At 43.6% G+C, this 130,144-nt stretch overlaps 2 protein-coding genes across 2 annotated transcripts; both read left to right on the forward strand.

The window, feature by feature from the left end:
- Positions 1-1,656: 1,656 nt before the first annotated feature.
- Positions 1,657-76,799, forward strand: Cab39 (calcium binding protein 39). The gene is made up of 9 exons (XM_027397438.2): positions 1,657-1,791; positions 34,350-34,506; positions 53,435-53,599; positions 55,448-55,566; positions 61,351-61,519; positions 67,961-68,020; positions 70,421-70,486; positions 73,587-73,730; positions 74,283-76,799. Exons 2-9 carry the CDS (start codon positions 34,393-34,395, stop codon positions 74,469-74,471), a joined length of 1,026 nt encoding a protein of 341 aa, XP_027253239.1. The 5' UTR covers positions 1,657-1,791; positions 34,350-34,392; the 3' UTR covers positions 74,472-76,799.
- A 29,731-nt stretch (positions 76,800-106,530) lies between these two features.
- Positions 106,531-119,652, forward strand: Itm2c (integral membrane protein 2C). Its single transcript, XM_027397439.2, has 6 exons — positions 106,531-106,656; positions 115,318-115,458; positions 116,155-116,343; positions 117,343-117,453; positions 117,910-118,060; positions 118,492-119,652. The coding sequence occupies exons 1-6, from the start codon at positions 106,531-106,533 to the stop codon at positions 118,581-118,583; spliced, it is 810 nt and encodes a 269-aa protein (XP_027253240.1). The 3' UTR covers positions 118,584-119,652.
- Positions 119,653-130,144: the final 10,492 nt, after the last annotated feature.

Genomic DNA, 130,144 nt, shown 5'->3' on the forward strand with positions numbered 1-130,144 from the left:
GGGATTATAGTAAAACAGGTCCTGTTTACAACTGACACCACGATGGAAGTGCTATTCGGGTCTTAAACCCAGGACATAGGCAGCAACATCAGCCAAAATGAGAACAAAGACCTAATCCATCAAAGTCTATCTATAGTTCTGGGAAAGTCCTTGCTTTTTGGCTTCTGTAGTTCTGCTTCTGGCTAACTGTTCTTGTTAACTGAGGTGTGTAACCCAGGATATTATTTTTGTGCTTAAAAGCCCATCCTGAGAAAGGCTTGGGACTGCACTTTGGTCCTGAATACCCAGTGTAGTCACCGGCTCCTAATAAAGATTTTTCTACTGGCTTGAACCCATGACTGAGTGGTATTCTCTGGTGCATGCGACACAATAGGCGTGTGTCACCCTCGTGGTCTCCCTCCTCTTGGTCTGGTCTCTCTTAGAACCTACCACATTCTAGACAAGATCAGTACTCGACCCCTCCAACCCTACTAGAGGGCTTCAACAGCCTCTAACTACTGTGCTTGTGGAATTCCTCAGGCCCGTTTAGTCACATCTTCATACCTCAGTCACAGTGATCAAAAAACCCTTCAAAATGTCAAAACCTGCCCCTTTCCAGCTCCAAATCCTACGAATAGCTTCCCTTTCTCAGGTAGAGACGTCATCACAGGAGGCTATTATCACCTTCCTTTCTTTTTGGGGGGTGGGTGGGGAGTGGGGGTTTTGGGACAGGGTTTCTCTGTGGCTTTGGAGACTGTCCTGGAACTAGCTCTTGTAGACCAGGCTGGTCTCGAACTCACAGAGATCCACCTGCCTCTGCCAACCCAGTGCTGGGATCGAAGGCGATTTATTTATTTATTTATTTATTTATTTATTTATTTATTTATTTGAGACAGGGTTTCACACAGCCCAGGTTGGCCCGGACCTTCATAGCATAGGCTGACCTTGAACTCCTAATCCTGAGTTCACTTGGATTAGCCCTGGAATTACCAGCATGTACTGCTACACTCTCTCTGGAAGTAGGATTTGTACCTTGGTTGAATCCTATTTCTTGGGAACATCACTTTTTTGTTTGTTTCTGTCAGGAGATGTTAAAATGAAGTTGCAGACATGAAAGAATCCTTTTGAACATTTTCGAGCCCTCCACAGAAATGAAGTTTTAAGACTTGAGGAAGCGAGCGTGTGTTCCTCCAGGAAAAGGGCTCAGACGTCCAGGAGGGTGCTGAGTACCAACCAGCAAGAGGGTGGGGGGGAGGGGGGAGCACATTGGCTTCTGAAGCTTTTTTCTGTGACCCCAGCTCTTCTCTCGCCTGCGTTTCAGGCGTCCTGAGTCCTCCCGGGCGCCCGGGGGCGCCCGAGGCTGCAGAGGGCGCTGCAGCGCCGCCCGACGTCGCACCTTCGGCGGCTGCGCAGTGCGCACGTCAAAGCCGGGCTCGAGCAGGAGCTGGGCGCGGGGCGCCAGGAGCCGCGCGGCCTGAGAGAGTCCGGGGCTTCAGGAGCCGCGCGAAGGCGGAGGAGACCTCAGAGGCGAAGGCGGTGCCGGGCCTCAGAGCCACAGCCGCATCCACACCGAGCGCAACAGCGCGGCGGCCACCGCGGGAACCGCCTGGGCCACCGTCCGCCCGCGCAGCCGCCGCCGCCGCCGCCCGCCGCGGGAGCCCGTCGCCGGGAGCAGCTGCGGGCGGAGGACAACGGAGGGCCGGAGCGCCCGAGCCGCGCCGCGGGGACCGAGCGAGCAGCCCGAGGCGGCGGCGGCCGAGGACGGGGACGGCGACGACAAGGAGAGGGAGCTCCCTGGCCCGGCCCAGCCCCGTGAGTCCCGGCCCGGCCCTGCTCGCGACGCGGACGCCCGCCGCTTCCGCCCGCGCCCGCCTCCATTTTCCCGGGTGGCGGCGGCAGCGGCGCGGCGGGGAGCGGCCCGGGTCAGCCGGAGCTCCGGGCACCGCCCCTGTCTTCGCCGGTACTAGGCTCCCGGGCCCTGCCGGCCGGGGCTGCGGCTGACCTGAGGAGAGCTGGTCCGGCCAGCTGTCACTCCCGCCGCGCCGGGGACTTGGAGCACCTAGTCCCCGAGCTCCGCGCAGCCTCTCTGTTAGCGGGACGCGGGCACTGTCTTTACAGGGAACCATTCAGGAAAATGCCTAACTGATTTCTGGCTAGGAATTGTGCGTTCGGCGCGTTCCCGGGTTCGGTTGGAGCAATCCAAAGCGCCGACTGCGTGCCGGTGCCGTAGCGACTCCGAGGTGAACCGGGCCGGGAGGTGGCCTCCCTTGGGGAGCTTTAACGTCGTGATGTGAGAGATAAGACGAGTACACAAATAGCCACGATACCAGGCAGGAGGGGGACAGATAAGTCCTGTTGAGGAACTACCAATTGCTGGAAAGGTGTTCGGGGAAGACCAGACCTGTCGATCGTTTGTTTCCGCCTTCCCACGAATCTGGGAGGTTTCCTGGGCGAGGCGGTGCTAAACCGGGTCTGGAAGGCTCGATTGGATTTGGGAGAAGGAGGTTGCAGAGAAGGGCGTGGAGGGGCAACCAAGCTGTAGAGGACAAAGGTACAAAGAGCATGGGAATGTTGCTAATTCCATCGTCGAGTGCCGCGATCGGCGGGGTAGTCTAGAGAGGCAGTTGGGGGTCAGATCTTTGAATGGTGTAGAGGAGCTGTTTGAGCGACCTTCCACGGAAAACTTAGAACTCATTTTTCAGTGACTCATGAAGCCGGAAATGTATGCTAGGGCACATTAAAGGCGCTCTCGTGAAAGACAGAGCAGAGAAGGCCACAGTCAGGAGTTGACATTGTTCCTTAAGTATAATGCCGTTTGAGATCGATTTTTGACAGCTTCCTGGATATTTAAGTAAATCTATGGCCAAGCCAAGGAAAATACCTTTTGTCAGAAGTTATGGGAAGAGGTGCCTAAACTAACCACCTCTGCACACACAAGGTGTTCCGTGTTAGCGAGTTCTTTAAAATTGCATCAGAACTTCTGGACCTGTGTGTGGGAATTGAAATTTAAACTGCCAATTTATAAAAATTTTTAAAAATTGTTAGCAATAGCTTAAACAGACAGACAGTTGAACATACACCCTTTGTTAAAAGGGTTAAATTTTTGTTTTTAGTTATGAAAATATTGGAGAGCCCGAAGTGAAAGTTTTTAAGCTCTATTTCATAAATTAAAAAAACCCCCACAAACTAGCAAGTAATTAGTAACTGCTGGAAGCGTACAGTATATAGCTTGTGGAATTGACTTAGAAGTTATTATTGGCTTAGTAAACTCTTGTATGAGCAAGGAAATACTTGCTTTTTTCACTTTTACATTTTCCTTTATCAAAGTAAGTCATGATATAGTTGATGGTAGTGGTGTACATTTTAGTTCAGGGCTTGGGAGGCAGAGGCTGGGCGATCTCTGAGCATGAGGCCAACCTAGTCTTCATAAGGAACTCCAGGCCAGACAGATAGATACACAGTGAGACCCTCTCTCTCTATCTCTCTCTGTCTCTCTGTCTCTCTCTCTCCTTTTTAAAGACATGCTCTTTGAAATGTGGAAGTAGGAGCCCATCTCTCCTTTCTCTACTTCCCTATCTCCCCACCCCACACCCATCTTTAGAAACAGGGTCTTACTGTGTAGCTCAGGTCCTTCGCAACTTGCCATCCTCCTATTTTGGACTTCCAGGTGCTAGAATTATAAAAACCACTGGGCTGTTGTTGTTGTTGTTGTTGTCTTAATCCTACCACTTAGATTTTGTTGCTATCAGCAATTTTGCATATTTCCTTTTTTGGTCTTTTAATATGTATATTTTCTTTACATAAAGAAACATACTGTGCATTTATTTGTTTGTTTATTTATTGGTATTTTGAGACACCATCTTACTCTGGCCCAGGCTGTCCTGGAACTTGATGTGGAGGCCACGCTAGCTTCAAAACTCCAGATAGTTCTACCAGTTCAGCTTCCTAAATGCTGGGATTGCAGGCATGAATCTGGAAGCTTTCCCAAGTGCCTTTTACCTGACAAGGTTGCATTTTTACTTACAGTTTCTTGTTTGAAGTGTATTTATTAGCTTCTCTTCAAAGTTTGGACCTCATTGCTACTTATTTAATATATTTTTATTTGGCAACATATAGAAGAGCACATAGCAGACGTACTTTTAGAAGGGCACCAAGGGCAGGGAGAGATGGCTCAGTGGTTAAGAGTGTGCACTGCTCTTGCAGAGGACCTCAGTTCTGTCTCTGTTGTGTTTCTAGAATCCAGTTCAGTTCACAACTGCCTGTGTAGCTCCAGCAGCTCCACCCCACTCTTGTCTTCCACTGACACCAGAGCTTGTGTTCACATTCCCACATATGTACACAGTTTTTAACGTTTTCCTTAGAAGAAGGGTGTGTGAAAAGATTACATCCATGGCTAACACACTGTCTCCCATACACTGTAATGCTGTGGCCCTTCCTATCCTCTACCTACTATTAAAGATACCTCTGTGCTAGGGCTGACCACAGAGGTAACTGCTTTTTTATTATGACATTAGGAAGATTCAGGCTGAATATGTTTCCTATTGTCATAAGAAATTTCTCAGTGAAATGATAGGTTGACATGGGGGGGCTTTTTTAATTTTAAGGTAGCTTAGTTTAGTTTTATTGGCATTTTAGACTGTAGGTCCCTTATTAAATCAGCTATTTACATTCTAAAATCAGTTTTCCATTCTAAAATGTATTTTTACAGTCCCTGTTTCTTTTTCTAAATAACATAGAAAATGAGATAATAAAGTAGTTTTTTTTTTTTTTTTTTTTTTCCCCTCAGAGACAGGGTTCAGAGACAGGCTGACCTTGAACTCCGCTACCAGCCTCTGCCTCCCGAGTGCTGGAATTAAAAGCATGTACCACCACCACCCATCTTTGTTCCTGTCTTGTTTGTTTGTTTTTGTTTTTTGAGACAGGGTTTCTCTGTGGCTTTGGAGGCTGTCCTGGAGCTTATAGACCAGAGATCTGCCTGCCCCTGACTCCCGAGTGCTGGGATTAAAGGCATGCACCACCAAAGTCCGGCCTGTTCCTGTTTTTTTGAGACAGGGTCTCATTCAGAACCTCAGACTGGCCTGAATTTAACTTTGTTGCCTAGGCTGGCCTAGAATTTGTGGTAATCTTTCTGCTTTAGTCAGATACTGGGGTTACAGATGTGTGCCACCATACCCTGCAGACTTTGGTTTTCATATGATTAATGTGAAATAGTTTGAAAAGTCCAGTTACTAAATGGGTTTGGTTTTATTATTTGTCTTATGTGAATGTATATACTATATAACATCTTTGTTATTTTGTAATACTCAAAGCTTTTCTTTTGGTCAATTTGTGTCAAGTATAGATTTTTGTAGCAATTACTTTTTCTGAGAAGTTGATCACTGACTGTTGATACTTCTTGCAGGCTGTATAAATATTTAAGTATAGATGCAGACACACAAAATCACACTCCCCTCCCAACAAGCAAAAGATACAAGATAAAACCCAGTAGCAGGCCAAAATTTCAGGTACTGTCTATTGTTGATGTTGTAAATCTTAACCTCTTTTAAACAATCCATTTGCCTCTTTTGAGACAGTGTTTCTCTGTGGCTTGGAGGCTGTTTTGGAACTAGCTCCGCTCATGTTTTAATAAGGTGTTTGCTTTTATGGGCACTCCTGTGTATTATATAAATAGGAATGTCATAGATAATATGGATAGTAGCAAAATTTGTAGATAAAATTACATCATAATGATAAAGCTTGGGAAAATGGAATCTTCATGGATCCCTGGACTAGGTTACTTCTGACTTTGGATGTTTCATTCCAGAGGTGTGAAGAAACTGTATTTGTGTGTGTGCAGGGCAGACCAGGTAGTTGAATTTTCGTGAGAGCATATAGTCATTCTCTTGGCTTTTGTCATAGAAGACTGATATCTGAACCTTTAGTGAAAGAACGTGTGAGCCAGGCAGTGGTGGCACACACCTATCATCCCAGCACTGGGGAGACAGACGGATCTCTGAGACTAGGCCAGCCTGGTCTACAGAGTGAGTTCCAGGACCACCAGAGCTGTTTCGCAGAGAAACCCTGTGATTAAACTTTGTGTGGTTTTATTTTTGTGCTTTTTGTTTTATCTGGGGTCCTGGTATGTAGCCCACACCAATCTCAATGGCCCTTGTGCTTCCTCCTCCTTTGAGTGAGTGCTTGGGGTAACAGACATGTGGTGGTGTGGCATCGTTCCTGAATAGAGTAGTCTTGACTATGGAACTGGTTCTTGGGTTTTTTGTTTTGTTTTTGTCTTCTTTTTGGTTTTTGAGGATGGGTTTCTGTCTTCGAAGTCTAGACCAGACTGGCCTCAAATTCAACAGAGATCCACCAGCTTCTGCCCTCTAGTGCTGAGATTAAAGTTAGTGCTGCGATTAAAGGCAGGGGCCACCACAAACTGGTTTAATCACTTGTGTCAATCAGTGTACATGGTGGAGGGAACAAATGGAGGCAGCATTTTTACTACCTTTACTTGTAGACTAGTCTGAGGTAAGACGGTAAATGTTTTGCTTCTGCTTCTCAGACTATCCAAGGATGAGAAGAGTTATTGAGGTTCCTGGTAACAGAGCTTCGATTAAAGGTGCTCATTGCAATCAGCATCCTGTATGCATAGGCATGTGTGTTGGTGTGTATAGTTCTCTACCTTTTTTTTTTTTTTTTTGCCATTTTTATCTTACAGAACTTATGCTGTCATTTAACTTTCCCCAGGAAGGAAGGGGCGGAGGAAGATAGACTTGTGATCTATAACAGCAGTGAGTTTAAACTAGCAGAGGAAGGGGGAATGGCATGCAGAGAATTGCAAGAGGTCAGTCAGGTGTGAAGAAGTCCCAAAGGAGAGTGGTACAGCCTGCCCAGGCCATTTATGTTGACTGTGTCCATCACATACCAATTCCTTCATTGTTTCTTCTAAGTTGAGACGTTGTTACTCTTGATACTCAGATTCAGTGGATTGTTGTAAGCTGTAGAATTATGTGTGCTTGTTTATATGTGCATGTTCTGCAGGGAATGGGCACAGGGCCTCATTGTGGCCTAGGTTGGCCTCCAGTTCACTGTTGCAGACCAGTCTAGCTTCCAGTGCATGGTCTTCCTCCCTCAGTTTCCAAGTGCTGGCTTACAGGCATGTACCACCACACTCAATTCTGTGTGTGTATGAGCGTGCTATTACAAAGAAAGGAAACCTAGTTAACCAATGTTTAGTGGCAGCCTGGTTTTACTGAGTAGTTATTCTTTGGTGCATGGGTATATTGTTGACTAAGGAAGTACAGTAATGTTAAAACATGACAACTCATTGATTAGTTTTAATAAAATGTTTGCCTGAAAAACAAAACATAGTTTTTGTGGCTTGGTGTTTAGTCGCTACTTTATAGCCTTGTTTAATGATCAATAGCTTGCCCTCTAACAGAGTGCTGTTAATTTTGTTGGTCATAGTTCTTCCTCCACAGATTACAAAATCCTGCTGTATTAAGCACAGGGGAAAACAGCCTGAACAGATTGAGGTTTACAAGTCTGTTTGGCCCACTCTTGGGTTCATGGGATTTGGAGGGCAGGGCAAATCTCTGGGTTAAAAGCACTGTGCTTAGATTGGGATCCTTACCTCTCCTTCAGTGGGTTATAACCCAGGCAAGTTCCTGAACTCCCTTTTATCTTAGATTCCTTGGGTGAGAGGGTTTTGGGCCTGGCCCATACTAACTGTCCAGACATCATAAGTTCTGTGATGCTAATAATAGACTGTTCTGGGTGGAAGATACTTTAGAACTTCAGAAACAATGTAGTCAGAATGGTTCTTTCTGCGGATGGAAACACTGAAGCTCACTGCACCTGGAAGCAGTGTTTGGTTAACTTTGCAGGTAGGGTTTTCTGCCAAGTGCAGCCACTTGCCCAGGACTGTACACCTTATGAGCTGTGGAACTGCAGCTGGAGCTGGGTCCCTTTGTTCTTCATGTGGATTGCTTGAGTGGAATTTTTGTGCTTTATGTCTTTTTTTTTTAATCTATTTTTTAAAACAATGACAGAAATTGTATTCCGTATATGTTAAATAGTCTTTAGCACATAGTATGCATTTTTTTTGTTTTAGTATACAAGGGTTCATAATTATGTTTGGGGTGGCGGTATGCAGTTTAAAGGCGAAATGAGACTCACGGGATATGAACAAAAATTACTAGATTAATTTCCCATGGCTACTGTTACCTGTTGACATGTTGGACACACCTAAGGTGAGTAGTAGTGTCTCATTATTACAGATGGGAAACTAAAGTGAACGACTTCTCTAAGGGCAGTTGAGCTGGGATTGGAAACCAGGTCCACCCCACTTCAGAATAGGAACTCTCTGGGCTGAGCATTACTTCATCATCTGAAACTGTTTTTCTCAGTAAGGGTTTGGTTTCTTGTTCAGCTCTTTTGAGTTAGTGTATTAAAATGAAGGTTTATAAATAAAGGCAGTTGAGGATTTTTAATAGATTTCTAAACAATAACCACATGTTATAATTTCAAAAAAGATGGTTTGTTTAAACTGCTTTAGTTGTATAATCATAATTGCTTAGTAGTTTATAGTTTAGTCAGGCTGATGGGTAGCATTTATTTTTTTACATCACTCCTGTGAGAACGAGAGAGGCATGTGGGCAGTAGACAGGGCTGGGTTCTGGCAGGATGACTAATAGTGTTGTCACTCTGGGCTTCAGTCATCCTGGATTCTACCAAGAGGCCTAGGTTGGAAGCTCCTCAGGTCTCTAGTCCTCTTACTTTCTGTGGTCCTGTTGTTGGGCTGTGATGTTGGAAGCTCCTTAGGTCTCTAGTCCTCTTACTTTCTGTGGTCCTGTTGTTGGGCTGTAATGTTGGAAGCGCCTCAGGTCTCTAGTCCTCTTACTTTCTATGATCCTGTTGTTGGGTGTGACTTACCTTTTTCCCTCTGGGGTTTGTGGTCTCGAAGGCTGTTTCTTGTGAGAACTTGTGGGCATGTGACTCGCTCACTTGCACATTTGTCTCCCCGATGTTCAGGTGCCTGGAATTATTTCACACTATTTAAGTGCTCTGCATAGGGCAAAGGTGAACAACAAAAAGTCCGTTTTCTAATTCTTTACCTTTGTAGTTACAAAATGTTGAGAACTGATGTTAGGTGGTAGTAAAGTACAACTTAATTAAGTCAGATAATGATTAACAAGTTCTCAAAGCCTCCCATGAGTTGCATTGTCACAATTGTGAAGTCTTGTGAGCTGTTTGGGGGGGGGGGGACCTGAACCAAAGGTTCAGTGAGTGGAAGGACCAGACCTGGAGAGTCAGGGTGGAGACAGCAGTTCCTGGCAGGTGTTTGATGCTCTGCTTGCATAAAGCTTCTGCATTGACTGAGCAACTCCTCTTGGCCTATCTGGGATTATAACATGGCCCAAGACAAGGTGACACATGTGAGTAACAACTCCTCAGGTGACTTGCTTGATTCACATGCTACAAACATACTGCTAATTAGCCTGGCTTCAGGAAATTGTTGGTCTGTCTATCTAAATCACTTTTTTTTTTTTTTTTTTTTTTTTTTTTTTGGTTTTTCGAGACAGGGTTTCTCTGTGGTTTTGGAGGCTGTCCTAGAACTAGCTTTTGTAGACCAGGCTGGCCTCGAACTCACAGAGATCTGCCCGCCTCTGCCTCTCCAGTGCTGGGATTAAAGGCATGCACCACCACCACCACCACCTGGCTCTAAATAACTCTTTTCTGCTTATTGGCAAACTATCAGCCTGTTTATCTTCTAGATACTCCTGGCAGGCAGGCAGGCAGGCAGGAACTTGGCTTACCTGTATAATCTATGCAGATCTTCTGGTTTTCACTCCTTTACAGGAGGACTTTTTATTCTTTGTCCAGTCTTTACCAGTTGTGTTAGGCTTAGAGGTTGTGAGTTGTTTGGAATTGAAAGTTCTGGTAGTGGTTCTCACTTTTGAAAAACTTTTTTTGTTGTTGTTTTGTTTTTTTGACACAGGTTTCTCTGTATAACACCCCTAATTGCCCTGGAACTCACTAGGTAGACAGACCATGCCAACCTCAAACACAGATCATCCTGCCTCTACTTTCCAAATGCTGGGACTAAAGGTGTGCACCATCACACCCGGCTTGAAAAGCTTTAAGGTTTTATTTCTTATGTATACAACATTCTGCTTCCATGTATATCTGCACACCAGAAAAGGGCACCAGATCTCATAACAGATGGTTGTGAGCCACCATGTGGTTGCTGGGAATTGAACTCAGGACCTCTGGAAGAGCAGTCAGTGCTCTTAACCTCTGAGCCATCTCTCCAGCCCTTGAAAAGCTTTTTAAGGGCTCTTGCTTCACTTTGTATTTTTAGGGAATAAAATATTCTGTAAATAACAGTTGATCCAGGCATATGATAATGTGATAAGATTTGTAGTTGGCTGAGATGGACTGCTTAACTGAAGTACATTTTCCTGTTCACTTAGCACTGCTGTGTTTGCACTTGAAAGTGATTTACATAATAAAAAAGATTGTAGTATAAAGTTGAAGGATCCCCCTTTCCTGGTAAGTTTTATCAAGTGTGTTTTGTGGAGGATGATTAGTCTTTTGATAGATCAGTAGCTCTGTTATTGTGGGTCTTTTGTGGGGGAAGGGTCTCATGTCCAGGCAGGCCTTGAATTTTCTGTGTAACTGAGGATGACCTTACATTCCTGATTTTTTCTGCTGCTGCTTCCTGGGTGTTTGTTACAGGCATAGAGCACAGCTGCTTATTTGGGTTGTTTTGTTTAAATGGTTGATCCCAGAGCTCTGCCACCAGGCTTTATCCTTAACCCCCATTTTCTTTTGATCTCATACTTTTTTATGTAATTTATTTTATGTGCATTGGTGTGAAGGTGTCAGATCCCCTGTAACTGGAGTCACAGACAGTTGTGAGCTGCCATGTAGGTGCTGGGATTTGAACTTGGGTCCTCTGGAAGAGCAGCCAGTGCTCCCAACCTCTGAACCATCTCTCCACCCCATTTTTATTTTTAAAGGTGATTGTTTTTTTTTTTTTTTTTCTGTAGAGCTTGTCATCGAAAAATAGTATGCATTATGATCCTTTCCAAAGGCACCATAATCTTCCCAACTTGCTGAAGTTATTTGGTCATAATGTTCCTTTCCCTGGGAAGACACATAAACACCTTAGAAGAGGTTCCATTGGAATAGTTTGAAAAATGTTCTCTTTGCATACTTACTGGTATGATTTTCATAGCACTATTTTCTGATAAAGATGTTAACTTTTTTTTTTTTTTTTTTTTATAGCAGTCTTGCTTTGTAGCTCTGGCTGGCCTGGAGCTTTCGAGGTAGACTAGGCTAGCTTAGAACTTTTGGCAGTTTTTGTTTCTTGCTTTCTGAGTGATGGGTTTACAGGTGTGTGTGCTACTATGCCCAGCTAGGAGATAGTAACTTTTTACCAGAATTAAAATTTTTGTTTTTGAAATGAGGTGTTTTGGTTCTTTTTTTCTTTCTTTCTTTCTCTTTCTTTCTTTCTTTCTTTCTTTCTTTCTTTCTTTCTTTCTTCCTTCCTTCCTTTCTTTCTTTCTTTCTTTCTTTCTTTTTTTGCCTACATGTATGTGTATTTACCATGCACATAGTAGGTGTCAGATCCCCTAGAACCAAAGATACAGATGGTTGTGAGCCACCATGTGGGTGCTAGAAATCAAAAGTCTGGTCCTCTGGACAACACTGTGCCACTTCTGCAGCCCATGAAGCAGTTTTTAAACCTTATTGTATATGAGGCTTTCCTATATTCTAGATTTGTTAATGCTTGTTGTGAGCTATTATATCACGGGTTCAGAGAGGAGACTTACAGCAGGTAGATTGGGGGTTGCTAAAAAAGTATCATCTGAGGGCCAAAAGGAAATAAACTGGCTCATGCACGCATTCCTCTTTTTGTTCTTCAAGAAATGTTCTTTCCAAAAGTTCTCTCTCAAAAGGCAAAAGGCCTCTTTAAGATTTCTCCTTAGCTGGGCGTTGGTGGCGCCCGCCTTTTAATCCCAGCACTCGGGAGGCAGAGGCAGGCAGATCTCTGTGAGTTCGAGGCCAACCTGGTCTCCAGAGCGAGTGCCAGGATAGGCTCCAAAACTACACAGAAAAACCCTGTCTTGAAAAACCAAAAAAAAAAAAAAAAAAAAAAAAAAAAAAAGAAAATTCTTCTTAAAAGTTCTGTCCTCAAAAGTTCTTTCTCTAAAAGCTCTCTTAAAGTTCTCTTAAGATCTAAAAGTTCCTTCTAAAAATTCTCTAAAAAAATTCTTCTAAAAGGTCTCCAAAAGTTCCTCTTCATCCCACATGGCTTCTAGTTTTTATATCCACAGGTACATTTGACAACACTGGCAATAGGGCATGCATATCTCTCAGAGCCAGGAAGGTGAAGGTGGATAGGGTCTTGAGAAAGGCAGATGCCTCATTCGTTTGTGTGTGTGTGTGTGTGTGTGTGTGTGTGTGTGTGTGTGTGTGTGACTGTCTGTCTGTCTGTCTGTCTGTCTGTCTGTCTGTCTCGGGCATGACTTGCATAATGTCCTGGCAAACTTAAGTCTCAGGGGGGATGTGACTTGCTGTTAAATCATTAAAGGGGACTTCTCAGCGCTATATCAAAAGGAAAAGCTAAGGGTATGTAGTGTGAGATCTGGTGACTGCCACTCTTACTGCTGACACTCCGGTGAGAAGGAACTCCTTTCTCTGGTGCCTATTTGAGAATACAAAATACCCAGTATATATTCTATATACAGCTAAATTCATAGTAACAAATATTCTGAAGTTGATGCCTAGAATATTAATTGCTACTTCTGTAATAAATGATAAAGGCCTCCAACATCTCACCCTTTTTCAGTTTTTTTTTTTTTTTAAAGGTGTATAAATCTCTCTCCTTGGTTAGTGTAAACTGTTGATAAATAAAAGTCTGAAGATGACTTAAAGTAGAATGACTAGTACACTGCTGGGGTTATTTGGGATGAATCCCACTATGGAAAAGGGGAGTGCTATGACTTTGCAAGGGTTCTACAGAGATATCAGTGACTATTCAAAAGGCAGGTATCCCCAGGGCTTTGCAAGTGGGGTTTCCTCCAACGGAATGCATGATGATCTGGCTGGGTCAGCCTTGTGATTTTGTCAACTGAGATCTCATTGTACGATGCTTGTGGCCTGTAACACTATTAGATACATTTTTAGGTTACATGGATTATAAAAAGCAGGGGATATGAGTGCGGCTGTACTATAGAGACAGTTCTGTGGTGAAACAGCTCAAAAGCTCAGTGTTTAAAGGCCATAAAAAAGGGCTTAAATCCCAGTTCTATGCTGCTAGGGAGCATTTTGTAGGCCCGTTCTTCCCTACTTTCCTACTGCTGTCTGTCTACAAAGAAGCTGTGAAGGTTCGATAAGAAAATGTTGTGCACAGTATCTGTGTTCCAAGTTCCTAGTACATGGTAGCTGTTAATGTAACTGAGGCTCTCGGAGCCCTTCTTCTTTGCCATATATACTTTCAGAAATATTTTATGACTCTGGAAATTCTTTAAGTAGCCTACAGTGAACCTGGACTGGACTCTTTGATCTGTAGTTGAATATGTCATTCGCTGTGATGTCAGCAGAAAGGACACTCTTAAAAGTTTTGCCTTCCTAGTTATGAGCTTTAAGGTACAGTGTTACACAATTTAAAAGTTTCTTTTACACAATTCCTTAAGTAAGCATGTAATTAAATACAAACATATTCATACTAGCCCAGCATCATGGTGCATACTTATAATCCTAGCTCCCAGAATGTTGAGGCAGGAGGCAGGATCACACATTTGATTTTACCGTGGGCTACATTAGTGACCCTATCTAAACAGTGTGCATACTTGCAACAATGATTAATTTCTTGTAATTGTTTTTTTAATGATTATTTTTATTTTATGTGCATTTGTGTTTTGCCTGCGTGTATGTATGTGTGAGGGTGTTTGGCCATCTCTCTCTCTAACTTAATTGACAGGATTTTATGGAGGTTCCAGACATGTGGCAGGTAGTAGTTGAATAGTGTTTATATGTGTACATGTGTCTGCAGGTGCTGAAGAGGCCAGAAGAGGGTGTCAGATTCCCTGAAGCTGGGACCCCCTGGAACTGGAGCTATAGACAGTTGTGAGCTACCATGTTGGTGTTGGGAATTGAACCCTGGCCCTCTGGAAGAAGAGTTAGTACTCTTAACCATCGAGCTATCCCCAACCCTGTTTCTTGTAGTTCTTATTCACTAAAACAAAATTAATACAGGTTACTTTAGTACTCCTGTTAACATTTCTACTGTCACTGGGGCCTTAACCAAGAAAAGAGGTCAGTAATGGTAGAGACCAAATCGTCTATTGTCTTAAACATAACTGGCTACTTCATGTATTTTTGTGACCCACAACAACACATTTGAGTGTTCTAGCCCCAGAGTAAATTTCTTCTTGCTTGACTTTTTTTTTTTAAGACTTTAAAAAAATTATATTTCATAACCCCCTGCTCCTCCCCCTCAAAATAGGTCAGGGGTGGTGGCATATGTCTTTCATCCTGGCACTTAAGAGTCAGGCTTTGAGTTTGGGACCAGCCTGGTCTACATAGAGTACCAGGACAGCCAGAGCTGCATAGTAAGACCCTTATCTCAGGAAAAAGAAAAAATCATGTTTCAACTGTAGTGTATTTGAATGTGTGAGTGTGTATGTACCATAAATTCAGGTACCTCCAGGGGACAGAGGTGAAGAAACGCATCTAACATGGTGCTGGGAACTGAATTCAGGTCCTCTTCAGGAGCGGCAGGTACTCTTAACTGCTAAGCCGTCTCTCCAGACCTCTGATGAACACTTTTTATGGGAGTTTCTCAGGATGTACCTGAAGACGGCTTTTGTGTTGTGTACAGTGTGTAGTCAATGGAGTCACTAGTCTGGAATATGACAGAGGTACTAAAATAAGCTGTAGCCAGCATCCTCTACACGTCAGTTCATATGAAAATAGCACATGAATCCTGTGCTGGTGTAAGCAGGTAGAACAAGATGAAAAATAAGTAACTGGCAACCTATACATGTATACAGTTGCTAGTACATTGTCAAGACATAAATAAGTATTCAGCCCATATGTAAGAACCTAGTGTTTTCATGTGTTTAATAATTGAAACAGTCTCAGTTATAAATCTAGAAAGGTTCCTTCATTCAGAACTCTGGTGCAGAGCTCAACCTTGTACATGGCGTAGTTTTTTGTCTTGACAAGACTGGATTGTAGACCCATCCTGGAACATAGCCAGGCCAAGCCTTCTACTCAGGCTATGTTACTGAGTTTACCAACAGTGATGATTAAGGAGCTGAGAAGAAATGGAGACTAGAGAGTTATCTGGGAAGAAGAAATCTCAACTGAGAAAAATACCCTCATAAATCAGATTGGCCTTGAGTCAAATCTGAGGCATTTTCTTGATCTCAGCACTTGGGAAACTGAGGCAGGAGGCTCACAAGATTGAGGCCGACTTGTGTTACAGTGAGATTTTATCTTTAAAAGGAAAATCCTCCAATATTGCTATTTCTCCCTTTACTTAGCATGTTCTTATTCTGTCCAGGACAGCAGGACAGCAGGACAGCAGCAGGCACCATCCATGTACTTTGTCTCCTCACTTTGTTTTCTAAGAGTTTGTGCTCAGGAGGAATGGTCTGTAGAGTTAGCACTCTCTTGGAGAATGCTAGACCGAGAAAGCCTGAGGTTAAATATCCACCAGTGCCAGACCCAGGCTCTGTGGCTTACATCCCAAACCTCCTCTTCTGAATTTCTCTGTTTGTGACTGGAATAATAATCTTCTGGACTTGTTGTGTGATAGTACAGGTGAAGTGAATAGAACAGAACCAATAAATACCAGTTGTTACTCTCTATAACAATTCTCTGTTTAACTAAACTTGCTGATATTTTATAGTTTCTGGAACCATTTTGGAAAGTGCTGGGATTATCAATGTCTCACTATACCCAGCTAGTTATAATGTTAAACTTAGTAAAATGAATACACTCAGTTAAAGAGCTAAAGAATTCAGCCCAGGAGCCATATTTTACATAGAGATACTTGATTTCTTGCTAGCGGTGTTATAAATGTCAGGACAGAAATACTCTGGCTATGAAAAATGAAATGTCTAAATATGAAATATTTGGGATCACTAAAAAAAACAAAACTAAACTTTTAAGAAACCATACAGTCTTAAGAAAAAGTGGGAAGACTAAGCAAGAAAAAAAATCTCATTGGTATATTAATTTGTATTTATTTAGTGTACACACACTCACATTATGTATGTAAGCGCTTGGACACACACATGCCATGGTGTGCCTGTGGAGATCAGAGGACAGCTTGGAGGAGTTGGTTGTCTTCTTCCACTGTGTGGGTCCTGGGGAATCACACTTGACAGCAATGCCTCTCCATGCTGAGCCATCTCAGTAAAACCCACTCACAGACCTCACTATATTTAGGAACCTATTTAATGAGTGCAGTTAATCACACATTTGGAGGGAAGCAGGGAAACAGGGTCTTTATGTGTAGCCCTGGCTGTACCGAAGAAACTCACTCTGTAGACCAGGCTGGCCTCCAACTCAGAGATCCACCTGCCTCTGCCTCCCAAATGCTGGGATTAAAGGCGTGCGCCACCAACGCCCAGCTAGCTTTATGTTCTTGAATGAGCAAACTGAGCAGGAAATTAATCAGACAGTGCTGTTAAATACATTTCAGATAGGTTATGTTCTAAAACACTAGGGAAATGATAGTATCTAAATAAATAAATGCAGGTAGACAAGGTGGGAGGCATTAAGTTGAGATTTTGAGAAGTGGTAATGTTCCAGTCTAGTTGGCTTGAAAACACAAGATAGTCAGGCTGGAGATACGGCTCAGTGGATAGAGCACTGGTTGTTCTTCCAAAGGACCCAGGTTCAATTCCAGGCACTCACATGGCAGCTCACAACTGTTTATAACTCCAAGATCTGACACTCTCACACAGATATACATGCAAGAAAAATGCCAATGTACATAAAGCAAAATAAATAAATTTAAAAAAAAAGAAAGCACAAGATAGTACATACAGTTGTAAGTATATATGCAGCCTAGTATATAAACAGGTTGTAAAGATGTTCATTTCATGTAAACCAGTTAAAAATTTTTTGTTTCTCATAGTTACTATGAATGATTGCCAACTGGTTGTGGAGTTGTAGTTTAACTCTGAATATGCTGAAAATTACTGAATTGTATGCTTTAAATGAGTAAGTTGTAAATTATATCTCAGTAAAACTATTATTTCAAAATACATAGTTATTTTAGCTGCTAAGTGGAAGAAGATGGTTTGACTCTTTAAATCTTTCCAGTGTAAAAGATATTTGAAAAAAAAGTTTTCCAACTTTGTTTTTTGGTGTCACCCTTGTTTTGTTGGTGTTTGGTGCAATGTCATAAATGTGTAAGGTGAAATTTGTGTTACTACCTTAGTGATAAAAGAGAGAGCTGATTAAGCAGCCGAATGAAGTCATTTCTTGAATAACTTGGTATCATCAGATGTTATACACACAAACACCATGTATCTCATTGTTGGCTTTCATGTAATCTTCATGTTGTGAATGAAAAGCACATGGGTTGGCCTTTGCCAAAGGACATGTATTTTTTTTTTTCCAAGCACACAGAGGTTCATAAGCCAAAGTAAAATAGCTCAGTTTGTAGCTGAAACGAGAGCATGTAAAGACACTAGGCTTTGAGGAAAATGTAGTCAAGTCAGTGTAGATCTGAGGGTTCACAAGAAGAGTGCTTGCTTAGCATGCATGAGACCCTGAATTCACTTGCCAGCACCATCAAAAAAGAGTGCAAGTAGCATGGGGGAAATGAGAATGATGGTGTATGCCTGAGGGGAAAATGGCATCCCTCCCCCATCTGGAATGGATGGCTGCTGATGGGAGACTGAAGCATAGGGACACGTTCCTCAAGAGGAACATGGCATCCAGTCTACCATCAGAGTAAAGAGTTGGGACACGGGCATATTCTCCTGGAAATGTAAGGAATTGTCAATATTTGCCAAGAGACACTTGTTTTCATCACTAAGAAATATTTAAGCACTGCTGACCCTGTGGAGGGCTCTTTGTTCTTGCTAGATCAGAATGTGAACACGAACAAAATGGAGAAGTTGGCTAGATCAAGATAGTTAAATGGAAAAACAAATGCCCTGATTTCTTAAGGAAAGTATGCCTTTGTGTTTGTCCTCACACAGTTGCTCAGTTAATCTCCCTTGGTTTGCCAGATTGCCCTGGTGTAGAAGACGGTATCGTTCTACCATTAAATGACAGAGTACTGCTGTCTCCACCTAGTTTGACTTAGGACATTAATTAATTTTGGAGTCAGTGTACTCACAGGTCATTTGAAACCAAAGCAGTTTTAAGAGATTCACTTCTCAGAATGATAGCTGTCATGTTACAATATGTCTAACTATAAAATGTTCTGCCTAGCCCTTTCAGTCTTGAAAGGAGAAATTCTAAGCAAACTGCCTGTATTCTCTCTTCCTTTGATACTACATCCTTCTCAGGAATTGTTACAAAGAGAATTTGGGGCTGTGAACACCAGTTCTCATGTTTCTACTTTACTGAAAGCCATCTCCCCGGTTTATGGTTTGTTTTATTTTAGCCTTGTTGTGTTTAGATTTTAGAGACAGAATTTTCCTATGGAGCCTGAATTAGTCTTGAACTCATGATAACTTCTTCCTCAGCTTCCCAAGTGACAACTGTAGTGCCAGTTTTCAAATAGTTGATATTGTTACTTTGTAACTCTTGCAAATAATCACTGTGCCTTTATTCACTTATCTACATATTTATATAATTTTTAGTTGATTAGTCTATATCTTGTCTGAATCTGCAAACAAATACATTCAAGGGGTATATATTTACAAGATCATTTTAAGAATTAAGTTTAGGATGATCATAGGAGGAAAAAATGCTTTTCCTTCTATAATCTTGAACAGTATACTTTTATTTTGTGAAAATAAGCAGACAATAGTGTTTTTGTTTGTTTGTTTTTATTGGTTCAGCACTGGAGCTTGAACCCAGGACTTTGAACATGCCAGACATACACTACCACTGAGTTCCAAGCCCAGCCTTTTTTCGTTTTTTTAGTCCTTTAATGACACATCTTTACCTCAAAAGTGGGTGTCCAGATTACATGGGAGCACCAGATGATGCCACTGTGAGGTTTGGAGGAGAAATGCCCTTCTCAGGAAAGATGTGCATAGCAGTGTGTCATGCCCCACCCATAAATTGGAACCTTCTTGTGTCTTACAGCAAAGCAGAGATTTTAGTAAGATTTTATCTTGGGAAATAACTCAAATACTTAGGACATGGGAAAAAGACAGTTGTACCTGGGTCTCACAAACAGCTGGAACCAGGTCATAAACATTAAGGTAGTCTGTTTTTACCGCATGTCTCTACTTATTCCATCTTGTACAGAGTTCTCACCTGGCCATCTGCATTTAATAAATGGTTTCTGGGTGGGGACTGGTCTTCCTGGGTTAAACATTCAGTTTGCCTCTTTCAGTTACCATGCAGGTCAGCAGGGGCTTGATTCATGTAAACTATCACACATACTGTGTGGATGGTACATGACAGGGCAGGGGTTGGTAGAAGACATAAGTAGGCAGTGAAGAGCCAGGGATAGTGGTGCATACACAGCTTTAATCTCAGCACCCAGGAGGCAAAGGTAGCTGGATCTCTGAGTTCGTGGCTAGCCTGGTCTATAGAATGAGTTCCAGAACAGGCCAGTTCTCTACATAGAAAAACCCTGTCTTGAAAAAACAAAACAAACAATAATGGCAGTGGCCTGTGACCTTAATAGCAGAGGACTGCTGGTGTTTTAATCTGGCTTGTTTAGAGGTCTAGGATACCAGTGTAATAGATTCCTTGGTTATTTATCTGCCCCAGACTATTTATTTGTTCCTATTTGCTTCTTGCCCTTTTTCTTAGATTTTAGTCTTAAAAGCAGGCTTTGTTTTGTAAGAACCTGTATCTTCAAGATACCCGGGGAGTATGCAAAGAATAAACCATATATAATCATAGGCATTCAGTCCCGTCTCTACAAAGCCACAGTACTTACATTTTTCTTTAGCCTTCCTGGTAGTGTAGAAGGAAAGACTGGAAGATGAACTGTTTGTCTTTGGTCGAAGCCAATATTTGTTGATTGGGCAGCATTTTTGTTTACCTCGTCATTTGTATATTGTTACCCATTTTCATTGTGTTCTTTGCCTATTGCTTGCCACCCCCATCTTCACTTATATTCTTGGTACTTCCTTAATGTCCTCGATGAGATGGGAATAGACTATGAAAATAGTATGCAAGTATAGCTTAGCTGTTAATTTATGAATGGAAAATTTTATACTGCTTAGAAGGATATATTTTGTATGCCTGGTAAAAATAATTTTCTATGAAAGTAGACATTTAAAGCTCTGTTTCTGAAGTGCCTTCCATGTAACAGCAGCTTGAACAGTATGTTGCATAAGCTTGGAAATACTTGTGTTTTTTCTTAAACCAGGAAGGAGATTGATGGGAACTAAATAGACATTACACAAATGAGTAGACAGCGTACACAGTGGAAGAGCCGGGGCTGCCCTTTCATACTACTGAGGAGGCTAGACCACTGTCAGAGCTAAAATTTGACTCTTAAAACGAAGTCCCTTATTTTGATTTTACTGTAAACCATATATATTGATTGCTTTAATGTCCTTTCTCTCTTTTGGCATAGGCTCTTCTTAGCATTGTTTCCTAATTTCACCTCAAGGAGATAACTAATATACTGGATTGGGCACTGTTAAAACAAATTTGTAATGATGCTAAGATTAAAAGCTTATGTTGACACCCATATGCTAAACTTTAAGTGTCCCTTTTTAAGTGTCCCTCACAGCTATGCTATGGGTTGGATTTGGTTTAGTCCTCAGGTGTCCACATGTTGAAGACTTGAGCCTCAATGGATAATAGTCAGGCCACTAAGAAGTGGGCTAGTGCTCCTAGGTCACTGGGACTGAAGTTCTTGTAGAGGGCCATACCCTTTTCTTTTTTGCTTGCTGTTTGAAATGTCACCATTGTTAGCTAGTACAGTGAGGGGCTGGAGAGGTGACTCAGCAGTTGAGGACACTGACTGCCCTTTCAGAGGACTGGGGTTCAAATCCCAGTAGGCATATGCAACTCAACACTCCCAAGATCTGACACTCTCACACAGACATACCTGCAAAACACCAATGCATATAAATAAATAAGGGGGGGGGGACTTAAAGAAAGAAAGAAAAGGTCCTCGTTAGAATTGCACTGATGCAGGGTACTATGCCCTTGATTGGACCTTTGAAACTATGAGCTAAATAAGCATATTTCTTACATTAACCAGACTCTGGCATTTTGTTTCAGTGATGAAAAGCTGACCAGATACCTACTGTCATTTTAGGAAAATGGAAAAATAAGGAGTATTTTTCCTTCTCTCTCTTTACTGACTACTATCCATAGAAAACAAGATAAGGAATGTAGAAAACAGGACAAATTGACTATTGGATCAAGGTTAATACACAAGTAAACCCGTTTTGTGTACTATTAGGAGGAATCCCACATTTGGCTTTGAGTTGGGTAGCTAGAATAAGGAGTCAGTTCCGAGCGAGACTGTATGTTAAGACACACAACAAACTGATGACTTCAGAGAAAGAAGCATGGCTTTTCCAGGATTTAAGGATGTCAGTATAGTATCTACAAATGAACCTCTCAGGCTTAAGTGTAAAAATTTTTGGTTTTAAACCTAAAAGATAATGTTGGCCCTGAGTACAGTATTACTACATCAGTGTTTCTCTGCCTGACCAAGCCCACATGTGATTCTTCCCCCTCAGCCTCTGGCGTTCTGGGGTTATAGGCTTCTACCACTACACCATGTTAAAGTCATGGGTTTATGATGCTCTGGAACTGTCATTATTAACGTCTCATTAAAGTTGGGTACCAGAAAGGTTTGAGGTTATAATCTCAGATAACTGCACTAGCTTTAACAATTAGCTAGTCCTAATAGACAGTACTTGTAGCTGCCTCTGAAAAGTAAAAAGCTTACTCGGGGCTTGATTTCAAATTAGGTGCCTGCATTGACTTGGAGGGCCAGGTCCTGACATATGCCTATAATCCCAGTACTTGGGAGGCAGAGGTAAGAGGATAATGAGTTTGAGGTTAGATACATAAGACTTTGGTTTAAAAACAGATTATGTTCTATTCACAACATACAAGTCCATTATATAAACCGATAGGAATGAAGTGTTTAGGCTAGAATAGATTGACCTCTTCCAGAACTCAGGTAGCCCAGGTTTGAAAGCTGCCATCAGCACCATAGCTAATGCCATTCATTTCAGTCTTAAGACATTTCTGAGCTCATACCATTCATCTTCCATTATTTTGAAATAAGTTCACCCTACTTGCTTCATGACTAGAATACCTGTGGAAATCCAGTTTTCATCAGTGTAACTTCCTGTTCGGACCACTATGGTTCTGCCACTTTAGTTAACAATAATCTTACTATTTGGAAGAGTTAAAAAAAAAAAAATCAGTCAAGATGCTGGGCATCATGGCAGTTCTTTTTATCACAGCATTTAGTTAGGATGCAGAGGCAAGCAGATCTCTGAGTTCCAGGGCTAAATTCTGAGACTCCCTCTCTCAAAAAGCAAAAACAAAAACAAAACCTAAAAAAATAAATTAAATTTAAAAAACCAAGATGAGAGATGTGGGGTATCTGAGTATGAGAATGATAATCTGTGTTAGAATTGTTCCTTTGTGTGCAACAGCACTCAGATATTTAGTCATTGTATATTCTTGGGTTAGTAGCATTCCACTTTTGAAATAGTGAAGGAAAAATAAAATTCTGTGTTGAAAATTTATAGAGGGAAGAACATTTTCAATGTAAAAAGCTCCTGGTTGGAGTGTCTCTCATTGACATCTATTCTCCCTTGGCTGTAAGAAGCTATTGTTCATTGCATTTGAGATAGAGATTTCAAATGAAAAGGCAGATTTTCCAGTTTGACTGTATTGTGCTGTCAACACATCAGGAGTGGAATGTTCTTTGTGCAATAAAAGAAGGCATGTGGCCATTCTGTAAACAACACTGGGCTTTTCAACTTTTGCCTCCACTCCAAGCTTTAATACCTACAGAGCTTGACAAAATTACAAAATAATTTTGTTTCCATATCAGACTTCAGACTGTGGCATATAGCTCTCTAGCTGACTTTTGGCTTTCATCCAAAAGTATCAGTGTCTAAAAGCCAGTTTGGGAGCATCTTCACCTTGATGCCTGCCTTTAGCATGCAGCGTGCCTTCCCTGCCCTCTGATCTTGGTACTGGTAAGGGTTTTCATTTAGGGTATAGTAATGGGATGTTCGTTAATGTTCTATAGATTTGAAGTCTTCTCTGTGTTGTACCTCTCTTCTTCTTATACTTCATACCATGACCTCATCTTCCTAGATCCATGAGCTGAGTTGTTGGTATGTGGTAGAAAATTTTATTTCCTCCAAAAGCACAAGCAACTGCCAGCTTTTGTATGATCCTGTCAGCTAGTGATGGCTGGAGAGGTCTGGTTGCTTCTGATGTTAAGCACTGTTTAGCCTCATTGTTTCATTGAGAACTCTTCTCTCAACCAAGGATCAAGCCTTCATATCTATGCCAATTAATATGTCGACATGGAGGGCAGAAAGGATGTGGTGTCTGGGCAGGAGAAAGGTTGTCTTAGGTAGTAGTATATTCTACTACAGTGGTTCTCAATCTGTGGGTTGAGACCCCCTTTGGGGTCACATACCAGATATTTGCATTATGATTCATAACATAAAGTTGCAGTTATAAGGTGGCAATGAAAATAATGTTATGGTTGAGGCCACCACAACGTGAAGAACTATATTAAAGGGTCACAGCATTAGGAAGGTTAAGAACCACTGCTCTCTATGATCTTAAGGTCTAAAGTACCATGTAGTTGTGCATTCTTTGTCCAAATATTTTTGCTGAAAAAGGTTTATTTACACTAAATACCACTATTTGACAGCTTTCAGGTAGTTAAAAAGAAAACAAATCTATAAATCTCCAGCTATGGTCGTGCAGCTTGGGCGTGTGCAACATGTTTGTGCTTTTGTGGGCATTTGGCCAGAATAACAATAGTAATGCCAGACCTTTAAGGAGAATGATTTCCTAGGTTTATTACTGATTCTGTAGACATTTAAAGCTGTGAGTTTAAGGGTTTTTTCAAAATCCAGTTTTTCATCAAAATGACTAAAGGCAAATTTAGAAATTACCTTTGCAAGTATGACTTTTTAAAGTCACACATTTCTAATACACTATTAATTCTTGAACCTAAAAATATCTTCCAGAAGGTAGTTTTGTCTGAACATACTTGAAATTTGTTTCAGGTTTTTCTCATCTGTTTACAGTTCAAGTTTGAATGTTGCATCCTTCTTCAGGAATTCACTTTCTAAAGGGCAGGGTTGGCTATTTGCTTTTCTTATTTACAAAAATGTGGGCAAGACCATGATGTTTGCCCATGATTATATGGACTGTGTTTGCACAGCCTTGTGACAGAGCAAGTAAGAAGTTTACCCGGAAGAAAAAAATAGATTGCAGTTCCTTTCTTGAAGATTTATTGATACTTTCTCATTCTTTTGTTTTGTTTTTTAAGACAGGGTTTCTCTGTGTAGCTTTGGACCCTGTTCTGGAACTCGCTCTGTAGACCAGGCTGGCCTCACATAGATCAGCCTGTCTCTGCCTCACACGTGCTGTGATTAAAGGCGTGCACCACTACCGCCCACCTGGCTACTTTCTTGGTCTTTAGGGGGAAAAAAAAAGAAAACTTCACTAGTTTATTGTATGTGTGTACATCTCCCTGCATGCGCAGAGGCCAGAGGACGGTTTGCAGGAGTGAGTTCTTTCCTTCTACCATGTAGGCGCCATGGATTAAACTCAGGGCTTGTCAGCGTTGGTGACAGATTCATGATTCAAGGGAAAAAATTATTTTTACTTTGTGTCAGGGTGTTCTCTGTGTGCCAGTGTCTGTGTGTCTACATGTATGGAGGACAGAGGGCAGCTTTGAAAGTCAATTCTGTCTTTCCACCAACTCAGTTTGTCACATCTGGCAGCAGATGCCTTGACCTGCTGAGCCATCTTATTGCTCCCCTCCAATCTGCCCCCAATTTAAAACGTATTGTATATTGGATCTAAATCAGAAGAAATTTAGTAGAAATAGATGTTCATTCCCACAGGCTTATTCCAAAATGCAATAGTAAACAAGGGAAGGTGTAATGTGCTGTAAGAATACACATGAAAGATTGCAGCTGATGAAATCACTCAAAGTTTGTCAGCTGTATCCTTTGACTGTTCAAACTGTCATTTTGGGGGAGGGGGTGGCTCAAGACTAAATGTAAGAATTATGTTGATGTAGTCTTGGCTGGGCAGATCTCATGTAGAGTTGAGGACCTGTAGTACCTGGAGAATAATCAAAGAAATTCCCTGATTGCGCCAGCAGCTGCTCAAACTGGTGTATTTTGACAACTTGTAGGATTTACTTCTTGTCTAGACGAGAATGAAATATAGAAATGAGAGGGTTGTTTGTTGGTTTAATCATTAGTTATTTTAATCATTTACAAAAGGTGTGTGTGTGTGTGTGTTTTCAAAATTTTAAATAGCCTCAAATCAGAGGCTTCTAATTGTGAAAAATGCTTCAAATATAAATAATTTTGCTTAACATCATACTTAATATATATTTAAATATAGTTAGTGCATGTGGAAATATATACTATACAGCCTCCTGAAAGAACTTAATTAGATGGCTAGCTGAATAAAACCCTAGAATTCATGTGACATAGTGTATTCCTTAGTTGATTATTCCCCCTTACAATTAAGCAGTGCTTTAATGAAAGAAATCAAACTAGACAGTAAGTTGATATTTAAATGAGAATCCATTAGAATATCGCATTTGTTTAGAAGATACCATTAATTACAAATGTTTTATATCTGTAGACATAAAAAAATCTTTCATATTCTGCATCCAAACTTGTTTGTTTTTAAAGATTTATAGGTAAGGCTATACACAATGAAAACTGAATCTGGAGACATGGTTCAGCAGCAGTGCTTGCTGCTTTTGTAGAGAACCTGAATTTGGTTCCCAGTACCAACATTGAGGGACTTTTAATCACCTGTAACTCCATGTCCAGGGATTTGATGGCTCTTCTGGCCTTCCTGGGCACTGCCCAAATGCACCCACATTAATACATTAGGTGACATTAAGTTGATATACAAATGATGGGCAAGGAGAGAATACTTGTAAAATAAAAGGAGGAGTGTACAATGTTTCACAGACCCATAAGAAAGGACAGTGGGTAACGGGTGTACAAAGAAAAGAATAGTAAGAACTGGTTAGAGGGGTGGAAACAAGGGGGAAACAGAGGCTTTTGTTGGCTCTGTTGAGTGAGACAAGGTCTTATGTTGTAGGTCTGGGGCCTGGGAATTTTCTCTGTTGCCCAGACTGGCTTGACCTTGTGATCTCCTGCCTCAACCTACCAAGTGCTGGGATTATAGTCATAATTTTCCTAATTTTTTAAAAGATTTTATTTATTATGTATACAACATTCTGCTTCCATGTATATCTGCACACCAGAAGAGAGCACCAGGTCTCATAAACGGATAGTTGTGAGCCACCATGTGGTTGCTGGGAATTGAACTCAGGACCTCTGGAAGAGCAATCAGTGCTCTTAACCTCTGAGCCATCTCTCCAGCCCCATAATTTTCCTATTATGATAGTGTCAAACTGCTGGATCACACTCTTACTCTCCCATGGCCTCAGTTGGTATACAGAACTTTTCTCGGGTCAAAACAACCGTTTGTTTAGTCATTTCTTATGAACAGATTTCTAGGAGGGCAGGTCAGGAATCATTTCCTCAATTTTTATTAAGGCCAGGAAGCTGACAGCAGCTGGCTGTGAAGAGGACAGGTATCAGATTCTTGTCTCTACTCACTCAGGGAGACTATACTGTACCTAAGAAGACAGTACAGTTGGCAGGGTCTTAATGTTGTTAGATCCATTGTGTTGATGTAACCCATCAAAGATTATAGTAGTTTATTAGCTATGAGTTGTCTTTAAAGAACTTTCTTGTCAGCCAGTTATCCTGAAATAATGGGCTGTACAGAATAGATAGAATAGATGTGCTAGGTCTCTCTCTCTCTCTCTCTCTCTCTCTCTCTCTCTCTCTCTCTCTCTCTCTCTCTCTCTCTCTGAGACAGAGTTTTTCTTTATCCCTGGCTGTCCTGCAACTCTCTCAGAGACCCTCCTGCCGCACCCCCCCCCCACTGTATTAAAGGTATGTACCTCCACGGCCTGGCTTGATCACAAAGTTTTTGTTTTTTTGTTTTGTTTTGTTTGTTTTTTGACATATGGTTGCTCTGTGGCTTTGGAGGCTGTCCTGAACTAGCTCTTGTAGATCCACCTGCCTCTGCCTCCCAAGTGCTGGGATCAAAGGTGTACATCACCACTGCCTATCATCACAAAGTTTTTTAGTTCTTAAAAAAAGTTATTGTTTCTCTGTGTGTACAATTTGTATGTGCTCGTGTGTAAGACTCATGGGGGCTTTTCCTGTCTCCAATTCCCACTCCACTCTACTGTTTACAGGACCCAGCTTTTGTATATGCTCCAGGCATCTCATTGCACTTCAGCTACAGGTTCTTCTACTGTTGCAGGCTCTTTTGGAAATAGGAAAGGTGTGTGTGTGTGTGTGTGTGTGTGTGTGTGTGTGTGTGTGTGTGTGTGTGTGTGTGTGCATTCTTGCATTTATTTATTTGTTTGTTTATCATTTTAGCCTTGGGATTTGAACCTAGGGCTTCATACAAACCAAATAAGCACTCTGTCAGTCCCAGCACCATGTTTGTTTTTTGAGACAAGGTCTTGCTCACTAGCTGGCTTCAAACTCATGGTCCTGCTGCCTCTTCCTGACTGTTGGGATTGTATGTGTGTACAGGCATACACCCTGCTCTAGGCCTTTGTCATTGGATGTCATTTGTACAGACATGTGGATAAAAATAAGACAGTAGTGTTTGGGCTAAGCATTTATGTGTAAAATATTGTCTGGGTCCAGTCTAGAAATGTCAAATTAAATATAACTAAAGCCTACAGTAAGGGAGATGAGCCTAGAGAGGAACAGATCACAGGAACCCAGTTTTACTGAATGAAATGCTAAGTTATTGGGTGGAGATTGATGGAGGTTGAACAGAGAAGCAACAACACTTTTTTTTTTTTTAAGATTTTATTTACTTATTATGTATACAGTCTTCTGCCTGCATGCCAGCAGAAGGTACCAAATCTCATTCAAGGTGGTTGTGAGCCACCATGTGGTTGCCGGGAATTGAACTCAGGACCTCTGGAAGAGCAGTCAGTGCTCTTAACTGCTGAGCCATCTCTCCACCACCACCCCCCCCCCAACAATGCTTTTAAACTGTTTGGGAGAGACGCTAGTTACATTGTTTTACATATTCCCGCTACTGTTGCCATTCCTACCACAATCTTATCTAGGTTCTTATCTAGGTTGTAAAATTTCATCATCAGGTGTTTGATTAAGCATCTAGCATCAGCCAGGAAAGAAGCCTGCTTGCCTGTATGCATGTCTGCAAGCTTACATCAAAGTCACTACATCTGCCTCTCAAGTGCTAGGACTAAAGGTGTGGGCTACAACATCTGAACCTGAAAGTCTCTGTTAGTTGCAAAACCCATTCAGTGTCTCCTGAGCTTTGGTTTAGTTTTGGCATAGTTGGTTTAGTGTTATGTTTCTGGTGGCTTTGGTAATTAACCAAGGCTTCAACTGGCTTCTTAAAGGTCATCCTGTTTTAATTTTAATGAAGCTGACTCATCAGATTTTATTTGAGAAGGGCAGTCCTCCCATCCAAAAGCTGAATGGAGTTTTAGTTACAGGCTCCAAAGGGAAGGATATACACTCTCTTTATTATACTAGATAGTATCTACTTATATATAGATAATTAACTATTATATATTTGTTTTTATTCTGAAATTAGTAGTCATGAATCAGCGTTTAGAGGCAAGGGTGAGTAGCTAGCCCCTTCTATTAAAATTTTTCAAGCAACAGGTATTTTATAATGTGATAATACAAATTAAAATTTTTATTTTTTAAATTACATATATGCCTTTGTTGTATGTGTGTTCATGTGCATATGAGTGCACATGCTGACAGAGGCCAAGGGTATCAGATGCCCCTGGAGATAGTTATGGGTGCTTTGTGAGCCACCTGATGGGGTGCTGGGAATTGAACTCCAGTTCTCTGGAGGAGCAGCACATGCTCTTAACCACTGACCCACCTCTCCAGCCCATGATGTGCAATCGGAAATACTTGAGTTTGACGTATTTTTATTTGTACATCACATTAGTAGCTGCTGTTTTTCACATTTCATACATAAGGAAAGGGGCTTAGAAGTCTAAGTCAAGGTCTGGTGAAATCAAGATTTGAATCTAGTCTCAGACTGTCTTTAAAATCCTTATAATTAATCACTATGCCTTCAATAATTACTCTGTACTATTAAATAGCTTAGTACTTAGAAACAATATCGACTTATTTGGTAATTGTAAGGATTAAGTAACATTAACCATGGTAGTATAGCATTGGGTCATAGAGTTTGTATGATTGCATTCACACTTTTCCATGACTGCATATTTAATCAGGGACCCTAATGGCTCTTGGATGCAATAACCTTACAGTGTGTGGGCTTTTTGTTCATTTTTACTGTTTGCATTTGACTGCCTAATTGACGAGTCAGATCTAACACATATGTTAATACAGAGCTTTATGAAGTCAGCTGTCTAGGAATGTGTTGTCATTCAGCAGTTTGTATTATTGTCTCTAAACACACACCCACATTTTGTCTGGAAAGCAAGAACTAAATGCCTTAAGTTTGTAGCATATGTTATTGAATGAATGACGGTGTCCTGATACTGACTTACAGGGCATTTGATTTTTGTCAGTATTTGATAGCATGTGAGTAAATAGTGAGGCACATAAGCCAGAGCAATCCAGTTGCCAAAGTGGTAGTACCTAACAGTCCTAACTTTAATGGTGTGGATATTTTGCTGGTAAAACTTTAAACAAGTGGCCGTTTCTAGCATCCATTTTGGGAAAGAGAGTGGATACCAGTGAAAACAAGTACAAATATTAAAAACAAGAACTTAAAAGATTATATTGACCCACTAATAGCTTCTCCACTATTCCTTAATGTTTGGATTTCTCGGAATGAACAGTAGAACCTTTTCTTTAAAAGCTAGGTGTTTATTTCTCAGTGATGGATTTAGATACAGGAACAGATGGAAAATATTCATTATTTAGACTTATACCCCACCTAAGAAAATGGAAATCCACAGTATTAGGCTTAACTGAACACCAACTGAAAAGCAGTACTCCCTTTTCAATGATGGTGGTGCTCTTTACTCACTCATTGTGACAACCAACACTCTTTCATCATCCTTGTCTTACTCTGTTGTTACTGCTATGACAAAATACATAGCACTAGGTAACAGTTCCGAAGGCTAAATCCGTAATGGGTTCTGGGTTAAACAAGTGGTGAGGTCTATATCCTCACATGGCAAAAGGTGTTATAAGAAAAGCTCTTATAAGAAAGGCAGCATTAATCAATCCATGAGGCTCCATCCTCATGACATGAAAACCTCCCATTTAAGTCTCAGCCTCTCAATGTGTGCATTGAGAATTAGCAGCATATGAATTCTCATATCATGCACTACAGATACTGTGGATTCCATTACAACCACTGGCCTATATGGAGAATGTGAAAGGGCCCTAAAAAATAAAGATTTACAAAATAGAATTGACTCAAAATTGTGACGCCATTGTATGGGAGAGTTAAGCAAATGTCATCTGCTATCATGGCCAAGTGTTGGTGATAGAATGGGGTGGGGGTGGGGAACAAGGAACAGGAAGCAGGACTTGGATGAGATTTGAGTGCTGGGATGGCGTGTAGATACCAGTTGCTGAAATTATAGATGACACTGCCAGAGCAAATAGAGGGCAAGGGAGACAACCAGAACCTGGAAGGACATTAATATCAGAGCAAAGATAGAGTCATTGTATTAGTTTCAGAAAACTAATGAATGTAGAGGAAGGCAACTGGTGGGGAACACAAGGCAAAGCAAGAAGTAGTGGACACAGTCACAAGTTGAGCTTGCAGTGCTCTGAGTGTTTGTTGTAGCATGACGTGATGTGTTAGATTATACTGCCCTTTTCAAATTACCCTTGGCCTCCAGATCCCTAGGATTCAAGCACATCTTACTGATTATGACCATAAATAGACACCTATACTTTTACTGTAGCCTTTAGTTTGAAAAACTTAATCATAATATATAAAGGAAAGGTTTTTGTCCATCATGAATATGTTTCCTGATGTAATTGGATCCTTTGTGGAACTGTTGCCCTGAGTACATGTCATTGCCTGCTTTCTTGGAGTACATTGAATTTGTTTTTATGTTCCTGTTGGGTGGATCAATTAAGAAGGGTAATTATTTCATAACCTTTCCTGAACAGAAGAATCTTATATACATGGTCTCCCTGACAGCTATGTTTTGTGTTGTGACAACACCATAGGACCTTTTAAACCTCCTTTAACCTGGTCACCTCTTCCATGGTTTAGCCAGAGCTGAAAACATCTACATAGCTCCATAGCACTTCCTGCAGAATACCAGATACAGAATACAGGTACAAAAAGATACCCTTCAGAGACAGTTTTGTGTAGCTCACTGTGTATGCAGAGGTAGCCTGTCTGCTCCTACCCCCACCGAGGGTTTAAGGGAATGGTAATAAAGAAAATGATTCAGATTTACATGTCAGTGAGAAGATAGACAGTCTAGCACTCATCCAAACTTTTTTAAAAAGGGGCTTAGAAGTGGATTTGAGTTTCGAGAACCCATAGTGAAGGGCATGTGTTAAACTATTTCTTTGATTGATGAAGTTGTCATTTAATCTGATTTGGGTTGTTTTGGGTTTGGTTTGGGTATTGGGTTTTTGTTTTGGTTTGGTTTGGTTTGGTTTGGTTTTGGTTTTTCAAGACAGGGTTTCTCTGTATTGTTTTGGAGCCTGGCCTGGAACTCGCTCGGTAAACCAGGCTGGCCTGGAACTCATAGAGATGAGCCTGCCTCTGCCTCTGCCTCCTGAGTGCTGGGATTACATGTGTATTCCCCCACTGCCTGGCTCAGAATAGATTTGTAAGATGACAGAAACTGAGATAGGGACTATATTGGCCAGAAGAGACTACATCAAAACCTGTTGAGAAATGTTGTATTTATAATTTAATTGTAGATTTAGCATTAGCATTAAATTTACATGTTCTTTCCCATTTGTTCTTTGTAAACAGACATGCATTTCTCTGTATCATATTAGGGGGGGAAATTCAAAATTTCAAATGAATTATCAACGGTCAAAGGAAGTGTTAAGTTGCTGTGCAGTGGAGGTATTGATGTATCATGCATGTTTGTAGACAGGTTTCTGCCCCGTTCAGTCCCAAATAAACATACAGAGGCTTATATTAATTAAAAACTGTTTGGCCGAGTGCTCAGGCTTCTTAATTGGCTAGCTCTCTCTTAGTTATTAACCCATATCTATTAATCTATGCATGGTCTTGGCTTACTGGAGATTGCCCAGGAAACCTATCTTCCCAGTAGCTATATGACATCTCTCTGATGACTTACTCTTTGCATTCCTTTTCCCAGAATTCTCTTTCTTCATCAACCAATAAGAGAAGCATATTCGTAGCATACAGAAGGACCTCTCCTCCCCCCCCCCCCCCGTCACATGTTTACAAAGGAAAACACAAAACTAGGCTGCAGTATTCCACACCGCCCTCTTGCTGAGTTGGTACAGGGGTGGGAGGTAAGAAGGTACCTGGTGCAGCTAAAAATATGAAATTGAAATTCAATTTGAAAGCCACTAAGAGATATAAGATTTTTCTGAAAAGTATTATCTTAGGTTATTTAATGTCCATTAATACCTTTGGTTCAGCTTTGAAATTTTTAATTTTTCCCATTGCTGGGAATCCAACCCAGGGTTGTGCAAATATTAGGCCCATTCTCTTATCACTGAGCTATACCCACTCCCAGCTCTTCATTTTAGTCCTTTTAATGAAAAAACAAAAAGACAAAAAAGCAAAAACTTGTGACTTGTAACATGTTACTGTGTCAGTCACTCTGGTTGTGCTGTTAGGATTGTTTGTGACAACAGCTCACTCTGTAGCCCTGGCTGCCTGGAGCTTGTATGCCCATCAGGCTTGCTTCTGCCCGCCTCCCAGGTGCTGAAATTATGAGCAGGCCTGGCTGTCCTCCTGAGTTTGTTTAGGATAGCTTTTTACATAGCTGTAGCCCTTCTTCAAATAAAGTAACACTGTGATTTGTGTAGTTGAAATGTTGGTTTCCACTACCACAAAAAGTTAAGAGCATTGTTCGGTGTTTGCTTAGGGATGGTCACATCTGCACTAGAAAAGTACAAAGTCCATGATGTAAAAACCTTGAGGATCTGTTGGGAGATTGATCCAAAGTGTTACCAAGGTCCTTTCAGCGCTGAAGTACTCAAATTTGTCAAGGAAGTACAGGCATGTAAGGCAAGTCTACTGGGGTATTGTGGGGAGCAGCATAACATCTGGGATAGGAGCATGCTGCTGCTGCCTGCTGCTGCTATTTAGTTGAGCTCCATTGGGCTTTTTGCCTCACTTTCCTCAGCTCTATCGTAGACTGTCAATTGGAGGCATAGTGTTGAAACTAAGGACAAAGTCAGTAGGAACTGGAGCTTGTTTTACCGTGAGCCAGATTGTTAGCCTTACTGACCTCATCTGTAAGGAAACAATAGCGACAGCCAGGGTTGTTTAATGAGTAAAGTACTTAGCATTGGGTCTGGTGGTAGTAGTTGCCCTGTGCGATGTACATGCTGCTGCTGTGTATGTCAGAAGCACCCACAGGCACCGGTTTGGTGGATAGTTAGAGGAACAGAAGATGGGGGGGGTGCTTAAAAAAACATAGTGTTTGAAAAGGCCTCTCTTTGTAGCATTATTTTTACACATCTTAATGAGCTTACAGGTTACCAAAACTTAGAACATCGTGTAAAATGGTTTTAAAAACATTTAGTTTATGTGTAAGGGGTTTTGCTTGCTTGTATGTCTACACACCATGTGTTTGAGGAGGCTAGAACAGGGCATCAAATAGTTTTGAGTGCTGGGAACCAAAGCCCAGTCCTCTTAAGTGCTGAGCTGCCTCTGCCCCCAAGATGGTGTTCTTCATAGATTGGAATATAAAAGTGTATCTTTGGTTGACCCTACTTTTCTCACACGATCCTTGTGCTGTGTTGCAGGTCTACCAGGCAGAGTGCAGTGGAATCCTCTGGTGCTGCCGTCATGCCGTTCCCGTTTGGCAAGTCTCACAAATCTCCAGCAGATATTGTGAAGAACTTGAAAGAGAGCATGGCTGTTTTGGAAAAGCAGGACATTTCTGACAAAAAAGCAGAAAAGGTATGCATCTGACTTTATTAAGGACCAAATACAAAATAGACTTGTGGTAACTAAAAAAAGAAAACAATAAATTTCCATTTGGATGTAATTGGGTTATTTTTTAAATAGGGTTTCATTCTGTAGCTCATGCTGGTCTGGAATGTGGTGTCTTCTGGGTGCTGGGATGTGATTGCTGGTGTGAGCCACAGCACCCAGTGTTCATTTGCTCCACTCTGATTCTTGAGAGCAGTGTTTCCACTAACCTGGGATTGGGCATTAAACTCACAGCTACGCATGTGTGCTGGGCAAGTGGTCGACCACCAAGTGACATTTTCTGCTCCTGGTTTTCCATGTTTTTTTTTGTTTTGTTTTGTTTTTGTTGTTTTTCTCTCAATCCATAACATCTCCATCTACTTAATCACTACAGTCAAAAGCCTGGTTTTAATCCCAGTCAGGCCTTGCCCACTCTTCTCAGAAGAATCCTGTGTGTTCTGCTCCCTGAAGAGCTTGGAATAGAGCCTGTGATTTCCACTTTTTCTTGAAGACAATCCTTGTAATCTTTCTCATGAACCTTAGCAGTTATTCCAGGCTCCACGAGGTCAGATAATCAAATAGACTAGAATGTCTTTGTCTTGTTTTTCCCTCATTCACCCATTTCCACCAAAGCCCCGTTCATCTTTCAGAACCCTCACATGTATTTCCTTTTCTTAGTATAGAGTCTCAGAATCTTCCTTCTTCATCCTACTCCTGCCCAACAAAACAAATCTCCTCCATTTGGGCACTTGTCTTGAAATGTCAGAACTGCCACCATCTTCAACTTGTTAACTTGTGTTTTGTCCCCCTTGCTAGTCTGAGAGCTCCGAGCACTGTCTTAATGTTCCTTTGTGCCGTATAGGGTGCCTTAGAGTAAATACCCATTATTTGTGAAGGAGTGGTAGGATGAAATCTCCTACCTTATCTTTATTTAAGAGATTTTTTTTTTCCTGTCTAGGGATGAAAACTAGGTTTCTTAGCCACGACCTTTTTGTTGTTGTTGTTTTTAGATAGAATGATGTAAACATGGTTTGATTTGAGGTCCTTACTGTTTTTAAGTGAATCTGTAGAACATGTGACTGATAACTTCCTATTCTGAATGGTCCCAGAGAGGCTGAGATGTCTCAGTGTTTAAGAGAGCTTGCTACATCTGAATCTGACCACCCACAATTGCTTGTAATTCCATTTCCAGGGTTGTGGATGCTTGGAGTTCCTCCTCTGTACTCTGTGGGCACCTACACTCAAAACATGTACATACCTGCACACATAAACACAGAAGTAAAAATAACATAAATCTTAAATAGCCCCAGAGTCTTTGGCTGTGAACTGTTGTTTTTTGCTGTTCCTTGTGGCTTTACCAGTGTCTTTTGATGTATGGCTGACTGACCTTAGCGATATCCCATCTCCTTTTGTTTTCTTGTCCTGTTTAATATCTCCAGTGCTCTTTGGACCAGGAAAGCAGACTGATTTGAAGTTGGGGGGGGGTGAGAGAGAGAGAGAGAGAGAGAGAGAGAGAGAGAGAGAGAGAGAGAGAGAGAGAGAGAGAGAGAGAGACTGTCTGTGTCTATCTGCCTGACTGTCTAAAAGAACTGCTGATAAAAGGCCAGTGCTAGCATGAACACAGAATGCAGAACTGTCCCATCTTACTAAAATGGTTTAAGATGTAAAAATAGAAGAAGCCTAGTTCCAGACAATGGAAACAGGTATCCTCAGAAAATTAGAGGGCTGTTAGCAGTACCACAGCAACACTAGCAACTCAGAGGACAAGAGGGTAAGCTTGCATACCCTCTCACTATTGGATACCTACACTTGTATAAAACAGCCAGCAGCCCTAGTAGTCCACAGGGTCTAACTTGAAGTAGAAGTAGCTACAGCTAACAAGAAGCAGGGCTGAAGCCAATGAACTGACCAGCTTGTCTTAGACAGCAATGTGAAGGAGAATAGACCCCATAGGAGAGTGAGTCATGCCTGCAGGATTGCCTTGGGCTGTTCCTTCATTCTTAAATTGTTGATCATTGAAAGTATGTGTGTATTCCATGATTCTTCTTTTGCTGTGCCTAAAGATACAGTCCACTCCTTAAATTCATTCTGTTTATCAAATAAGTAAGAGTGTGTGTGTGAGAGAGTATGAGATTCTGAGGATTAAGTCACAGCTTTGCAAATGCTGGGCAAGTAACTCTGCCACTGAGCTACACCACGGCCTCTCATCGACCTTACTCCATTTTCGAAACTAGGAATATCATATGTACAAGATGGACAAGGTCTTTGCTTTTGAGAGCCTCCTTTCTAGTTGAGAAGGATGGATGATGGACACACTGAAACCAGAATTTCAGGTAGTAGTAAGATGTATATCTCACAAAAGCAATAAAGTAGATTTATAGAGCATAGTGAGTGCTTAAGCTTTTTTGTTCTCAAGACATCTTTATACTCTCCAATTATTAAGACCTTAAAAAAAAAAAAAACACAATGTAAGTGGAATTACATTGGTATTACCCCATTAAAAATTAAAGTCAAGAAAGGTTTGTTTGTTTTCTTGGTTTTGTGTTTGTTTTGAGACAAGGTTTCTCTGTGTAGCCTGGGCTGTCCTAGAACTCACACCGTAGACTAGGCTGGCCTCAAACTCACAGAGATCTGCCTGTTTCTGCCTTCTGAATGCTGGGATTAAAGGTGTGCACCAATACACCAGAAAGTGATAAACACATTTCAGTTTAACAAATAACATTTTTATGGAAAATAACCATATCACCAGAAATGAAAACTTCAGGGAGAAGAGTAGCATTGTTTTGAAGCAGATTTTAAAATCTCTTTTACTCTGCTGATAGAAGACCATTGGATCCTCACATTTGTGCTGGCATCACTCTTACACATTTTGTTGGTTTAAGTATATAAAGAAAATCTAGCCCCTTATAGACTTACATGGATATCAGACCTCTTATGAAAAAGAGACGGATTGGGCTACAGAGATGGCTCAGTGCTTGCTGCTCTTGCAGAGGACCTGGTATCCATTCCCAGCACTCACATGGCTTCTCAGAACCATCAGTAATTCCAGTTCAGGGGACCTTACACCCTCTCTAGATCTCTGTTGTGGGCTCCTGCATACATATGGTGAACTCATCCCATAACACATTTTTAAAGGAAAAATTTAAGAGAGAAAGTTGTTTATTAGAGAAAGCTGTTTAGTAGCACTTCAGATAAATTTGAATGTTTGATACAACATGAGAATTTGATAATTGGAGGTTATACACTTCCTTTTAACACTCAGTCATGTTTATAAGGAACCACAACACATTTCCCATCTTTCATAACAACTTGTGTACTTAAAGGACAAAATTTAATCACATTAATGACTTTCTGCTACTTCTTCATAGGCATTCATCTCTTCTCCCTCCTTGCACCCTCCTCCTCAGCCTATACTTTTCTCAAACTTGTGATCCTCCACCTTCAGACTTCCTTAGTACTGAGATTACAAGTGTGTGTGCCATTGTGCACAGGTCTCATGGGCATTTTGGGGTGAACCAGCAGTCTCTTTTGACTAAATACCTAGTCGTGCAGGTTTAAGAAACTGCTACTGTAGTTTGCTGGTGCTGCCTTGCTGTGTGCTGGAGTATCAGCTCTTTAATGTGAATGGCAGTGCAGTGGGGGCAAGGCAAATGTCTTATTGATGTGAAAACCTCAGACCTTTTGGAATGGTCTCGTGGAGTCCAAGAGTCCATCCTTTTACAATGTACTGTGATAGTTATAGCAGAAAGAAACTGGCTACAGAGGTGAGGGAATAATCCTAATTTAGATGAGGTTTCAGAGGAAAATCTTAACTAAGACAGTGGTTTGATGGAAATGGTAGAAGAAAGTGATGGAATCCACATCCTCTACTTGACTGAATCAATGACTTCTTTGATTCACAGCTATTTTGTTCTCTTAGAGGACAGTTGGAATGCCAGGATCATTTTTGGTAATAGCACTAGGGGAAGGTTGCTACTGGCATTCAGTTAGTAAAGCCGGGGATGCTAAAATTAGAACAGCAACAAAGAATTACCCAGTGAAAATGTCATTAGTGTGGAGTTTGAGAACTCCCACTCTAAGCCAGCATTACACAAGAATAGACCTGCTATGAGTATAAAACAAACATGGGAATTTCTGAAGAGTAACTCCATGTGAATTACTTATTCTGAAACAGATTAAGAATAGAGGAGAAAACACCTGAGATTTCTGACTGATTTGTCAATCTCTAAAGGGAAATGGTGACTAGGGAACATGGTGAAAGATAGAGAACTGAGACATGAAAGTAGAGGAAAGCTGGAGTTTGAATATTAAAACTGAGAGCTACACTGTTAGTACAATGCTGAAGCATTGAACTCAGGAACTGGATGTAACCTGCTAACATTATACTAGAGATTGTAGGCAACACACAGAGAAATGGTGTACAAATTTAAAATATACCTATTATAAAGATGAGGGATTAACAATATTAAGCTATTAATAAATGTTGACAAAATGCAAGAAAAGCTAGGCCAGAAGTGTAGGCATGGTGACAGGTACCTTTAATCCCAGCACTTGGCGGAAGAGCCCTGTGTTTGAAGCCAGCCTGATCTACCTAGTGAGTTCCAGGACTACATAGAGAGACTCTGTCTCAAACAAATAAACAAAATGCAAGAGATGATAGGAAAAGTTAGGAGTGCTAAGTGAGTAGAATATCCAGCCTGCTTTAAATGTCAGCTGTAGAAAAAAGTGTGTCTGTGCCTGTATCAGTGTCATCTGTCTCATTCACTGTAACAGAAAGTACAAACTGTCCAGGAATACTTAATGAGGAATTATGCTAAAGCCTTTTCAGAAGCATAGAGTGCTGGACCCATGTCACAGATAAGGAGGTGAGATGCGCTCCAGATGCCATTTCTTCCCTGTGTCATTTTTAAGTCTAAGACAATTCTACTCAGATCATAACAGAAAGAGTTGGTTTTTTTGTTTGTTGTAATTTTTAGTGATTTGTTGATTTTTATTTTATGTCCATTGGTGATTTGCCTGCATGTCTGTCTGTATGAGGGTGTCATATCCCTCTGCAATTATAGTTACAGACAGGTGAGAGCTGCCATGTGGGTGCTGGGATTTGAACCTGTGTCCTCTGGAAGAGCAGCCAGTGCCCTTCAGCACTGAGTCATCTCTCTGGCCCCAAAGAAAATAATTTTTGAACTCAGAATCTAATCCTCTATCTGGTTTGAGCCATCCTTCACACTGCTTAGGATTTCTGCAATGTTTATAACCATTGTGATATTTTCTTTCTTCCTTCCTTCCTTCCTTCCTTCCTTCCTTCCTTCCTTCCTTCCTTTCTTTCTTTTTTGGTTTGGGTTTTTGTTGTTGTTGTTTTTTGACACAGGGTTTCTCTGTGTAGCTTTGGAGCCTATCCTGGTACTCGCTCTGGAGACCAGGCTGGCCTGGGATTAAAGGCGTGTGCCTCCGACGCCCGGCTTTATTGTGATCTTTTCAAAGAAAGTCAAATAATACTTATTTTAAATTAAGTCCTTACATGGGCCTAAATTACTTTCTGCAGGCAAAACTTGTCTAGGTCTGGTTTTGCAAATCTTTTGAACAAAGGGTACTGTTTACATTTTTAAGGATTGGTATAGTCCCAGCCTGTTTCCCAGCACTCTGGAGGCCAGCAGATCTTTGTGAGTTTGAAGCCAGCCTAGAGTTCTAGGACAGCCAGGATTGTATGATAATCTGTCTCGAATAAACAGACAAAACCAAGTACATGAGATAGAATTTGTATGTGTCCTACAAACCTCAAATATTAAACACCTTCACATTTACAGAAAAGTAATGCTGACCCTGACCTTTTACACTGAGGTCTGAGCTTAGTGCCCCAACACATACACACATTTCCTATTTTCCCTCTTGATCCCCTCACAGTCCTGCCTTAAGCCTTTGCATTGGACTCTTCCCCTCCTTAAGGATCTGTTTTTCAAGTCTTTGCTCACATGCCACCTTTTCACCCAGTATGCCATTTAAAATGAAACCCTGCCCTCTTACCTTACTCTCTTTATCTTGTGTAATGTATGTACTTATATTTCTTCCTCAGTGGAATGTAAACCTTCCAAAGACATACCTCAGCAAATACTTGTGTTTATTGAAGATGAAATAGAAAGTAGAGTTAATGCAAACTGCTGCCACCAGCTCTCTTCTAGCTCTATTTAATGACTGCTGAATGTGATAAAAACATCCACATTTAGTATGTATCTAACAATAAGGAGCTGTGACTGAGTGCCTGCTTGAATCAATTGAAGATGATTCAATTTTCCTTAAAAGAAACATGTTGCCACCTAGAGCTTTGTCCTGTACTAGAATCATTGCTCAGGTATATATCTGTTTTTACTGCCTCCCTGTTGCTGTGGCAAAACACCACAATCAAGTCAACTTACAAAAGAAAGGGTTTAATTGGGCTCATGGTTCTAGAGGGTTCATTTATACTGGTAGAATGATAACATGTGACAGATGGCTGGTACAGCAGCTAAGAGCTCACATCTTGATTCCCAAGCAGAAGCAGAGAGAACACTGGGAATGGTTTGAGTCTTTTGAAGCCTTAAAGCCCACTCCAACAATGGCACACATTCTTATCCTTCCCAAACAGTTCCACTAACTAGAGACCAGGCAGGCAAACGAGTCTATGGGCTGTTCTCATTCAAACCACCACACTGTCCATTTCCCTCCTGTAGTCACTGATGATCAGAAAATACTTTTTATGATAGATGAATAGAATGCCTACTAACACTGAATCAGTTTAATCTCAGGGTTCCTGTGATCTGCTGCAAAATACAGCCCTCAACCCTGACTTTATATTGTGATTGATGTATCTGAGGGGAATCAAAACTGTAATAGTAGTTTGATTGACAAAAAGAATAGAAAACTATGGATGAATGAAATCAGGCACCAAAGAAAAATTAGTTATACCAGAGAGCATATGGGACATAATTACTGTGGCAAATGTTGAATACAGAGCAAATGGAGCTGCTGAAGAATGTAAGTTGGTACAGCCGCTGTAGTAGACAGGCAAGTTCTTAAAGAGCTGAATTTAAACCATGCCACTCCATGCAAAGACTTGTGAATGTTTGTAGAAGTTTTATATGTAATAGCCTAAGTCAGGGAATAACCAGATGCATGAATAAAATAAACCTTTTGTGTCCATCTACCAGTGTGTGTGTGTGTGTGTGTGTGTGTGTGTGTGTGTGTGTGTGTGTGTGTGTGTGTGAGAGAGAGAGAGAGAGGGGGGGAGGGAGGAGGGAGGGGGGGGGAGAAGGCACATGCCATGAAGATGAGAGGACAGTCTCAAAAGCCAGTTCTTGTGCCACATTGTGGGATTCAGGGCTCTAGTTGAGGTTTTCAGACCTGTGCAAAAGCGTCTCTACCTGATGAGCCATCTTGCTATCTTAGTTTACTTTTAAATCCCATCTTACATCTTTGTCTCATCTTCATACCTTTCTATATAAGAACTTTGATTTTTCCCACCCCTCTTTTTTGACAGGGTCTTACTATGTGGGTCTAGCTGTCCTGGAACTTGCTGGGTAGACAAGACTGGTTTCATAGACAAGGGCTGGGACTAAAGGCATTTACCCTCACACCCTACTCCATTTTTTTTTTTTAAGTATTTACTTTGAAATTGCTAATTCATAAAAAACGAGGTGCACCTCTTCCTGCTTTCGTCCAGTGGACAGTGTGGCCCTATTCCGTCTTCTCCTTGGTGCTGGTGTGACACTAGCTCTGAGCACATTGACCTCAGCACATTGACCACATTGACCTGTTGCAGCAGCCCAGAGATGGGTGTTAGGAGGATGTATGTCAGGTTTAAGGTAGAGAGGCTTTCTGGTTTGTGGAGGTCCTGAGATAGCTAGTTGCACCAGAGTTTAGTTTCTTGAGGACTTACTTTACACTTTATCTATCCATAACATTCTCAGGCATCACTTTGTTACCAGGCTGGCCTTTTGCTTTGGCTTCCCAATTTCATTTTAAGCAGAAAGTCTCATAGCTTGGGTGCTACCATCCATGAGAGGTTGTAGTGGACACTACCCTAAGGTTGCAGAACATCATCTGTACCTTCCTACCTGGGTAGGAAGATAGTCTTGTTCTAATATTGTTGCCCATGATACAAGCATTAGGTATGAGTTTGGAGTTACTGGTTCTATTTGTTTATATTGATCCAATAACTTAAATGTTTTAAAAATAATTCCTAGAGCAAAATAAAGTTGTCATTTGGTGTATGTGGATGCTAGGGAACCTTCCTACTTCAGGAGTCACTTGCCCACCTCCTAAGGGACTTAAGTTCTGTTCTTCTACATCAGGGCCTGAATTCTAAGAAACTCCCATGCCCAGACTGTTCAACGTGGGCGCCTCCAGCCCCTGCTGTATGCAACTATTTCATAGGTCATTTTTCAAAAGTCCTAAGGAAACAACTAAGACCTTAAACAAAATTCTTTCCCTCTGACCCCACAGAGTAAGCAGTGAGAGACATGTGACTCCATTTTCCAGTCAAATGAGTAGCTAGTCATAAGGGATATTCTTGACTAAGTATTTATAAATGGTTGGCTACTGTAATAAAGCAGTCTGCCTGTGAAACCTAATATGAGGCTCCCCAGGCATGCAGGAGGCATGCATCTATGCCTCGGAACACCATGTCCGCCTGATGTCCCGACAGCTAACAAAATCAGGAGGTCATTCCATGTGTAAATTGCTGCACTGAAGTGCAGGTAGTTAGGAGTGTGGATGAGCCCTTTCCAAAAGTGTGTTAAGGAAATGAGAGACACATAAGATGGTGCAGCCCTGCAAGACTGGCAACTGAAGGAAGGCACAGCTGCGCCAGATAACAGGGGAGGATGGGGCCCTGGGAGGGAGGGCAGGGTTGGAGCACACCTAGAAAGGAAGGAATGTGAGCATTCAAGCTTTTACCTGGGGAAGAGATGAAGATGTCCAAGGTGAGAATGAAAGTAGATGACAGGGCAAAAGAATTGAAGACCTAGGGGGCTGGAGAGAGAGAACACTGGCTGCTCTTCCAGAGGACCAAGGTTCAGTTCTCAGCACCCACATGGCAGCTCATCCCTGTTTGTAACTCCACTTCCAGGGCTTCTGACACAGATATGTAATGAATATACAATAAATTATATTTTTTAAAAAAAGAATTGAAGATATTTATTGAGATGTGAAGTCGGTTGAGGGATAGATAGCTGACCCTCTAAGACACAAAGGATATCCTTGAGGCCCCTTGTTTAAAAGCTGTTTCTGCAGCCCATGAGATAGAGCCGTAGACTTGGTACTGAAATAAGATGCCCCTATCTGAGAAGAAAAGGCAACTAAGAGGGATAGTAATCCTGTCAGACTTCCCCACTTCCACAGCACCACCACTGTGGGAAGTCAGAAACCCAGAGAGTAACACAATGCAATGCTGTTAATGGGTGTAGTCTTCAAATGGCCTCCTGGACCAGCAGTCCAGTTAGTTCAGGGTAACAGGTTGCATTTAGTTGCATCTCACTAACTGCTTCAGTGTGAACAACTTCTCTCAGTCTTTCTTTAACCTTTGTGACCTAAATATTTGAATGTTCATAGATAATATGGCCCCTGATTTTAGCCTTACTGGTGTTTCTTCATGATCTAGTATAGGTTGGACAGTTTGTCAAGAGCTCCACAGAACTAATGTGCCCTGTAAGGGGCATCCTATCAGGAGATACTCGAGTCAGAATGTGTTATTACTGGTAATGTTCATAACAAGCACTTGGTCAAAGTGGTATTACACTGTAAAACTACTATTTGATTTTTGTAGTTAGTATCTTAGGAGCTGGGGTTATAAGTTCAGGGGTAGAGTACTTAACTAGTATGTTCAAGGCCCTGAGTTCAGTCTCTCATACTAGAGGTGGGGCTTGTATTTTGGGCCAAACATAGTGGTCTATGCCTATAATCTCAGAAGGGTGAGGGAGGAGATTGCTGTCAGTTTTCAGTTAATTCGAACTGTATAGTGAATTCTATCCAGGTCAGCCAGCCTTAGCGTGAGGCCATGTCTCAAAACAAGAAAGAGTATTGAGACAGAGCTTGTATTTCAGGACTGATTAAAAAGAAGTGTGTGTCCGAATGGAACAGAGTTTAGACAGTTTCCACAGGAAGGTCTCATCAGAGAGGGGTAAAGCTAGGTGTGCATGTCCAGAGTAGGATACCAAATAAAACTCTGGAGGAAAATGCAGCCATTTTGAAATGTCTCCTAGGAGTTAACTACTTGGGAATAAGTCTGGCTGACAGGAATGCCTGAGCTGTATTGAAGTCAGAGGAGCAGCACAAATCATTAGTAAACCAAGTATGCCTGGGCTCTGTCACCTTTACAACAACTACAACTCTGGGATGTGGGCTAGAAAAGTTGTGGGTGAATTATCCAGGAGTCTAAAGAATCCAGAGGCATTGATCTCCAGTTGGGAGCAGCACAGAAACACAGCCTTAGCACCCAGGCGGTACAGTCAGTAAGGCATCGGTGGATTTCAGCAGCTTTTTGAAAGGGGGTGTGTTTAGAGATGCTGCAAGTGACTAGCTGCTCAGGAGGTGTATGGACACCAGAAAGATGTAGTAAGAGAAGCAGAGTACACACTGACTAGTGGAAACCCTCCAGAGAAGGGACTTGGGTTTGGCCACAAGAACACTGAAGGAAACAAGTCAGATAGACCCTGACCAACCAGTTCTTTCTGTAAACAACCCCCTACCCCACCTCACCCCACCCCCCACCCCTGGTTTCTCTGTGTAGCCCTGGCTGTCCTGGAACTCAACTCTATAAACCAGGCTGGCCTGCCTCTGCCTCCTGAGTACTGGAATTAAAGGTGTGTGCCACTACTGCCCAGCTTTCTCGTGGCATCTTAAGTCAGTTATTGCCTCCTGAATTACCTAGCCTTGTAAAGTAGGGGGTATCACCTTTCTCACTAGTTTGATGCTTTTTGTTTAATCAGTTGGAAATTATTCAAGTAAGAGGGATCAGAATTAAAACATCCTGGCCTTCACTGCATAAATTAATAATCAAACAGTAGATAAGCAAATGAAATAAACAAGTAATAAATTGGCAGAACATTCAAACAAGTCTGAGAGAGAGAGAGAGAGAGAGAGAGAGAGAGAGAGAGAGAGAGAGAGAGAGTGAGTGAGTGAGTAGAAGAGGCAGAAGGTACTCTCAAATTGGTGTGTGCCCCTTTAGACCACTGGTTCTCAACCTTCCTGATGTTGTGACCCTTTAATACAGTTCCTCATGTTATGGTGACCCCAACCATAAAATTATTTCATGACTGTAATTTTGCTACTGTTATAAATTGTGTCTGATATGCAGGAGATCTGATACTCGACCCTGGTGAAAGGGTTATTCCACCCCAAGGAGTGGCGACCCAAAGGTTAAGAATTATTGTTTTAGACTGTACAATTATAGGAATTAGGTTGTAAATTGAGCAAAAGGCACACTTACCTTTGAACTTACTAATTTCCCATACAGAGTAATACATATGGGTGTATTATTGGGTGGGTGTGCTGTGACTCAAGATTTCCAACTCAGCCGACATGGAAACAAACTGTTCTTTCTTTAGTTAGTTGAGCACCTGATGCAGGAATTGGCTTTCTTTGGGGTTAGCTTGGGGATCTATCCACACTGACTATATGCCCACCAGGATCCAAGTTTAGAGTACTTGGGACCTTTTGTTGTTGTTTTTTTTGTTTTTCGAGCCAGAGTTTCTTTGTGTAGCCTTGGCTGTCCTGGAACTCGCTCTGTAGACCAGGCTGGCCTCAAATTCACAGAGATCCACCTGTCTCTGCCTACTGAGTGCTGGGATTAAAGGCATGCACCAACACCACCACCACCAAGCTGAGTATTTGGTCCTTAATAAAATGGCAGCCTTATTGAATTAATTGGCTGGTCTGTTCTTTGTTCATACTGTAACTTTGTTAGGCAGATACTGCTATAATTAATTTGTTGGTGACGCCCCCCCATCTCAGATGATTTGTTTCTTTGTTCATCATTAAAGTCAAGTCTGTTCTTACCCAGTACCAGACAGCATTTGATTCATAATTCTAGTAGACACCGTCCTTTCTTCCTTAAAGATTAGCTTAGTTGTTACCTTGCTTTGCCTATTTGGTGAAGCAGTAGTGCTGGGGAAGAGAAATGGGGAAGTCTGAATTTAGTGAATTCTTTCTAGAAGTAAACCAGATGAGCTGCTCCTCTCTCCCCCGGCTAAACTTTTACAATCTAGGCTGCTTCTGGACTCTTGGTTTTTCAAGACAGGGTTTCTCTGTATTGTTTTGGAGCCTGTCCTGGCACTCGCTCTGTAGACTAGGCTGGCCTCAAACTCACAGAGATCCTCCTGCCTCTGCCTCCCGAGTGCTGAGATTAAAGGTGTGCGCCACCACCACCCGGTACTTCTAGACTCTTTTTAAGTCCTCTTCCTTCTGCTTTCAGTGTCGTTTTACAGGGTTGCTCTGTCCTTGAGGGCCTGTATCTACTACATTTATGGAGAACCTACAAGCTCTTAATGTAGCAAAAGGTAACTGGGAAATAACAAGGAACAGAAGACTGATGCAGCTGTGAGAAACAATGTGTGGGAAAACTTGGTAGTAGATGAGTATGTGACAGAATTTACCTAGGAAGACTTCTGAGAAAGTGATCCCGTACAGTACTGAGCTAAGCACTGCAGGGAGAAAGGCAGTTGACCTGGAGGTGGGTGCAAAGGACTTGTGAGCATAGGTGAAACCACATATACAAGAACTCTGAGGAAAGACAGGTCCAGAAAGAACATCATAGGTAGATAGTGGGGAGAAATTAGAGCGCAGGTCCAAGTTAGACAGTAGGGCCAGGCTTTGTAGGGGTTATAGGTCATGTTCAAAAAGAGTTTGCACTATTCTAAGAGTAATCATTGGATCATTTTAAACAGACTATCTTTGTCAATTGTGTTAGGGTGTGGAAAAGAATGTAGGAGTCTTAACAGGAAGTCTGCAAGGAAGTCAGTGGGTAGGCTATATAGTAGTTTTGGCAGGAATCACAGAACCATGATTTTGATGATGACAGAGGAGGCAACAGATTGGGCTGATTCAGAAGGAGGGGGAGTTGATGATGACCCCTGAGTGTCTGACATGTGCAAAAGCACCTATATTGCTACCCGATTGAGGGCAAAGAAAGAATACTAGACAGTGGGCAGCAACATGAGTTCTGTTTTAGATACATTGGGTTTAAGGTAGGTACTGTACGTAAGACATCTAAATAGAGACATTTTGTGTAGACAGCTAAATGGCAAACAAAGCCTGGGAGAGCTGGCAAAGATAGGAATCTGTAAGGCATCTGCCTCTAGGAGTTAATTAAAGCAGTGGGTGTGGATGAGATCACTTAGAAACTACAGATGGAAGGAAGGAAGGAAGGAAGGAAGGAAGGAAGGAAGGAAGGAAGGAAGGCAGGGCAGGCAGGCAGGCAGGCAGGCAGGCCTCATACCTGGCCTGGTGGAATGCTTGATATTTAAAAGTTTAGTTAAGGAGGACAAACTGAAAAGGAGACCAAGAAGCAACTAGAGAGGTGGGAAAGGTAAAAATTAGGATAGGGAAGGGTGGCCTGAGCAGCAAGTACAAATGCTGCAGGTGCCCAGGCATCATGAACTGCTTTCAGTGGCATGTAAGTTACTGTTGGTTTAGCCAAAAGCAATAAAGTATTGGGAGTAGGAGCCATTTGGGATTGGGATGAGCAGTGAATAAGGGAAGAGATGTGGATTGTGGCTGGGAAGAGTTTGTGGTATCCAAGAAGAGCCTACTTGGTTCTGTTGGGGGGAGCCCTGGTCATGTGTAAACACTGGGAATTGGCTCTGAGAACAAGAAGAGATAGGACATGGGGCATCTGAACCAGAAGCAAATAAGCATTGATAGGCAGGTGGGTGGGTGTAGGTCCATTGTCATTGGCTCCTCACCACAGTGAGTGCATCTTCTGAAAAGGAAGGGTTTTCGACTCAGCAGCTTTCTGTTTTGTTCCTGCCTCTCTTGTGTAAAGACAGCATTATTGTAATAGAATTTACATACTGTGCAGTTTACTCTTTTAAGGTTAAAATTCCATGTTCTTTTAGTTTAATCATGGATATATATGACCATAACTATAGTTCATTTTAGAGTATTTCATCACCTCAAAATGAAACCCTTGCACTTTAGCTATTACCCCTTTCTTAGACACCTGTTACTTGCAGAAGAAAGAAGGTGATCTGAATTTAAATTTTAAAATCATAATTTCAAAATGGATAAACTAAGAGTTTCTAAGAGTGTTAAAACTTGAGTCTAGCCGGGCGTTGGTGATGCACACCTTTAATCCCAGCACTTGGGAGGCAGAGGCAGGCGGATCTCTGTGAGTTCGAGACCAGCCTGGTCTATAAGAGCTAGTTCCAGGGCAGCCTCCAAAGCCACAGAGAAACCCTGGCTCGAAAAAACAAAACAAAACAAAACAAAAAAATAAAAACACTTGAGTCTAACCAGAACCCAAAGAAGACTGGCCATTTAGGTTCATGGGTATAAAACCACCAGGTGACACACTCAAAAACCCTAGTGTCAGCTTTTTATTCTTGTCAGTGAGAATCACTTGGAATGTTAATGAGATGGGACTGAAAGGTAGTGTATGTAAACAGATTATAATAGAATTAGTCCTGCTGTTAAATGATTTCCCCTTGGTCCAAAAAAATTACATTTGTGGGTTCCTTATTGCATATGAGATGTTGAACTACTCAGAAATCTAAGTACTGTAGATAATAAGGTAGATACTGGACTAGAAAAGGTAAACTGCTTAACATGGATACTTAAGGTTTCATAGTAGGGTTGATGGGAGGGTAATTTGAAGCATTTGGTGGGGGGAAGGCTTAGAAATCAGAATCCGTTTGATTATTAGTTTTTGTTTTTTATTTTTTGGTTTTTCAGACAGGGTTTCTCTGTGTAACTTTTTTTTTTTTTTTTTTTAAGTCAGAGTCACATTATATAACCCTGGCTGGCCTGAAACTCAAAGAGATCTGCCTCCCTCTGCCAACATTAAAGGCATACACCACTGCACCTGGTCAAAATGGTTTAGTGAAAAGATTTTACTAAATTAACTTCATTTTATTTTCTTACAGCAGCCAGAAAATATGAAAGAAATGCCATTTTATCAAGATATTGATAAAAATCTTTACAAATACAATTTGCAAATAGTGCTGAGTAGCTATACCCCCAAATTATTACATCATTACTGAAAAGAGGGGGTGGTTCAAAGATACGATGATAGGCCCAATTGTGGTTCTTTCCTGTTAAAGCATTTTGGTTAGCAATGTAGGCAGGCCACAGGGGTATAACTAGACATATGATTCAACTGTGAGAGTAATATAATAAACAATTTACTGGGTATCCTTCAGAACACAGAGGTGTCTGTGCAGCCGGGTGTTGGGCTGATCCTACAAGTACCTGGTGATGTGGGGAGAGTGAAAGTATCACTACAGTTGGCCTTGATGTGTGCACATGTGGAAGGCAGAGATTCACTCCATGCTAACTTCTTTCTCTCTGCATTTCATGATTGCCCAGATTCTTAAGGGTGCCCTTAAGCTGTGTCAGCATCTGTCAGGAAAGCGGTGCTGTGCCGTGTGCAGGGTCTTCTGTATCATTCCATCTGGGACAGGGCTCTTAGAAGAGTAATGCACAAAGTTGAGAAGAGGTTTTCTGGTAATTTAAAGGAGGAAGGGTGTGCTACCTACAAATAGACCTTTGAATAGAAGAGAAGTTACTGCTTGGGACATCAGACAATATAGTGAGGCCACATTTGTCTGATTTCTCCAGCATTACTGGAGAGAGGGAGGGAGAAGGAGGGAGGGAGGGAGGGAGGGGAGGGAGGAGGGAGGGAGGGAGGGAGGGAGGGAGGGAGGGAGGGAGGGACACTCAGGGTGAAGTTGTGTGACCATTTGGTAAGATGTTTCCATGGTTGGCTGTAAAGAGATTCCTGTGGACTGTATAATTTTTCCTAATACTGTCACAGGCTGGTGTCCTATAAATCTGAGTTAACTCGACATGAGGTTTATTTCATGTTTCTTTTTAGGTAGATTTTTACTGCCTTTTCCTGTTTTACTATTCATTCCATTCAAGGCACCTTTATTGATCTATAGAAAGCCTCCTGTTTTGATGGGTTTGTTGCTAGCTTGCTTGCTTGCTTGCTTTTTTTTTTTTTTAGGAGGCAGCTTCACACCATGTAATACTGTAAGCTGGCCCTGAATTCACTGTGTAGCTCAGACTGGTCTTAAACTCTAAGCCCTCCTGACTTGGATTCCCAAGTCATAGGTAGATCATAAGCATTTGCTACCACCTTGATGTGTGTGTGGTATTTGCTTTAAGGGGTAAGTTAATAACATCTGTAACTTCTTCCGGGCAATAGTGGCACACGTCTTTAATCCCAGCACTTGGGAGGCGGAGGCAGAGGCAGGCGGATCTCTGTGAGTTGGAGACCAACCTGGTCTACAAGAGCTAGTTCCAGGACAGCCTCCAGAGCCACAGAGAAACCCTGTCTCAGAAAACCAAAAAAAAATCTGTAACTTCTAATGCTGTGTCTTTGGGAAACAGGGTATTGCATTGGTTACATCTTACAACACTATTTCCATTACTTCTCGAGTTACTGCTGTCATGCATTTTTTGTTTTACATGCAATAACCTTAGAATACACTAGTTTTGCTAAAACAAAATTTTTTTTAAAGTGATAGTGAAGGAAAGCTTCATATTTACTCACATTTTCTTCTCATTTGTATCTTTTAGCTTCAGTACATCTCAAAAGCTTATTTTCTTTTGTTTTTTGCTGTTTTATTTTGAAACGGGGTCTCTCTAGGTATTTCTAGCTATCCTAGAACTCACTATGTAGAGTTATCTTTATTTTTGAAACATTTTCATTGGATTATAAAATTCTAGGATGATGGGTTAGTTGTATATATTTTTCTCAATAGTTCAAGCAGTTCTCTAGTATCTTTTGACTTACGTAGTTTCTGTCAAGAAGTCTCTGGGTTCATCTCTTCCTTCCTCTCCCTGGAAATCCTGCCTATACCTCCAGCCTCGTTATTGGCCATTCAGTTTTTTATTACACCAGTCACAGCAAATATCCCACAACACATGTGCACTTGTGTACATATGGAGGCCTGAAAAGGATGTTGGAACCCCTCTGAGTTGGAGTTTGAGGCATAACGTGTGTGGTAGGATCTGAACTCCAATCCTCATTATTGTACAACAAATGTTTTTAACCACAGCCATCTCTTTAGCCCTTCATCTACATATAGTCTTATTTCTTTTTAATTTTTCAAATGTGTATGGGTATTTTGCCTAGATTTATGTCTGCATACCACATGCATGCCTGGTGCCCAAGAGGCTGGAAGAGGGCATTATATTCCCTATAACTGGAGTGACCAGACTGTTGTGAGTACATGTGTGAGGCTCAAACCTGGGTCCTCTGAAGAGTAGCCAGTGCTCTTAACTACTGAGCCATCTCTCCAGCCACCTTATCCCTATTTCTTATACTTGGAGATTTATTTGCCTTTTATCAGTATTTATTTTGGCAGTTTTCCCCAAATTTATATTTTTTGTTTGTTTAGGTTTTTTTTTAAGATTTTATTTATTATGTATACAACATTCTGCTTCCGTGTATATCTGCACACCAGATCTCATAACAGATGGTTGTAAGCCACCATGTGGTTGCTGGGAATTGAACTCAGGACCTCTGGAAGAGCCGCCAGTGCTCTTAACCTCTGAGCCATCTCTCTAGCCCTGTTAAGGGTTTTTTTTTTTTTGAGACGGTCCCTCTATATAGTCCTCACTATCTTGGAACTATGTAGAGATGCCTGGTCTCGAACTCACAGACATCTGCCTGGCTCTACCTCCCAAGTGCTAGGATTAAAGGTGTGCACCTGGCAAATTCAGAATAGTGTTCATTCGTCACATTTTCCAATATTTTGTCTGCCCTTTGCCCTGCTTTGGGGACTATAGTTATATATTACTCTAAGTTACCCTGAAGCTCACAGACGTGTTGTCCCCCTCTACTTCACCACCCCCATGGTTTTTGTATAGTTACTGCTGCTCATCTTTGCAGTGTTTTTCTTTGCTGTTCATATCCACTCTAGTTTTAACCTCAAATATTATAGCTTCTGTTTCTAAGTCTTCTATGTCTTGAGTTGCTCTATTTAATTCTTTGATTTTTCTTGAATGTGTGGCATACAGTTAAAGTGGGGTTTTTTTGTGGTTTTTTTTTTTTCATTCTATTATCAGTGTCATTTCTTTTGGTTGCTTGTATTTCCATCCATGCGTCTTTTAAGGGATACTTCAGATCCAAACTGTAATACAATATAGACCCTGTACTTTCCCCTTTTCCTCATCTCTGTCTTGTACTGCTCATGTTTCCTGATACTTGGTGGTTAATCACACACCACACACACACACACACACACACACACACACACACACACACACACACACACACACACACACACACACACACACACACACACACACACACACACACACAACACACACACACACACACACACACACACACACACACACACACACACACACACACACACACACACACACACACACACACACACCACCCCCGCCAGTTCTTATGCCACTTTCATAGTGCTTTTCTGAGCTTGAGGAGGAACCCAGCTTTGTCATTCCTGTTTCTACTGTACTTTAGCTAGGTTTCCATTTTATACTCAGTACAAGTCTCCCTCCCTTGAGTAGTGTATGCTTCTCTTCTTGTGTACACATGTACAGTGTCCAGCTACTGAGGACAGAGATGGAGCTTGCACACATTCTGAGAGTAGATAATACAGAAATGGATTTTAGCTAACACAAATGTGGCATGTATGTGTTGTTAAATGAGTTGTTTTTCTCTTGTACACCTTCTTCCCAAAATCAGGCTACAGAAGAAGTTTCCAAAAATTTGGTTGCCATGAAAGAAATTCTGTACGGCACAAATGAGAAAGAACCTCAGACAGAAGCGGTAGCTCAGCTGGCTCAAGAGCTGTACAATAGTGGACTCCTTAGCACTCTGGTAGCTGATTTACAGCTCATTGACTTTGAGGTAAGAAATGTGTTTCTCAATCTTCAGAAACATTTTTGTGGTCCTCTTTCATACATTCTGTCCTTTGGAACATTTTAAGATCCCAGTTGACCCAGGGACTCCTGACCTTTGTATGCACATTTCACCACAGTGTTTGTGAAGTTTTTAGGGTGTTTGTGATGCTCTTTTGTTTAGGTTGTATTTCATAAACAGCTGTTCTGGGTTAAGGAACAAGCAATTTAAAGAAAGTTGTAGAATGTTAGAAAATCCTAAAAAATGTCCATTAGTGCAATGATCATGTATTTTGTGTCTTGTGCTTGCTCAGCACTGCTTTTAAATTTTTCACTTAATGTAATGTTGAAGTCACAGATTTTATTCACAGTTCTGCATTCTGACTCTTGTAAAATTTGTCTCTGGTAACTGGGTCTGTACTGGTTGACCCCTGTGCTGGAGCAGAACAACCACCACTCTTGGTCTAGCTGCAGGCAGCACAGCTTGCTTTCTCTGGGGACCTGCTTACTCCCATTTTGTTGCCTCAGCTTCTGCAGTTGGATCATGACATGTTAGGTGTATAGTGAGTTCATGATGATAATGGCCCTTGATTCCAGCCCGAAAAGCATAGATACAATGATCTCTACATGGTCACAAGCAGCCACTCTGGCTGTCATGAGTGCTGGATGTCTGTGCAGGTTTGGGTGGGAAGGAGGATGATATAATATAGTTTGACAAAGGGAAGGGTGGTTACTTCAATAGTCCTTAAAATAAAGAAAAATAAACATTTTTGTCCTGCTGTAGAGAAGATAGAACTAAGATATACGTTTGATTTTATGTATTTTTAATGGTTTATCAAATTCTAACCGTTTATTTTCTCTGTTAGCTTGAGGGGTGCATTTGGAATATCTGATCTCCTTTGTCTCTACCCATTTTGTTCCCTAAACTGGACACTGAATTTAATATTTATTTGAGACTTCAGAGGCAACAGGTTTTTTTGTTTGTTTGTTTGGTTGGTTTAGTTTGGTTTTTCTTTCCTTTTTTTTTTTTCTTCTTCTTCTTTTTTTTTTTTAGTGTGTACCATGGGACTGATTTGGAGAAATTACCATTATTGCACCGGAGCCAGCCAACACAGGCCCCAGGATGATCTGTCCATGGGCTTCAGTGCTCTGGCTTCCTCAGCCTCGTGACAGTGGCTGTTCTGAAACATCTGTTGGGGGCCAGTTCTCCTTTATTAATTTCTTTGGCAGCTTTCTGATTGTTAAGGTTCAGTAGATGGTCTGTCTGTTCTGTGCAGTGGTGTTTGTAAAGTTCTCATCTTTGAACTACTGTATCGTGACACTTAGTGCTTTTGTTATTAATATAGTTTAAGTTTTTCCTATGTGACATTGTTGAATAGAATTTATCTGCTTGCTATTAAAGCTCAGCTTTTTACAGAATTCTCTGACATCATTACACTGAGAGTACAGTCTCCCCCCTTTCCATTTCTGTAAAAGAAAGTGTACACGCTGTATTATTCACAACAGAACTATCCACTTGTGTAGGTTCATATCCATATAGGTGGTAAGTGTGCTGTCAGCATCTGCTTCCATACTGAGTGAGTGTGCTTCTGAGCATTAGTGGTAGTTGAAACACTTGTGAATTGTGATGAGATTTCACTTCGTTCATAAACTTGTGTTTAAAAAAAGTGTGCACTATTAAAACCAAAAATTTGGGATTATAACTAGATAAAATAAGAATTTTCATGTCTACAAATGTTGTAAAGTCAGATACTCAGTCATAACTAATACACAATGGCTCTTTGACTTTATATTGAAGGGTGGATGGACATTTTAATATTTAGACAGGTAAATATTTTAATGATTGTATTCCTAATAGGGCAAAAAAGACGTGGCTCAAATTTTCAACAATATTCTCAGAAGACAAATTGGTACAAGAACTCCTACTGTTGAATACATCTGCACCCAACAGAATATTTTGTTCATGTTATTGAAAGGGTATGTACAACGTGATAAAGTTTATATTCTTAGTTGAAAATAAAAAGGAAAAAATTGTTTGGGTGGGGAAAGATAACCAGGCTGGTGAATATGGGAAGATTTTATCTTAGTTTTATCTTAACTTTTCTGTAGCTCTTGAACATATTGCCCTTAAGTTTTGACCTGTAAACTAAACTAACACAAACATGCCCTGTAGATGTATACTTACAATGGGTGAATTCTGAGCCCTTAGGAAAGAAATAAAGCCCTAGTTTTGTCTGTAAGATTGAAACAGTTGACAGTCCATTGAAATCCCAGCCAAGTCATGAGTCCAAGGATACCGCCTCCCTCCTGACCTGCATGCACACCTCACAGCAGTGGGAGCCTCCTAGTGGGGCATGCGTGCTCCTTACCTTCATTCAGCAGAACATGCGCTATGGGGTCAGCACTGTGCATTTTCTGGAGTTACTCCTGGGCTAGCAGGCATTCATGATGTGTGTGGTTGTCCATTTCAGAAACAAAATTTTAAAAACTAAGATCTAAGTTTAACAAAAATGAAGAGGTCTTCTATCCCAGGACTGAGCCTTCCTGGCTAGCAAGGTAGTCAGTCAGTCAGCAGTGCTTGCCAGCTCTTGAGATCCTCCCAGCACTGGCAGTGTTCTGCTAAACTAGTGGGCAAGCATATTACTGGCATGACTGCTGGTGGGAATCAGCTTGCTCCCCTCCCCATAGCTTTACAGCTTACCTCATGTGGATTTGTATCTCTGTGGTTTAATACTTCCCCCAAGTTCAGACTTGCTTAGACAAAGCATGAGTCAGTGACATGTCACATGCCAACATCCTGCTTCCTCCTTTCTGTTCTACCCATCCATGTTGTTTCTTCATGTGTTGCTGTGCAGAACTTTTGTTGTATCAGTCCCATGTCCCTGTGGAAACGTGCTGTGTAAGTACCCTGAAATTTAGGTGGTGTTAGAACTGTGTTATTGAAGCCAGAGGCTTATTAAAATCTATAAATTAGTTAACACTTTCTATTATTTCATGACAGTTTTGATGTAAATATTTTTAGACAGTGTATTAAAAAAACAAAACAACTAGTGTTTCAATATATAACCCTTGCTGTCCTCATAAGATCCACCTACTTCTGCTTTCTGAATGGTAAGATTAAAAGTGTGAGCTGTCACTCTAGGCTAAAATAAGACTTTTGAAGGATAGTTTAATATTTAAAACTCTCATCTGAGCTGGTCAGAGTAGAATTCTCAGCCAGAGGCAAGAAGGAAAAGCCTGAGGCTGGAGCTTGGCTAGGGACCCATCCTCACATCCCTTCCATTACAGTCTATAGGGAGTTGAGCATACAGCCCTAAAGAAAAGACAGCAAAACTTCCCTGCCCAACACCCCTCATCAGAGTCATTAACCTTATGCCATTCCTACTTGCTGTGGTCCTTATTCTTTCTTGCTTACAATTTGACTGCATTGGTCATCCATGTCCATCATGCATATACAGTGTGTGTACCATGCAGGCTATAAAAACCACAATACCTTCTACACACCTGGTACAATCCAGTGTCCAGCCTTTTGTATTTCCTTGATTGTAACAAAATGAGTTTGTTTAAATTGTTTTTTTTTTTTTAACGTCTACAAACTGAGTTTTATGGATAAAACTCTTAGCTTTCTACTAATCTATAATAGTTAATCTCCTCATTTTCTAAAAATGTATGTAATTTGTTAAGCAACTGGGTCATTTGTTCTGTAGAAACTACTTACTTTAGTAGAGTGTGATGACACATGTCTATACCGTCACTTAGGAGACTCCTCCAAGGTCGAAGTCATTTTGTTGTGCTGCATAGAAAGTTTAATAGGCTAGCCTGAGCTCCATAGTGAGACTGGGTGTCTGAAAATTATTGTTTTAGTCATGTATTTTAAATTTTCATTCCTGTGGCTTTATTTAGCATGTTTCACCATCTTTCATCCCTTGGAACAGTGGTTAAGATTTAGATTTGTCTTGAGCAATGCATGAGTTCCTCAGAGTGAGGCCATGTACTGCCTGCCACCTGTTACTGGTACCCATTGTCACACTGAAATGTAATCATGTTCATTTTGAAGTTTGCTATCAAACTTTAATCTAATGATTTTTATATATACCAGGGATATTATCCTAGTTTAAAATTTTACTAGGCCAAGTGTGGTGTCACAGGCTGTTTGTAATCATAACAGTTGGAAGGCAGAGGCAGATAGATCTCCATGAGTTTGATGCCTTTCAGTTCTACATAGCAAGTCCCTGCCTCCAATCAATCAATCAATCAATAAATAAGAGTTCACTGTAGATTTTGGTATTGCTTCTTCCAATTAAATGTTTTTCTTCCATAAAGCAGAACCTCTCCACAGTGATGAACTTTGCTATCTCCAGATAGAATCTGTATGGGGAAAGCCAGTGCCATTATTTCAATTCATTGGTGCTCTAGCCACTAACTTGGATAAGCATTGAATATATTGTTTAAGCATTGTTATTATTAACTCAGATATTGGGTGTTGTATCAGTTACTTTTCCTGTTGCTATAGTAAATACCCTGACAAAAGCAACTTAAGGAAGGAAGGGTTTGACTTTGTAGTCACAGTTGGGTGTAGTGGGAAGCCACAGTGGAAGGAGCTTGAAGCGGCTATCACATTGTACCACAGTCAGGAAGCAGAAAGTGATGAGTGCTGATACACAGCCCACTTTCATCTTTTTATTTGGTTCAAGATTGAAGGCCCAACTCATGGAGTGGCAGTCTTCCCATCTCACATAATCTGGGTACTCCCTCATAAGCATGCCCAGAGGCTAACCTAGTCTAGATTGTTCCTCACAGGTGTGCTGAGAGGCTGGCCTCTTAGCTGATTCTTATCCTTTTGAGTTGACTTTCAGTATATTAACCATCACAGATACGTTTTATTCCATTGTAAACATTACCTTTTTATTTCATTTTTTTAAAACATTTATTTATGTATTTATATATTATGTGTACGGTGTTTTGCCTGCATGTTGACTGCAGGCTAGAGGAGGGCACCAGATCTCATTACAGATGGTTGTGAGCTACCATGTAGTTGCCGGGATTTGAACTCAGGACCTTTGTAAGAACAAGCAGTGCTCTTAACTACTGATCCATCTCTCCAGCCCCACCTTACTTTTTACAATTTAAGTTGTCCCATCTTAGGCCACTGTGTGCTCCTTTGGTTGGTTCCTTTGTTCTTTGGGCAGAGCCCAATTGTCCTGTGATGGCTTCTTTGCTTTCTGCTCCTCACTCATTTTATATGATTCTTGTCTGACCTGTAGCATTCTTTAAGAAGCACCTTTGAAGATAACCTGTCGTTGGCTGGTTGTGCTGATAATTCTAGTGTGCATATGGGAAGTACTATCATTGGCCTGGATTTGGAAACAGTAGAATTTTAATGGCTATTTAAAATCTAATGTGATCTCCATTAACCTAATGTTAGCAGGTTGTACAGCATAACTGTTTGCCTTGTACTCGCTGGCTTATGGTTTAATCATTGAGACAAGCTTGACAAACTCCCATTAAAACCTGCCAAACTTGTACCAGACTGCCTTAACACTTGTCCTGTTAGTCTCCTGTTTATTAGAGATAAGCAAGATTAATAGTGTGATCAGCTATCTTGTAAACAGAAATTTTAATCAAATAAGAGCCAGTCAGCATGCTGAGTGCCATGCCCTCACTGAGGCAGAAGAATGCATGTAGTCCTGCTCTGGTTTTGGATCTGTTGAGCATATGTACAATGAAAGGACAAGGGTAGTGCTGCTAGGCAACAAGTTAAGACTACAGGATTTCAGAGGGTAAGTGGGGTTTGCAAGGGTCGGTAAAAGGAAAGGATCTTACAATAAGAGTTACAGAGAACTGAGAACTTACCTAGACAGAAGAAAGTGTCCTGATGGAATGTCTCTGGTGTGAAGGTCCAGGGCAGGACTGAATACCATGTGATGAACAGCATTTTATGCCAGGCTAGGAGACGGTTTGTCCCAGAGCAGTAGATCTAATGCAAAAAAAACTGGGCATAAGTCTGTTTGTTTGGCTGTGGAAATGCTGCTGGTAAATTTGTTTGTTGGGTAGATGGTTTAAGGCAAAGCTTGAGCAAATATGCTGATATAACACATTTGCAGTTCAGTGAATTAACAGCAGTGGGACTAGATAGGAGAAAGTAAAACCAAGAGACTTGAAAAGAAATATGAAAGTGCCCAGATGAATCCAAACACATGAAGTTGAAGATTTGGAGCTAGGATAAGGGGGGGTGGGGGACTTGAGCTATATTGCCTAATAGTTACTAACCATATGTAGTGACTTAATTTTAAATTATGGTTATTCTATCCTTCATTTTCACCAGCCACATGTCAAATGCTTAGTAGCCAACATAATGGACAGCATGTGTACAAAACATTCCACCATCATGGAAGGTCTGTTAGACTAGATATCAGAGACAAAGTAGTGCTGCTAAAATGTCGACCTGAGCAGGCAGGGGTGTTGGGTCTTGCTTTTGAGTGGTAGGGATGAGATTTCATGTCTGTTTGGCTTATGTAGACCTTTGCTTGAGGCTGTGAGAGACATTGGAAAATATCAACCGCAGTTCAGAGAGTGGATGGAGGAAAAGGAAACTCAGTCTCGGTGGTGGGGGCCATGAAATTGTGGGCTTTCCTTAGCAGGTGAAGACCTCAGCACAAAGAAAGGGGAACCACCGGGGAGATAAAAAGGAGAACTGGGAGGAGTTTTTCTTCCCTATTTTTTAAGAGAAGGATAGTGCTGGGTGGGGTATAGCCGAGTGAATACTTACCCAGTATTTGGGTTTGATCACCAGAACCAAAAAGAGAAAGACAAAAGATAGACGAGCAAAGATCAGCACCATCAGAACATTACACAGATGGATCTTAGTTCTGTTTTAGCCAGGAGAAAGTCTCTGCTGGCCAAAAAATTATTTAACTAGAGTATTGGGAAATGTTGTTTGACTACCAAAAAACAACAACAACAACAAATCCTTAAGAGAGCTTGTCAGTGGGAAAGCAATAGAGCCAATGTGTGTAGTGTGGAAGATGAGAGCAGCCTGTGTGAGCAGGCGTCAGCCTGTGAAAGGCAGTGTGCTTTGTGAAGGAGTGGCCCTAATCACTGTGAGGTTTTCTCTCTGATCACAAGGGAAGAGGTGCTGAGAACAGAGAAAAAGGCTGTGTTTGAAGAGTTGGTGAGAAGGCTCCAGGGTCCTGGGTTCCACTGTGTACTCTTAGGGTCCCCAGGTTCTCTGTGATGGATATGCTCTGTAAAAATCTTAGAATGAGGCTTGCAGTTTGGGATTTGCATGTTTCCAAGAGTCTGGAAGTACTGTTGTAAGTGCTGTTTATTTGATGGAGCTGTGTTTATACTATGTTTAAACTGAATTCCTGAATCTGGAAAGGGAATTCTCTATTACTCTTTTATTCAGTTTTGTGGTTCTTCTGGTTGTTGTGAACATGGTGGGTAAAAAAAAAAGCGCTCATGGATAGCTGACCCTGGCACTTCCTTCTAGATCTTTTCAAACATAGAACTTGTATTCTTGTGGTCCCTGCCATAGCTGGTTTTTCTTAATTGAAGGTAACTGTCCATCTCTGCGCATAGCTGTAGGTTCCACATGAAGAGACTTTGCTGTGTACTCTTTAGAGGAAATACCTTTTGTAACCTGCTGTGGTCACTTAGAAATGTGTGACACTTTGAGAGAGTTTGATGTGCTCATTTTGTTGTTTCAAAAGAGCAATCATATATGGCTTTTATTTGTTTTGTTTTGTTTTGTTTTTACAGGTATGAATCTCCAGAAATAGCTCTTAATTGTGGAATAATGTTAAGAGAGTGCATCAGACATGAACCACTTGCAAAAATCATTTTATGGTCGGAACAGTTTTATGATTTCTTCAGATATGTTGAAATGTCAACATTTGACATAGCTTCAGATGCATTTGCTACGTTCAAGGTAACATTTAAAGACTTGAATTCTAAACACACTTGCAAGTCAGATCAGGTTTGCAGTTTCCCAATCTTTGTCTTCCTCCACTACTCTATACATGACTGCCCTCTAGTGGGAGTAGAAGAGATGCATTTTATATGTGTTGGTATGTTTTAGGTATTTGTAGTAAAACCACAAAAAAAACCAGCCTAAATTAAATTCTCAAATCTTATCAGAAAGGCAAAAGTCCTCTAGGGTCAAAATTGTATGTAGGGGACTGGATACTAACATTTTCTTTCTACAGGACCCCACATGACTATCATCGTCCCATTTCAGCAGGAAGTAACTTGGAAAATGCTACGCCCCCTTTCCCCATTGTTGTCACTTAGGATAGTGTATATACCTTGTTAGGAATAGCTTCCTATTGTTTATGGTTCGGTTTGGAAGGAGGTGTTCAGGCTTGGACACCTCTTTCAGATGACTTTAGGGTTTAGTTAAAATAGATAGTTATCTTCTTATATTTTACCTTTATACTGTTAAGTTTTAATCCTCTTTTAGACTAAAAGGGGAATTGTAGGGGAAGCTGTAGCCACGCCTTCTTAGGGGCTGGCTACAGGAGTACCTGAGGGCTTGTGAGGGCGTGGTCAGAGTGAGTAGGGGGACTGCGTTTCGGTTTCGGTTTCTCTTTGCTTCTGGCTGTACAGACTACCACCGGCTGGCTGGTTCGCTCTGTAAGTAAGGCTTTTCCATATTAAATACCCTTATATTTCTACCTGACTCCGTATTGGTAATTTACTACTATAATTGTACTTTCCTGTTAAATTATCTTTTAAGTATGGCATAGATAACATACACAATACCCAACGGCCAGGCTTTCTCTTGTAATGGGCATTCTGCAGCACTCCTTTGGTTAGCACTAGACACGGTGATGTATATTGGCCTCTGCTCAGAGGCCATGTTTTTGGAATATATGTTATTAAATACAAGAACCATATTTAGTATGGAGAAACTGTTGTTGACATGCCCACCTCCTCACGGCAGAGCATAACTGAGTCACCTCAGAGGAACAGGACCATCCCTCCTGCCTCCCTATCCCATCCCCTCTGCCTCAACTTACCTCCCTGTGGAGTTGCATATACTGAATGTACATGTGACCACCAGTTTCTTTAGTTGCAAGCTTCTGTTTATGAATGAAGCAGCAATCTTGTATTTTCTTTTTTTCCCCAATGAGAATAAATCTTGATGTATTGCATTTCCTTAAATGTCCTTAAAAGTTGTTGAATTAGGGTTTCATATACTTACATGTAGCTCACTCACACACAGAAGCAATGAATACACAGTGAGAAAAAGCTCACTTTCCTTGTAAGAGCTCAGCTTTTTAATAAGGAGCCCCTGAGGTAAGGACTTGGTCTCTGGGTAAAGTACATATGTGAGGGTGCTGAATATATTAGGACAAGATGAAAGCCTGGGGACTGGCCAGTAGGGTTTCACCCTGACTGAGAATAATGTCACAGTTTTAGTGGTGCCAAGGATTTATCTCCTAGAGTCAGTACAACCTCCACAGAAGCTTTAGGTGAAACCTTACATACATATATGTAACTGTCATGTACAAAGCAAAGTGAAATGAATTTGAGATCATAACATAGAGTGATCACTATGATGTCTTACCCCACCACTTCAGTGATACCTAGGACTCATGAGAATGCCTCGATGGAAGGGGGTGCCCCGTTCAGGAACAGCAACCCAGCATGAAGGGAGGTGTAGTAGCACCCAAGTCAAGGAGAGAACCCTGTATGCAGAGAGACAGCCAGGAACCCGAGAGTGGCAGTACTCTGGGCACAGGAGGGTGAGGGGAAAGGATTGAGGAACAGCAGTGGTGTGGGAGCCCCCTGACCACAGGGAGGACATGGATGGCATGCTGCTGGCACAGATGGCCAAACTGGCTCCAGGGTGAGAGATACGTGCTGGCTACATGCCAGAAGTGTGATATCTGATGGTCTTGTGTGGCCTTGCTGGTAATTTCATCTCAGCCAGGGTTGCTTCTCCCCAAGGAGAAGATGGTGGTGATAGAGCCACTGTGGGTAACACAGTCCTGCCAGGTTATGGTAGCAAGAAAGGGGAGGATTTGGCAGAGCTAGGCAGGTGGTCTCTCCTTGAAGAAATGCATTTCAAAAACCACTTGGTATTCAGAGGATGAATTGCTCCAGAAGAAGCTCTGAGCCAGTCTGGCTCTAGATCCCGGTGTTCCTGGAGACACAGAAAGGGAGAGCTCATGAGAGGCTCCTAATAGTGAACAGAGCGTGGACTATACATGTGCAAGGAAGAGAGACTACCATCCGATCTCAGACTAGCCAAGTACCAGACAGATCCAAGCTACTTTATTCCCTGATGGAAATTCTGGTCAGAGCAGGAGGACCACCCTGAGGGACAGTAAAGGTGCCCGTGAGAAGTAAGCAGGGCTCCTCCTTTCCTGTTGGCTGGCATCTCGCTACAGAGGTGGCTTTCTGCATGTTAAGCTTTGAGAAAACATATTCTGCACAGTTTTCAGACACATGCAGTTTGTGGAACAGGTGCTGTGTCTTCACACTAAAACCATCCTTTCTAAAGGTGTCCCGGATCCAGAGCTTGACTGAACACTGAGCTAGCAAACCAGATGGCCAAATACCTGCTAGTGACTGGGGGTTTGTTTTGAGGGATGAAAGAAACAGATATTTATCATTCCAGAATAAAAAAAGAGCGTAGATTCCCCCAGAAAACCCAGCAGAGCTTGGAGCTTGAGATTACACCTGTGACAGGTCTCAAGAGTGTTTCCAGAGAGATGAAATGTAAGCATGCATTGCTAAGAGAGAGTTTGATCTGCTAATCCTGAGAGTGCACAGATCAGGAGTGCTAAGGGTGTGTGTGCTAGTTAAAAGTTAGGTAAGATACGAGTCCAAAAAGTACACATCATTGCCATGGTGTGTATACCAAGCAAGTTGCTGTAAAGTGAAAATTTGAGGGCATGCATGCTGGATAATTACCAGCCCTGCAGGTGTTCTCAAGGAGTCAAGGGAGGTGCGCTCACAACTAATTGAGCAAATATCTACCCACATCATTGATAAACTGAGTGCCACCACTGAGGGTGAGTTCTGTAGCCGATGTCTATGGGTTCTCCCATCCAGCTCAGCCAAACTTTTATTAATGACTAAAAGGTGACTAGATATACTTACTCATCAGGTATGTAGATGCTGGCCAAGAACTGCATCCTAAGATTGCTAAGGGCCTTGAGAGGCCAGTATAGAACAGGATGAAGCTAAATGCAGATAACTTGTAAATACAGGCTGGGGAAGTAAATTGTAATAGTGAATGACTTGGTTGTTCTGCTCCAGCCAAGGGACCAACAAGTACAATCACAGTATTACCAGAGACAACTTTTACACAAGGCAGAGTTTTAGAATTGTGTATAAAAATATACAATTTCAACATTTATATTAAATAAAACATTTAAAAGCAGTACCAAGCAAGCACAAAATACATTCTCTCTCATTCCTTGACCCAGAGAGGTAAAGCATAATAATAACAGTCACTAATCTGTGAAATAATTCCCAAGAATGGGTATTACTAGACTATAATTACCATTATTTGGGAGTATTACCATTTTTGTGAGAAAACTGAACCTGGATATGGTCATAATCAAACATTAAGTGCAGAGGCCAGAATTTGAACCCAGTTGGGTAGACTGCAGAACCCACTTTTAAAAAAAATTCTGAATATGTCCAATAAAGTCTGACAATGTGATAACATCCCCAGAGCTCCATGTGACCACAGGTGAATGACATGAGGAGCAGTCCATTTTCTTTATTTTCAGGTAACAGCATATAAATGTGTTTTTCCACATTATTTCCAGGTGTGCTTAGACAAGTAGGTGACTTTTAGAAAGACTCAGAACCCATTCATTCAAGGAGTGGCTTAAGGAATAGGGACCCACCATGAGACTGCTTGTATTTGAAGTGGGGTCTTCTAGAAAGTGGATTAAACCCAGTCTGTCCATTCCAGCAGTTTCTGAAAGTAACACGGGGACAGGTTTAATTCTAGCTCAGAGAACTTTATGACCCCGTGACTTCCAAGGGATGAGCTGTACAGATAGAATTGAGTTCCATGTTCTTGGACATAGTCAAGCAGTAAGTGTGACTTGGGGCCATCTTACTTGCCAAGGCTCTGTGGAACTAAGCTCCCCGTTCTGGAGATAGCAATATTCTTTCAGGAGCTCCAGGATCATCTTTTACCTGCTGCCTGGAATTAGGGGACACTTTGTAGTTTAGCCCACCTTAAAAGTTGGCTGTTTTCTCTGCTAGACTTCAGACACAATGCAAACAATCCATACAACTTTTCCCCAGTTGTTCTGGGGAATGCTGGAGAATCCTTTTTTTTCTACCTTCTGTCTACCTCAGATTAGACCAAGTTTTCTAAGTCCCTGACCCCACACTGACTACATGTCCTTTACCCCAATTTAAGGTTCCTTCTTGTTCTAGGAGACGGATGTACTGCCAAAGACCCCATTTCTTGCTTTCCCAGTGTACTATTAGCTATCTCTTAGCAAGTAACTCATTTCCAATAAATTTTCTGCCATCCCAGGCCCTGAATGTCTTCACAGATGGCTTTCATGCTGTTATGCATGAGGTCCAACTCTTGCTTTAACTGCCTAGAGTACCCTCTTCAGTCCCATCTACCCTGACACCTTAGAAATTTGTTTCCCAGATTGGCCACAGTCTGAGTTCCCAGATGATAGCATAGGAGTGGAAAGATGTTGGAGGTCTCACTTTCTGCCTTGTGGTCCTTTTGTGGACCTCTTGCTCCTCTTTACACTGTAGACCTTTGCATCTTAGAGCAAATACTTTGTACTGACCTGTTCTGAAACTCGAGACTCAGTTGAGAGTCAGCATCTCTTAGATGTAACCAGAGAACAGTGGGCTTTGGCTATACTCACTCAGATTGCCCACAGTAGTGATTCAGCCACACACAAAAAAGTGTGTGGGTACTGTGTACCCATCCATCCATCCATCCATCTTCTGAGTGTCTGACTTGTATTAGGCATTGTTCTGAGGTCTGGGGATTCAGCTGTGGCTCATACATTTAAGCTCTGTCCTTGTGGTTCCTACCCATGGGGATACCAGCCTTTAACAAAGCATGGTAGCAGGCTAAAGGCTGGGGAATGCTCTTTGACAGGCAGGCTTAGATGCTTTCTCCATTGATTCCTCACTTTGAAGTCATTGTGTTCTTTTCTGCATTGCAACCATTGGTACTTGCTAAGGCAGTGAACAGCTAGCTACCTCTTTCCTTTCTGCCTGTGACAGTAGTGTCTGCCAAGTGGAGGGTCCCCTGTGGAAAATCAGGCTGATCAGCAGATGTGTATTGAAGGTTTTCTGTAAAGTGACTTCTTCATCTCCAAAGATGCTAAAACTTAATTCTGTTTAATTTTACCTGTTTAATTCTCACAGGAGACTTGGGGGAAAGTAGCAAAGTTTCCCAAACATCCCTAAATAAATAAGGGAATTTAGCCCAAACCCTGTCCAGCAGTTTGAGCAGCTGTAAGTCTTTGGGGTGGGTTAGAAACCTTCTTAAAAAGCATACTGTGAGCTGGGCAGTGGTGGCACACACCTATAATCCCAGCACTCAGGAGGCAGAGGCAGGCAGATCTCTGAGTTCGAGGCCAGCATGGTCTACAGAGTAAATTCCAGGACAGCCAGAACTGTTTCACAGAGAAACCCTGTCTTGAAAAAAAAAAGGGGGTGGGGAGTGGGCATTCTGTGAAGAGCATTTAATATCACACTTTCCCAAGCATGTCTTCTGATTTTCCTGGTTCATTCTTTGATTTATTTAATACTAAGCCCTTGCTATAACTGGGTGTGTTTAGGTGCCAGAAACTCAAAGCTTGTAAAAGTCAGTGTGATCCTTGTGTTTATGGAAGTAACAGTCTAATGGGGGGAGAGGGGAGGGGGGAGGCTTTACTGAATAATCCCACAAGCAAATGTAGAATCACACCTGTGACCAGTCAGGAGAGGTTTTCTGAGGAAGTGATGGCAAAGTTCGAGTTTGGGGTCAGAAGCAGATGGCTGGAGACACAGAAAGCCTCTGTGAAGGGAGGTTGTCAGGAGGTGAGGGTGAGTGGCAGATCAGGAGCCCCAGTTATCTCCACAAAGGAACTCAAGCTGCAGTGCTGCCATGTGCAAGACCCAGGCCAGTGCCGCCCTCAAGCCAGCCTTAAAGAACTGTAATGAAATATAAACAGTTCTCACCCAGGGAGACCGAGGTCGTTTCACGGCTAGCTTTATGGTCCTGAGTAAAGTTCATAATAAAATATTAAGTGCTGTCTGCTAACACTTAACAGCAGTTTATCAGGCAGTTTGGCACAGAATATTTTAGAATTCTCTTTCCTAAGAAAACATTAATGGAGAACCACTGTAAAATTACATCTTTTTCTTTTCCTAGGATTTACTCACAAGACATAAATTGCTCAGTGCAGAATTTTTGGAACAGCATTATGATAGAGTAAGTATGTGAAATATTTTAAGGAACATTTGTAACTTTTTTTTAACAGAAATGAAATAATTAAAGAAGGTTTAAGGTATGTTTTTGTATCAGAATATTTGACCCTATGGTATTTGTGAATGGTTCCCTAATTACTTCTTTACTGAAACAACATGGAGTACTCGTCTGAAGCAAATTTTGATCATTGCCTTTTGCCTGTTTTCTTATTTTAGAAGAGGGAAATGGTCGTTTTTGTTCCTGAATGACAATCTAATTAAGATGCAAACTGAATTTAGTCTGACCTTTTTTTTTTTTTTTTTTTTTCCTTTTCCTCCTTTTTCATCAGTTGCTGCATACAAACAGACAGCAGCTGCTGGGATTTGAGCAGCGCTGGCCTAGAGTGGGCCGGACGGCAGCTTTGCTTCTGCCTCACTGCTTACTCCTTGTAGCCATGGCCAAGGCACTTGCTGCTTGGGGGCTTAGAATCCTCCTGATTCATAAGATGAGGACATTGCTTCCAGCTCTGTCAGTGTCAGTCAGACCCAGCCCCGGTGACCTCCAGAGAGCTGTCGGTGATCCCAGGTGCTTGGATGAGTACTGCCCCTCAGCCACATAGCTGCTCCTGGGCTACAGTGTCTGTGTGGACACCGACTCTGCTGCCTTCCTCTGGAAGGGTTCTCACTGTGCCACAGGAGTTGCCTACACACTGTCCAAGACCTGATAGGCACATTTAGAGAATCTAGAATAAGTGTCCACTTAAACTTCCTGTCTACCCCACGAGACTTGCCTTATTTTTTTTAATTCTTCTACTAGTAGTTTAAATCTTTGTCTTAAATATTGTTGATTGTTTATCATTTGCTTTCCTGTTCTGCACTGTAAGGAAGGTTTTAGAGACGGAATCCTGCTTGTCTTCCCCTCTCCCAGCAGCATCATGGCATGTTGCTGAGTAAGCAGCCTCATAAACGGCTTAAACATCGACAGCACTTTATTTCTGCCATGAGTATCTGGGCACGGGTATTTCCTTCTGTATGTGTTTGGTCTGAGGGCCTCACAGGCTTTAACACAGTGGTCTTCAATCTGTAGGTTGCCACATATCCTGCATGTCAGATATTTACATTATGATTCATAACAGTGGGAAAATTACAGTTATGAAGTAGCAACAAAAGAATTGTATGCTTGGAGGTCACCACAGCATGAGGAACTGTATTAAAGGGCTGCAGCATCAGGAAGGCTGAGAACACTGCTGTAACATCAAACTGCCCGAATTTGGTTTCAAGTGCTAATAGACCAAAGGCAACTGCTTTCTTCACTCTTTGTAACTTCTTTAACCTCCAAGTAACACCTGCCTACCAGTAAGAGTGTGTGGCCTTCTGATGCTAAAGCTCACAGAGATAGTGCCAAAGCATAACAAGCAGTTTAGTAACTGTTCCAATATGTTACTATCTTATTTTAAAGCCTCCCACACAGACTACCTTATTTAAAGAAATTTACTATAGGCATAATGTACAAGTAAAATAGTTCCCTACATACTATTTGTGGATGTGATATCACCTAACAAGATTTTAGAAAGATGTGGATGAGGCAACTAACAGAAATGTGTAAAGTATGGTCAGATCTGAGGGAGAGGAACGGGAAGTCCTAACAAAAAAGGACATGATTTTTTTTTTTTTTTAATGACTAAAGCATGGGGAACAATTAATTAAAAGACCAAAAGATGTGTACTAGTTGCTTAGAATTATCTATTGACATTCTTGAAAGGAAGTCAGATTGCCTGGCATGGGTCATCTTCCATGGCTCCTACCCTGGGGACAGTGCTGCCACTTTGAAGACCTGCTGGGCTCTTGGCAACTCTGATTTGCAACTTTGTACGTCCCAAGTTTCTCAAGTGATGACTTCTTGTATTTCTTCAGAAATACCTTTTCCCCTTCCTATTTCTAAGCAATGTTGCTCCCTCCCTTCACATTTGAACCTGGTTCTCACCTTTCAAAACCTCTCTCTACATAGCACACTGCTGAGCTTCTCCTCTCAACTTTCTCTCCTTGCTTGATACCTTGAAAGAGTAGGTTCGTTTTTCTCTTTGTTGTTTAGACAAATTGAATTCCTGTATATAAAATAGTAATTTTCTAGTCTAACACCAAAAAATTAGTGTGGAAACTGTGAGAAGGTGTTAATGCTTTAGACAGATGATTCAGGGTACAAAGTGGGCCTTTAGATCTGACTGGAGACTGGAGGGGACCAGTCCCAGGAGCTTCCTGCATAGAGGTGGCTGGTGACATCACCAGAGGGTCACAGAGGAAGGAAGGTTTGACACCATTGTCAGCAAGAGCACACAGGCCTTTGTTGGTGTTTAGAGTTGGCCCCTGAACTTTATGTTATCCAATTTCCTTTTCCTTAACCCTGATATATGTTTTCTGTTCTCAGTTTTTCAGTGAATATGAGAAGTTACTTCATTCAGAAAATTATGTGACAAAGCGACAGTCACTGAAGGTATGGCAAATTATCTTTTGCGTGCCATTTATTTCTCATTCATACATACATACATACATACATACATACATACATACATATCTTGAATTTCGAGAATCAGGTGGGTATATGCTGATGTTGATTGTAGACCTTTAGGAGAAAATACATTTATGATTTGTGCATAGTCAGGAGTTTTGCAGTTTGGGGTTTATTAGTGGTCTGTATGGGGTAAATTCCCATGTGGAGGGTAGAGACATCAAAAGAGAGAATATAACAGGGGGTGGAAGAATACTTTTCTCCTAACAGTGCAATATTTTAGATTCTGAAATATTTTTATAAGTATTGAAATTTTTATTGGGCTGGCCTGTGGTGGCATGCGCCTTGCACTTCAGAGTCAGAGGCAGGTGGATCTCTCTTGAGTTCAGGACAGCCTAGGCTATACAATGAAACCCTGCCTCGAAAAGCCCCAAAGAAAAGAAATTTTTGTTGGTTTTGCTTTCAGTTTTGGTTTTGAGATAGGGTCCTGTTATCTAACTAAAATAGGCCTTGAATCATCCTGTCTGAACTTCCCAGTGAAATGACAAGCATGAACCATTATGCCTTTCAGAAAGATACTTTTAAATGAATTCATGCCAGCCAGATAAAGCATTGTGGGTGTATACCAAATGTATAGATTGGCAGGTTGGGGGCCAACATGTGAGCAGTGAAACTGAAATGCCATAGCTTTATATCAACACAGGATATGGACAATCCCATTTGAACCTTAAACATGCTAAATGTAAGACTGGAAGTCTTCAACAAATGTTGGCAAACTAAGAAGTTGGAGATGTAGCTCAGTGGGCCTAGTACCCAGCACGCACAGTGAATGCTGGGCAGCTGTGGCAATCAGCCTGTGCTTGGGTGGTGGAGACAGGATCCTAGGGTTAAGCTGGCTTGCTACATTAAACCATCAGACTTTCTGCTTCAATATGGCAAGTGGGAAAGTGGCTAAGGAAGAGACAAGTATTGATCTTCAGCCTAAACAAATTGGTGCATGCGCGCGCGCACACACACACCCCTACCTACCTATCCATCCATGTGCGTATATACACATGAGCATGCATGTAAACCACACACATGCAACTGGCAAACCACAGCCTAGAATCCAAACTCAGCCAAATGATTGGTTTTGTAAATACATTTTTATAGGAATACAAGACATTTATGCATCATGTTTGGCTGTTTGAAACTGTAACAGCAGGTTTGAGTGGTTGTCACAGAGACCATATGGCCTACCAAGTTTAAAATGTGTGTTGTCTGACCTTTTACAGAACAACTGCTGGCCTCTGTATGTTCTTATGGTGATTATTAAATATGTAGCAACACATTCAATTCTGTCAGGGAACTGGAGGTGGAGTTGCAAGGATGTAGAATCTCATTTAAATGTTTTGCTGGATGTATTTTAAATTCCATTTGCTCAGAATTCCTCAAAAGTACCTGATTTTGTATTGATGAAACACTATTATTTCCCTGTTGGCAGCAACTTTATATTCCCAAGTAAAACTTAACTCTCAGTGTCCAAATGATTTTGAGTTCCCAGTCGTCTTCTGCATAGTCATCTTTTGGATAACTCAGCTGAAGCCAGTCTTTCTTCATAATGCTTTTAGTTCTCTAATAGAGATGAGCACAGTGAGAGCTGCACCCATAGCTCCCACTTGTGAGTCTCCCTAGAACACAGGCAGGCCACTTCTTTTCGTGAAAATTAGTAATTATATGTTCAGAGTGGTATGAGGCCTGAAGTTAGTTTTTAAATATGAAAATTATCACATTGCTAGTGCATGCCTTTAATCCCAGAACTCAGGAGGCAAAGGCAAGAAAATCTCCTGAGTTGAGGCCAGCCTGGTCTACAGAGTGAGTTCCAGGACTCACTGGAAACCCTGTCTTGGGGGAAAAGAAAAGAATTATTACATTGCACTTATGTTATGTGGGGAATAGGGCGCATATGGAGGTTAGAGAACAAGTTAGGGGAGTCAGGTCTCTCATTCCACCATGTGAGTCCTGGGGACTGAATTCAGGCTGTCAGATTTGATATGCACCTTTACCCATTGAGCCGTCTTGCTGGCCTGAAACAAAAGTTTTATAAATTCTGCATGAATCCCAGGTAGAATCAATTTGTTTTCCTGAACAACAGATTGGGGGTGGGGATATGAGTGTGGGTGCTGGAGGAGACCAAGAGAGCAGTGAAACCTTCTGGAGCTTCGGTTGCAGTCATGAGCAGCCCACCTGGGTGAGAGGAACCTCTGCAGGAACAGCGAGTATTCTTACTTAACCACTGAGCCGGGTCTGCAGCCCCACAGGGTTTGAGTCTTGGTTTTTGGAGTTTGTTTTTTGTATGATGAGAAGCTGTTTACCTAGAAATGTCAAATACTAGAGCTCAGCTGGGACCCAGCACCTATCAGGCACAGTTCTGTGCTTATATTCCCAGGCGCTCACACTTGAGTTTCTCACTGCATTCTCCAGAGTTCAGTACTATTCGACCTCATTGTGTACATGGTGAAACTAACTCACAAAGAAAGCAAGTAACACTTAGGGTTACATATCTGAACCCAGGCAGGCTGGCACAGGACATGCCCTACTGTCTGCCTTGCTGTTCACAAGGAGGATGTTGATGCCTGCTAACATGTATGTGGTTGACACAGTGGGGCTCAGCTGGAGCTCAGTATGAGAGCAACTTGGAGGAAAACCTGCACATTGTACATTTATATGGTATATCAAGGCAGAAGTGGTTTCAGCTCGATGCTGTGGCTCCTTAACAGTCAGGAATGTGTTGAGGAACCTCCTCTGAACATACTGCTTTGTGAGGCAGGTGTGAGAGTGTGAAAACCTGAGCATGTGTTTAGGAGACAACACGCTTCAACTTGGAAAGCCCTGCTCAATATAATTTAAAACAGGTAGGGGGAAGCTAAGATCAGTGAACAGAAATTCCCAGTACCCTTTCTTCTGGCCACTTTCTTGGGTAGTGGTTATTTATTGTCTTGTTCACTTTCAAACCAGTCTCTCTAGTCTCACAATGACTATAAGATGGGTTGTTGTTTGTTACTGAAGTCTTAATAATAATGCAATGGTCTAAATGTGTCCTCAGCTTCTCGGTGAACTGCTGTTAGATAGACACAACTTCACGATTATGACGAAGTACATCAGTAAACCTGAGAACCTCAAGTTAATGATGAACCTCCTCCGAGACAAGAGCCGAAACATCCAGTTTGAGGCCTTTCACGTGTTCAAGGTGGGCTGCACTGACAAACAGCGCTTTCCTCTAAAACTGTTCATTACAGTTACTAATACTGCCTGGTTTCAGTAACCCACACGGTACTCAGTTTAGTCAGCATGTTTGAACGGAAGCAGGGACCTGGAAATGGGCGGACCATTTGGGCTTGAGAATAAGCAAGCACAGTCGGAGAGGAGCCTCATTATCTTCAGCATGCACCCAAGGTTATTCAGAGACAGCGGTTCCCTTGCTGCCCTCCTCCCCCGCCCATCTAGGCTGGCCTCCCATTCCAAGTCTCTCTGCGGCCGATTGAGTGAGGAAGTGAGGGCCAGGCCCAGGCAGAGTATTTTGTGATGCTTAGTGGAGGGCTATGTGTGTGGTTGGGGTGGGGTGGTATCAGTATTTAGTTCTAACTACTATGTTTCAGAGTTGGCAATCTCTGTGCTAAAGCATGTGATCATTATTATTTCCCCATATCATGTAAAAATAAGCTCTTCTAAAGCAAAAACCAGGAGCTTGTGGGGTGGATGTTGACTGCTTCTCGGACCTACACGGTTTTCTCTTATGCAGGTGTTTGTGGCCAACCCCAACAAGACACAGCCCATCCTAGACATCCTCCTCAAGAACCAGACCAAACTCATTGAGTTCCTCAGCAAGTTTCAGAACGACAGGACGGAGGACGAGCAGTTCAATGATGAGAAGACCTATTTAGTCAAACAGATCAGGGATTTGAAGAGACCAGCTCAGCAAGAAGCCTAATTTCCAATAAACGCCTATGATATCCCTTCCAACTTCAGCACTTGCTGTTAGCTACTCAGCATCAGGCACTCTTATCGATTCATGAGGAACATTACTGCTAATCTGCTGTTAAGTGAACGGTTTTCATTTTACCTTTTTGTTTTTCAGTCCAGGTTGGAGAACGTAGCTGCTGCTTGCACATTAGAGCGCACATGGTCTTTCCCTTGATCTCTGTGTCATTTCAGAACTCACAGACTCCATTTGCTACAGGAGTTCTGAACATGGCTGGGTTCATGAAGGCAAATGCGGGATGAGAGTGGTCTAGGGAAAAGACATTGATGACATCAGCTGATACCTGTACATCGGCACTGCTCTTTGCAGATCTCTGCAGTATGGCATGGCATGGGTACACTTGGCATCCCAGAGCCAGATCATCCACCATCACCGAAGGAACATGGCGTGTACAGGGATTTTTTGGAGATCAAAGGGGAACTGTATCCAGAGTGAGCTTTGGGGAGGATAAAGTTGGCGTGCAAATAAATTGATACTGAAACATAGCAACTTCTCAAGTGTGGCGCTTCGTAAGGTCATAAGGAAAGTGTATATATGCTTTTCACAGCTTTCTAGAACTTTTTGACATTTGATTTTCTTGAGACTTGTGAACCTGGATGTGTTGAAGGGTATTTGTTAATTTTACTTTGGAAGGTATTTTAAAACAGTAGAGCTAGCAAACACCTTACGTTTCATTTCAACACTGCTTACAGGTTTCTTTTGTATATAATTCTTAGAATGCTCATTTCTTTTAAATTGTTTAATTTGTACAGCAGAGGAATGTTATTGTAGTAGTATGTAACTATTACCTGAGTTTTGCAAAAAAAAAAAAAAAAGCTCATATGTAATTGAAATACTTGAGATCACATGAAAATGCTGATTTTAACATTTAAGGATCACAGCACTAAAAGAAAAAGAACCAGTCCCTTGTGTTCAGTTACCCAATGGGGCGCCGTTGGTAGGCGGAACTACAGACCTGGAACTCAGTTCGCCAGATGGACTTGGAGAATATTGGCCTTATTCATTTAAAATGATTCCTAAGATTGCCATATCTATGAATGACACAGATTATGCTAATAATGCTGATTCTTGATTCTTTGTGGGTCGGGGCCTCTGTAGAGCACCTTTCTTTCTTAGAGTAAGTGATCCCCAGTACAGTAGTTGGGAAACTGAGTAATTAAAACTTTGGCTTCTCTTAGGATAAGAAGAGCCCTAGTCCTAGATGTCCTCTGGGGAGATTGTTTTTAATGTCCTTTTCCTTAATGCTGCAAATTATCAGTATTTATAAAGCAACTGATTTTGCACCACTTTTTGTGACTGTGACCACAACAGAACAATATCTCCTAGACTGTATCTACATAAAGTTACTAGAATGGTGTCTGTTCGTCTCAGTGACACACAGATCACAACTAACAACTTAAAAATCAGAGTTTGCCCCATCCAATTCAGCATGGCTGTAGCTGACTAAAAAATTGACATAATTCTTTGCTAGCCTCTCTTACTAACTGAATGATCCATTGGCCAGTAAAAGGAGCCTCCCAGCTGGTGTTTGAGCAGGCTTTAAGGTTTCCTTCAAGAGAAACAAGCTAGAAAAACCACTCCAGAAGATACAGGTGTGTTCTATTTCATTTAAATGGCAGTCTACAGTAAAGAGTTTCCAAGGCCCTTTCCACTGGGGGTTGTTTGAGAGAGGGGGGGGAGGAGAGGGAGAATTTGTGTTCCCTAGAAATAGGGAAAGCATTGAGTCTCCTGGAGGAGGAAATCCTCAGCAGGAGGCAGATTCCAATGCTATGATTTAGTATGCCATCGCTCAGGTGAAAGGGTGTCTCCTTGTTAAGCCAGCTCTTAGAGCCTCAGACAGCAAACAGCTTCCACCTGGTCAGACATGAAGTAGCGCTAGAGTCCGGGGTGGAAAAGGAAGTGGCTGTGTCAGAAAAACGTGTGTCACCAGTGCATCGGGAGCTGGAGGCAGAGAAGACTTCTGGACTGTTTTTAAACAGAACAATGTGAAAACATTCAAAATTGAAAAGTTGCATTTGATGTGTGATCATTTACTAGGTTCCTATTACCAAAACGATTATCCTGGGTGTGGATTCTTTGATGTTATAAAGGTTTAATTTTACTTAAGGCAGTTACTTAATGTGATTTTTTTTAACCCTTAAAAAAAAAAAAGTGGGAGATGTATACAATTGTTAATGACATGGAAGTGTTTCCTTTCTCCTGAGGAAAAGTGAATTTCTTATCAGATATCTGGCTGGCCCTGTAATTTAAATTAAAATAAAATTTTGGAGAAACTGCCTTGTGATGTCCTTTAGACAATCACATTATGTCACTGTGGAGAGTCCCATCAAGAGACACAAGACTGGGCAGGAAATGGTTAAGTCACACTCTTTTTTCCTGCTTCAGAGGTAATGCACCAACCATACAGCTTCCCCTTGTCTTGCCCCTCTGTGCAGTTATCACATCACATCACCCTTCCTGTCTCCACGTTCAGTATCCTACCGTTTTACCGCCCCCTTCCCCCATCCCTAGCATTCGGGGTGTAGATCTGTCTTTGATTTGTCACCAACACTTAGACACAGCACTAGCTACTTGGCAGGAAGATGCACATGCCACTGAGATAGGCCGACCGTGAAGGTGAGACATGTGAAGCCTAGTCCTCTGTGGCACCAAGTCTGTCCCCAGACATGACTCCTCGCCTGTGTACAGTTCTGCCAACACAGCCTTGTCAGTGTCTCTGCGTTCTCTGGCAGCAGAGCAGGGTAACTATATCTGCCAAAGGTTAGCTGCAGCTCAGACTCCCGCTTCCCCATCCCTGTGGTCTCCAGGTCTCCATCAAATCTTCGAAGTCTTCCAGTTTGGGGTTGACCAGGCACCCCATGCTACTTCCATCCTAGCCTGCAAGGACCAGAAGGGCTGCAGTGTTCCATAGTCACCCCAAGTCCTAAGGAATCCCACAGACGCCAGTGAGATCCTACAGAGGAAGAGGGCAGCATGATTCTGCCTTTGCATTGCTCCTGCCTCCCTCTGCAAACCATCTCTCCTAGCTGCTGCCCTTTCCTGAACATTGGGAACAAGGTAAGATTCTCCCATGAGATGTTACTCCCAAAGCCCAGCTGCCTCCCCTAAATTCAACTCCTAGAAAGACCTTGGGAGTGGTCTGAACACCTCCTGCACAGGTTCTGCTCTCTACCATGTGTGCCCATCAATTTTCTCTTGGTAAGATTCTTTTTCTTCCCCACATGCCTCCTTCCACTTATAGGCAGAGACTGTCTTGGAAGCTCCCGTCGTCCTCCATGGGTCTACCTCCCTGCATTCACACTGCCTGGAGGAGCCAGTGATCACACAAAGCTGCAAGTTGTGACTTCAGAAACCTAATCACACACACACACACACACACACACACACACACACACACACACACACACACACCCACTCACCCACCCCTGGGTTCCTAGACAGATTCTATCCTCTGTAGTTAATTTCCTTCAGTGGAAGTAACTTTTTGTCAGTATCTACGGACACCCGTATGTGCTTTTACATTTCCACACACTTTTTGTCAGTATCTACGGGTGTGCTTTTCTATCCTCTGTAGTTAATTTCCTTCAGTGGAAGTAACTTTTTGTCAGTATCAACGGACACCCGTATGTGCTTTTACATTTCCACACACATGGGAGGTTTTGTCATTTGGGGTGATCAAAATGAAAACATAGCAACAATAACTTGTTAGCACCTGCATCTCAGTGGTCCTCGGAACTGGCACATGGAGTAGGATTGGGAATGGATATATTCTGTAGTGGCTTCCTACACCCAGCAGCTGCCCCAGGTGATGATGACAAACTCTGGCTGGTGGAAAAAAGAGCCAGTACTTTTCAACCTCAGAAGTGTTCACCTGCCTATGGAGTCTGAAGCAAGATTTAGCCCCAACATCCACCATGGTAGCCAACTTTGATCCACCCTGACCCAGGCGTTTCCCAGGACCTGGTCCCAAATAGATGATAGTGACAGGCTAGCCAGCTCCCCTCCCTGTAGCAATCTGGCCGCTAGGCTTCTGCAGTGAGCTGCTTTCACACTTTAAGCCCACTGGAGGGCAGTGTAGCTCCTTGGTTTAGTGCAGCAGCTTTATCTGGGCATTGAATATGAAAAGACCCAGCTGCCTGGAGCTTCCTGGTTGAACAACATTTTCAATCAAGAGAGCAGTCAGGGGATTAAAGAAACAGGTGTGGGGTGAAGGAAGCCCTGCATAAATGTGTGTTGTTGATATGGGCTTCACAGTGATGGTTCAGCCGCCTACACCAGGCAGGCAGACTTGGTTCTTTGGTTTTTAGAGTCCAAGAGGCAAGCCCTCCTCATTTTCCAAGCATCGGCATGTTGGGGCAGTTCAGGGGGAACCAAGAGCTAAAGTTCCTGTGGACTACAGAAAATGTGGACATGTTCCTGTAGAGCAAGGTGACAGCATCTGAGACTGGGCATGCTCTCTGAATGTCCCAAGGCACCCACCCACACTGAGAAGTTAGCCGAGGCTGCTACAGTGATTCTGAGATGGGTCCCCATGGACCAGGGCCTACTGGTTTGGAAGGCAGGCTACTCCTGTGCCCTACTCCCTCCCCTAGAAGACAAAGCTGTAGGGACTGAAGAATAGCAGGGAAACATCCCAGGCCTTGATACCCTAGGAGGGTTCTAAATCCACTACAACATGGTTTCTCTTCTGTGCATCTACATAATAGCCCCCAGAGTACCAGGAATCATTGTAGAAGTGGGTTATCTGGGTAGCAGTTTGCTCCTCATGAGCCAATGGATGCAAAAGGGCATGTCTACAGAGGCTCTCCAACTCTCACACACTTCCCCATGGAGGATGTGAAACTGACCCAGACTTGTGGTTGTGAAGAACCAGAGTCCTCTCACTGAGAGGATCTGTCAGTTTAGAGCTGGCTGTGGTTTTGAAAACAGATGAGACAAAATGTCAAATTCACCGGGGAGCAAAAGTGAAGGACCATGGCAGAACAGGGTTCTGCCAAAGAGGAAGAGCCAACTCTTGGGCTTTCTAGAGGGGCTGAGGAGAGTGCCCAGCACACAGTAGGTCATCAGTACATGATGGCTTGGAAAACCCATGTTCCCCAGTGCCCTTCAGGATACTTCCCAACTTGGAATCCTCCTCTGGTTACAGAAATAAAAATAAATCCTGCTGGATCTGGTGACACTGGCCTTTAGTCCCAGCACTCAGGAGGCAGAAGCAGGCAGATCTCTGTGGGTTCAAGACCAGCCTGTTCTACAGAGTCAGTTCCTGGAAAGCCAGATCTATATCATGAGACCCTGTAGCAAACAATAAAACAAAAAAAAAAAAGCCAGTCCCTCTACTGACATTTGTGTTGCTAGCATTGCCCGGGTGCTTTGTTATCATTGTGACATGCACTGTTGACTGAATACTGACACCTGCCACTCTGCATCAGTGCACCAAGGCTGTGTACATTAGCTCATTCCATTTCACCAGGGGCCCAGCAGCCAGATGGGCAGGCAGGTAAATGTGCACAGCACCAAACTGAAATGACTATACCCAAAAAGCTCTGGATTCTGCCTCTTCCAAGCACTGTTCAGAAGATTTAAGGCTCTGGTCTTGAGCTAACGAGAGGAACCCAAGCAACATCCATCTGTTCTCCCACTGAAAGTGGAGGCAAAGAGAGCCAAATGAATTCCCAGGATGGTGGAGGCTTTCACCTGAATGCCTGCCTGATGAGGGACTGCTTTATCTGAGCATAGAGAAATTGGGGGAGACAGAAAATCAGCAGAAAATCAGGGTAGCTTTATATGACAGGTTAGAGCCTGGAAGAGTCCTAACTATAAGAATAGACACTTGGTCCAGAAACAGCTTCCTCCACATTTTGCCAAGAAAGCAGTGATCGGGTGGTAGAAGGAACTGCAGCTCCTGAACATTGCTGGCTGTTTGTTTTGTTTATGTGGGGTCTTGCTATGTCATCCAGGCTGGCCTCAACTCTTCTACTCCTCCAGCCTCCACCTCCCCAATGCTGGAATTACAAGTGAATGCCGCCATGTTTGGTGTAGAATCCAGAACATCCCTGAGTCGAGTAGATGATATATATGGTCCTGCCAGAATCAGATCCAAAGGTGAACCAAGAAGAGGTAAAATAGAAAACGGTCAACTCCAGGTTCAACTATAATACAAGTCTGGGGCTCTACAGAGTGATTATCAGGCACTAGGCAGGTACGGTTACCACCCAGTCAAGATGATCTCACTCTAATCCCCAGGTCAGTTTACAGTCACATATACATAACAACACCCTTATTCAGCACATCCAAGATACCCAATGCACTCCCACATAAGATCAGTGCAGAGGTCCCCAGAGGATGCCAGCAACTGTGACGATGCTAGTGAGACACTGTCTCAAAAAAAAAAAAAAAAAAAAAAGCAACAACAAAAAACTTTGAGAGCAACAATGATACAATTGTTTCTCTATTCTGGGAAGGGCAAGAATGTACCTAGAGTGATAAAGCACAAAACAAAACAAAAAAAAACAATCAACCAAGAATTCTGTACCCAGGAACCAGTGAGATGGCTCAGCCCATAAAGGCACCAGAGTTTGATCCTTGGTACACACAATGTGGAAGGAACAACTAATCACGAGTGTGCACAGGCTAATAAATGCAAGCGAAAATGATTTAAAAGTAATATCTAGCAAAGCTGACCTTCGGAAGTACAGGTGAAATGAGGGCATTTTCAAGTTAAGTAGAAAGACTATTGCTCCCAGACCTGTCTAAGAAGAAATAAATACTAGATAGAAAATTTTAGGCTGAAGAAAGAAGCAGATGCTAATTAAATGTACTGGAAGAAAAGTCCTGTAGGGAGCCGTTCCTGCATTCTCCATTACAATAATGGTGCCTGAAGACACCAAAATGTAAATTACTTCACAGGCGCTGGGTAATCTCCATTCCTTTGATCTCTGCCTATCCCGTGGCTCATTTGGCCTGAGGAGCTGAAGCCATTCATAGGGTAACACGTCCCAGGCGGCTTGCCAGCCTTTATTAAGGAATGGGATTCTTGGTTCAGGGTCTCCGTTCTGGTAAGCTTATGCTCTCCCTTCTCAAGATGCATTAAAGCTTGTCTGCAGAAGGATCCGAGTGTCCTGCGTGTATTTCTTGTATTTCAGCGCGCGGGACATATGGTGCCGAAACCCGAGGAACTTTGTTAACATCTCCGGCACTGCGGAGACCCCTCTAACGGGGCGGATTCAGAACTGCAGGGTGGTAAATTCGGAGAGGTATGTTTTTTCTGGACTTTGGCTTGGGAATGTTGCTATTTTGGGAGGTTAATATAGAGGCTTCTGTGCTTTTACTAGGAGCTATTTTGACCTTTCTCACTGTTGTAGCAATCTTAAAGAAGTCCAGAATTACATATCAGAAACCGAATGTAGTGAGAGATGGGGCGCGCCCAACAATAAAATATAAGGAAAAAGGACCTCCCGGGATGTCTAGTGACAAGGGAGTGAGTAATTTGTTAAGAAAAACAACAAATAAGAAAAAAGGACCTCCTGGGATGTCTAATGACAAGGGAGTAAATAATTTGTTAGATGATTCTGTAAATAAGTTTAAAGCTTTAAATCTTGATAGCTCTGATGACTCTAAAAGCTCAAGAGATAAAGTTTTAGAGAAAACAGCTCAGCCAGGTGAAAAAGAAACAAAAATGGAGGGAGAAAAAATAGGGAATAACCGGTCACACCCCGGTAAATTTAAGAGAAATAAAGACTCAAAACCTAGCCTCTGCCCTACAACGAAACTAGAGGCCTTGGAGCTGAGCAGCTCAGACTCTGAGATTTTAGACTCTAGCAAGGAAGCAGAGCTAGAGGAGGAGGCAGCACGATACCACCCCGATAGATATCGGCTGCCAAAAGTGAAAGCAAATATGAGGCCATCGCCTGTTAATCCAGCGGGTGTACTTCCATCAGCACCCCCATTATTTGGTACCCACTCCTTCTTACCATTAGAGGAGCGGAGAAAATTACAGATGGCTTTCCCAGTCTTTGATAGGGGAAAAGGCCATGCATGCTATTCAACACTTCTTAAAGGCCTGGAATGCCTGGGGCTTTAAAGCCTCATAAACATTAAAGCTCAGGGCCATACTGAGGCCAAGCGCCAAACCTCAAAACCTAAAAGGCCAAAAAAAAATGGTAAAATGGAAAGATATCTTAACTGATCTTTGGAGAGGCCCGGATCCTATTCTCATAAGATCCAGGGGAGCTATTGTGTTTTCCCACAGGATGAAGAAAATCCTCTGTGGATCCCAGAAAGACTCAACCCGAAGAGCCCCTTCGGACCTTCAAAAGTCGAAACTCCACCCTCTCCCCGGGAGTTGAGAGCCACTATTGTTATCCAGATTAACTCCTGTCCTTGACGGAGAGAAAGGGATGGGGGTGGGATTGTTTGATGCAGCCGTTTGCGGATTGGTGTTACTTCTGGCTGGTCTGTAAGCTCTAGGCTCAAAACTAAAGAGAGATCGCCCAAGCGCTCATATTTGGCCAACTATGCTTAAGCAATAGGCCGCCGGCCAGACAGCTCTTGCACACCCGGAGCCTAGGCTCATTGCACAGGGTAGAGTGTCTGGTTTGAGCAGCCCATGAGGGTGCTGAGCAAAGGCATCGCACAGAGTTGCCTAGTATGCAGGCTTCTCTGAGAGGTATGTTGTCCTGCATAAGGGTTGCCTGCCCGAGCCTCCCTTTCCCAGAAAAACGGCAGAGGACAGGTCGAGAGCGCTTCGGGTCAAGCTAACAGCCTGATGGCGACTCTTGTACACAGTCTTAATGTTTGATTTGGGAAGGTACAACCTCTGCCTCTATCCCTCAACATATGGGTGACCTATTTGCTTGTAAAAATGTAAAGCCTTATCATTAATTAATAAAAAAGGGGGATATGTAGGGAGCCGTTCCTGCATTCTCCATTACAATAATGGTGCCTGAAGACACCAAAATGTAAATTACTTCACAGGCGCTGGGTAATCTCCATTCCTTTGATCTCTGCCTATCCCGTGGCTCATTTGGCCTGAGGAGCTGAAGCCATTCATAGGGTAACACGTCCCAGGCGGCTTGCCAGCCTTTATTAAGGAATGGGATTCTTGGTTCAGGGTCTCCGTTCTGGTAAGCTTATGCTCTCCCTTCTCAAGATGCATTAAAGCTTGTCTGCAGAAGGATCCGAGTGTCCTGCGTGTATTTCTTGCCGGCGAGAACATACAGCGCACGGGACAAAGTCCCAGACACAGTGAATATATAAATAATATAGTTTTCTGGGTTTTGTTGGTTTTGTTTTTAGAGACAGGGTTTCTCTGTATAATGGTCCTAGCTGTCCTGGAACTCCCTCTGTAGACCAGACTGGCCTCAAACTCACAGAGATTCACCTGCCTGTACCTCCCAAGTACTGGGATCAAAAGGTGTGTACCACCCTCCCCCCATCAAATATGTAGGTTTTGAAACAGAGAAATGTTTTTCCTCTAACTTCCAAAAGATAAGTGTATATGAAATAAGTACAGTACTGGAGTGTTTTGTTAACATATATGTTTAGTGTCTATGACATCATAGTACACAGGAAAGAGGACCAGAGCTGGCTTATTGTGGAGCAAAGTTTCATATTTTGATCCAATATGGTTTGCATTAAACTTCAAGAAATTGTAATATGTATAGTGATATGTAGAATAATCACTTTAAAAAACTGTTTAAAAATCTACAAGAATTAAAATGATACTGAAAACAGAAGACACTTCTAATGAGAAGGAGGTTGGAGGAAAGACAAGAGCTATACAGTCCCTGAATGGCAAATGTCTGTTATAGAATGTTATTTTAAGGTGTGTTATGTTTGTTTATGCTGTGGAACATTTGTTTAATGAAGCAAAGATGTATTGCATTCTTGTATGTTGCTGTGATTCTTTGTCTAAAACACCTGATTGGTCTAATAAAGAGCTGAATGGCCAATGCAAGGCAGGAGAGGACAGGCAGGGCTGGCAGGCAGAGAGAATAAATGGGAGGAGAAATCTGGAAAGAAAATAATCAAGGAGCAAGAGAAGGAAGAGAAAAGAAGGGGCCAGCCACAAAGCCACACAGCCACACAACCACACAGCCACACAGCCACACAGCCACACAGCCAGACATGGAGTAAGAAGCAAAGAAAAGATATACAGAAATAGAAAAAGGTATAAGCCCAGAGGCAAAAATAGATGGAATAATTTTAGAAAAACTGGCAAGAAACAAGCTGGGAATTTATAAGTAATAACTCTCTGTGTGTGATTTATTTGGGAGCTGAGTGACAGGCCCTCCAAAAAGTAAAGACCAAAGAGTAAAAACAACCAACTACAAATGTCTTAAAAAGTATTAAAGTCTACCCCAGCTGAAAGGCATGACCAGTAAGCCAGATATGGTGATGATATTCTGTTCATAAGAGTCATTCCTCGCCGGGCATTGGTGGCGCACGCCTTTAATCCCAGCACTCGGGAAGCAGAGGCAGGCGAATCTCTGTGAGTTCGAGGCCAGCCTCGTCTCCAGAGAGAGTGCCAGGATAGGCTCCAAAGCTACATAGAGAAACCCTGTCTTGAAAAAACAAAAAACCAAAAAAGAGTCATTCCTCAGATTCAAAGACACAAATGATGGAGTTTAAGGCCAGTCTGGCTGACATAGTTTCAGACCACCTGACTGATATAGAATGAGACCTTATCTCAAAAAGAAAAAAGAAAGAAAGAAAGAAAGAAAGAAAGAAAGAAAGAAAGAAAGAAAGAGAGAGAGAGAGAAAGAGACAAATCAGGTTGAAAACGAAAGGATAGAAGAAGGAAAACATGGAAAGAGTAAAACATGAACCCATCATGGCCTGCAATAGTAACTAATACACCTGGGAAGAGGGCTGGCTCTCTGTTGAGGAACTGTCTCCATCAGATTGGCTTGTGACTCTGTCTGTGGGCCATCGTCTTAATTGGTAGTTGACTAGGGGGGTCAGACTTCAAGAGATCTTCTAAAGGAAATGAAAGCACAGTCCCCAAATGCCATGAACCAATTGTCTGCAGCAACCGTCTTCAGAACCACAGCCTTGAAGCAGTCCAAGTGTCTGACAGCTGATGATCACATGACTAAAGTGTGCCCAGTCCCTACAGGGATGCCTGGTGTCACACGGAGGGACCTGAAAAACATTGCACTAAGGGAGGATCTTGCTGTCAGAGACTGTGTATCTCAGCCACCTATTTGTGTGGCATACCCTGTGTTTGGAGGGACGAACCAGGAATTAACTGCAAATGGTGTGAGAAGATATTTTGGAGCAAGTAAGATGTTCTGACCGTGAATTTTTAAAGTACTTTCTCAATTCTACAAATTCACTAAAAAGCATCAAGTTGAAACTTTTTAAAAGATTTGACAGAATCATTTGCTTTTGTCCATCTGTTTTAGTCTGGTAGCCCTCTGGCATAAGAAGGAAGTTTGTGGGTTTTTTTTTCTATTGACTAAATATAATTCATTGAGAAATTAACAATGATAAAGTATGCCCTTAGCATTGTGCTGGCAAATTATCATTGAGGTGGAAATAAGAATTCTGGGCTCAGATCATCACGCCAGGTGTTGGCGGCACACGCCTTTTAATCCCAGCACTCGGGAGGCAGAGGCAGGTGGGTCTCTGGGAGTTCAAGGCCAGCCTGGTCTCCAGAGCGAGTGCCAGGTTAGGCTCCAAAGCTACACAGAGAAACCCTGTCTGGAAAAAATAATAATAATAATTCTGGGCTCAGAGGGTGGTTCAGTGGGTAAAGGGCTTATCTGGCCACCTCAAGAACCTGAGTTTAATCCCTAGGGTCCACATAATAAAAAGCTGGGCATGGCAGTACACACGTGTGTCCTCGGTGCTAGGGAGGCAGAAACAGGCAGACCCTGGGGCTCAGGACCAGCCTGCCAGCCTTCTAGGTGATTTCAGGGCCAGTGAGACTCTGCTCAAAAAAAAGGTAAAATGGGAGGAGAGCGGCTAGAAAGATGGCTCAGGGGCTGGCGAGATGGCTCAGAGGTTAAGAGCACTGACTGCTCTTCCAGAGGTCCTGGATTCAATTCCCAGCAACCACATGGTGGCTCACAACCATCTGTATGAGATCTGGTGCTCTCTTTTGGCATGCAGGCAGAACACTGTATACATAATAAATACATAAATTAAATAAATAAATAAATAAATAAATAAATAAATAAATAAAATCTTTAAGGAAAGAGAAAGAAAGAAAGAAAGAAAGAAAGAAAGAAAGAAAGAAAGAAAGAAAGAAAGAAAGAAAGAAAGTAAAAGATGGCTCGACAGGCATTGGTGACGCACGCCTTTAATCCCAGCACTCGGGAGGCAGAGACAGGCAGATCTCTATGAGTTCGAGGCCAGCCTGGTCAACAGAGCGAGTGCCAGGATAGGCTCCAAAGCTACACAGAGAAACCCTGTCTCGAAAAACCAAAAAGAAAGAAAGAAAGATGGCTCAGCAGTTACCAGCATTTGCTGTTCTTCCAAAGGACTGGACTCAGTTCCCCACTGCCACAATGTGTGACTCACAACCACCTGTAACTCTAGCTGGAAGGATCCCAACACCCTCTTCAAGCCTCTGCAGGCACCACTCACGCACAGACACAGGCACACACACACACACACACACACAGGAGGCCCACGGTTGTCCTCTACCTCTGCATGCATACACACACAAGTGCACACACCCTTACACAAATGAATACACACCCTCATAAGCATGTACATATCCCCATTAGAGATAATACTTACTCCTAACATACAAGTTTTTTAAATGAAGGCAAAATAAAGACATTTCTGGATAAACTGCAGCTGAGTGAATTGATAGCCTGTAGCTGGCTCACGGAAGTGGCCATGGGAACTCAGGAGCTGGAGAAGATCCAGATGGAAACAGGAGGAACGAAGAGAGCTGAAGGCAACTGGATGGTAAATATCAAAGGCAATTTTATCTTTCCTTAATTCTCTTGAAGGCAACAGGCTGCTCAAAGCAATAATAATAATATATTGTGAGATTCATAACATTGTAGGAAGCAATTTATAATAGATAAGGTCATACCAAGGTAAAATCCTTGTGTTATCAGAAGGTACTTAACTTCATTGATTCCATGAATCAGCCACTCAAAACATCAAAAACAAAACAAAACAAAACAAAACAAAAAAGACCAGAGAAAATACAAAAGCAAAGACCACAGAGGTAAAGATTAATGGTGACATATAAATCAGTCAGCAAGATGATAGCCAAGCACAATACTCCACCACAGCTATGTTTACTCAATAAAAGCAGGTTAAGACTTCCTGTCAGGGGCAGCAAAGCCAGATCCAACTCTCTTCTGTGTACAACGGTTGCCCTTTGAACATAAAGCTACAACAGACAAGGGCAAAGATGGAGATTTAGCAGCTAAGAGCATTTGCTGCTCTTGCAGAGGACTCCGATCCAGTTCCCGGGACCCAAAACAGGCAGCTATAGCTCTAGTTTTGGTACATGTGGTGCACATACATACTACATGCAGGCATTCTCATACCACATAAAAGAAATACATAGATATGTGTATGCTGTTGAAGGGTTTAAATAAAAGCGTACAAACACTAATTACATCTGACATGCGCAGAAGAGCACCAATAAAACTGACTTAGAACAAGAACCGTCACCAGAGTTGAATTAATTCCATTCCTTCCTTGTTCATTATTGGAAGAGAAGACCTAAACGTTCTAACTTCTTCCTTAGTGTTTAATGGGAAATTGGTGATGGAAAACAAAACCCACTATAAGGCCCCCACACAGACCTTCCTTCACCCCCACCCCACACACACACACATTCAGGACTTGCTGCCCCAAGACCAAGGCAGAACTGAGCTTCGGGAGTGCCATGTGATCCATGGTGGGCAAGATGAGGCCTCCGGAGGCTCCTACAAAGGCAGGGAGGGCATAAGCGACACTGTATGTGTCCTTTGTCCCTCCTCCACTGGAGTCAGCCACGGTCACGTCAACTGGTATGGTCCATGTAGAATGTTCTTTGCATCTCAGTCTGTTTTGCTCTGTGGGTCCTGCCAACCTAAGGGACTCCGAAGTAGACACAAGGCCACACAGTTTCTTCAGATGGCCATAACGCTGTGTCAACACTAATCCTAAAGGCATAGCCCCACACTGTGACAGCAGCAATGCAAAGAGACCTTGTGCTGGGCTCTCCTCCTTGGGACCTTTGGGCATGGCGGAGTTGCCGGGGGTCATAGTTTCATTGAGACTACTTTATACAGGTAGAGACTTGATCGACCACTGGACTTTCTGCCTTCCTGGGGAAAAAAAAAAAACACCAAACTTTTGGAAATTTGGTTTTGTGGAAAATGAGTAGCCCTTTCGTCAACACTAATGGGTGGGAGATGTGGCTCAGTGGGTGGAGCACTTGCCTAGCATTTGTGAAAACTAAAAACCAGGTGTGGCAGTACATGCTATAATCCAGTACTTCACATGGAGGAGGCAGGAGTTCAAGGACATCCTCAACTGCATAGTGGTTATTCCACCTGGCTTTTGTTGTGTGACAGATACAACACTGAAAAAACTATTTCAGCTTACAGTCTCTCGTGAATGGAAGCCAGAGCAGGGGCTCACTGCAGAAACTGAACCAGCAGAAACTGAGCCCCTGGAAGAATCCTGTTCACTGGCTTGCTTCCCCTGGCTTGCTCAGCCATGGTTCTTCAACAGCCCAGACCCAAGTGCCCAATGATGTCACTCTTCCATCAATTATCAACTAAGAAGCCCTGCAGACATGCACAAGGCCAGACTGATGGGGGCATGCCTCCTCAACTAAGATGCTCTCTTCCCAGGGTGTTAACTTTTCTATGGCTGTCGTAAAACATCGTGACCAAGGCAACTAACTTCCAGAGACCTAAGAGTCACCATAGCAGCAGGGAAGCATGCAGGCAGCAGATAGGCATGGTAGCTGAACCAGCAAGCTGAGAGCTCACACCTCAAACCGCGAACAGGGGCCAGAGTGAACTGGAAATGGTACATGACTGTGAAACCTCAAAGCCCACTGGCAGCGATGAGTTTCCTCCAACAAGGCTACACTCCTAAATCTACCACCAACTGGGGACCAAGTATTCAAATATCTGAGTCCATGGGTGACATCGTTATTTAAACCACAATGCCAGGTACCTCTCTACATTTGTGTCAAGTTGACAGAAACAAGCAACAACCCTGTCTCACGACATAAACAATAACAAAAACTTTAATGGAAACCAGATTTCAGATTAAATTATTGGAGGACAAGAGACTGCCCTTCCTCCCTCCCCAGATTGAGCTTACAAAAAGCAACCTTTAGGAAATGCATCTGGAAAAGCCTTTGTGATGTACGGGACAGGGAAGAGGACCCTTAGAATTGAGGGTTGGTGTGGAAAGGGTGACCTCCAGGGATGCAACCAAAGCAAGGCAAGAGAGTGTGAGCAGGGATAGAAATCGGAAGGAAACATCAAGGATGCAGGAGGCCCCTGGGGGAGAGGCGAGTGGTTGGGAGGCCTTCCGCACAAGAGACAGTGTAGATGGTAGGAGCTTAGAACCAGCTGTAACTAGCCAGATCAAAAATGGATGCCTCCTGAGAGGCACTTGAAGGAACATGCAAGCCAACAAGATCCTCTAAAACAGTTTAAAAGTCTCCAAACGTACATGAAGTTAGCTGAAATAACCGATCCCTCTTATGTAAAGTCTGTGAGGCAGGCTGTGGTGGGGGTGGGTTCCAGCAGGAACGTCAAGTCCTTTCTGGAAAAAAAAAAAAAAAAAAAAGCAAAAAGCATTGAATGCTCCCCAGATCCCCAGTGGAGACAGAATTTACCCTTTACTGCTGAATGAGACTGGTTCCAAAGCAGATGGTAAGATTAACCATGCTGGACACTAGGAGAACACAAGCCAACATTCTGTCAGGAAAACTCAGATGACGCATGGGCTGTTACCAAAGCACGCCTGCTTCCTGTGAGAGAAGAAAACTCAAGATGATGGACTGAGAACCCTGTGGGCTTCACGAAACCTTGGTCATTTAAGGAAAGTTACACCATAGACTTGATAAATAAAATAATTTAAAACTTAAAGAAGGGCTGGCGTGAGCGCTAAAGATAATTATGTTTTAAGTTTAAATTACTGCACTAAGAGAGCTAGAAAACAAAAATGCCTCTTAACTTGTAAGTCCCACTTGCCCAAGGACAGATAACTTTTAGAATGCTGGGAGCTGTTGTTCATGCAAGATAACAGCCCTGTGTTTTCATTTCTGTAAGCAAGTTTGGTTGCCCCGACTGCACAGGGTGTATGTACTTGGTTACATGTAGGCAGGAGCTACATAGCCAGGATGTATGTCAGGATGTATGCTTGTCCTCGATTGGATGAAGGCAGAAAGTGCACAGTCTTGTGGGGTTTGCCTTTATAAGCACCTGACTAATGTATTTGGCAGCTGTTCTCTGGGAATTCTGGGTACAGACCTGGCAAGTGCCCATTGTCCTGGCCAGTATTTAATAAAGCTTGCTTTGAATTTGGCTCGAAAATTGTGATAGTGGTTGCATTCTCTCCCAGTGGGATCAACACTGTAGACATAGCTCAGTTAGTGAAATGCTGGCTGTGTAAGCATGAAGACATGAATTCAATCCGCAGAACCCTCCTATAAAGCCAAGTGTAGTGGTTTATGTCATGTGACCTCAGTACTAGGGAGGCAGAGACAGGATCCCTGAGCTTGAATGACAGCCCAACCTGATTGAGAAGTCCCAGGCCAAGTGAAAAACTCACAAAACAATACCAAAGGTTGACCTCTGACCTTCACATACACACAGGAAGAAGGGAAGGGAGAGGATGAGAAAAGAAGGAAGAAATTAAGAGTACCAGCATCCCTGATGCTCCAAATAGTCTCTGGGCAGAGGCCAGTTGTGTTGCCAGGTTGAATACGGGTGCCCAGTTTAAAAAGGGCATATTAACCAGGTGGCGGTGGTGCACGCCTTTAATCTCAGCACTTGGGAACAGAAACAGGCAGAGCTCTGTGAAGGCCAGCATGGTCTACAAAGTGAGTTCCAGGGCAGCCAGGACTATTACACAGAGAAACCATGTCTCAAAGAACAAACAAAGCAAACAACAAAAATACATTTGTAGTATAAATTATTTGTTGTAAATCTGAAATTCAAATTTCTCTGTGCGTTGTCTCAGGGAGCGCCTGAGCTCTTGGTGTTATGATAAAGCTCAAAGGGAATCCTTGTGTGTGGGACCTTGGCGGATTCCATGGCAGGCGAGGGTGACGGAGGGCGCAGGGGACGAGGACAGACAAATAGGCCAGGCAGACAGAGCTTAAGTGAGAAGTTTTATTAGAAGGAGAGGGCGGGAGAAGAAAGAGTCCATGATTACATAGTCTGCAATCATGGAACCTTGGGCTGACCAGGATGCTGCCTGAGTGCACTGTGCCAGGTGATGTGCAGGTCAGCACAATGCCCGAGTCCTTACACTTGGATCCTCTGGCCATGTGTGTGAGAGGTTGTCTCACTTACCTTAGCTGATGTGGGAAGTCATCTTAATTGTGGGTAAGGTTCCAGAACCCTGACTAGGGACCACAAAGGAATGAAAAAAGGACACACACACAGAACACACACACACACACACACACACACACACACACACACACACACGGAGTAAGCATTGGTGGGGCTCTTCTAAGGCTCCTTAGGCGAAACACAGGGAGAGGAGTTAGCTGGTCTCTGTAAATAGTCTCATCCCGGAACCGGAAGCCACAGTCACTGGTCTTTTCCCACATTGATGCACAAACACCCATCCTCAGACCCCTGAGGAAAGTGTTGACATTCCTCTTGAGCCTGGCCCATAGGGGTAATGGCTTTGTCAATTTCCCACACTGGACCAATTGGTCTTGGAGTCCTTGACACGTCCTGCCCAGGTCAAAATACTCATTCACCCAGGACTTCCCTCACTCAGGATATCCTCTGCTCCCCACCTACAAGTACCTCCAAATGCTGACCCCTTCCTCTGCTCCCCACTTGCCCGAATCTCGCCAGCAAGGCCTACCCAACCACAGCTGCCTCCATTGCTGTCAGTCTTTTCTGTCCTCTCAGAATTGGTTCTGTGCTTACTCTTATGTCTTTCGATAGAATGTAAATGCAAGGGCGTGATGGTGTCACACCTAGCCCGGTATGCACCACAAGGAAGGAGAAAAAAATGACATTTATGGGTTCCAAAATTTTTATTAATTCACCACATAAGTGGGTCACTGATTGATCAGGGCTGTAGGACAGGGACTTGGGAGTCTTGTTTCTCCTGATAGCCCCCAGCAGGGTCAGAAATGGAGTTTATAAGCATAAAATTCACAAACATTTGTTGCCAAGTTACAGTTAAAATCTTCACCAATCAAGTTAGAGATTAGGGGCTTCCTTGAGTGTTCCATCATTGTCAGTTGATATACAACGCAAACCTTTCAGTCCAACCAATCAGATTCTTTTGTCTTTCTGTGGTTAGGAACAGCCATACTGTTTCTAGAGAACTAAAGATACATAATGACTGTTTCTATGGCTTAGGGAGGAGGTTGATCAGCCATTGGAAAGTTCTCAGCTTCCCTAGGGCTTGGGAACCTGAATTTTATTTCATTCTGTAGATAAAATAGAGTCTGAAGTCAAAATATCAGTTCTCAGGCCAAGCTACTTTTACCTTCTCCCTTCAAGGGAACCCTCATCTGCCACTGTTCACATCTGAATGCCACAGCCCTGTTGGACCAGCTACACCAGGCCTGTGGATGGATGGATGGATGGATGGATGGATGGATGGATGGATGGATGGATTGGATGAAGAAATGCCCACATATTTAAGAGTAGATTTGGCTTCCTCACCCTCCCTGGGGAGCAGAAAGGGTATGTGATAGGTAGGGTTTTAGTTGGGGGGGGTAGGGGAGGACGGGAGGCAGAAGGACCTGGTATTGAAATGTAAAACAATCTTGTTTCTAATTTTAAAAAAAATCTAATTATATATTAATATATACATATCAAAGTGTATATATTGAAATATTTATATTTATTTTTAAAGATAATCTGTAACCAACTTCCATTATTTGGGCATAGAGTGCTTCCCTCAAAACAATGACATTTTCTTTTTTTTTTTTTGACATTTTCATTATCTCATTTTATATGCATGTTCTAAAACCTTAAATGTGTTTTCACTTCTACTTTCCATTTAGCCCTATCTATTAAAATTAGCCTATGCATCCTTGTATTTTTAAATAAATGAGAAAAAACAGAAAAAAAAAGTGTAGATTTGGTCTCAAAGCAGCCCTTTTAACTCCTCTTTCAAGTTGTGTTTACATTTTTCTGAATCCAAAGCCTTGAAAATCATCTGCCTTCCCTTGAAGACGATGACTCAAGCATCTAAGCAAGGAGGAGGGAAACAAAGCAGAATTGAAGCTTAGCAGATGCCAGGCCCCAGAAGTGCCACAAGGAGCTGACACCCAATAATCGCAGGCAAATCTTGTGGGTACCCAAGTGTTGCCCAGAGGCTCCAAGAGGCTGTCAGGTCTCTTGCTGCCTGCCCTGCCTCCAAGTCCCTTGTCAACAAATGTGTCCACACTGCCTACGTGCCCTGACACATTACAAAAGACCATAATAATGATGACATATTGTAATAAATAAAACCACAAAGGTTTACCAAGGGCTATAAAGCTAATTAGGCTGTATTAATTATTTTTGGTTAGTGATCAAAATCCCTGACAGAGATAAAGGAGGACGGGAAGATCCACTTTGACTAATGGCTTCACAGGGTTCAATCCATGGTGGCCCCACATATGTAAGCAAAACATCATGGCAATGAGAGTCCTGACCCAAACTGTCTGCTTGTTGGTGGGAGGAAGCAGAGAGAAGGATACAGGAAGAGTCTAGGGCAGCTATGGCCCTTAAGGACAAGCCCCAATGACCTACGTCCTCTGGGCCCCGCCTTTCACCTCTCATCGCTCCTGATAAAGAAATGACATCTGATTGTGAATCAGCTGATAGATTAAACTGTTGATTAAATGAGAGCCCTTGTGATCTAGTTCTTTGTGGAAATGCCATCACAGACACAGCCAGAGCAGAATTTAATTAATATCCTAGGCACTCCTCAAGGCAAAACTAGTCAGCACAAACGCTCAAATACACACACTCACACTCAAGTTCAGATACATACACATGCTCATCCACACATACATACACACTCATATTTACACAATACATACTCATTCACACATGCGTATACACAGTCATACACTCACACTCACGCTCACATATGTACACTCATGCACATACTCACATGCATATACACACATCCACACAAAGTAGACATGACAGAGACAAACCATATTTCTAGATGGGAAAATTGCGAAATGTCAATTGTCCCCTGAATTAAGCCAAATCTAAAGCCAGCCTGGGGTACATAGTGAGTTCCCTTCCCCTTTCTTTCTTTCTTTCTTTCTTTCTTTCTTTCTTTTCTTTCTTTCTTTGTTTTTTTGAGACAGGGTTTCTCTGTGGCTTTGGAGGCTGTCCTGGAACTAGCTCTTGTAGACCAGGCTGGTCTTGAACTCACAGAGATCCGCCTGCCTCTGCCTCCTGAGTGCTGGGATTAAAGGCATGCACCACCACCAGGTAGTGAAGGGACACCAGCCCACTGGAGCACATGGCTCGGGCAGGCCTTGCCCTCTCTCCCTTTCCCTCTGCCTTGCTAAAACCATTAGATTGCATTCTGAAAGCTAGCCCCCAAGGCCATTTCCTTATTTGGCCACTTCCTCCTCCAAGGCTGACCATCAAGGTCCAGGTACTAAAGTATTGAAGCCTGGCAATCAGAAGCCCCCTTTAGCTAACCTAGTTAACATGCCCAATTAAAATTAAACACCTCAAGGCCAGGCATTGGTGGCGCACGCCTTTAATCCCAGTACTCGGGAGGCAGAGGCAGGTGGATCTCTGTGAGTTCGAGACCAGCCTGGTCTACAGCGTGCGTTCCAGGATAGGCTCCAAAACAATACAGAGAAACCCTGTCTAAAAAAAAAAAAAAAAAAAAAAAAAAAAAAAAAATTAAACATCTCACTCCAACACAGGGTTTCCCCTTTACCTTTATACACCTCCATTTGCCTATGTGCCATGTCTGTCACCTGTCTATCCAGAGACAACCCTTTGCCCTGGAACAAATATCCCTGCTGCTTTTCCCTTGCCCCCTCGCCCTTTTCTCTCATCCCTCTACCACTGCATCCTGCATCCCCCATCCTAGCCTAGCCTAACACAGACCTCCCTTTTCCTCCTCTTAAGAACGACACTGCAAGGTCATTTGCTGCTGTTTTCTTCCTGAGACAGAAAGCAGACACTAACTTTTCTTCCCGTTTGATAAAGGACCCGTCTGTGAAAACAAGTGTTTGTATGTGGTTTGTGCCTAATCCAGGGCCTGGGAGAGAGACCCTGCTGTGAGGGAGTCCCCTTCAGGTGGGCACCTATGTTTGTGCGTGTAAGCAGAGGTCAAAAGACAGCCTTGGCTGCTTGTGTTTGAGGCTGGGTTTCTCATTAGCCTGGACTTTGCCAGCTAGGTTAGACTAGGGGGTCAGTGAACCCCGGGATCTATCTGTTCGTCCCTACCTCCCACCCTGTCATTGTTGGAAGTCACTATGTCCAGCTCTTTATGTGTGTTCTGGGGGATCCAAACTCAGGTGCTCGTGCCAGGACAGTGCTTTTCTGACTGAGCTAATGCCCCACAGCTGAATTACATCTTAAATTGAGCCCCCAGATTCTAGAACAGGCTTTGGATGGTGGGTGTTTTACCTGGGCAGAGATGGTCCAAGAGAGAAGATACAGTAAAACCAAGATGTGAGAAGTGGGCAGCTCTGGATAGATGTAAGAGGCAGAGTCCAGGAAGCAGTGGAGAATGTGAGACAGGAAGCAGCAATGATGTCAAGGTTTGGGTCTCAGCTGCTAGAGCAGCACCAGCTCCCTGCAATAGGGAGGATGGAGACAGGGGCAGGTGTGGAGGGGGAAATACTTTAGTGGAGGCGAGCCTCTGAAGAACATGCCACCAACACCAGTCAGATATTTTGCAAGAAGCGTCCTGTATCGGCATCTCTGGAACATTCGCTGCACTGGCATCTGTTTTCTGTTTAGCCATCATCTTAGATTTTTTCCCATCTCTCTCTCTCTCTCACTCTGAACTCACATGCTCAGCCTCAAGGCCAGCTGGATTTCCAGATACCAGCCCTGGCAGGAAAGGGTTTTCTGTCAGCTTGTTTCAAAACAGCCAGGGGCTCTCCTGGTTTATGTTCTCTCTCCTGGAGCCGGGAAAGTCCATGCTACCTCTCCCATGTACTCTCTGACCTCATTGTGTGTGAACACATTCAGCATCTGGAGGGGCACTGGACACCCCAGGACCTCTATAATAAACCTTCATTTCCATCTTGTGCCACTCCTTATCAGGAAAAGGATGTCTCTCCATCTTGAAGATCCCAGTTTAAAACCAGGCATCTAAGCAGCTGGCCCATGAACAGCAATTCTAAACCTTAGGAAAACAGCAGGCTAGGAAGAAAGGACTACAGCGTGTTTGCAGATATTGCCACAGCTACTCTGCTTGTCAGAGAAAGAATTTGGGAGAACAGAGGCACTCTTCAAGTCAATAAAATACAGCATATCAAAAGACGGAAGTCTGAACGCTCATTAAGATAGGATCCGCGTTGATGACACAGAAAGTGTTCAGAACATTTTGTTACACGACAAGAGCTGATCGAGAAACAGCCAAGCCCTGGATTCCCAGAGCTCAGCAGGCAGTAAGATTGTGGGTTTGAGGTAGCCTGGGTTACATAGCCAGATTCTGTCTCACAAAACAAAACAAACAAACCAAAAACCAGGAAGGAGTGGAAAACGAAGAAATAAGGGAAGGGAGAAAAAAAATGTAATTCTTTTCCCCTACAGTTATTTTAACTTAATGGACATAGGCATGTAAAGAAAACATGGCAGGGCCGGAGAGATGGTTCAGTGGTTAAGAGCACCGACTGCTCTTCCAGAGTTCCTGAGTTCAATTCCCGTCAACCACATGGTGGCTCACAACCATCTACAATTCAATCTGGTGCCCTTTTCTGGCATGCAGGTAGAACAATGTTTATGTAATAAATAAATAAATCTTGAAAGAAAGAAAGAAAGAAAGAAAGAAAGAAAGAAAGAAAGAAAGAAAGAAAGAAAGGAAGAAAGAAAGAAAACATGGCAACTGTGAAGGAAAGGTGCTGACAGAAGCTATCCTTGGGAGTGACGCAATGTGTTCACTGTGTAGTGAACATCCTTCGTTGATGTCCTAATGCCCAGGAATGTCCTAGAAAAGGGTTCTGACAGATGTCTTTATTTAAAATGTGGTCTCAGAGAAAGCCTGAACCCAACCTGAGTTTCTTAAGCAGACAAGAAAGCAGCACAGACACACACGGGAGGATGAAGGAGGCGAGGGGTTTCAACTTCACACCAGCACTAAGGACCCACCCACAGTGTGGCGGCAGCAGCGGAGAGAAAGGCCTGGGAGAGAGACTCCTTCCTTAAGAGGCAAGAGGAGGAACTGCCCTGCTTACACGGCAGATTTGTGGAATTTCCCTTCTCTCAGCCTCTAGCAATTTAAGCTGACTTTCCACACAGTCTAAAAAGTCTGTTCTGTGCACTCGTTTAATTGATCCACAGAAAAAGAAATTATTTCCATTTTAAGTATGATTTTTAATTTAAATTGAGTACAAAAACAAAAACACCACTTGCCTCAAAATGTATTTTAAATTTCCATATCTGTGGGTGATATTTTTGTCTTCTGAGCAATATCTAAAAATTGCAGGCGTTATTTTTTTTTAATTTTTTAAAATTTTTTAAATTGAAAAGAATTCTCAGCACTACGGGAGCAGGGGTGTTTGGCGGGCACAGGAAGGAACTAACGGTGGCTGCAGCGTGGGCAGCGGTGTAAGTGGCTTTGCCCAGGAGTGAAGGTTAATGAGGATGCCCATGGCAACACTGTTTACAATAGTGAAAACTGGAAGCTGCCCACACATCAACAGAGCACGTTATTTGGATTACTAAACCTCCAAGTTCTATGCTGTTTATTTTTTAATGCTCGTTTCCTTCTTTCCCTGTAAAGTATTCTATTAAGTTTGTTTGTTTGTTGTGAGGAGGGCACAGAATGACAACTTGTGGCAGTTCGTTCTCTCCTTCCAGCATTGTGGGTTCTGGGGATTGAACTCGGGTCAGCAGGTTTGGCAGCAGGCACCTTCACCTGCTGATCCACCTCCAAATGGTCTTTATTATTTTGTTCAATGCTAATACTACTACTTCAATGAAATAAGAAATGTTTTCTTCAGGCTGTAAACAGAGACTTAGTGAACATGGTTTTCCTGTATATGTTGTTTTTTTTTAATTCCCCTCCCCCCCCCCAGCAACTTTTTAAGTTAGGAAAAAGAATAGAGCAAAAAAGGAAAAAAAATTAGATTTTTAGAAAGAATTGAAGTAATTGTAGAAAACAACAACAAAAAAAATCAATAAATCCCAAAACTGATTTGCAGTAAGTAAATATATATAATCTGTAAATATCTGGCACTTCAAATATTTTTTTAATTAAAAAAAAAGCAAAGTACAGTCAGGCATGGTGGTACACACTTTTAATCCCAGCACTCAGGAGGCAGAGGCAGGAGGATCTGTGTGAGTTCAAGGCCAGTCTGGTCTACAAAGTAAGTCAGGATAGCCAAGGCTGTTATACAGAGAAACCCTGACTTTAAAAAAAGGTACTATAATATCATGGATAGGGGTGTTTGTTTGTTTGCGACACTGAGGCTCACACCTAAGGCTTGCACATGTTAGGGTCTCACTAAATTGCCAGGCTGGCTTTGGACTCATTCTGTAAGAGAGGCAGGCCTTGCACCTTCCATCCTTCTGCCTCAGTCTCCCAACTATCTAGGATTACAGCAAAGTACGGTTTAACTTGTCAAACTGAAGGGATTGTTTTGACCTGCTCTATTTCTGACCTTTTGCTTTAATCCCCCTTCTTAGGCAATCTGGGGTCCCTGCTCCTAGGAGGCCCCACCACCCCACTACATGGGTGCAGATTTAGAGCTGATTCCTGAGCCCCAGGTCAAATAATCCTCCTACCTCAGTCTCTGGAGTGATGGAACTACAGGTACCTCACCATGCCTACAAGTGCATATTTTAAATTACATCACTCTCAAATGTGGTGATAAGCTAAAACAACAGCACTGAGAAGAAAGATTTCTGAAGGTGAACATGGGGATATTTATTTAAAAGCTGTTATGGCTCCCCAGTTTCCCCGGAGGCAGTGAATGGCCTCTGGCCACACTTGGACAACTTTGTCTCTAACCCCTCGCCTGCTGGATCCATCTTAACATGGCGGCTATGCGGCATGGAGCCAGCCCTCAGGCTTCTCCACTCTGGCTTCTGCCTTGTCCCTCACTTGGCCACAGAAGCTTCTCGCCTTCAGGGGTGTGTGTGGTAAGAGTGAACCCACTGAGCTACAGTAGGTTATTCTCCTCCTGTTAAATTTCAGGAGCAAGTGACATCCACAGTTTTCCACCGTGTTAGGTAACCAGTTCTCAGGCTCCAGAGTGTGCAGCAGGGGAAGAGGTGCCTGCCAAGCAGGAAGGGGGGTGGGGCGGAGACACAGCGGATGCTGAGGAAAGGACCAAGATATTGACCCAGGTGCCTTGGCCTTGGAGCTATTGACATATTAGACTAGATGACACTTTGCTCTGGGGACTGTCCTGAACATTATGGGATGCTCAGCAATGTCCTTGGCCTCTACCCATGAACGGTAAGTAATTTATACTACACCCCTGCTGGAACAACTGAAAATGGCTAAACATTGCACGCACGCATGCAGATAGACCTAATTCTATAAAAACCAAACAGTGTACAAACACATGCTGATGGGGAGAGAGTTAACATTATTGGAGAGCGATGAGGATGTGTCTCAGTTGGTAGAGTCTTTGCCCAGCATGCAGGAGTCCTGAGTTTGATCCCCAGCATGACATGAAACCTGGAGTTGTAGCATATGCCTGACATCCTGACGTTCAAGTGGTACAGAGGCAAGAGGATCAAAAGTGCAGGGTTTGGGCTGAAGAGAACTCAATGGTTAAGAGCACTGGCTCTGTTGATCAGGCTGGCTTCGAACTCAGAGATCCGCCTGCCTCAAAAAAAAAAAAAAAAAAAAAAAAAGGAAGGAAGAGAGGGAGGGAGGGAAGGAGGGAGGGTGGAAGGAAGGAAGGAAGGAAGGAAGGAAAGAAGGAAGGAAGAACACTGGCTGCTCTTCAGAGGTTGAGAGTTCAATTCCCAGCACCCACATAGTGGCTCCCAATGGTCTGTAACTCCAGTTCCAGGGCATACAATGCCCCCTTCTGGCCTCCTCAGGCACTGCATAGACATGATGCACAGACTTAAGCAAAACATGGCATACACATACAATATTTTTAAAAATTTTAAATGTCTTGTGTTCATAGTCATTCTATCCTATATTTAACAAGTTTGAAGACAGCCTGGGCACATGAAACCTGTCTCAAAATATTTTAATTTTAATTGCAAAATAATAAGGTATTTTAAACAGAGCCATTGTGGCTTTTATCATAACACTTCTTCCCACTAGGACTTTCAAACATGAAGCACGTGGCTTTTTTTTTTTTTTTTTGGAGGAGAACTGCTGATGCCCCTCCCTGTTCTGAGGACTGTGTCTCTATTCATAGCTAGGCTGGTATTTTCTTTTGTATTTGTCAGATTCTTGTGTCAGAATGTAATTGACACATCAGTAGAATTTGCTGTTCCTTCCATCTGAGAGAGGTATCCAATAGATGGCTTGCCTGTTCAGAGGCATTTGGAGAGATAATTACCTGAGACCATTTTTCAACAGTTTCCTCTATGATAAGCCATTATGAATTTCTACTTCTTCTCTAGTCTATTTTGGCCATTTATACTTTTCTAAAAAAAATTCACTTTACAATGTTTATGTTTATCAGAGAAGATTGTATGTAAAAGGCCCTTATAACTTGTATCATCACAATACCTATAGTTTAAGATCATTCTCTTTGTATTGACATTTTCTCACATTATTAATTATATTTTCTAGAGATTATCTCTTTTGTTGATTCTTTCAACCCTGCCTCAAGTATACTTACGAGTTCTCCCAGTTTTCCATTGGATTAGTCTGATTATTATTATTATTATTATTATTATTATTATAACAAAGTGCCTCAGGCAGGCTAACAATGATGACAGGAGGTGCACTGAACTCATGGTCTTGTAGGACCAAGGGCATGGTACTGACATTGCTCATGGCGAAGGCTTCCTAGACGCCTAGGCAGCTTGTATACCCAAAGCCAGAGAGACTGAGCAGATCTAGGTTCCGGCTTCCCTGACAGCCTTCTCACAGGAAAGGGTCCCATAAGAAATACCTAAGTTCCTCTAAGAGCAATGACCCCAATTAGGACTGAAATACCTCCACCAGGCCCTACCTCCTAAAAGTCCTGTCCCCCAACTTATCTGCACTGAGGACCAGGCCCCTAGCACATGAGCCTTTAAACTACATCTACCCTGTATTAACCATGTTCCTGCAGAATGCAAGGCTATCATTCATGATATCTTCAGATATGTAAGTATTTCAAGTGTCCATCACGAGATGTGGTAAAATTGGAAAGTCCCCAATGTGTGCTTTATCTTCTTGGCATTTCCTTCTCACACTGTTGCTTTGTTGCGTCAGCATCGCCAGCTACCAATACTTCTGCATTAGTCAGGGCTCTCTAGAGGAACAGAACTGATATGAATGTATATTGTGTACATATACATATGTATACATGCATACATGCAATGCACACGTGTGTGCACGTATAAAAGGGAATGATTAGAATGACTTACAGGCTGTGGTTCAGCTAGTCCAACAATGGCTGTCTACCAGTCTGAGAACCCAGCAGTTGTTCAGTCCATGAGGCTGGCTGTCTCAGCTGGTCTTCAGCATACACCAGAATCCCACAGAAGTAAGCTCTAATGCCAGCAAAGGAATGGATTTTCCAGTGAGAGAGAGGACAAGCCGGCAAAGAGCAAGCTTCCTCCTCCATATCCTTTATATATAGGCTGCCAGCAGACAGTGTGGCCCAGAATAAAGGTAGATTTTCCTGCCTCAAAACATCGGGGTTAAAAGTGGGTCTTCTGTCTTCCAATGATTTACTTAAGAAATGAAATCCCTCACAGGTGTGCCCAGATGCTTGGGTTTTAGTTATTTCAGGTGCGATCAATCTGACAGCCAAGAATAGCCATCCCAATTTCTTTTCTTTTACAGTTGCTGGCAATCATAGTGCATGGCTTTTCAAGACAGAATTTCCTTTCCTGCCTTGTTATCTGTCCCCCCAAATCCTTTAAGGTTTTGATCACATCTGCTTTACTTTGAGAGACAGTCAGCAATTTTATTATCTTCCCTTCCAAGAATGTGGTATCTCTCCACCCACTTGTATCATAAACCCGTGGTGGATTTTTGTGCCTTTTAAAGACTTAGGTTATTCTCTGTAAGTTCAAGGCCAGCCTGGTCTACAGAGAGTTCCAGGACAGCCAGAACTACACAGAGAGACCCTGTCTCAAAAAAAAAAAAAAAAAAAACAAGCCGATGGTGGTGGCACAAGACTTTAATTTCAGCACCTGGGAAGCAGAGGCAGGCAGATGTCTGTGAGTTTGAGGCCAAAGCTACAGAGAAACTCTGTCTTGAAAAAACAAAACAAAAAACAAAAGAAGAAAGAAAAGGAAACAATCACAACAAAAAATCCCAACCAACCTAATAAACAAACAAAAAAGCCCAAAAACCTTTGGGTTATAAAATTTATTACCAGATTGTGGAGATGGCTCAGTGGGTAGAGTGCTTGCTATGCAAACTTGAGGAGCTGAGTTTAAGTCCCCAGAGCACATGGAAAATGCCTGTGTTTGTAAACCCAGTATTTGGGTGGAGGAGGGGACAGAGCCAGGTGACTGCTGGGAACTCACTAGCCAGCTGGTTTCTGGTTCAGTGAGAAACCCCATCTTAAAGGAATAGGAAGAGAAATAGAGGAAGACACCCAAAGCCAACCTTTGGCCTCTGCATACATTCATACTGTATATCCTATATTCATCACACACCAGCACTCGGGTGCACATAGCCCCCCCCACTCACTTATTAATAAAGCAAAATAAAAACAATTCCAAGAAATGTTATATCATAGTCACCACTGTGAAGGGAACTGTTTGTGATCTTTATAGCTCAGGAGCACTGATAGTATGGGCCAGAGCAGCTGGGGTCAGGGTGACTGTCCCCTATCACTGCTGCAGACCAGCCTTCTGGTGAGATTAAGAAACTCCGTGAGGAGGGCCCTGTGTGAGGAAGTGGTGGAGGTAGAGATTTGATCTTCCAGCTCCAGGCAGCCACCATATTGCCTTCTCTACAGCCTTTTCACCAGCTAGTGCAGCGGCACACTAGCTCTGTGTAGCCCTGAAGCCAGCGCGTGGTACAATGGTAGTGGAAAGTGTGAGTGGTCCTCTCTATCACCCAGGCCAAGGCACTTGCCAGGAGCTCAGTCATCTGTCACAAAGTGAGACTCAGTTCCCAGGTAAATGCCCCACAGTGAGTGGACCAAATGTTCATCCATGACGGAGCCAGCTGTGAGAGCTGTCTGTGATAGCGTTTTTTTTTTGTGGAGGCTTCAACCTACATACCACCGAAATAGCCACTAGCTCTGGAATCGAGAAACAAATTGTGGAACACACTAGAATATTACACAATGAGAACCACTTGGCTACTGGTTCCCAGGAAAGACCCCCACAGTCCTAGTGTTCAGGATCCAAACACATGCACAAAAGTCACATACTTTAAAACTCATGTGTATGAAGTTTCTTTCTTTCTTTCTTTCAATAATCAAGGCTCATATTGCAGGGAATGAGCATAGTGGTGGTTCTTGGGTCACACGCTGTGACAGAAAGAAAGATGATGGTCTGTGCATCTGTTAATGTTCTCCTGTCTCTTGGTCAGGTGCTTCATTAAACCAGCCCTAAGCAATTCAGAGAGCCACACATAGCAAAAGGAAGACGTTGGAAAATGCATCATTAGTGAATTTCATTTTGGAGTGGACTCCAGAGGGCGAACTTACTCAAATTACAGTGGTGTCCTGTGACAGAGACCAAGGGAGAAACGAGTGTTGTCTTGTTTACAGACGGTTCTCCATGAAATATAGACACTAGAAGTGGGCAGCTGCATCATTATATTTCAGGACAACCCTGAAAGACACCGGGGAAGGGAAACCTTCACAGTGGGCAGAACTTCAGGCAGTGTATGGTCATACATTTTGTTTGGGAAGAGAAATTGCCAGATGTCTGATTGTTCACTGATTCATAGGCTGTAGCCATATGGCCAGGGACTTGGAAAGAGCATGATTGGAAAATTGGTGAGAAAGACATCTGGGGAAGAAGTATGTGGATAGATCTCTCCAAACTGACAAAGAATGTGAAGATGTTTGTGTCCCATGTAAATGCTCATCAAAAGGTGACTTCAGCTGAGGAGGTGTTCGGTAATCTGGTAGATAGGATGATGCATACTGTGGACAGTCAGCCACTTTCCCCAGCCATCCCTGTCATTGACCAGTAGGCCATGAACAAAGTGGCCATGGTGGCTGAGATGGGGGTTATGCTTGGACTTGACCACAGTGACTTCCTCCCACCAAAGCAACCTGACTGCAGCTGTGGCTGAGTGCCAGATCTGCCAGCAGCAGTGACCAACACTGAGCCCCATTCCTTGGGGTGACCAGCCAGAACCCTGGTGGCAGGTTGATTACATAGGACGACTTCCTTCATGGAAAGGGAAATGTTTAGTCCATACTGGAGTAGATACTTAGTCTGGTTGTGGATTTGCCTTTCCTGCATGGCATGCTCTCTCTCAATGCCTCCAGTGCCAGGAGCCTTAGCATCATTTACATGTTCTACCGCCTTGGGCTGTCTGTCTCCTGGACTGCCCGGTTCATACAAGATCTAAACTAAGATATATTGGTCTAGCACCTGGGCATCAAAGGATTAAGGTAACTGTCCAAGCCCTGACAAGTAGGCGAGGTCAGCGGACCCTACTGGACTGTCCTCAATAATGAGCTAGCAGAATGTCCCGTCTTCCATTATCAGCACCACGGCAGAATGGACACCAAGTACCGCATACTGGGTGCTATCACAGCCTGGAGGAGGAACAGTGAGAAAAGATCCAGGGCTTTGTTGTCAAGAGATGGCCCTGCAACGTAAGCCTTGGCTTCTCCCCAGTACCCATGATACTTTGCAGGAGCAGAGTCGTGAATGGAACCCCAAACCTCTGGTCTAGGCCCTGTAATTCTTCTCATTATCTTCCTGTCACGACTCAGCTCCTGCAAGGTATCACTCACGGGTCTTGTGCACCACAAGTTACCCACCCCCTCCCCCTGAAGGTTTTGCAGGGCGAAGGATAAAGAGGCAGGTTGGAGAATGAAGGGGGAGGGGATAGATACATAATTCAGGGTAGAGGCAAGCAGTTAGGCGCCTGGACTTGAAGCCGCTTTCCAGCCTAACACATGTTGGAGGAGGAAAGCATGGGAGCAGTTGCTCTGTGTGGGGTGTGTGCCAGTATCTCCAAAGAGGAGGCTATGTCGAAGAGCAGGGAGATGCAGTCTGTTAGAAGCATGTTGCCAGGCAACGCCATGTTGAACGACATGTGAGGTCATGGGGCAGGGAGAAGGTAGGGGACCAAGCTCCCGCGCGACGGCTACAAGAGAGATGGAAGGAACCTCAACCTTCTTCAGCTACAGCGCTGAGCAAGCAATGCAGCTCGGCGCAGGCGCCAGGTCCTTCCGTGGAGGGCGGGGCGGGGCGGGGCGGGGCGTGTTCGGGGCGGGGTTAGAGGCTAAGACTCCGGAGCTATCTAAACTTCCGGTGCCTGCCGCGCAGTGAGAGGCAGCGGCACTGATCGAGGTTGCACTGGCCGAGGCTACAGGGAGCAGGCGCGGGTCAGCGCAGCCATGGTGAAGATCAGTTTCCAGCCCGCGGTGGCGGGCATCAAGGCCGATAAGGCCGATAAGGCAGCGGCATCTGGCCCGGCCTCGGCATCTGCCCCGGCCGCGGAGATCCTGCTGACTCCGGCGAGGGTGAGAGGCACGGCGTCTCGGTTGGGGGGGATGGGAGGAGTGTCGCGGGATCTAGGCACTCCCCAGTGGCAGCGAGAAAGTCGGGGAGGGAGGTCTGGAAAGGCTGGTCCATCCCCAGCTAGGAAAGGGTCTTGGGTCCTCCCCCAAAGCGGCATCGAAAGCAAAGCTGTCCTAAAGTGGGGACGCACACAGAGTCTCTTCCAAACGTGGGGACCCCTAGGTGCCCAGTTCCAAAATAAAGGAAGGTGGCAGGCCCATGAAAGTTTGGGGAATGTTGATGAGGGTTTGCGTCTGGTTCTAATCAAGGGGGAGGGGCCGGGAATCCAGTCCCTGGGTGGGGGATGGGAGGAGGGTTTGAACGTAGTTTCCCCATAGTAGGGTGGTGGGGCCTGACTAGTTGGGAATTAGCTGGGGAAACTGCTTAGTAACAAAAGAGGAGGAGACATTGGTTTTGTCCCCAAATGATGGGCTGTGGTGGGTGAAGGATGGTGTTTAACTGGCAGACCTTGAAGTGATGAGCCTCCTTCCATTTCACAACTGCGGGTCCGGCTTCCTTCTCCGGCCTCCAGCTGCACTGTTCCTCTCCGCTGAGTGGGTTCCTCACTGCCCGGTGCCCTCGGCATCCCTAGTCACCCAGCTGGCTTTGTGCGGAGTGTTCTCGGTGTGCCCCGCCTTCCCCTGGCCGAGGGGACCCAAGTCATTTCCGCCATGGAAAACTGCTGTGTGGAGTGTGTGGTGGGGAGGACTCGTGGCAATCACTGATGGGAGAACAGGGAAAGAAAAGCTGACCCAGCCGAGCTTCATTTTGCTTCAATAAGGGTGTTTTCTTGTCCACTGTCACACGCCCCCAAGCGGTTCTGGGGCACACGAGGCAGAACTAAGAAAGCCCTTCCACTTCCGCAAACCAAGTTTGGAAGCTGTAAGTCTTGCCCTAGCAGACCAGTGGAGACTGATCTCGAAGAGACGGTCATGCAGAAGTGGGCCAGTTTGAGCAGACTATGACTGAAGAATACCAGGGACGTGGGCAGTACCCGAGCCCTTGTGTTTTAGTCACTACAGCAGCCAGCAGGTCATACACCAACAAGAATTCCGTGGCCACCCAGGCCGGGGTTGAAAGGTCCCTGGGCACCCGCACATGAGTAGCTTCTTCATCCGAAGACTAAATGGAGTCTTTAGATACTTGAACTAACTGGTTTGCAGGGTAAGAGTTGGCCCCAGGCTCTTGAGCCTCCGTTATTACTTCAGGGAGGGGCCCTCCTTTCCTCCCAGCCTGGGTAAGGGGCCCCAGGAACTGGTAAGTGGCAGATTGTCTGTTCTCAGGTACCCAGTTAAGACCTGGAACTGGAACCTGCCTAAAGCCACAGATCTAAGGAGGAGGGACGACTAAGTTGAACTAGAGTGTCATTATCACCCCTTGAGAAGGAAGTCCCAGCGGATTCTACACAGGGCACAGGCTAGGACAGCCTCCTGATGGCATTAGATAGGATGGCTGAGCCCAGTGTGAGGGAATTACAAGTTTTCTTATTAACCTCGGAAGACTTAGTTATGTAAGTCTGTGTAATAAGATGACAGTATACTGGTTAACACAAAACACACCCTAATAATGGAGAATCCATACAGAAAATATGAGCCCCAAAGGACCAGGTAGTTGATTTTTATGTAGTGTAAAGGATCGGAAGCTAAGCAAGGGGAAGAAAGGTGTCCCAGAAACAAAAGAGGTCTTATCCAAGCAAAACCTCCCTGGCAGCAGCCCTCTAAAGACCACCAATGGTTGTCTCTGTGGGCCAAGTGCCCACTCTTTAATGCCTTCTTCCTATGAAATGATCTTTCCCTCATTGTTGGGGGGGGGCTTGCCTGTATCTCTGAAATAGCTCTTCATATAATTTTTTATGGATTCAAATCTCCTCCGCAAAGACAGCTTTTCCGTACTATTTCACATCTGCAGCCTCTCTCAATAGCCATTTCTGAATAGGCAGCATGTTTGTTTTGTTCTCCAGCACAACCCATGTCCAGCTTCCTGCTTTTATTAGCCTCCCAAAGCTCAGCAGCCCACCCTGCCCCTGCCCAGCGGGAAATGGAAATATCAACCTTGCCCTGCCCTGTGTGCTGTTAGTAATGGCCTAGAGCCTGCCGAACAGCCTCCTCTATCACTATTGGGCTCGTGGGAGCTTAGGAAAGCAGGCTGGGCAGTCAGGAGGCGGGATTAAAATACCTACACTTTCCGACAGAACTGTTTATTGGTTAACTCACACTATGGAGCTTGCCCAAACTCTGAGCTGGTGTGATGGGGCCATTGATGTCGAGTGTTGGCTTTGTCTATCTCAGCTGCAAGCTAGGACCTTGAAAGACAGCTCACGCCTGCAGGCTTCTTGCTCTACAGTGCCAACAGGCATATTTCCCCTTGCCCAGTTACTGACATGGCAGTTAAGAGCAGGCAGGGGCCAATCACACAACTGTAGTTCAAGACAGAGCATGAGCCATTGTCAGGGCCCTGAGATATGAGCCATAAGGCTAGAGAGACGAGTTGGTGGACGCAGAGGCCCAAGAGCTGTTTTAACAAGGAAGGCTTTTGGATTTTGTCCCATACTGATGACGAGACATGAGGCAGCTTAGAAGAAGGACTCTTTTAACTGTTGACGACCCTGGAGTCCCACCTTGAACCTGTGATCCCCAGAAAGACCACTCAAACAGATGAGGGAGCCATGGCCTTCGGGCTGCTTTCCACCTGTGTCCAGGTCTGGGTGTATGTGGAGGGAGGGGGGTGTTGAGGGAAGGCTGCAGCAGGGCAACCTCCCCATAGGGCCTGCCCCTACTTCTGAGCAAATACTGGAGTAAGATTTGTCCCCAGACCTGAGACTAGAAGGAAGTTCCTAGGCTGGCTGGGGAAGGGGTGGAGTTGAGGAGCCAGCTGGGCCTACAGCTACTCAGCATCTCTACAAGCCAGTTAGACTTCAATAATGAGGAACCTGCAGCCATGGCACAAATGTGGGTGGAAGCTAGTCATTGGAGCATGTGTTCGAGACCCCCTGCCCCAACAGCAGCATGCAACCAAGTGGTCAACCTTTCCCTTTGGAGGCCCATTCTCATCCCTCTCCCACCAACTGACTGGGCACACATGTATGCACGTGGATAGGCCCCAGGGCTGGGAGCTGCAAAGCAGAAAACCCATTCAATTCAGCCATTTTCGTAGCTCTGTAATCTTCTCATTGGCATTTGTCTTTGATTAATGGCCCCTTGAGTAACCCCCCCTTCTCAGCCACATACCTGTGGCTCAGATTTCACTCTCTCTCTCTCTCTCTCTCTCTTTCCCTCTCTTTCTCTCTCTCTCTCTCTCTGTGTGTGTGTGTGTGTGTGTGTGTGTGTGTGTGTGTGTGTGTGTTCGCGTGCATGCACGCGCGTCCCTGGGTCCTGTCCTTAGGCTCTTGGCAGGAGGAGGAGTAGGGAGAAGGAGACCTGACCTTCCTGGCTGGGAAAGCTGGGCCATAATGACCTTCAAAGGGGCAGCCCAGCCAGGTGTCCTTCCCCATGTTAGCACAGTGAGAACTTCCAGAAGAGTTGCTCTGCCGGGTTTTTCTGCACCACCCCTCTCCCCCTGCTGGTTCCCTCTCCTTTCTGTTTTCCCCTGGCTCTGCCGTTCAAGGCTGTCAGCAGACTGCTTGTGAGGGGGAGTTTCTGTTCCCGAGGAAAAAAAAATGTTTATGATTAAAAGCTCAGCCACACAGCTGGGCTTTCCCCTCTGTCCCAGGAGTCTGCAGTTCTTTCTTTGTGAGTGAGGGCTCTTCCAGCCTTCAGCCTTTTCTCTGCTTCAAATCCTTTCTGAGCCTTTGTTTTCTGGAGAAGCCTGGGCTGTCCAGATGGAGAAGAAGAGAGAATTCTGGGTCCAGCCAAGCACAGTGATCCTCATAGCTACAACTGCCCCCAGGAGCCTCAGGCTGGAGTGGGTAGGGGTGGGAGGTAACTAATGGGAAACCTCTGAGCCTTGGCTGTGAATGGCAGATGCTCAGGTGATATCTTTGCTTCTTGGCCATGTATGCACTCAGGGACAATAGGCATTTGCCTGTCTCTCCCTGCCCCCATAAGGCCTTAGTCTGTCTGTAGGTCTGTCTCACATATACCCTTTGGCATGCTTGCTTCTGTGAACTGCAGCCTGCAGCCTAGAAAGGAAAAAATGCCAAGGACAGAATTGGGGTGGGGACCACTTCAAAGCCCTCAGACTTTCATCTGTGCTTGCAAAGTCTGTGTCTCTGCCCTTCCCTGCCTCCCACCAAGTAGCCTGCAGTTGTAGCATAGTCCACTTAGATTTTGGCATTGTTACTGAGGGGCAGTAGATAGACAGCTAACATTCTTTGAACTCTATCTCAGCCTAGTTGTGTTTCAGTTGGTGGTTTCCTACCCATTCCGCCCCTCGCCTTGCTAATTATCTCACAAACACTGTTGAGAGGCCCAAGACTGCCTGAAGGCTGAGGCCCAGGCCCCTCTCAGGTCCCCCAATGTCTGGCTCACATCCCTAACATGAGTGTGCAGAGAGACATTTTGCTCAGAGGGCTTGTTGCCTGGAAACAGTATATGCCATCTTCCCGCTTCCTAAAGGGTAGCCCCCCAATACCTGGCTGTTGGTAACTATTCCATGGGGGTGGGGGGAGCAGAGCAAGAGGGGGAAGAGATAGAGTGGAAGTTATCCCCTCAGGAAGGCTGACTGGCCACCCAGTCACCTTCACTGCCACCCCATGGTCCTTAGTTAGACCCCAAAGGTCTCAGCTTGCATGAGATCACAGACTGTAGTGACCTCCTACTAGGGACAGCAAGGCTTCGAGGGTTGAAATTTAAGCCTTGGCTTTGACTGTGTCCAGCAGGCAAAAGCAGTGCTGGGGCTTTTTGTCCTCATTCATGTACATCTTAAATTTCCTTGTCAGCCCTCACTTCCAGCCTTACTTCTCTGTCCTGTACCTCCGAGGGTTTGTCTCAACAGGTCCAAGTGTTGCATGGGCAGCAAGATGATGGAGCCCCCACGCAGCTTTGTGTCAGAAGAGGTGAACAAGAGCCATTGTTAGCATAGGAAAGATTTACGCTTTCCTTTTTCCCCTCTGAAGTGTTTGGTAATTTTAGATCACGAAATGAACTGACAGGAAATGGATTCACAGGAAACACAAACTAAATTTCCTACATGCATCAATACAGGAGCCATATACAAAATCAGAGGCTTAAAGAAAAGACCAAATAGTGGAAGCTTATGTAGCATAATGAGCTACAGGAAGAAACAGAGACTTGAGACAGCTGTGAGGTGGCCATGCAAGTCACGGGGCAAGGTTAGCATCTGCAGAGAATGTTTCCCAGGTAACAGTTACCTGAGGGGAGACCATGCGGGGCAAGCATGTGTGTCTGAGGTCAGTTCCTGCTGCTCTGTTGCCCAAAGATCTACCCTAGACAGGCATGGGGTCTGAGGGACAAGGACCTCTGGGCGCTTCTCTGGTACAGATAGATGGATGACAATTCCTTTCACAAAAAGAACAGCTTTCAGAGCCAGCCCACATCTGCCCAGATCTGCAGAGGGCTGCACTGTTTTTAATAACCAACTGGGAATCCGTCAAAGAAATATCTTTAGAGTGGAATGTTTTGATCTCCCTCATTGTTCTGACTACTAAATGTGTGGCGTTACCACCCCAGCTGGGTAAGGTGAGGGGATCCCCAGTCTTTCCAATCAAGGGTCCTGGTCAGAGAATGACCACTCTTCCTTCACCTGGGGCCATTGTAGCCTCAACTCCTGCCTGCTATATCCTCACTGACCTCTCCCTATCTCCCTTCAAGAAGCCTCTGTGACCATCCCCTCCCCCAGTCCGTGCAGACCCGGGCTAGCAGAAGTTGGCCCCAGGTGCAAGGCTGGACAGCCTCAGCTCATCTGTGATTTTTATGTGCATAGTAGGCTCTCACTTGTAGTTTGTTTGTGCCCCCTCCCCCAATCCTGTTTTATTTCCTCACTATCTTTCCCAAGCTAGCTTTTCTGGTTTCCTAGAAACACAAGAGCAAAAGAATAGCCACTGTGCGGCCTCAACAGCTGGCTGCAGTGTCGTCCCTAAAAGGGAAGGCCTGGCTCTCAGATCTACTATTTTTATCCCATACTTTGTCCTCTACAAAGAGCTTTCAGGTTCATTGTCTCTTTTAATCCCTGGAGGCTGGTCACCTCAGATAACCTCAGGATGGATGTCCTATTAGTGATCCCTGGCCCATCCCTACTCCACACCCTGTGGCTCTACCAACCCTCTACATACAGTGTGGTCTTGGAGTGTATTATACCAAAAGGCAATCCTTCCTCTCTAAGCTAGCCACCATTTTTGTTTGTTTTTCAAGACAGGGTTTCTCTGTGTAACAGCTCTGACTGTCCTGGGGAACAGTGAGATAGAACTCACTTGTAAACCAGGCTGGCCTCAGATCACAGAGATCCGCCTGCCTCAGCCTCCCAAATTCTGGGATGAAAGGTGTGTGCCACCATGCCAGGCCACTAGACAACTTTCTTATGACCACAGGAACAGACTTGTTTATAAGAGCCCTGGGTGGCTTGTTCATGGGAGATGCTGAGGGAGCTTGGATGCTGATGTCACCCCATAGGACCTATTGCAAAGTGCAATTGCAAAGCCACAGCAGCCTCTTGTCCCTCTGGTCAGCAGCTGTCCTAAACCAGTTTTCTTAAGGGTACAGGGTGGCCAAGGTTTGGTCTTGTGGAGGGTCCCACTGTAGATGTGAGAACCCAAGACATTTCTGTCCTTTTCCTAGAGTTTGGATTGGAGAGTGCCAAACAGTGGAGAATCAGACCCTCTGGTGGGCATACCTGCACCATCCCAGAACCCCTTTGCTGTGTTGAGAGAAAGACTTGTCCTAAGTAACTAAACAGAGCCATGTCCTCACCCACCCAACCCCTCTAGAAAAAAAGATAGAGAAATAATACAATCCCACAATGTCTGGAGGGGTCAGTGGAGAAGGGGCCAATCAGTCCTGTTTATTTAAGGTCAGTGGAGAAACTCCATTCCCCAGTCAGCTTCATCTTCCCAAGATTGGGAAGAGAATTCTGTGGATATTGCTCTTTGACCTCTCATGGCATGTCTGAACAATGTTAAAAAAAAAAAAAAAAAAAAAAAAACAGGGTTTGCACTAGAGACAGAAACAAGCCTGTAGCATCACCAAGAACAGATGAGGGCCAGCCTGGGCTACTGTGGTGGGAGGGAGATCATGCAAAGAGATAGTCAGGAGGTGGCCCACAAGTCCAGTTCCAAGCAAAGCAGTCCTGTTGAATTTATACTCACAGACCATCCACCAGCACACACGTGTGGCCTGGAGGTGGGTCTGAGAGCCCCGAAAGCTGAGCTCAAGCCTGGCTCCTGCAGGAGGTTCTTTCATGGGACTTGTGGCCTCCCAGACAGTCGTGTTTCTTTCCTAGTGAGAGCTTCCAGGTGCTTCAGGTTCCATCTTGTTTGTCAGCTCTACTTATGGCAGCCTGCCTGACACAACAGAGGAACAGTTTAGTGCAGGGGATTGCAGGCCCAGGGCTGCTTGGCTAGAGATAAGCACATGTGCCCACATCCTCTGGGCCTTCCTCAGTCAGTGACCATCTTGGGAGATTTCACAAACTTCCACACCCATCTGTGATTGGCTAATTTCACTTGTCATCCTGATTGGATTGCACACACTTAGGGCATTAATAAAGCATACCTTTGCCTGTGTTCTCCCAGAGATGTTTAGTGGAGCGGGGAAGACCCACCCACCCTGAGTGTGGGTAGCATTATTCCATGGGCTGAAGTCTCAGGCTGAATAAAATGGGACAGCGGAGGAAGCTAGCTGAGTGCCAGCATTCATCTGTCTGCCACTTGATTCCCCAGATGCGAGCATGTACTGTGCAAGTCCACACCGTGAACTGAAACAAACCTTCCTCTGGTTGTTTCTTAGCAGGGTTCATAGCAATGAGAAAACTAGCTAATCCATGCTCCCCTCACCCACTGTCCTCATCCCAGTCCATCCCGTGCCTCCAACTTATGGGTCGAGTCTTGTCACTCTCTAGCTCTGCTTTCTTAGCTCCGTGACAGTGGCACCTAGCCTACCAGATGCATTCTCAGTCCCATGAACTTGGTGTAATCCAATCACTCAGGCCATCTGATATGCCTTAGTCTATGTTTGAATGACCAACACAGTGTTTCTCAACCTTCCATTAATGCTGAAACCCTTTAATAACAGTTCCTTGTGTTGGGGTGACACCCCCTCATACACCATAAAACTATTTTTCATTGCTCCATCATAGCTGTAATTGTGCTACTGTTATGAATCATAATGTAAATATTTTTTAGAGAAAGGCTTTCCAGAGGGATCATGACCCACAGGTTAAGTTAGGCCAGTAATAGGATGGAAATTCAGGCAATTCCAAGTGTGTGTGTTTAATCCAGGCTGATTGTTTTAGGCCTTCGAGGCAAGTCTCAATTTCTTTTTTAGCTGGGAGGGGGTCTGGAGACTTTGTCAAGGCTCCTTGCCTTTCAGACAATCTGTGTTGTCCTTCTGCTCCTCACCCTCAACCCCAGGGCTCCTAGCCTAGCTAGAGGGGTGATCTCACTTAGGAGATGAGGAATTTAGAAGAGTGGGGTGCTCTGGGCAGCTCACTGACCTTAGCCCTTTTGTTCACAGGATGAACGCCCCCCTCGCCACCGCTCCAGGAAAGGGGGCTCAGTGGGCGGAGTGTGCTACCTATCTATGGGCATGGTTGTGCTGCTCATGGGCCTTGTCTTTGCCTCCGTCTACATCTACAGATACTTCTTCCTTGCTCAGGTGAGGAGCCAGGCAGGTGGGTGGGGGAAGTCTGCTGAGGCTGTGGCAACAGTGGAGAGCCAGGGCATGGGATCATCACATCAAGAGAGACAGTAGGAAGCCCCCGGCCCAGGATCCCCTTACCTGGGCTCACCTCTTATTCTGGGGAGTCAAGCAAGGATCCAGGCAGGTATGCTCAGACACCCCCATCCCTACCCCCCATCAGTGTCACTCTGAAGTGTTGTTACCAGAAGTTGTGAGTTTATGATTCTCTCTGGAGCTCAGACTCTGTATCCAGGGGTCATATTTCATGGATGGCCAAATTGTTCCTTGCATGGGCTTTTGGATTTGAGCCCCGGGCAGCTTATGCATGATTTACCACCGCCTGCTTCAAGCAATGGTAGTTCTACAGAGGAGAGCTCTTGTCTTCCCCAGAACACACTCAGTAGAGAGCTAAGCCCAAAGCTGGATCACCCAGACCGAGGGAAGGATCACCATACCTGAGTACTGAAATCAGTTAAATTATAAGTAGCTTGAGAGATAAAGCATGGATATATCAGTGGAGACTCTCAGGGCGACTTACAGGCTAGGGTTTCCAGTCACTGTGGACCCAGCTGATCCCTACATCCATTAAGCGTTTAAGGTTGTTGTCACCCAGTTTTCACACACTAGACATTACCCTGCGTGACTGTCTGTCTCTCCCCTCACTGTGTGCAGCTGGCCCGAGATAACCTCTTCCACTGTGGCGTGCTCTACGAAGACTCCCTGTCCTCCCAGATGCGGACTCGGATGGAGCTGGAGGAAGATGTGAAGATCTACCTTGAGGAGAACTATGAACGTATCAATGTCCCTGTGCCCCAGTTTGGTGGTGGGGACCCTGCAGATATCATCCATGACTTCCAGCGGGTGAGGCTGATTTGTGGGTGGCTAGTAGGTGGCTGGGATCTGGGGTAGGGCAGTAGAGAGTATTCTGGGCCCCCAGAGCAAGGAGTAAGAGCACCAAAAAATCCTTGGATTGTGTATAAATTGTACAGTAGGTGTCTTTGGTCTCCTCGACTGGCCTTTCGATATCACTTTTATTATGAGGCAGTACTGTTGGTTATTGCCAATGGTAGATTGAAGTGGGCATAGACTGCTTTGTCCTGGGCTGTCTGACAGTTACAGGGCTTGGCTGTCCCTGGGAGGCCAAGGACCCTGGGTCTGCTCACACTTGTACACCCACCATCAGAGTGAACCGTAGAGTGGGTGTCTGTTTGTGTAACGCCACCCAGATCAAAGTCTGGCTCTCTGTCAGTACTCTGGAAGGTTCCCTCTTGCTTTTTCTCCAGTCAGTTCCTTCCTCCTTGAGGTCACCACTCTCGCATCTGGCTGCTTTTGAGGTCAGGGAGACATAGGCCCAGCCTTCTTCCATAACCCTTCCAAGCATCTGTTTGCTCTGCAGCTGTGGCTTCGGAGCCTGGGGCATAGCATTCCTCCCTGAGGCAAGGGGCCTTGCTGGGGATCGGAGGTGGCCAGACATTACCCCTGTGTCCCATAAGGGTCCTTTCTTCCCCAGGACAGCTTACACCTCACCATTTTGCTGAAATGTATAACGGGACATCATCATGTGCCCCTACTGGCACCTAGCTCTGAAAACCCCAGAAAGAGCATTTGTAGCAATGGATGAGACCAGTGTGCTCTCATCTGTTGAGTGGTATATCCACCAGCCTGGAGAAGAGCAGGAGGAAGGGGGTGCTCCTAGGTCAATGTCCTGGAACTGGGGTAGGGGACACCACTTCTGAGATCCTAGGCCCCATTGACGGCACGGTAGGATTCAGGCCTCTGCTGGCCGAAGGCCTTCAGCAGTCTGGCCTGGTCCAGGCCTGTGCCTTTCACAGAGACTGACAGACACTCCCTCCTTCTCAGGGTCTCACTGCCTACCACGACATCTCCCTGGACAAGTGCTACGTCATCGAACTCAACACCACCATTGTGCTACCCCCTCGGAACTTCTGGGAGCTCCTCATGAATGTGAAGGTGGGCAGCATCTCCTTCATACCCGTCCCCTCCCTGAGGAGGCCAAGCCTACAGGGGGAGTCCCGGACACTGTCCCTGCACCCCCAAAGAATCACTTCTCCACCATTCTCTAGCCACATCCTCAGAGTCATTTCTCCCTTTTCTCTCTCCAACTCACAGAATGCCAGCATTCCTCAGCATTCAGACTCATGCTTTGGGTCAGTAGTGAGGGGAGCGGAGACAGGCCCTGTCTCCAGGAACACACATGTGCACATGCCAAAGCTCACCACAGTATAGGGCAGGCACTGACCTGGGGTAGCAGAGGGCTTCTGGGCGAGAGAAAGTAAGTGGGTTGGGACGGTAGTTATTTCAGATGCAGAACAGGGATGTGGGGGAGCGCCATGAGAAAGTGGGCACTGGGAGGGGCCTGGGTACTGACCCTACTGCTTTGACACTACCCCTACCCCTTCTCTGCAGAGAGGGACCTACCTCCCACAGACATACATCATCCAGGAGGAGATGGTAGTGACGGAGTATGTCAGTGACAAGGAGGCTCTGGGTTCCTTCATCTACCACCTGTGCAATGGGAAGGACACCTACCGGCTGCGGCGCCGGGCTACCCGGAGGCGTGAGTGACAGATGTGTCCCGGGCTCCAAACCCCAGCCAGCCTCTGACAGGATCTAGCCCAGCCACCCCAGCAGCAGCTGTAACCTGACTGCTGTGAATGTCAATGGAGCCCTTAGGACATGCTGGGCGTGGTCTTACTTCCCCTCATCGTTATCATCATCTTCCTTTTGATTCTAACTGTGCACGCTAAAGGAAACTGAGGCACAGAGGCTAGCATAGCACCCTGAAGGTTTTACAACAGAGCCATGACAGGCACAGATTGAGCCTGACTCAGGAGCGCTCTCTACTTCACAGTGATATTTGGGGATGTCTCTTTCTGGGTTCCTCACTGCCTACTCTGCCAGGTCCCAGGGTTTCTCTCAGGCTCAGAGGCTGGCCACCTTTCTGGGCCTGGACAAGGGCATAACTGGGACTTTTCTTTTTCTCCCCAGGCATCAACAAGCGTGGGGCCAAGAACTGCAATGCCATCCGCCACTTTGAGAACACCTTTGTGGTGGAGACGGTCATCTGTGGGGTGGTGTGAGGCCTTTCCTCCAGGCCCACCCCTGCCCTCTTCTTTCTCCCTCTGGCCTCTCTCAGGCCTTCCTCCTCCTCCCTTTGCTTAGCTTGTACCATGGGCACTTTTCCATAGATGTGACATGTCCTACCATCCTTTCCAGCCCCACCCTCCTCCCTGTACCAGGGCTGTGATCTCTCAAGGGGACCTCTGAGTCTGCTGGTCTTTCAAGTGTGAGGCAGGAGGGAACAGTTGCCCAAGCTGGTTTCTGTAATCCATTGTTTTAAGTCAGCTCCCCAGTGGCTGGGCCAAGGGGAAGGACTAAAGGGAGGGGCTGGACACGTGAAAGCCTGGGCAGGGGCAAGAGCATGGATTTAAGGCTTGACACGGGATTCAGAAATAGCCCCCCACTTTTGGGGAAGTCCCAAAAGACTTTTTTTTTCTTGCACAGCACACTTTTTCCATCCTCCTGGTCCTTAGGCCTAAGTGTGGACTAAGGATGGGGAAATGTGTCCTGGGTTGGACCCATCAGAGCACAAGAGAAGGTGGCTATCCTGGGGTCTCCCCGGGACTCCTGTCAGTGCCTTCATCCCACCAGCAGGAGCCTGGTGTTTGAGGGTGGGATGAGTCCGCCAAGCACAGTTCTCTGAGTGGAACCAAAGAAATGAGGAGTTGGGCCACCCTGGCCTGGTGCCTAAGAACACAGGAGCAAGAGGGTACAGAAGTCATCGGCTGTGAGCAGCAAGCCCGCCCTGGGCAGTGGATGGAGCCTATGCCTTCCTCCATGCCAGGGCTACTGTGAAAGATGGAAGCGGGAGGGAGAGCCACCTGGTACTTTTGTCCCCGCTTCCTTTTCCGTTCTGGATCTATCCCCACCATCCAGGGGTGCGTGATGTTTCTCCTTCTCCTTCTTTTGCATGTTTTTACTGATGTTCGTGCAGGCCGTCCTCAGTCCTGAGCCTGGGAGAGGCTTTGGTGCCTCGGGTCAGACTTGGGTTGTCCGTGACGGTGAAGCTTTCAAATGCTTTGTATATTTTCTCTATTAGATCTCTTTTCAGAAGTGTCTGTAGAAAATTAAAAAAAAAAAAAAAAAAATCTTATACTTCTGAGTTTGGCCCTGGTGTCGTGGCTAACTAGGGGTATCTTATGGGTTGAAGATGCCCTGAGGATGAAGTGGCGGGGGTGGGGGGGTGGGGAGGTGGGGGGGTGGACAGGAAGAAGCCAACGGACCTTGGCATTTTCTGGGCCAGCAAGAGTGTGGGGTGTCCATTATCTTAGATCCCCTGGACTATGGCCTGAGCCAAGTAGTGCTGACATTTATAGCTGAAGTACCCAGAGAGCTTCAGGAACCTGCTCAAGGTCAAGCTGCTTTTAAGTGCACCCTGCTTCATGGTTTGTGACAGATGACATCATTATTGCATGTCCTTAGGCTCAAGGACAGTATCATATTTGCCACAATGTCTAGGAAATTAGTAATTGTTCCTGGTGGATCAGAAATAGTCACAGGGTCATGTTCTCCAGGGAAAGAGGCAGAGAGCTGGCTGGAGCCTTAGTTAAAAGGACACAGGCAGGTGGTAGAATTGAATGGTGCTCTGGGATTGAGGGTGGGCGGGACCCACAACCCTGGTGCTGTTTACAGTGTCAACACCTTTCAAGGGACACAGACTCAAATTCATGTAGACACACCTTATCTAGACACAGGAACTCCTGCACAAGATTTCTTTTACTTACATTCTAAATATAATGCAATCTACCAAAGTGCCTGCTGGATTTGTTTTTGGACTTGACCTGTTCCATTCTTGGGAGAAAGTAAACATAGGAAAAGCCAGATAAATCCCTCAAAGGTCAAAGGTCTACCCTTCAAATCCATTGCAGGACAAATGACAATAATTACAGAGGTTGAAGTGGCAAAGGAAAAGGTCAGTGGGACACAGTGGGGAACCCAGAATTGCCTTAAATTACAGGGAAATTTAATGCATGGTTTCCCATGGCATTTCACGTTAGTGGGGACATGTGGGTTATTTTTAATGAAACGACTGATTAACCATTTTGACCAAATAAACCTGGATCCTGCCTCCCTGAACAAAATTGATTCTGAATGAATCAAATTTTATACCTAAAATAGAGCCAGTGTTTGAAAGAAAGCAATGAAAAAGTAATATGAGCATCATTCCCACTGAGAATGAAGAATTTAAATTTATATATGGCAAAGTCTTACCACAGCTTATAAACAACAATCTCAGGGAGGTGATTACCAAATGGAACATAAAAGGGCTAATTTCCTTAACATTGAGAGCTTTTTTGTTTGTTTTTGGTTTGGTTGGTTTGGTTTTTGTTTTTTCCAGCCAGGGCTTCTGGTCTAGAAGCCTGTTGACCAGGCTGGCCTCCAACTCTCAGAAATCCTCCTGCCTCTGCCTCCCAAGCACTGGGTCTAAGGGTATGTGCTGCCACCTCCACCATTGCCACCCCGATTCAAAGCTTTTTTTTTTTTTTTTTTTAATAGGTTGTGAAGAACACAGATTAAAACTAGGGAGAACAGTTTTACACATCAAGTCAGGGTTAGAGTTTTCATTTGGGGTTGTGGTTTGTATTGTGAAGCATTTGTTATAAAATACTTGACATCATTAGTGTGGCATTATCAATAAGGTATGAAACTTTCTAAATGATGTGTATCTAGAAACCTACCAGACTTAAGACTGTCACGTGACCACTCTGCAAGTTGTCCTTTGAAAATCGATGTCCCCCTCCCTTTCTCATCATTCTAAATGTTAAAGACAAACCCTGTCCCTACACAATTAACATGCTAATAGTTGAGCAGGATATGGTGGCTCAGGCCTTTAACCTCAGCTCTTGGGAGGTGGAGGCAGGTAGATCTCTGAGTTCAAGACCAGCCTGATCTACATAGTGAGTTACAGGACAGTAAGGATTATGTAGAGTCCCCGTCTATAAATAAGTAATTATACTAATTGTTAAATTTTTTTTCTATATTTTGTCCAGAACTCAAGCGTGTTTAGTTACCTCATAACATCAGAATGTATAAGGCTCCTGTGTGTGTGTGTGTGTGTGTGTGTGTGTGTGTGTGTGTGTGTATGAGTGGCAGAGGCCAGAAGAAGGCATCAGATCCCCTAGAGCTGGAGTTACAGAGGGTTGTGACCTGTCTAACATGAGTGCTCAGAATTGAATTTATGTCCTTTGCAAGAGTAATACTTTTAACTGTTGAGCCATCTCCCTGGCCCCCTTCAATATTCATTTTTATGTACCAACTAATAAAGCATATAAAGTGCTTTAAGGCTTAACTTGCAGATGATTAACTATGTTTGTATAAATAAATGCAGGACTGAGCCTCTGGAGGTCAATGTTAATAGCCATGTTCTGACCAAAGGGAAGAAAGAGGAAATACACACCATAAATGAGGAAGACAGTGACAGATCCCACTGCACCTTAGCTGGCATTCACCAATTGCAATTCTGCACACTGCACCCATTTTCCTGTTTATGGAAATTCCTGTACCCCAGCTCTCTGGGACGGTGCTCTGGGGACCACACTTATCACCATCTTCTCAGGACCAGTTTTGGAATACGTTTAATTTTCTTCCTGTTGACGTTGGTTTCTTGGATTTTGGCTTTTGAGAACAAGCTGAAGGATCTGAGTCTGGTGATGTTCGTGGCTCTGACAGTTCAGCTGGCTGACTGAAGAACCAAGTCCTTGTGCTTGCTCATGCTTTGTGTTCAGCTAGGGAAGCTTGGCTGGGGCTGCACATCCACAATGGGCTTACTGATCATCTGGAGTCTTCTCTGGTACCCCGATAGTTCATCAGTTGAGCTATGAGGAAAAGGAAGCAGAAGCCACCAGTCCTTGAGGGCTGGGATCAGCATTTCCAAACTATTACTCGATAGAATTTTGTTGATAAAGGCAAGTCATAAAACACGCTCGGTTTCAAAGGGAGTGGAAGGGGCCACCTCTAGAGACAGGGAAGTTATCCAGGCCCAAAGCCAGACAGGCAGAGAATTATGGCAGTCTAATTTAGGAAACTCCCCTATCAGCTCAGCCTCTGTCTTCCATGATAATTAAGACTCAGACTAATACAAAAGCACATGTGTTGGCTAGTTTGTCAATTTGACACAAGCTAAAGTTAACTGAGAGGAGGAAACCTCAATTAAGAAAATACCTCCATAAGAGCGGGCTGTATGAAGGCGTGTAAGGCGTTTTCTTAATTAGTGATTGATGGGGAATTAGTGATTGATGGGGAATTAGTGATTGATGGGCCCAGCCCATTGTAGGTGGGGCCATCCTTGGGCTGGTGGTCCTGGGTTCTGTAAGAAAGCAGGTTTGAGCAAGCTATGAGGAGCAAGCCAGTAAGCAGCACCCCTCCAGGGCTCTGCATCAGCTCCTGCCTCCAGGTTTCTGCCCTGCTTGAGTTCCTGGCCTGACTTCCTTAGATGATGAATAGCAATGTGGAAGTGTGAGCCAAATAAACCCTTTCCTCCCCAACTTGCTTTTGGTCATGGTGTTTCATCACAGTACTAGAAACCCTAACAATGACAACAAACTTAATACAAAGTCAATATTGAGGACACGTCAATTTCCCATATATTAACTACCTAATTAACCAGTCTAATTCCTATCCTTTTTCTGGGTTTCTTCATGAACCACCTATGTAAGAGCCCCTACTAGAGTTTTGCTTTAATTTCAATTATGCTAGTGGCCACAAAATACCTTATGTTTTATTCTTTGACTCACTTGTACCCTCAATACTACATATCTCAGGGCTGGAGAGATGGCTCAACGGTTAAGAGCACTGGCTGTTCTTCCAGAGGACCCAGGTTCAATTCCCAGCACCCACATGGCAGCTCACAACTGTCTAAAAGTCCAGTTCCAGGAGATCTAACACCTTCATACCAATGCACATAAAATAAATTTAAATAAAAACTAGTTTTTAAAAAAATACTACATATCTAAGATTCAACCATGTTGACACCTGTAGTCTTCAATTCATATTTATGGCTATACAATTTGTTATATTCAATGCATTCAATATATGAATATAAAACAACAATTTAATGATGACTTTTTGGATTCTTTCTGAGTTTTTGCAACTAGGATGTCTTCATAAAATTTTTTAAGATTTTATTTATTTATTATGTATACAACATTCTGCTTCCATGTATATCTGCACACCAGAAGAGGGCACCAGATCTCATAACAGATGGTTGTGAGCCACCATGTGGGTGCTGGGAATTGAACTCAGGACCTTTGGAAGAGCAGTTGGTGCTCTTAACCTCTGAGCCATCTCTCCAGCCCTTCATAAACATTTTTTAAAGATTTCATTTTTATTAAGAATATGTGCGTGTGCATGTGCATGCCTGTGTGTGTGTGTGTGTGTGTGTGTGTGTGTGTGTGTGTGTGTGTGTGTGTACATAAAGAAGATATCAGATTCCCTTGAACTGGAGTTACAAGTGGCTGTGAGCTGCCCAACATGGACCCTAGAAACTGAAATAGGGTCCTCTAGAAGAGCAGTGTTTTAAGCAATGAGCCACCCTGCTTCCTGGGGAACATTTTTGATGCGGCCTCTGGTGTGTGTGGACAAGGTCTTCTCTTTTCCATATAATAAGAAGTAGAGTCAGTGGCTCACATGGTGAGCAAATGTTCATCTCACGCAAATGCAGCCCAGACTGTTGTTTGTGCATAGGAGATGGCCTTTCGCACTGGCAGCTGCCCCACTGGGACATGCTTCTCCTTCCACATCCTTGCCAACACTTAACATTGAGAATCCTTGGGATATTTTGCCAGTGTTTTGGGGGCAAAAAGAGTTTTCATTATGAATTTCATCTCTCTGATGACCAGGAAAGTGGAGAAGGTTTGGTTTGGTGTAACTATTGAATCTCAGATTGCCCTTTGTGTTCTTCAGCCTATTTTATGGGCTGTTTTACCTTCTCGTTAGTTTGTGGGTGTTCTTAATATAGTTTGTGTCATTTTATATTTGATCATCAACGGGTGGCTAATCTCGTACCCCAGTTTGTGGTTTGTCTCTCCTTCCTTTCGGTCTCATCTATGAATAGAAACAATTCACCTTGCTGTAGTCAGAGTTATTCATATTCTACTTAAACTTGTTACTTCTTATTTCAGAAATCCTATCAAACATTATCCTATAGTGTTCTTCTGATTCTTTGAGTTTTGTATTATATGAGTTTTTTTTTTTCTGTGTATATGTGTGTGTAAGTGTTTGTGTACTTTGAATGTACATGTGGAAGCCAGAGATCCATGTCAAGTGTCTTCCTCAATCATTTTCCATGTTGTTATTGTGGTGATGGTGGTGGTGGTGATGATGATGTAAGGCCGGTCTCCAGTTTTCAATGTAACTGAGGATGACCTTGGACTTTGGATCTTCCTGCATTCATTTGTTGAGCACTACAATTAGACATGGGCCACCATGCCTGTTTTCCATGGTGCTGGACATGGAGCCCAGGCCTTCGTGCAGGCTGGATGAGCATGCTGCCTGATGAGCTATATCCTCATCCCTCCAGGTACTTTGTTTTCCTTTCTTTTAATTTAAATTAGAAACATGCTTGTTTTACATGTCAATCCAAGTTCCCTCTCCCTCCCCTCCTTCCCTGCCCCCCAGTGAACCCCTATCCCAGCCCCTTTCTGCTTCCCAGGGAGGGTAAGGCTTTCCATGGGGGATTTTCAAAGTCTGTCATATCATTTGGAGCAGGGCCTAGGCCCTACTGTGTGTCTAGACTGAGAGAGTATCCCTCTATGTGGAGTGGGCTCTCCCTCCACGTACTTTTTGAGACAGGGTCTCTCATTAACCCCAAAGTTTGCCAACTCAGATAGACTAGCACCACTGTGCACAGCTGTTTATGTGGATGCTGGCATTGAACTCAGGTCCTCATGATCATTTAGTAATCCTTTTACTGACTGTGCCATCCCCTCAGCACCACTTTTTATGTATTTTTTAACCCTCTGGATGAGCTGGGGAGATGGCTCAGCTTTTGAGAGCACTTGCTGCTCTTCCAGAGGATCTGAGTTCAGATCGAAGTCCCCACATCAGGTGGCTCCCATCTGCCTATATCTGTAGCCCCAGCGGGGACTTAAGCTTGCATCTGGCCTCTGAAGGCTTACACGTACACATATAGAGAAACCTACATGTAAATAAAAATAAGTCTTTAAAAAGTTAAAAAATACTTACCCTGGAGTTTATTCTTGGTGTGGTATGTAGGGGTAAGCATGTATTCTGTTTTTTCCTTGTTTTGTGTCTTTCCTTTCTCCACAGAGCTACAGTATATGTCTTCATGGATCAATGCAATGTCCTATGCATTTCCATATGCATAAGTCCATTTCAGGGCTTTCTACTCTGGGTCTATGAGCTATGAGCCATACTAAAAACAAGTCTGGCTGTCTGCTGGGTGAGCTTCCTGTAGCGATTTCTCTAGCACCACAGTGCCTTTTTGTGGCCCTTTGTTCTTCATATACATTTAAAAGCAAAAAATCCAGTTTCATGAACTCTCCATTTCCCTAATGGGATTATATTAAATCTACAGCTCTACTGAGGGAGAGTTGAAATTATGATTTAATTATCAACAGGATATTTACATATTTTTTAAGTTTTGGCTTTTTATATTTTCCAAAACAGTTTTCCACTTCCCTGAGTGAAATTCTGGCAAAGCTTTCATGAATTAGTTTGATTCTTAAGTTCCTTATATTTTTTAATATATACAAATTATTGTTACAGTTTATAAAAAACATAATCTGAGTTATAATAATGATCCAGTTTCTTTCCTTTTTTTCTGTTTTTGGTTTTTCAAAATAAGATTTCTCTGTGTAGTCCTGGCTGTCCTGGAACTCACTCTGTGGACCAGGCTGGTCTCAAAGTCAGACATCCCCCTGCCTCTGCCTTGCTTCCCCAGTGCTAGGGTTAAAGGCATGCACCACCTCCCAGCTGTGTTTCTTATTCTAAGAAATATATACCATTCTCTTTATTATGCATAAATTTTATTTCTTTCAAATAATTCAAGTTTTCATTTCCCTGTTGCCTAATTTATTTTATTTTACTATGGAGTTGGAGACCACCTCTTGTACACTCTATTGAAAGGACTCTCATGCTCACACACACCCTTAGCCTCAAGATTTACTTCTTTTAGGCCTACCACACTGACAAGAAGTTCAGGTACCATGGTAACAGCCACAAGAGTATGGCTCTTGACTTTAAAAGGAATTCACCTTGAATATAGTTTTCTGATGTTAGGAGAGGGTTCTTTTTTAAAAGTGTTGTTTTTTAAAATCAGAGATTGGCAGTAAGTTATTTTATTAAGTGTTATTTTTTTCTGTATCAATCCATTGACTTTGTTGACTCTCATGTAAATCACTGATTTGGCCATTGTGCATTCTGGATGCTTCTGCACTATTGCATTTCATTTCCAGTGCTTTCTTTAGGAGTTATGGATATGCATTGGTTAGCACCACCATAGAGTCCTCGTTGGGGTTTTCATGTCAAAGTTTGGCTGGTTTCATAGATTGAGTTGGGAGGATTGGTTTTGTGACTTATTTATTTATTTTTGCCAAACAAACAAGCCTCAATAACAAGCTGTCTCCTCACATTTGAACAAATCCTCCCTGATCACCACTAGCGCTGAAACGGTTTGACAGTGTAAAATCCTAAAATGTGATACATTTGTTTGACCCAGAAATTTCACAGCTGTGCAATTCCTTTGTATCCTATAGATATAACCGACAAGCATATGAAAATGTACATACAGGAAGAATTGTTATCGTTGTAATGGCAAGAGACTGAAAGCAGCCTCTATTAGGGATGGGGTTTCACAAAAGGTGCAATATTTGTTCCTGTTGCAAACGATGAGGCAGGTTGATCTGTGCACATTTCTCGAGAATCCATAATTAGGATGACGTGGTGGCAGGTGTGTGCGTGGAGGTGCGTGTTTCTCACATTTGTGAGCTTTAAAAAGCTAACCATACAGATGGGCATCTGCTATTGCATCTGCTGTTTCTGAATGCCTGCTCTAAGTCTCAAGACACCATTGACCTCTGGAGAACAGGGCTGACCGTGAGATGTAGGACTCCCTATCTTCCCATGCCGTGTTATAATTTCACGCTTGTCTCTGTCCGCGCACCTGTCCCTGGACTGCAGGGAGCCTGCTGGCAGAGAAGCTCTCCCTTTCAGTTAACTGCAAGCCTCACTGTATTTCCCCCTGGCCCTTGAATTCTGTTACTGTCCCAGAAAGGAAGCCTTGCATTCAGTCTAGGTTTGGCCAAAAGAATAGACCTGTTGGAAATGTTAAGTTGACATAAATAGGACGCTGCTGTAACCTCATGTAAGTGTTACCTTGGAAACCAGAGCCTGAGTGGTCTCCATGGAAACCATTCTCTCAGCCTTCTGCTTGAAGGAGTTACCACCCACAGATGCGGGAGTCTTACATATCAGAGACCTCAGATCCTTGATAAATTCTTAGGAAATGATGACAGAATAGTCCCTGGCCACCCAAACGTTGCCTGCTGTAGGGTACCAAGGGGCCATGAATACCCTCACAAACAAACACAGAAGACCACCCAAGCCAGTGTTTGTGCTGACCCCTGGGCAAAAAGAGGATCCATGCCTGGAATTCCGGGGGCCAGAGTCTAGTGTAGACCCCGGTGAAGCAGAACAGCTGTGCCGGGCTAACACTCTCTCTGGACTTGGTTTGCTCTTCTATAAAATGGAGGCTTTGGACTAAATTATTCTGAAAGTCATTTCTGCTTTAATAGCATTATTTGCATGTGTCCTGGCCACCCCAGGAGGGAGAGATCAAACAACAAACAGAACAGGTGTCCTGGGGTTCCCCTGAGCTCTGAAGGTTTGGGGAGGAATGCTCAGGGGAGGAGGTATAGGAAAACACACAAGAAAAGAGGAGTGAGCACCCCCCTACCCCTCCAATCCCCCCACCCCTCACTCCCCCCACCCCACCCGACCCCCGCCATGGGAGCACCTCACTCCAGAAAAACACAGGGCAGGGCAGCGAGGTAGAGCCTAGGACCCTCCAAAGCCCACGTTCCTGAGGATGGGCTTGGGGACTGAAAGGGAGATTGATTGACTGAGTCCAGGGAAGAGTCGGGGAGGGGGGGGCAGGCATAGGCAATGATACCCTAGCAGGCTCTACCCTGCCTCTGCCGCCCACCCTGGCATCTCTCCATGCTTGTGGCATGATGCACAGACTCCAACCGCCAGGGCAAGGGTGGAGAAATGTGAACCCAGGTGCTAGTAGCAGCACCAGCTTCCCACCTCAGAAACAAAGGATCTAGCCTGTCACCAGAAGCTAAACTGTCCTATCTTGACCCTTGGGAGCCATGACTCTGTACCTAGCAAGGACCAAGAGAAGGGGAAGAAAGTGGCAATGATGTGAAGGAGCTGGGAACAGGGGACAACGGCTCTGACCTGCATCCCTGTCACAGTTTCTCAGCGCCATGCCAACTTTTCTGCATAGCTGAGTTTCTGGTGGTGCCATTCATATTCACCCCAGGCATAGCATGTGAAGTGAGGACCACAAAGCCATGCAAGCTGTGGCCATGGTGCTCAAGACTTTACAGTTTGCACAGCTGAGTGGAAATGACTGTCTTTGCCTTGTGTGTCACTGACTAAGCCATGGTTGTGGTAGCACAAGAACCTTCTAAAAGCTCTGTGTCCGTTTGGAAGTCAGCTGGACCTGCCAGTTGAGGGCCTCTGCCTTTCTCTAGATGGGCCTCTCCACTGCCTGGGTTTCCCTCCAGAGTGAAGTCTTCCAAAATGAAGAAGCAGAGGCTGTCAAGTTTTCTTCTTGTTTGTCTCTTTCACCTTCTCCAACTACTTCCTTCCTTCCTCCCCCTTCCTTTACCTTCCTCCCTCTTCCTCCCTCCTTCCCTCCCTCCTTCCTTCTTTCCGTGTATTTTGGGCTTCTCACTCAGTAGCCCCAGGCTAACCTGAAACTTGGTGCCTTCCTTTTGCCTCGGACTCCCAAGTGCCAGGATTACAAGTGGGAACCACTGTGCCAAGCAAGCCAAACCTTCCTGTTCTGAGAACCTCGGATCACTTCTCTTTCTTCTGTTGGGTAAAGCAGTTTGGGACCCAATCCAGGTTCGAGGAGGTGGGACATGATCCCCAGTTTTTAAGGAGAGGGAGTGGCATGTGTGTATTGTCAAGGGGAAACATCTGCACCCATCTTTAGATACTTGCTGTTCCAGGTAAACTCGGACAACTCATGGGCTCTTTCCAAGTCTCCGTTTACCTTTGTAGTAAGTAAAGATAGTAAAATAGCTGTCCACATCTAGGGATTCAACCAACCTCAGACCAAATAATTCCAAAAAGCCCGAGTTAAGTTTGCCATGCATAAAGCCCTATGCTGAATCCATTCTGCTGGAGGCCCTGCCTCTGGACCTTGGACTCTCTCTGCATTCTTCTTGGCATTGTTCACCTTGTAATTCCTTTATATACGATGTAGTGAGGGCTGTGTAAAATCAGGCTGGGCCTGGCCTAAGCTATTCCATACAATCATGATGGTTGATTTCTGTCAACTTGGTACTAACTGGAAAGAGGGAATCTTAACTAAGAAAATGCCTACATA

The sequence above is a fragment of the Cricetulus griseus genome, chromosome 2, assembly GCF_003668045.3.
Source record: "Cricetulus griseus strain 17A/GY chromosome 2, alternate assembly CriGri-PICRH-1.0, whole genome shotgun sequence".
In the NCBI taxonomy this organism is placed as follows: Eukaryota; Metazoa; Chordata; class Mammalia; order Rodentia; family Cricetidae; genus Cricetulus; species Cricetulus griseus.

Coding starts and splice junctions, on each gene's coding strand:
- Cab39 (XM_027397438.2), top strand. CDS start 34,393: ATGCCGTTCCCGTTTGGCAAGTCTCACAAATCTCCAGCAGATATTGTG. Junction 53,600..55,447: donor TACAGCTCATTGACTTTGAG/GTAAGAAATGTG, acceptor TATTCCTAATAG/GGCAAAAAAGACGTGGCTCA. Junction 70,487..73,586: donor CAAAGCGACAGTCACTGAAG/GTATGGCAAATT, acceptor ATGTGTCCTCAG/CTTCTCGGTGAACTGCTGTT.
- Itm2c (XM_027397439.2), top strand. CDS start 106,531: ATGGTGAAGATCAGTTTCCAGCCCGCGGTGGCGGGCATCAAGGCCGAT. Junction 116,344..117,342: donor TCATCCATGACTTCCAGCGG/GTGAGGCTGATT, acceptor CCTCCTTCTCAG/GGTCTCACTGCCTACCACGA. Junction 117,454..117,909: donor AGCTCCTCATGAATGTGAAG/GTGGGCAGCATC, acceptor CCTTCTCTGCAG/AGAGGGACCTACCTCCCACA.